The following is a 142,453-nucleotide window of genomic DNA, read 5'->3' as shown; positions in this document are numbered from 1 at the left end:
CAGTGAGCCCCATCCTATACTACTGTCCCCCATCCCGGGCATCTTCCCAGTTTATATGTTCCAATCCTGGCCCCCTTCCTGGTATTTCCCCAGTTTTGGGCCCCTTTCTGGTATATATGTTCCCAATCCTGATATACAGTATATGTCGCCCATCCTAGCAATTTTCCTGGTATACATGTCCCCTATCCTGGTATATATGTCCCTAATCCAAGGCACATTCCTGGTATGTATATCCCCAATCATTGGCCCCTTCCTGGTATATATGTTCCCAATCCTGCTGTACAGTATATGTTGCCCATACTAGGCATATTCCTGGTATACATGTCCCCTATCCTGGTATGTATGTCCCTAATCATTGTATGTATGTCCCTAATCATTGGCACCTTTCTGGTATATATGTATTCAATCATGGGCCCCTTCCTGGTATATATGTCCCCAATCCTGGGCCCCATCCTGGTATGTATGTCCCCAATCCTGGGCCCCATCCTGTTATATATGTCCCCAATCCTGGGCCCCATCCTGTTATATATGTCCCCAATCCTGGGCCCCATCCTGGTATGTATGTCCCCAATCCTGGGCCCCATCCTGGTATGTATGTCCCCAATCCTGGGCCCCTTCCTGGTATGTATATCCCCAATCATTGGCCCCTTTCTGGTATATATATCCCCAATCCTGGGCCTCTTCCTGGTATATATGTCCCCAATCCTGGGCCCCATCCTGGTATGTATATCCCCAATCATTGGCCCCTTTCTGGTATGTATGTCCCCAATCCTGGGCCCCTTCCTGTTATATATGTCCCCAATCCTGGGCCCCATCCTGGTATGTACAGTTAGGGCCAGAAATATTTGGACAGTGACACAATTTTCGCGATTTGGGCTCTGCATGCCACCACATTGGATTTGAAATGAAACCTCTACAACAGAATTCAAGTGCAGATTGTAACGTTTAATTTGAAGGGTTGAACAAAAATATCTGATAGAAAATGTAGGAATTGTACACATTTCTTTACAAACACTCCACATTTTAGGAGGTCAAAAGTAATTGGACAAATAAACATAACCCAAACAAAATATTTTTATTTTCAATATTTTGTTGCAAATCCTTTGGAGGCAATCACTGCCTTAAGTCTGGAACCCATGGACATCACCAAACGCTGGGTTTCCTCCTTCTTAATGCTTTGCCAGGCCTTTACAGCCGCAGCCTTCAGGTCTTGCTTGTTTGTGGGTCTTTCCGTCTTAAGTCTGGATTTGAGCAAGTGAAATGCATGCTCAATTGGGTTTAGATCTGGAGATTGACTTGGCCATTGCAGAATGTTCCACTTTTTGGCACTCATGAACTCCTGGGTAGCTTTGGCTGTATGCTTGGGGTCATTGTCCATCTGTACTATGAAGCGCCGTCCAATCAACTTTGCAGCATTTGGCTGAATCTGGGCTGAAAGTATATCCCGGTACACTTCAGAATTCATCCGGCTACTCTTGTCTGCTCTTATGTCATCAATAAACACAGGTGACCCAGTGCCATTGAAAGCCATGCATGCCCATGCCATCACGTTGCCTCCACCATGTTTTACAGAGGATGTGGTGTGCCTTGGATCATGTGCCGTTCCCTTTCTTCTCCAAACTTTTTTCTTCCCATCATTCTGGTACAGGTTGGTCTTTGTCTCATCTGTCCATAGAATACTTTTCCAGAACTGAGCTGGCTTCTTGAGGTGTTTTTCTGCAAATTTAACTCTGGCCTGTCTATTTTTGGTATTGATGAATGGTTTGCATCTAGATGTGAACCCTTTGTATTTACTGTCATGGAGTCTTCTCTTTACTGTTGACTTAGAGACAGATACACCTACATCACTGAGAGTGTTCTGGACTTCAGTTGATGTTGTGAACGGGTTCTTCTTCACCAAATTAAGTATGCGGCGATCATCCACCACTGTTGTCATCCGTGGACGCCCAGGCCTTTTTGAGTTCCCAAGCTCACCAGTTAATTCCTTTTTTCTCAGAATGTACCCAACTGTTGATTTTGCTACTCCAAGCATGTCTGCTATCTCTCTGATGGATTTTTTCTTTTTTTTCAGCCTCAGGATGTTCTGCTTCACCTCAATTGAGAGTTCCTTTGACCGCATGTTGTCTGCTCACAGCAACAGCTTCCAAATGCAAAACCACACACCTGGAATCCACCCCTGACCTTTTAACTACTTCATTGATTACAGGTTAACGAGGGAGACGCCTTCAGAGTTAATTGCAGCCCTTAGAGTCCATTGTCCAATTACTTTTGGTCCCTTGAAAAAGAGGACGCTATGCATTACAGAGCTATGATTCCTAAACCCTTTCTCCGATTTGGATGTGGAAACTATCATATTGCAGCTGGGAGTGTGCACTTTCAGCCCATATTATATATATAATTGTATTTCTGAACATGTTTTTGTAAACAGCTAAAATAACAAAACTTGTGTCACTGTCCAAATATTTCTGGCCCTAACTGTATATCCCCAATCATTGGCCCCTTTCTGGTATATATGTCCCCAATCCTGGGTCCCTTCCTGTTATATATGTCTTCAATCATGGACCCCTTCCTGGTATGTACAGTACAGACCAAAAGTTTGGACACACCTTCTCATTTAAAGATTTTTCTGTATTTTCATGACTATGAAAATTGTAAATTCACACTGAAGGCATCAAAACTATGAATTAACACATGTGGAATTATATACTTAACAAAAAAGTGTGAAACAACTGAAAATGTGTCTTATATTCTAGGTTCTTCAAAGTAGCACCTTTTGCTTTGATGACTGTTTTGCACACTCTAGGCATTCTCTTGATGAGCTTCAAGAGGTAGTCACTGGAAATGGTCTTCCAACAATCTTGAAGGAGTTCCCAGAGATGCTTAGCACTTGTTGGCCCTTTTGCCTTCACTCTGCGGTCCAGCTCACCCCAAACCATCTCGATTGGGTTCAGGTCTGGTGACTGTGGAGGCCAGGTCATCTGGCGTAGCACCCATCACTCTCCTTGGTCAAATAGATAGCCCTTACACAGCCTGGAGGTGTGTTTGGGGTCATTCTCCTGTTGAAAAAGAAATGATGGTCCAACTAAACCCATCCTGGTATGTATGTCCCCAATCCTGGGCCCCTTCCTGGTATATATGTCCCCAATCATTGGCCCCTTTCTGGTATATATATGTCCCCAGTCCTGGGCCCCTTCCTGGTATATATGTCTTCAGTTCTGGGCCTCATCCTGGTATGTATGTCCCCAATCCTGGGCCCCTTCCTGGTATATATGTCTTCAATTCTGGGCCCCTTCCTGGTATATATGTCTTCAATTCTGGGCCCCATCCTGGTATGTATGTCCCCAATCCTGAGCCCCTTCCTGGTATGTATGTCTCCAATCCTGGGCCCCTTCCTGGTATATATGTCTTCAATTCTGGGCCCCATCCTGGTATGTATGTCCCCAATCCTGGGCCCCATCCTGGTATGTATGTCTCCAAACCTGGGCCCCATTCTGTTATATATGTTCCCCTTTCTGCATAAAAAACCAACGTTCTTCTCACCTTCCTCCCTCCCTTGACATGCAGCGTTCTCTTGTTTCCCTCTTCCACGCCCGTGCAGGAGGGGGACAGTACCTCGAGCTGCATGTGTGTCCTCGGATATGATAGGCTGGGGATATGCTATTTAATTTTTTACCATACTGTGCCTGATGTAAAGGACTGACAACACCTATAAAGTGCACTTCACTGGAGTACGTCGGATCTGTGTGGGATTTAAAAATAAAATAAATTGGTGAACCAGGGAAAGAGTGGGGGAGTGTTCATTTAAATATTGTTTTGCGTGTTATTCTTTTTTTTTTTTAGTGGGTTAGTAATGGGGGTGTCTGATACATGCCTCTCCATTATTAACCCAGTAATGTGTAGTGTGTTCAGACACTACACAGGTGACATCAACTCCAAGCCCCATTACCCCGATTGTCACCGCACCAGGACATCGGAAATAGCGAAGGCGACACGCCAGAATTGGAGCCTGTAATGTGATACCTCAGGGGCGGCTGAGGGCTGGGAAAGGCCCAATAATCAGGGACGTTATAATATCAGCTCCCAGCTGTCTGTTTTACCTCTGCTGGTTACTACAAATGAGGGGGACCCCATGTTATTATTAGGTCAATAGATGTACACACGCAAGGCACTAATTCTATATCTAACAGATCTCTGGCTTTGCACGTCTTTAAAGGGAACCTGTCACCCCGTTTTTTGAGATTGAGATATAAATACTGTTAAATAGGGCCTGCGCTGTGTGTTACTATAGTGTATGTAGTGTACCCCGATTCCCCACCTATGCTGAGAAATAACTTACCAAAGTCGCCGTTTTCGCCTGTCAATCAGGCTGGTCAGGTCGGGAGGGCGTGTTCACAGCGCTGGTTCTTCCTCAGCTTTACGTTGGTGGCGTAGTGGTGAACAAGCAGCGCGCGATCTGCGCTGTCATCCCTTTCGTCGGTGGGGGCGGCCATCTTCCTGGGGCTGCACGTGCGCAGATCGAGTGCTCTGCTGCACGGGGCTTCAGGAAAATGGCCGCGGGATGCCGCGCGTGCGCATTAGAGATCGCGGCGGCCATTTTCCCAAAGCCGAGTTTGCATCTCGGCTTTGGGAAAATGGCCGCCGCGATCTCTAATGCGCACGCGCGGCATCCCGCGGCCATTTTCCTGAAGCCCCGTGCAGCAGAGCACTCGATCTGCGCACGTGCAGCCCCAAACTCGGCTTTGGGAAAATGGCCGCCGCGATCTCTAATGCGCACGCGCGGCATCCCGCGGCCATTTTCCTGAAGCCCCGTGCAGCAGAGCACTCGATCTGCGCACGTGCAGCCCCAGGAAGATGGCCGCCCCCACCGACGAAAGGGATGACAGCGCAGATCGCGCGCTGCTTGTTCACGTGCCCACAGTGGATTAGTCACTTCAACGTGCGGACACCAACATAAAGCTGAGGAAGAACCAGCGATGTCACCACGCCCTCCCGACCTGACTAGCCTGATTGACAGGCGAAAACGGCGACTTTGGTAAGTTATTTCTCAGCATAGGTGGGGAATCGGGGTACACTACATACACTATAGTAACACACAGCGCAGGCCCTATTTAACAGTATTTATATCTCAATCTCAAAAAACGGGGTGACAGGTTCCCTTTAACACATAAAAATCTGTCATTTCTATTGTTCCTTCTATTCTGGTTCGTGGCACACGGACAGCCAACAGAAAACCACACGGAAAGTAAAAACGGACAGACTCATGCATTTGGTTTTTTTCAAGCTGCATTGTGAAGGTGGCCTTACACAATGCTTTACTATGCTATTTCTTTTTTAACAACCTTCAAGTAGTGCCATGAAAATGTATATATAAACGTACAGTAAAATATGCCCTCACTGCTACTGGACAAAAAAATAAAAGCAAGTACGTGCGCAGTGCCCACACTAGCTGCGGTTTATGTGCGTATTTACAGCAGGGAGGTCACTCCTGGTTATGCAAACATAGAGATTGCCATGGTAACGGGCTAGGTCACAAACTACAGAGCGGGAGGAGGCGCAGCCGCAGGGAGAGCGCCCGGCGCGGTGACGTCAGACATCTGGCAAGGCCTGTTCCTTCTGCCATTGAAATGGCGACCCCAGCTGATGACGTAGGCACATCGCAGGGAGGATCCTCCTGCTGATTGGCTGGAGCTCACATACGTGGCTGCTGGTTCACAACGTCTCCTACACTATCGTCACTCCGTGTAACCGGCCTATTGCTGAGCTGTACCTCTCTGGCCGGAACCGTCCCCCGGATACCGAAACCGGCCCAGGAACCGACACCGACCGCGCTGTGGATGAGATAGAGGTGAGGAGATTACAGAGAAAGCGTCTTCCTGGAAGCGACTCTATCCTGCCGGCATAGTGAGGTGAATGTGTGACGGGGGGAGGTCCCGATCATGGTGTGTGTGTGTGTATATATATATCTGCATCTGCTCCCGTGTGTATAGTGTGTGCGGATCTGCTCCTGTGTATATATAGTGTGTGTGCGGATCTGCTCCTGTGTATATAGTGTGTGCGGATCTGCTCCTGTGTATATATAGTGTGTGTGCGGATCTGCTCCTGTGTATATAGTGTGTGTGCGGATCTGGTCCCCTGTGTATAGTGTGTGCGGATCTGCTCCTGTGTATATAGTGTGTGTGCGGATCTGCTCCCGTGTGTATAGTGTGTGCGGATCTGCTCCTGTGTATATATAGTGTGTGTGCGGATCTGCTCCTGTGTATATAGTGTGTGTGCGGATCTGGTCCCCTGTGTATAGTGTGTGCGGATCTGCTCCTGTGTATATAGTGTGTGTGCGGATCTGGTCCCCTGTGTATAGTGTGTGCGGATCTGCTCCTGTGTGTATAGTGTATGTATATCTGCTCCCGTGTATATAGTGTGTGCGGATCTGCTCCTGTGTGTATAGTGTGTGCGGATCTGCTCCCGTGTATATAGTGTGTGTGCGGATCTGCTCCCGTGTATATAGTGTGTGTGCGGATCTGCTCCTGTGTGTATAGTGTGTGCGGATCTGCTCCTGTGTGTATAGTGTGTGCGGATCTGCTCCCGTGTATATAGTGTGTGTGCGGATCTGCTCCCGTGTATATAGTGTGTGTGCGGATCTGCTCCTGTGTGTATAGTGTGTGCGGATCTGCTCCTGTGTGTATAGTGTGTGCGGATCTGCTCCCGTGTATATAGTGTGTGTGCGGATCTGCTCCCGTGTATATAGTGTATGTATATCTGCTCCCGTGTATATAGTGTGTGTGCGGATCTGCTCCTGTGTATATAGTGTATGTATATCTGCTCCCGTGTATATAGTGTGTGCGGATCTGCTCCTGTGTGTATAGTGTGTGCGGATCTGCTCCCGTGTATATAGTGTGTGTGCGGATCTGCTCCTGTGTGTATAGTGTGTGCGGATCTGCTCCCGTGTATATAGTGTGTGTGCGGATCTGCTCCCGTGTATATAGTGTATGTATATCTGCTCCCGTGTATATAGTGTGTGTGCGGATCTGCTCCCGTGTATACAGTGTGTGCGGATCTGCTCCCGTGTATACAGTGTGTGCGGATCTGCTCCTGTGTATATAGTGTGTGTGCGGATCTGCTCCTGTGTGTATAGTGTGTGCGGATCTGCTCCTGTGTGTATAGTGTGTGCGGATCTGCTCCCGTGTATATAGTGTGTGTGCGGATCTGGTCCCCTGTGTATAGTGTGTGCGGATCTGCTCCCGTGTATATAGTGTGTGTGCGGATCTGCTCCCGTGTATATAGTGTGTGTGCGGATCTGCTCCCGTGTATATAGTGTATGTATATCTGCTCCCGTGTATATAGTGTGTGTGCGGATCTGCTCCCGTGTATACAGTGTGTGCGGATCTGCTCCCGTGTATACAGTGTGTGCGGATCTGCTCCTGTGTATATAGTGTGTGTGCGGATCTGCTCCTGTGTGTATAGTGTGTGCGGATCTGCTCCTGTGTGTATAGTGTGTGCGGATCTGCTCCCGTGTATATAGTGTGTGTGCGGATCTGGTCCCCTGTGTATAGTGTGTGCGGATCTGCTCCCGTGTATATAGTGTGTGTGCGGATCTGCTCCCGTGTATATAGTGTATGTATATCTGCTCCCGTGTATATAGTGTGTGTGCGGATCTGCTCCTGTGTATATAGTGTATGTATATCTGCTCCTGTGTATATAGTGTGTGTGCGGATCTGCTCCCGTGTATATAGTGTGTGTGCGGATCTGCTCCCGTGTGTATAGTGTGTGTGCGGATCTGCTCCCGTGTATATAGTGTATGTATATCTGCTCCCGTGTATATAGTGTGTGTGCGGATCTGCTCCTGTGTATATAGTGTATGTATATCTGCTCCCGTGTATATAGTGTGTGCGGATCTGCTCCCGTGTATATAGTGTGTGTGCGGATCTGGTCCCCTGTGTATAGTGTGTGCGGATCTGCTCCCGTGTATATAGTGTGTGTGCGGATCTGCTCCCGTGTGTATAGTGTGTGTGCGGATCTGCTCCCGTGTATATAGTGTATGTATATCTGCTCCCGTGTATATAGTGTGTGTGCGGATCTGCTCCTGTGTATGTATATCTGCTCCTGTGTATATAGTGTGTGTGCGGATCTGCTCCTGTGTATATAGTGTGTGTGCGGATCTGCTCCCGTGTATACAGTGTGTGCGGATCTGCTCCTGTGTATATAGTGTGTGTGTGGATCTGCTCCCGTGTATATAGTGTATGTATATCTGCTCCCGTGTATATAGTGTGTGCGGATCTGCTCCTGTGTGTATAGTGTGTGCGGATCTGCTCCTGTGTATATAGTGTGTGTGCGGATCTGCTCCCGTGTATATAGTGTGTGTGCGGATCTGCTCCCGTGTATATAGTGTGTGTGCGGATCTGCTCCTGTGTATATAGTGTGTGTGTGGATCTGCTCCCGTGTATATAGTGTATGTATATCTGCTCCCGTGTATATAGTGTGTGCGGATCTGCTCCTGTGTGTATAGTGTGTGCGGATCTGCTCCTGTGTATAGTGTGTGCGGATCTGGTCCCGTCTTATGTATATACTGTACATTATGTAGGGCTCTTGTCTTGCGTATAAACTGTTTGGATTTCTTTTTCGGGGTTTATGTGGTCAGTTCCAGTTCTGTTCACCAGTGAAGTCTGTTTTAGAAATACGATCATTACAGATCTATTCTGCTCCCATCAAGGCCCCTATTGCCCAGTATGATTGGCTCCTTGGAGATCAGATTTTGTGTGTAACATGTTAGCGTGAATGAATAAAGCTGTGAAGTTGTGTGATTCCTCGTCAGACTGATGTATAGAGGCCGTGATGGTAGGATGTGATGTGTGGACGCCGTGGATTGGTATCGGCCTGTGTCTACTGTCTGTAGAGTGACGGTCCGACCAGTGACGGGTTACTGCGAGCCAATATTACCCATTGATGGACTATACCGGACCGGGATAAGCAGTTACGACTCAGTGTCTCAGATGTCGGCGTTACTTTACAGCAGTGTGAACGGCGTCATAATTCTCGTCTCTGGTAACATCCCGCATGTGTTGTGACTGTCCACCAGCCAGGAGACCTGCAGCCGCGGGGACTGGAGCATATTATTGGAGCACAGTCAGTCAGCACCTGAGCATACTGGGGTAACACCTTATCCGAGCAAGTTCGCTCATCACTAGCGATAATTAAAGGGGCTTTCCTCTAATGGCCAACCCCATCTTATCACTTCAGGGCCCAATGTATTCTCAGTACAAGCACACACTCCACAGCGGCGTCGTTCTGCCAGTGCTGTCGCTGCTTGTCCTGTCATATGTTGTCACATGACCGCTGCAGCCTTTACTGTTTAGTCAGAGCGGATGTCCACTGTACATAATAGTGATGAGCTGCAGCCATTTATCAGCTGCTGATTGGCTGCAGCGGTTCCGTGACACAGCAATGTCGCATGAACCGCCAGGAATATCAGCCCGGACATCTGTGAAATGCTCTTGCAGGGCGGAAACGCTGCAGATTGCAGATTTTAGCAGGAGAGGGGCCGAGATCTCATCCACACATTGCAGTCAGGTATATATAAGGCAGCAGGTGTGTACAGGGCTCATGACAAGGACAAAATGAAGTGATTGTGTCACACAAAGGCAGCAAGAAGATAAAATGAGGAGAATGTTCCAGTATCGGATGCTCCTGGACCCTAATCCTTCACATCAGATGGCTCATTGGGGTCTTGTCTGACCAGTTGTGTGTAGGTTGCTTAGCCCCTCAGTCAGTGGCCGTCCTCCCCCAGTGCTCCACGCTTGTTTGGCCTTTGGTACTTGGCCCTACACGTGGCATGGAGACTGCTGACATTCAGGAACTTCATTATCAGACCTGTGAGAGAGATGTGAGTGCTGCAAAGTGCAGGCGCCTGCGTCCGTCTGTCCCTGGCACCGCTCCTGCACAGGTGTGATACATGTCACACTTACGTGGGGCATATGGTATTATCCTTCCGTTATATCACTTAAAGGGGTTTTCAGTAGATTATTGTTCAGTTTAAAAATCCCTCTCCGGCGCTGCTCCCATCTCTGTTATTTGTTTCCCGCCCTGACGTCGTGTCCGACAGCACTGCAGCCAATCCATTGAGCTCCGCAAACAATGGTAATCCGAAATCCATTTCTGGCCGCTGTAGTTGTCTTCACTGAGACGCCATCTGAGGTATCTACACCTCTGCCGCCACTTTGCTGTACTTTTCCGGTACAATTATAGTGTGGGCTCCGATATGTCTGCCATCTTTGGCTATGTTCACATGTCCAGTAGTGATCAGTTGGAGCGGATCCAGCAGCAGACAAGTTGTGTAGACACAGCTTTTTAGTCCTGTTTTAATCTGTTCTGTTGCTTATTGGGTCCAGCTGAGATCAACAGACTAAAAAGTTCTCTGCACAACTTTTTGGCCAACGGATTGTTGCTGGACCCCTTCTAACTGGACATGTGAACACAACCTAAGTAATTCACAGAGGAAGGGGAGAGTTTCCTCCTAATTGCTTTATGTTTATGAGGAGAGAGAGAGGGAGTTCCATTTTCTTCAATGAAGAGGTGATAAATATATACAGTATGTGTCCAAGCGCTTAAAAGTTGAGGATGAACAAAAGCAGACTGCCACCCGCCAAAGCATCTGTGGCCAGGAGGTTTATTTATTGGTTTGTAGATGAAGCTGCTAGCACTCCATATTGTAGGCCTGTAATTTGCATGTATTGTTGTGCTGATCACACCTTACAGAGGAGATTAGATTTCAAGGATGCCTATCTGGATAGTGATTAGATTATCACTCTCCTATTATGAGGTAGAATGGGGGAGAGCCCCTTGTATATAGATATGGTAATACAATGTTTAGTCTGTCTGAACCTATTGTTTTTGGCTTGGCCAAACTGGTCTCTGTTGGTTTGACCGGCTGACTGAAGGTCAGGAGAAATGTCAATCGCGTATGTCCTAGTTTGGATTGCTGATTGCATTGTTCACCCTGGTATAAAAGCCACTGACCGCTGTGGAAATCTGGAGTCTTTCTCCTAGAGAACACGGGAGCGATTGGCCAATACGTGCTCCTGTGTATGGGAGAGATGACTTTCGGCCGAACGATCAGCCAAATCATCGTTCGACCAACAGCTATCTAAAGCTTTAGTCACACTAAACGACTTACCAACGATCACGATCAGTGATACGACCTGGCCGTGATCGTTGGTAAGTCGTTGTGTGGTTGCTGGGGAGCTGTCACACAGACGGCTCTCTCCAGCGACCAACGATCCGGGGAATGACTTCGGCATCGTTGAAACTGTCTTCAATGATGCCGAAGTCCCCGGGTAACCAGGGTAAACATCGGGTTACTAAGTGTCCGCGCTTAGTAACCCGATATTAACCCTGGTTACCATTGTAAAAGTAAAAAAAAAAAACACTACATACTCACATTCTGATGTCTGTCACGTCCCCCGCCGGCGTCCACAGGGTTAAAACTGCTTTCGGCAGGAGCGCTGCTAATGCACGTGCTGCTGCCGAGAGCTTCCCTGCACTGTGTCAGCGCCGGCAGTGACAGCGTGTGCTCTGCTTTACGGCCGGCGCTGACAGTCAGTGCAGGGAAGCTCTCGGCCAGAGCGCGTGCATTAGCAGCGCTCCTGCCGAAAGCAGTTTTAACCCTGTGGACGCCGGGGGACGGGACAGACATCAGAATGTGAGTATGTAGTGTTTTTTTTTTTTTTTACTTTTACAATGGTAACCAGGGTAAATATCGGGTTACTAAGCGTGGCTTTGCGCTTAGTAACCCGATATTTACCCTGGTTACAAGTGAACACATCGCTGGATCGGCGTCACACACGACACGTCACATGACAGCGGGTGATCGGCGACCAAAAAAACGGTCCTGATCATTCCCCAACGACCAACGATCTTCCAGCAGGGGCCTGATCGTTGGTCGCTGTCACACATAACGAGATCGTTAGCGGGATCGTTGCTACGTCACCAAAAGCGTGACGTTGCAACGATATCGTTACCGATATCGTTATGTGTGACGGTACCTTAATGTGTATGGCCAATCAGAGCCCCCTATCTTTATTTCGTAACCACCATAAAGGTCCCTATACAAATGAGATAAGACTCTACTTTCCCTGTATACTCTGTGAGAGCCTCTGACAGATTCATCTGGCGGCAGATTATTTAAAGAGTTAAAAAAGGAATAATCCAGCAGGTTGGACCCTTCTCTCACCCAGCGTCATCTGTCGGAGGGAGAGTCCACAGGCCCGCATACACGTAGACTGTCGGCGATAATCACGGGTTTGGCCGACTTTAGCCTAATGTCTTTGGGGACATTTTACATCAGTGCAGATCCCACAGTTGTTTGTTTTTTTTATGCCACTGATCATTAATTGTACCTTTTCTTCTTATTTTTATAGCACTGTTATTCCTATGGCAACCTACCTGGAATTTATTCAGCAGAACGAAGAGCGAGATGGGGTGCGTTTCAGCTGGAACGTTTGGCCGTCCAGTCGGCTGGAAGCTACGCGGATGGTTGTGCCCCTAGGCTGCCTTTTCACCCCAATTAAAGAGCGGCCGGACTTGCCTCCAGTACAGTATGAACCAGTCCTTTGTACAAGACCAACATGCAAAGCAGTCCTTAATCCTCTCTGGTAAGGAATGCCTGATAACCTACTGTATATGATATTTATTTATTTAATTGGAGCTGATTTTCTCCATTCGTTACATTTTGTCAACATAGCTGGATGTTTTATTAATTGCGACTTTTCTGGAAATGACTTGTTGAAGTTTGTGTAGAAATGTGGGAAATATTACAGTGTGGTAATATTTATGGGTACAGATCATTTTTATCATATATTTAATAAAATGATTAATTACATTTTTTTCCCCTTTCCACAGTCAAGTTGACTACAGGGCCAAGTTGTGGGCTTGTAACTTTTGTTTCCAGCGAAACCAGGTGGGTGCACGTATATATTCCATTTATTTGTTTGTGCTGTTTATCTCCGTTCCCTGTTTGTTTGCATCCTAAACAGCTGATGGGTTGGGGTGCTAAGTGTCGGACCCCCACTGATCTGATATTGATGACCAGTACGATGGATAGATATCAATATCATAAGTCTGGGCTACTATTTAACTTACCATTTTGAAAGATGGTGCATATTTCTCGCTAGGAGTAAAGATCCCAAATCTTGTACTGGGAGACAGAGCATGGTTCTGATCATTTTATTCTTCATCTTTCCAGAAGAAAGCTAGAATGTAACTTTCTTACTATATTACTTCACATTTAAAACTAGAATAGAACCTACATGTTTTGCCTTATACCATGAATAATACTACACGCCTAAACATGTAGGTTATGCAGATAATTACTGGATGGATTCTTAATTGTATCTAGTAAATGTGAAGTTTTATTTCCTGCGGAGCGCCTCTCGCTGGACATTGCACTCATGTATCCATGTTCATTGATGCTACACTGGCTGGTCTGTACGTAGCCTCCTGCTCCAGCTGAGCGCACATGCCGAGCTTTATAAGCTGAGACTTTCCTTTTCTATCTTTTCTTACTATGTTTTAACCTATTTTTTTTTATTACTACTTCTATTTTCAGTTCCCTCCCACATATGCTGGAATATCAGAAATGAATCAGCCGGCGGAGCTGATGCCACAGTTCTCCACCATAGAATATATTGTCCAGGTACAGACCTTGAGTGCTAATTTTATTCTATGTATTTCCATAATGTAAAATACTCCACTTTTTACTTGTTTAAAAAGACTTCTCAATGGTGACTATAAGATGTTACAAAGAGCTGATCGTGGAGACCTCACATTTCAGAATACTAAGTGTGAATTGCAAATATAGCTCCATTATGGAGTTATTGCTATCTTCTAAAGAGATGACATATGACTCGGATGGTGGGTGTTTGAGGTCTGAGACCCTATTGTAGCGCTGCCTCCCCTTCGCTGTTTTTTTTTCTGCATAGCGGCTCTTTGTGCAAGGAACCTGTTTGTTAGCCCCGTTAAGGTTACAAATTGATGACTGCAGTTCCCGGAACAGATGGGAGGCCAGTAGCGCTAATCTGAAGGCAAAAAGCATGGAGTGGGTGCATCCCAAGCCAGATCTGTGACCTCTTAATTATTCAGATTGTGTAGGTCAATGAAAAGCAAAACTCCAGAATCAGATGTAGTGCATGAGGTTCTGTATCAATGTGAACAATGCTCTAACATGTGCCAAAACATCCAACAAAAATAAAAAATGCATGTTGCATTAGTTTTTGTTGGAGGTCTTTAAGGTCAGACACCCACTAATCATACATGGATGACATACCCTATGACTACACCGTTCATTTATAAGAAGGAAACACCCCATTAGTGGGCAGTAATTTTACATCGATAAGACATTTGTTAAAATGCCCAGACACATTAAAAAAAACTGTGTGCTAACTTGCTGGTTTTAATCAACTGATTCTCTGCTAATGATAGATGTTGGTGGAAAAGAAAGATGGTTCATTGTTGGTCTTCAACATGTGCAATCCTTTTATATCAAGGGAAATATGTTACCCCCAGAGAGGTGGCTTGCAGCTCTTTAATCATGTAAAGAACAAAAGTAATGCCTGTCGGCCCAACAGCTGTCTTATGGTCCCCATACACATTAGACTGACGTTGTCCAACACAGCTGATATCGACAGGGTTGGTCTGACACCATTTGTCCTACTTCGAATGTTGATGTGGAGATAAGCTGCTTCTAGTGATGTATGGTAGCAGCTCTCATGGAGAACACAGGATACATCATACTGGGATAGGCGACTGTAGTGTAATACTTCAGACTGGGATCGGTGACTGTAGTGTGATACGTCGGACGGGGATCAGCGACTGCAGTGTGATACATCGGACGGGGAGCGGTGACTGTAGTGTGATACATCGGACGGGGAGCGGTGACTGGAGTGTGATACATCGGACGGGGATCGGTGACTAGTGTGATACATCGGACGGGGAGCGGTGACTGTAGTGTGATACATCGGACGGGGAGCGGTGACTGGAGTGTGATACATCGGACGGGGATCGGTGACTGCAGTGTGATACATCGGACGGGGATCGGTGACTGTAGTGTGATACATCGGACGGGGATTGGTGACTAGTGGATACCTCGGACTAGGATTGGTGACTGTAGTGTGATACATCGGACTAGGATTGGTGACTGTAGTGTGATACATCGGACTGGGATCGGTGACTGTAGTCTGATACATTGGACGGGGATCGGTGACTGTAGTGTGATACATTGGACGGGGATAGGCGACTGTAGTGTAATACTTTGGACTGGGATCGGTGCCTGTAGTGATACGTCGGACGGGGATCAGTGACTGCAGTGTGATACATCGGACGGGGATCGGTGACTAGTGTGATACATCGGACTGGGATTGGTGACTGTAGTGTGATACATCGGACTGGGATTGGTGACTGTAGTGTGATACATCGGACGGGGATCGGTGACTGTAGTGTGATACATCGGACGGGGATCGGTGACTGGAGTGTGATACATCGGACGGGGATCGGTGACTGGAGTGTGATACATCGGACGGGGATCGGTGACTGGAGTGTGATACATCGGACGGGGATCGGTGACTGGAGTGTGATACATCGGACGGGGAGCGGCGACTGTAGTGTGATACATCGGACGGGGATCGGTGACTGTAGTGTGATACATTGGATGGGGAGCGGTGACTGTAATACATCAGACGATGATTGATTTTGTGTTCTTTGTTATTGTAGTAAAGGTCTTTTGTATGTTTTATGATTGCAGCGCGGCCCGCAGACTCCCCTGATTTTCTTATATGTGGTTGATACCTGTCTGGAGGAAGAAGACTTGCAGGCTCTCAAGGAATCACTGCAGATGTCTCTCAGTCTGTTACCCCCGGATGCCTTAGTGGGACTGATCACATTTGGGAGAATGGTTCAAGTGCATGAACTCAACTGTGATGGGATCTCCAAAAGCTACGTCTTCCGAGGAACCAAGGATCTTACAGCGAAGCAGATCCAGGTAGGGGCTGTTATTGTTGTGGAGTTGCTAAATATAAAGTCGTTGCTGACTCTTATGGGCATTAGAGTGAAATGACTTCTCCTCTGGGGCCGATGTCTCTAGTGAAGCAGGTCGCTGTCTTCACTGCTTGTCGGGACATTACCATTCAGTATGGATTTCTAGAGTCTTATCTTGCGTCTGGCCTGTCATATATGAAATGGCCATCATTTTGCCAACACTGCACTCATGTTTCTGCTTTCAAAAAGTGCTGATGTCAAAAGTATGTTTTTTGTTTTTTTTGTCGGTGTTAATGATACGGTGTCCCTCTCCTCGGAATTTTTAACACTATGCTATTATGTGTGCTTCCTCCAACATCAGGCAGAAGCTGGGAGGCAACAGATCGGTGAACAAAGAATACGAGAACAGCCCTTTATGTTCCTGCAGATATGGGGTTAATCTGCAGGTTAATAGGGTTACTAACCTGCTGAACATTGCTTAATTCCCTCCACAACGTCCCGGTTTCAGTCACCGCTCTGAGTATAGAGAGCGACCGCTGTAACCGCGCACCCGACACGGACTGACAGCCGGTTCCAATGCAGGGCGAGGGTCAGTCGGGGGTGGAGGGGTGTTTACAGTCACCACTCTATATTTGGAGCGATGACTGGACCGGTGCCGGCACTGCCCCCGTGACTGAAACCGGAACCCTGCAGGGTAAATGAAGTTCATATTCTCCCCGCAGCGTTCAGCTAAATGTGGGCACCGGGCTGGTTAGTAACACTATTAACCTGCTGAATTAACCACTAATCTGCAGGCTAACAGTGCTTTTCTGGTGCCAGGTTGCCTTTAACTCTTGCCTCCTATTTAGATTTGCATGGTAAAAATGGCCGCCTCTGACCATCCTATCAGTGCATATTGAATCCTAGTACCAGTGTTTGTTTGACACATGGCTGGATGTTCTTTATAGGAGTTGTGAGGAGACCCCTTGTCCACTTGCTTATTTAGGGCATATGGATGTCGAAAGGGGGTCCTTATTTGGGGGAATGAATGAGGTAGCTAGTTTGATTCTGCCAACCCTGCAGAAGAAATATTTGGCTGACCATAGATTATTTCAGGGGCATTGGGAGATCTTTGACAGCATTATTTCCAGATTATTACTTTGTTGATTTTTTTTTTTTTTTTAATTTCTTCATTTAGGATATGTTGGGTCTTGTAAAACCTTCAGCCGCAGCACAACAGGGAAGACCCCAGCAGCCTCCGGAGCAGCCGTTCTTGTCCAGCAGGTGACCACTTTTGGAAATTTCAGCATTGTTTTCAATGTTTTTTTCTTTCAGTTCTCCCATTGTGGAAGTTTTAGTGGTTTTTGTAACAATGACTTTTTTTTTTTTTTTCATCCTCGTTTTAGGTTTTTGCAGCCAGTTCACAAGATTGACATGAATTTAACAGATCTGCTTGGGGAATTACAACGTGACCCGTGGCCTGTAACTCAGGGGAAAAGGCCACTCCGATCCACTGGGGTGGCCCTGTCTATTGCTGTTGGTTTATTAGAGGTAATTGTTGGCTTGCTCTATATTAACGCTGTCAATGTTGGCTGAACAATCAATGCGTGTGACCTACCGCCTTCTCTAGAAGAATTAGATGGCGGATAGCACCCAGTACTCCATTCCAGATTTTTCAATAAGTTTATATTTCTGCTGACTAGTGTAGATGCAGAACCTCCGAGGGCTTGCATGTTATGGAATTACTAAATATGTCAGAATCTGCTTTGCCTTATAATAGGTTTATGTTTGCATGAGCTAATATTATTATATACCATCTCTATAGGGGACGCTTCCAAATACTGGCGCCAGAATCATGTTATTTACAGGAGGGCCACCAACGCAAGGACCAGGGATGGTGGTCGGGGATGAGCTGAAAACGCCAATTCGTTCCTGGCACGACATTGAGAAGGATAATGCTCGTCTTATGAAGAAAGCTACTAAGGCATGGCCCATTGCATTTCTTGTGTATAAGACAAATGTGTTCATTGTGTCAGACAATAGTGTTTTCTTTCACCCCCTGAGGACTGCACAATGTGGGGCTTTGTGCTGGAAGGAATCTCATATTCATGTGGAGGAACGATATTCTCAATCTCTTACTTGTTTGGAAAGGACAGCTGAAACCTAGCTGATAATCTGCAGACCTAGCATTGTGCACATGTATCCACTGATATAAGAAAGACAGTGTATTAGATGGTGAAGGTATAACCCGATATTCTCTGTACGCAGCATTATGAAGGCCTGGCAAACCGCACTGCAGCGAACGGCCATTGCATTGACATTTACGCCTGTGCCTTGGACCAGACGGGTCTCTTGGAGATGAAGTGCTGCTCCAACCTCACCGGGTAGGGCGCAGAATCCTACAATAAAGTGACATTTATGTGCTTCTGGTCTGCACAATAGTAACTTTTTTTTTTTCTTTTACTTTAGGGGTCAAATTGTGATTGGAGATTCTTTCAACACATCTCTGTTTAAGCAAACCTTCCAGCGAGTCTTCAGTAAGGATTTAAATGGAGCTTTCAAAATGGCCTTTGGTGCGAACCTTGAAGTTAAGGTGAGTCTGCTATGTTTCACTCACTTTAATTTCTTACCCTTAAACCTCCATGTATGTGTCTTCTTGAATCTTCAATACACACATCTACTATATAATTGTGTAAGGGTCACTTCTGTCTGTCTGTCTGTCACAGATATTCATTGGTCGCCGCCTCTGTCTGTCATGGAAATCCAAGTCGCTGATTGGTCGTGGCTGTTTTGCCACAACCAATCAGCGACGGGCACAGTCTGGAAGAAAATGGCCGCTCCTTCCTCCCCGCAGTCAGCACCCGGCGCCCTCATACTCCCCTCCGGTCAGCGCTCACACAGGGTTAATGGCAGCGTTGACCGCGGTGTAACGCACTTGGATAACGCTGCTATTAACCCTGTGTGACCAACTTTTTAAGATTCATGCTGCCTATGCAGCATGAATAGTAAAAAGATCTAATGTTTAAAAATAATTAAAAAAAAAAAAAATATCGTTATATACTCACTGTTTGTCGGCCCCTCGGATCCACAACAGGCCTTTCCCGCTCGCGGCGCTCCGGTAACCGGTCCATGCTGCGATCTCGCGAGATGATGACGTAGAGGTCTCGCGAGACCGCTACGTCATCATCTCGCGAGACCACAATGCACTTTTCAGACCGGAGCGCGCGACGAGCGTCGGTATTCGCTTCGATCCGGGGGCCGACGGAGGGTGAATATATAACTTTTTTTTTTTTTTTTTTTTTTAGCAGGGATATGGTGCCCACATTGCTATAGACTGCGTGGGCTGGGCAATATACAACGTGGGCTGCGCAATATACAACGTGGGCTGCGCAATATACAACGTGGGCTGCGCAATATACAACGTGGGCTGCGCAATGTACTACGCGGGCTGGGCAATATAGTACGCGGGCTGGGCAATATAGTACGCGGGCTGGGCAATATAGTACGCGGGCTGGGCAATATAGTACGCGGGCTGGGCAATATAGTACGCGGGCTGGGCAATATTGTACGCGGGCTGGGCAATATAGTACGCGGGCTGGGCAATGTACAACGCGGGCTGGGCAATGTACAGCGCGGGCTGGGCAGTGTACAGCGCGGGCTGGGCAGTGTACAGCGCGGGCTGCGCAGTGTACAGCGCGGGCTGCGCAGTGTACAGCGCGGGCTGCGCAGTGTACAGCGCGGGCTGCGCAGTGTACAGCGCGGGCTGCGCAGTGTACAGCGCGGGCTGCGCAGTGTACAGCGCGGGCTGCGCAGTGTACAGCGCGGGCTGCGCAGTGTACAGCGCGGGCTGCGCAGTGTACAGCGCGGGCTGCGCAGTGTACAGCGCGGGCTGCGCAGTGTACAGCGCGGGCTGCGCAGTGTACAGCGCGGGCTGCGCAGTGTACAGCGCGGGCTGCGCAGTGTACAGCGCGGGCTGCGTAATACACTACGCATACATATTCTAGACTACCCGATGCGTTAGAATCGGGCAACCATCTAGTTCAATATAATGGTGCTTGATGACGTTAATAAGATTAATTTAGAAGCTATTCGAATAAAGACGGTATGTAATTTGGAGTCTTAGTCCACAGAAATTTGGTAGTGTATACTTTTTGCAATCTACCATAGCAGAGGAGCAGTCCTCCAATCACTTTAGTTGTTAATTTTTATTAATATCAGCTTGGTGGCTCAGTGGTTAGCACTACAGCCTTGCAGCGCTGAAGTCCTGGGTTCAGACCCCACCAAGGACAAAATCTTAAAGGAGTTCTCCCCGTGTTTGCGTGGGTTTCCTCCGGGTACTCCGGTTTCCTCCCACAATCCAAAGACCTACTGATAGGGGATCTGGATTGTGAGCCCCAATGGGGACAGCGATGATAATGTTGATGGATTGTTATGGTGCTACATAGTTTGTCATATTTTAGATGGGGAGAACACACATTTTAAAGCAATCTTATTTATTAGTAGCCAACAATGTTGTTGAAGTTTTTTTAATAAATCTACTGTCTCCAATAGACGTCAAGAGAGCTGAAAATATCCGGTGCGATTGGGCCCTGCGTTTCCTTAAATGTGAAAAGTCCATGCATTTCAGAAAATGTAAGTTGAAATAAATCTATGTGCTTCTTCTGCACCAAACTCTCCATCTCCAGCCTACCGACCCTCGCGGCAGATCATTACAGCAATTTTATGTCTTTCTTAGGAACTTGGAGTTGGTGGGACATGTCAGTGGAAAATATGCAGTGTGGATCCGTCAACAACTCTCGCCTTGTACTTTGAGGTGGTGAACCAGGTAAGTTTACTTCTCTGTGGTCTACAGTCAAATGTTTCTGTGTAGAAAAAGAAAAAAAACAAACAAACTAATTTTTCTCTTCTATTTACTGCCCTTAAAGTGGTTGTCCGACTTGGGGGTACAAGTATGAAGTCACTCTATGTGACTGCAGACTTGCAAATCCTTGCAGGACGTGCACTGTGTGCTGTGAGGCTTCTAGAGCACTGAGAGTGGGCAGTCATGTGACCGCGAGTATGTGATTTGCATACTTCTGGCCACATTCCAACTAGACATGTCCGGCCTCTCTCAGTACACTTGCATTGAGTGAGGCCACACACATCTAGTCGGCATGTGACCACATTTTAAGTTTGGATTATAAACGTCGGTGTTCTTTTGAATACACAAATAGCAAATACTTGCATTTCTTTTTTTCAAAGAACTATGACAAAAAATGTATTCCATAAGCAATATGTATGTAGTGTAAAGTGCATGTGTAGTATATTTGGTGATTGCCTCTTTCCTGCTCCCCAGTGGCATCGTATCCTCTAAGTGACTCGTTCAGACTAGTCGGATCACACAGGGTCTCATGTTTTTTTTTGCCAGAAGTCTCTTTCTCATTGCAAGTTATAGGAGCCTAGATGTGAGCCTCATAGGCTTAGATTGGGAAAGCGGGCGCCGGCTCCATACAGAAGACGCTGTATGAGATTTCTAGGCTGAATTGCGGTCACATGGTATAAAATAGGATCAGAATGCTGGGATTGGGAGAAACCTGGGATTTGGTATTTAAAACACCTGCCCTAATAAAAATATGAATCTTCATACAATAGTATATAGGCCACAACTATAAAATCGCATCCTAGAAACGCTTCTAAAATTATTCCGTGAAGTATTTGCAGGTAAATCTATATAGACCCAAATATCCATTTATGAAATCCTTGTTCTGTTTTCAGCATAATGCCCCCATTCCTCAAGGCGGTCGGGGGGCTATTCAGTTTGTCACGCAATACCAGCATTCCAGCACACAGAAACGTATCCGAGTCACCACCATTGCCCGGAAGTAAGTGTTTGCTGTCCAGTATTTGTAGCACCCGATGGCGCTCATGACACACCGCTGATATCCTCTGCCTCTTACCCCCTATAGCTGGGCCGACGCTCAGACACAGCTGCAGCACATTGAGGCGGCCTTTGATCAGGAGGCGGCAGCGGTGCTGATGGCGCGTCTAGGGGTCTATCGGGCCGAGACCGAAGAGGGACCTGATGTTCTCCGATGGCTGGACCGCCAGCTGATCAGGCTTGTAAGTGTCACCAGTTACTTCCATCATAAGATAGGCGTCCTCGTAACGTCACCATCCAGGGATATTTTGCAACAGAATTTTAATGCACGTGTATAGGTTTAGGTCCATAACCAAACCAAAAAAAGTCTACTTCTAGCATCAATAAGGCCGTGCAATAGTTTGTCCAAGGCAATCTTGATCTGATTAACCACAAATCACAGAATGCATGTGCCCTCGTTCAGTGCCAGCCAGTCCTGTACCGTGAGTAGACTGATGATACAGTCACTAATCAGGTCCGTAGACACAAGCCCAAAACTGTGTTCTTGTGATTTGGTTTCTCGTTTTTATGGATGTAATGAAGTAAATTACGTATTTCAGTGCCAGAAGTTCGGACAGTACAACAAGGATGATCCCACCTCCTTCAGACTTTCAGACACGTTCTCTCTTTACCCCCAGGTATTTGCCAAATATATCTATCTATGTCGTTGTAAAAGAAAAAATGTCAAGAATTCTTAAGTCACACCTGAAGTTTCCTTGCCCCTAGGCTGACCCTGTATGGAAATGCTGAACTGTTATTATCTATTGATTGCAGACATGTTCTTCTCTAAAGTATTTTTTTTTTTTTGTGTGTGTGCTCTATGTAACCTTCCCGCACTTTATTACAGTTCATGTTCCACTTGAGACGATCTCCGTTCCTGCAAGTGTTTAATAACAGTCCGGATGAGTCGTCCTACTATCGGCATCACTTCGCCAGACAAGACCTGACCCAATCTCTGATCATGATCCAGCCCATCCTGTACTCGTACTCCTTCTATGGTCCTCCAGAGGTGAGAGACGGTGGTCAGCACTGGATACATAGACTTGTCTAGGCAGAAATCCTCTCCTTTATTGATCCTTCTCCTTCTTTTTCTATTACCAGCCTGTGTTATTGGACAGCAGTAGCATTCTAGCCGACAGAATTCTGCTCATGGACACGTTCTTCCAGATTGTCATCTACCTTGGAGAGGTACGCTTGATGTTCACAATGGTGGCTCTGAGCTATTCCTCCATATATCTCAATGCACTGAAATATCTACAACACATCCAACTAAAAGCAATATGGAATTTGCCTTGGTTTGCTGTATTATGGGCACAATTATACACTTGTACTACAATTGTGCCCGTATTCCAGCTACGAACCATGAAGTTGACCTTAGGAGACCAGTTGTAAAGGTCATGTCTGGGTAGGGACCCTCCTTGTTTTACAGGGTTGGTGCGAGGAAAAACAGCTACTTTTATTCGGACTCCCATGACAGCACTACGAGAGAGGGGATCCGCCCTTCAGGAACAGGAAACCTACAGATACAAAAGGGCGGTACCTCTCCCCCTGCATCAGTTGGTTTCCTGTTCCTGGAGGGACAGGATCCTACAGATTTCATCTCGTAAGGAGCCCAGGCCGGCCGGTCGAATCTGGTAGCGGGGGGGTCTCCTACCTCGACCGGTGCGGAAAGTCCTGGAGACGCCACGGTGGTCCAGGCTGGACTGCACGTCAGTGGCGTTGGCAGCAGGGAGCAGGGTCCGGAGGATTCCTTGTCTCCGGAAGCCGGCGTTGGTAAGTTTCATTTCCCCCCCCTGAGCAGACGGCGGCAGTGAGGTGCGGTGGTGTGGTTGCGGCGTCGGAAGTGGGCGCCGTCCGGAGCACTGCTGGGCATTCCCGGCGTCCTGCATCGCTCACTGAGCGTTTCCGGAACGCTGGGGCGCCGGGGGTGGAGCCGGCAGGCGCTTCCGGTTTGCGGGTTGACTGCGCATGCGCGGTCTTTCCAAGATGGCGGCGCCCATGGTCCGGTCGCCGGTTCTTCTGTACTACCACCGCTAACCTCCCAGCTGCAGCCTGATCATCAGGAACCAATGGGGACACGCCAGATGGCCTGCTGACCGGAATACAGGGGGATATAAGCAGGTGTTGGCGATAGAACCCTGCTTTTGGCCACAGCTTCATCATGGCAGATGATGGTGAGCAGCAGCCTCAACTTCTGGATAAAGTACGGCAGGAAGCCGTGGGAAAGGATATCAGAAGTGACCAGTCCAGCCGTAAAAGCTCGTCCAGGCAAGGATCTAGAGCTTCGACTGGCAAGGAGCCCCCTCGTGTTCCGGTACCTTTCTCTTTCACGTACACTGGTAAGTGATCTACGTGAATGTTCACTCAGTGACGCGGGCCCCTTATACTTTGTCATTCTAGGGGAAGAGAAGTGCAAAGTCGAAACATAAGGAGTGTGCCCTATGTGAAGTTCCCTTACCAGATTCCTACCCTAAAAAATTGTGTGCCTCCTGTATACAACAGACGGTGAGGTTTACAGGAGTGGAAGGGTTGAGTGACATCAGGCTAGATAGATGGTATCTCCCTTATTGTCCTCCCCTAGGTAGCGGAAGAATCTGCTTCTACGGCTAATCTGCGTGAGATGATCCGTACAGAAGTAAGGGAATCCCTGCGGTCTATGTCCCAGGCGGGAAGTTCAAAACAGAGAGCCTCGGTGATCTCTGATTCGTCAGAGGAAGATAAAGAGGAAGGTTCTTATCGCTCAAATCTCTCTTCCTCGTCATCAGAAGAGGAATCTGGCCGATTCTGTCTGCCTCTGGACCGGGTGGATAAGTTAGTCAAGTCGGTCAGAGGTACGATGGGCCTAGAAGAGCCTAAGACTCAGCTTTCCCGTCAGGAGCTAATGTTCAGCGGCTTGGAACACAAGAAACGCAGATCCTTCCCGGTGATTGATAAGATTCAAGACCTGATTCTCCGGGAATGGAAAAAACCGGAGAAGAAAGGTTCTTTGCCACCGGCTTTAAAGCGCAGGTATCCCTTTGAAGATACGGATGTGGATACCTGGGACAAGGCCCCTAAATTAGATGCGGCGGTGGCGAAGGCATCTAAGAAAGCAGCTTTACCTTTCGAGGACATGGGGTCCCTTAAAGACCCTCTTGACAGGAAGGCGGAGATCTTCCTTAAGGGTACGTGGGAGATGGCAGCCGGATCCTTGAGGCCAGCAGTGGCTGCGACTTGTACAGCCAGATCCCTAATGGTCTGGTTGGAACAGTTGGAATCCCAGCTTAAAGAAGGCGCCTCCAGGAATTCTATTCTAGGTGCGCTTCCAGTGATTCAGGATGCTGCGGCTTTCTTGTCGGACGCGTCTGTGGACTCGGTCAGAATGGCGGCCAGAGCAGCAGGACTCTCCAACGCGGCTCGTAGAGCCTTATGGTTGAAGTGTTGGTCGGGGGATATCCAGTCAAGATCCAAATTATGCGCTATCCCATGTAAAGGGGAATATCTCTTTGGGCCAACCTTGGATGAGCTGCTCGAAAAGGCTGGAGATGATAAGAAGAAATTTCCTAATTTGTCATCAGCTTCTTACCGGCGTCCATTTAACAGAAGGAGATTTGGTCGTGGAAGGAAGCGCGCATCCTCACCCTCTAGAGAAAATTTTAGATGGGAGGATAGACGCAGGAGAGGTACGGGTTACATGTTTCGCCGTTCCTCAAAAGAACGTAAGAAACCAGACCAATGACTAGCAATCCCTGTGGGAGGGAGATTGTCAACCTTCTCTTCCGCTTGGACTAACATCACGAATAGTGTCTGGGTCCGAGGTATTGTATCGGAAGGCCTAAAATTGGAATTTGTTCATTGGCCTCGTGATAAGTTTATGTTAACCCCCTTGCGTTCCTCCACTATTGAGCAGACGGCCTTAGAGTCAGAGGTCATGACTTTATGCCGTAAAAATGTACTGATTGAGGTTCCGGAGTCAGAGAGAGGAAGAGGATTCTACTCTCCTCTTTTTTTGATTCAAAAACCAGACAAGTCGTTCAGGACTATTATCAATCTTAAATCCCTTAATGAATACCTGGTTAATAACACGTTTAAAATGGAGTCAATCAGTTCTGCAATAAAGATGTTGTTTAAACACTGCTTCATGGTAGTTGTGGACTTAAAGGATGCATACTATCATGTTCCTATCCACGAAAACTTCCAGAAGTTTCTACGTGTGGCGGTGTCTATGGGAGGTATTGTTCGCCATTTTCAATTTAGAGCCCTTCCCTTCGGCCTCTCAACGTCTCCCCGGGTATTTACTAAAGTAGTTGCGGAGGTTATGGCGCACTTACGTGAATCCGATATTCTCATTGTTCCTTATCTGGATGATTTCCTAATAGTGGGGAACTCAGTAGACCATTGCCTGGCTCAGGTTAAAACAGCTATATTTAAACTGGAAAATCTGGGCTGGATCATAAATTATGATAAATCCCGATTGCAACCCCTAAAGACCCAGAGGTTCCTAGGGCTGCTGTTAAATTCCGAGTCCCAACAATGCTGTCTTCCGCCTGATAAATTGCTTCATATCCAACAACAGGTGTTAAAAGCAATTAATAAACCATCCATGACCCTTAGACAGGCTATGTCTTTGTTAGGTTCCCTAACTTCCTGTATCCCCGCCGTCCGTTGGGCCCAGTTCCACTCCAGGCCTTTACAGTTTGACGTACTACATTATGATAGGGTCTTACAGGGTTCCTTGCAGGGTCAGATGACATTGAGTCCAGGGGTTCTTACATCTCTTAGATGGTGGCTAGAGGAAGACAATCTGTCAGCAGGAGTTCCCTGGGTGACTCAGGTGACTCGGGTAATCACAACAGACGCCAGCCCCACGGGGTGGGGGGCACACATGGGTGACGTGGTAGTCCAGGGTCTATGGGACCCCCAAATGTCAGCCTCTTCCAATCAGAAGGAGTTGATGGCAATTGAATTCTCAATTAAGGAACTCCTCGTGTATCTACAGGGTCACCATGTCAAAATCCTCTCCGACAACCAGGTGGCAGTGGCCTACGTGAATCACCAAGGTGGAACACGCTCCGAGTTCCTGATGGAAATAGCGGACCGCCTGCTCCGGATAGCGGAAGACCATTTTCTATCTTTAACAGCAGTGCATATAAAAGGGAAGGAAAATATAAGGGCGGACTTTCTAAGTCGAAACACCTTAAGACAAGGAGAATGGTCTCTGAACTCAAAAATCTTCAACCAAATTGTCCGCAGGTGGGGTCATCCAGAGGTGGACTTATTTGCCAGCAAGGACAACAGAAAAACGAAAATATTCTGTTCCTTGAATCCCAGGGAATATCCGCTGGCAGTGGATGCCTTCCTGATCAGATGGGATTTCCGATTGGCATATGCGTTCCCCCCGCTAAACCTGTTGCCTCTGGTGGTCAGAAAGATAAGGGAGGATCAAGCGAGAATCATACTGATCGCTCCGTTCTGGCCCCGAAGAGCTTGGTTCTCCTGGCTCAGGACCATGTCGGTGGAAGACCCCTGGGTACTGCCGGACATCCCGGACCTACTTCATCAAGGTCCGATCAACCATCCACAAGTGAAGGGTCTCCATTTGACGGCATGGTCTTTGAGAGGTCACTGTTAAAAAACAGAGGATTTTCTCCAAATCTCATTGATACCCTTATGAAGAGTAGAAAACTCATAACAACTAAGATCTACTCTAGAACTTGGAGGAAGTTTCTGGCCTCTTCAAATTTTAATATCGAAGAGGGTTTACCAATTAACCAGATTCTAGAATTCCTGCAGAGAGGGCTAGAGCTAAATCTATCCACGAGTACGCTAAAAGTACAAGTCTCAGCCCTAGGGGCCCTATTTTCTTGTAACATTGCTGGTAATTATTGGGTATCAAGGTTCATCAAAGCAGCTAGTAGGTCCAGACCTATACACAGGAATAGGTCAATGCCTTGGGATCTCAATCTAGTCCTCTCTTCTTTGACTAAAGAACCGTTTGAGCCTTTACATTCAGCCTCACTTAAATTACTATCCCTCAAAACAGCATTTTTGGTGGCAATTACATCTGCTCGTAGGGTAGGAGACATACAGGCTCTTTCTAGGCTGTCCCCCCTATACAGAGTTTCTACAGGACAGAGTAGTCCTCAGACCAGATCCAGCTTATTTACCTAAAGTGGTCTCAGATTTTCATAGATCTCAGGAGATAGTTCTACCATCATTTCTCCCTAATCCTTCTAATTCCAAAGAACAGTTACTCCATACGTTAGATGTTAGGAGATGTCTCTTAGAATATATTTCAGTCACTGATGCTTGGAGGAGAGAGGAGGCTTTGTTTCTATCCTTCCAAGGTCCCAGGAAAGGTCTTAGAGTGTCAAAGTGCACGTTAGCGAAGTGGATTAGGGAGGCTATCTCTCTGGCTTATACTGCAGGTGGAGGTCCTGTTCCGCAGAATCTGAGGGCACATTCCACCCGGGCCATGGCTACATCCTGGGCTGAAAGATCTGGAGTTTCCATCGACCAGATATGTAAGGCGGCTACGTGGTCATCCCCTTCCACCTTTTTCAAGCACTATAGGTTGGACTTGGGGTTCTCTTCTGATCTCACCTTCGGGTTAAGGGTGCTACAGGCTATAGTCCCTCCCTAAGGTAGTTTACATCTCTGTAATTCTCTCGTAGTGCTGTCATGGGAGTCCGAATAAAGCATTAAGCTACTTACTGGTAGCAGCATTTTTCGGAGGCCCATGACAGCACCCTTAGTTCCCTCCCTATTCACGTGGGGGTTGCACTTCCTATAATGTATATAATGAGATAGATAGATCTCACGTGTGGTATATAGTTCAATATGATGGATTATTTTTGTACATAAACTGTATATAATGTATGTTTGTGTGCTACTAACCGCGGTAGTCCTCTCAGGCTCTAATATACAACTGATGCAGGGGGAGAGGTACCGCCCTTTTGTATCTGTAGGTTTCCTGTTCCTGAAGGGCGGATCCCCTCTCTCGTAGTGCTGTCATGGGCCTCCGAAAAATGCTGCTACCAGTAAGTAGCTTAATGCTTTCTCCCTAAACCAGTCAGTACCAGACCTGTGCCGAGTATTGCAGCTTAGACATATGTACTTGAATGAAGCTGAGATTAGATTGTGTAGCCATATATATATATTTTTCAATCTTGTGTAACGTCTTTAACCATCAATTACAGTTTAAACTAAGTGCTACAAATGACAAAAACAAGAGGGTAGTAATTGCCCATTATCAAAAATAGACTTTTTTTCAAATACAACCATAATGTGTATATTTAAAGTTTTGTATTCTATTATTCTGTTATTATATACACACGCACATACATATAATATGTATTACATTATATTTAATTATATTTTTATTCTTATTCCTGCAGACTATTGCACAGTGGAGAAAAGCCGGTTACCAAGACATGCCAGAGTATGAGAACTTTAAGCATCTTCTTCAAGCACCACTAGATGATGCCCAGGAGATCTTACAGAGCAGATTCCCAATGCCCCGCTACATCAATACAGAACATGGAGGCAGCCAAGTAAGTAATTTTATTGTTGAGGAGCATGGGCCCCGATTCATCAAAACCGGAGATTTTCTAACCAGTATTGATGAAGGGGCATGGTGGAGTCAGACGCTCCTGATTCACAAAGTCGCACACCTCTGGAGCATGCGAGAAGTGACGCACGAGTTGTCGGGGTCTTGGAACTGTCCCCTGGAGTAAGATTTCTGACGTAGGGAACGGCATAGCTGGTCATGATTTGGACAAGCTGTGGGGTCACAACACTGCCCTAGCTCCGTCCATTTTGACTGAGCTGGGAGAAGCACGTGAGCATAACAAAAGTCGCCACATTTTTGTGCAGCTCTGAGTTACCCAAAATTTGTGTAACATTTCCAACCAATTTATGTCAGAATTCTGGCAAAATTGCTTTGATGAAGTGGGGCCATAGATTTCGGCAGAGCAGCGAGAGATCTTTTTTTTGTTTTTTTTGCATGCATCTACTGAATGAAATCCTAAGAATATAGATGTGTTTCAATCAATGTCTTTCCTCTACAATTTTAGGCCAGATTCCTGCTCTCCAAAGTCAATCCCTCCCAGACGCACAACAATATCTACAGCTATGGACAGGTAAGCACAAGAGTGGACTGATGACCAATACGGACCATAAGATGTGTCGGAGGGGTAGAACCCAGTCTTAAAGTGAATGTCCGTCCAAATTCTGTATCTATACTGTCTGATCTGTGTATGTTCAGTTACTGTTATTGCCTGTGGAGTTGATGGGTAATGGTTAATGTTGAGCGAACGTGCTCGGATAAGGTGTTATCTGAGTATGCTCATGTGCTAACCGAGTGACTTGGGCATGCTCAAATAATATGTTCGAGTCCCCGGATGGCATGTCTCTTGACTGTTCAACAGCCGCAACACGTGCAGTAATTGCTTGTTTGCATTGCGGTTGTTGAACAGTCGCGAGATATGAAGCTGCGGGGACTCGAACATATTATTCGAGCACACCGAAGACTCATATAGCGCCCAAGCATGCTCAGATAACACTTAAATCACATCCTCTGATCCTTCAGTTACCGCTGGACCAGAGTCTGGCGAATCCTTTTGCTCAACTCTAAACTATAGCCATTGTGATTGTAATTCTGCACTCACCCGATTTACCCGTAATAAATGTAGCCCTTTTATTCTATCATCCCCCACAGGACGGTGGAGCCCCAATTTTGACGGATGATGTCAGTCTACAAGTTTTTATGGATCACCTGAAGAAGCTGGCTGTATCTACTGCATCGTAATGCAAAAAAGAAAATAAAAAAACTGTGGACAGAAAAATGTCAAATATGTGAAATGGAAGAGAACGCCATTTTTAGACGATTACACATTCCCACATGTAGTCCAAGGAACTAATCGAGTTTTACCAGAAGCTGAATAAGATGTGACATTTTTGAATGTAGTCCGATCTTAGGTTTAATTTATTGTCTTTATTTTTACAAATCGAACGACCGCTCCGTATGTTCCCAGCGATGCCTTGTTCATGCCCCTTCCACCGTCACCTTTTGTTTATTCAGTACCTACAGATCCATAGTAAATTTTTCAGCCAAAACGAGTGTTTCTCCTAATATTTGGGACATTTTTAGATTGATGAGCAGAATAGCACATGGCAGAATGACAGATATATAGAGTTTAGTTTTACTTATCAGCGGATTCATAGTGATAACTAGATTACAGTGTATCATATACATATATCTACTAAAGGCGCACTAAAACGTGTAGATTCGAAAATCTCAGCATTTCCGTCTTTAATTATATTTTTCTTACAATGAAATTGAGAAATAAATATACAGAAATCTTTGTCCGTAGAGATCGGCCATTTCCCCCCTGGCTGTAAGGTAGCGTCTCCGCCACGTGTCTGATTCCTTAAAGGAAGCCAGGCACAATAAGTAGCAGTCCGCTGGGTGCGACCATGGACGATATCAGAAGAATGAACACTTGTTTTCTCTGCAGGAAAACGCTAAAAAATGTGTATTGTGTAAATTTGTATCATTCATCTTCAGGTTTAGTGTCTTTCAAAGGGGTTGGCAGCTTATTAATCATATCTGGCACATGCCTTAAAATAAAAAATGATGAGTCTTATTTCTAAGTTTTTGTTTTTACCCCACCTAATCCGTTGTGATGTCCTAGGTCTGTACATGCAAACACTTCCACAAGAGGTTACTTATCTGGCATTGTGTAACATCCTCCTCCATCACTCTCGCCTAAACATGGGGGCGACCGTTGCCTTTGGCTCACACCTCCCTCCCCCCACATATATCGGCAATCACTGGGGAGGGTGCTCCTATCAGAAATGCAGCACACTCACAATGATGAGTTCTTTGTATTTTTTATTAAGCTTTATGATACAAACGGATTTTGGGCAGCTGATTGGACTAATAGAAAGAAAAGCAGAGATGGGTTTACGTTAAATGAACAGACAGGCGGCAATTCGTTTTTACCGATCACTGGTCTTCTAATAAATAATAATAATGGAATGAATCGTTCATTGCGCATAGGCTGCCATTGATCTCCGCAGCGCAGATTCTGATTTACAGCACGGTACACTGGACCGAGATCAGGACGCAGTGATCGGACTGTCCGGCAGCTTTCCCCACCCAAGTGTGACCACTTCATAGATTTGTATGCAGCTGCCATGCTCAGGTCAGGAGCGCCGAGGCCAGTCTGAGCATTGGGGTCAGATTTATACGGCCGTCTGGCTGCGCCCTTACACAAAGGACAATTGTTTCCTAAATCTGTCTCCTGTGTACTCCAACATCTCGCAAAATCTCCAAGCTAGTGATGAGAAAACGTGCTGGTATAAGGTGTTATCTGAGCATGCTCGGGTGCTGACCGAGTGACATCAGCGTGCTTGAGTCATATGTTCGAGTCCCTTCGGCTGCATGTCTCGCAGCTGTTTGACAGAGGCAACACTACAACACAGCCTTGTAAGTGACACATCCCAGGAATCAGGCTCTCTGCCCCTATATCATGCTGCTCTCGGATAAAATAGAAAAAAAAACTGCTGACAGATTCCCTTTATGGAGATTTTTGCAAAAGAAAAATTGCCATTCATACATCTGCAGCAGTTTGCAGGCAGGATCCCCATAAAAGCTGCAGTGGTTAGCGGCATGTGGATAAAAAACGTGAGACCCGAGACAGCGGAAGCTGCAAACCTGAGGTAGAAAACTTCTGCTTTCTTAAGGATTGTGGGGCAAATAAACATTGGATTTTTCCATCGTGTATTTTTTCTATGGTGATTTCATCCTAATGACCTTCAAGTCCGGCAGGTAAAAATCCCTTTATATTTACAAAAGGAATCTGCAATGAATGCTGAACTGCCTTTATATAATGAAGGGGCTAGACTAAAGGCCCCGTCACACATAGCGAGATCGCTGCTGAGTCACAAGTTTTGTGACGCAACAGCGACCTCAGTAGCGATCTCGCTATGTGTGACACGTACCAGCGATCAGGCCCCTGCTGTGAGATCGCTGGTCGTGTCGGAATGGCCTGGGCCATTTTTTGATCGTTGAGGTCCCGCTGACATCGCTGAATCGGCGTGTGTGACGCCGATTCAGCGATGTCTTCGCTGGTAACCAGGGTAAACATCGGGTAACTAAGCGCAGGGCCGCGCTTAGTAACTCGATGTTTACCCTGGTTACCATCCTAAAAGTAAAAAAACAAACGCTACATACTTACCTATCGCTGTCTGTCCTCGGCGCTCTGCTTCTCTGGTCTGGCTGTGAGCGCCGGTCAGCCGGAAAGCAGAGCGGTGACGTCACCGCTCTGCTTTCCGGCCGCTGTGCTCACAGCCAGACCAGAGAAGCAGAGCGCCGAGGACAGACAGCGGTAGGTAAGTATGTAGCGTTTGTTTTTTTTTACTTTAACGCTGGTAACCAGGGTAAACATCGGGTTACTAAGCGCGGCCCTGCGCTTAGTTACCCGATGTTTACCCTGGTTACCGGGGACCTCGGGATCGTTGGTCGCTGGAGAGCTGTCTGTGTGACAGCTCTCCAGCGATCAAACAGCGACGCTGCAGCGATCCGGATCGTTTTCGGTATCGCTGCAGCGTCGCTTAGTGTGACAGGGCCTTAAGGCTCCGCTGCCCCCTCGGGAGGTCGGAATAATGGTATATGGGCCAGAAAGGGAGCAGATCCACTCACAAATCCTCCAAAAAAAGCTTGTAAAACCTAATCATTTCTATGGGAACCTACTTTGCCAGTAATAGTTTTTTTTTAAAAAATTTTATTATTGTAAAATAGGCTTTCAAAAACGACGGTTGGGGAATAAAGTGCCCGTCCCTTCTAAGAGCAGGTCCTGATGGCGTCTGCTATAACCTAGGTGGATTCTGTCAGGATCAGACGGACCCCGCTGGGGCCACAGACTGCGATCACACCAGCGGAGTAAGGCCGGGGCCACACTTGCGTGGGCATCAATACCCGACACTAGATGTACATGCAGCCGCACGCTCCGCTCCCGAGTGCTGGCGGCAGTGCCGGGCATTGATGCGCCAGTTTCTCGCATTGCGCACGCAGGTGTGACCCCGGCCTTACCAAGGAGTTTGCGTGCAAACTTGACACTCTCAAAAGAATAAGGTACTTCATTAGAACTCCATCATTGCAGTAGGTGGTCCCCCTGGGGGTCTGTAAGAATCATCGTTATCAGGGGGATTTAGGTGGAACGGCTGAAACACTGTGTGAATAATGGTTAAAGGGATTGGTAAAAATAAGATAACTCGCTGATTGGTAGGGTCGGACTGCTTGGGTCTGCTCCCATTAGGGCACTTTTATGCTTGTTATGGTGTTTAAAGGCATTTTAATGGACAACCCCTTTAAGCAGGATACACCGCAGGAGAAACAGTCCGCCGCAGAAAAGACTACTTTCACACTAGCGTCGGAATCTCCCTGTCGCAGTGCGTCGGGCCGAGATTCCGATGCTAGCGTTTAATGCGCTGCACAAAGGAGGCAGCGGATGCATTTCTCCGGCGCTTCCGCTGCCCCATTGTGAGGTGCGGGGAGGTGGGGGCGGAGTTCCGGCCGCGCATGCACGGTCGGAAAAAGCGGTCCATCGGCAGCAAAAAACATTACATTTAACGTTTTTTGCTCCCGGCAGTCCGCCACAACACGGCGCAACCGTCGTACGGCGGTTGCGACGTGTGTCAATACGTCGCAATGCGTCGGTAATGTAACTCTATGGGGCATAAACGCATCCTGCAAACAACTTTGCAGGATGCGTTTTTTCTCCTAAACGATGCATTGAAAACAACGCCAGTGTGAAAGTAGCCAAAGTTCACTATGACCAGCAGGTGTCCTGAGGCTTTGCTGGCATAGTCGTTAGTTTTCCACCAGGGGGCGCTAGGAGCTTACATTTGTATAATTGCGGATATCCGTTTCTCAGGGAGCTGCACAAATATGTGAGCAGAGCGCTGCCCCGTGTGGTGGCATTAGGTAACAATGTATTGATAGGAGAGACTCCATGGAAGCGGTTTAGGGGTGGGCACTGACAGCGTGCGATCCATGACGGAAGGTGGCTGACATTATATAGCCGGCGCAGACAAACAATCCCACAACCAAGATGGCGGCGGGAGCGGGATGACGTCATTATCACGTTGTCTGTGGCAGCGTCCTGATTGGAGGAGCAGTAGCGCCGATGATCTACATGCATGTCCACTCTCGGCTTCCTCAGGTGCCGCAGTCATGGTGAGGGTGACCGACGTGTGGAGGTTTTACAGGACTGAGACCAGACGCCTCGCCTTTAGGTTTCCTGATCGTGGCACGAACTGGCGGCGCAACATGGCGATAACGTACGCCGTGAGCGTGTGGAGCATGATCGGCTTCGTGGCTTACATGCAGTGGCAGAAGAAGGACACCGTGCTGGAAAAACCCAAGACAGGTGACCTTAGCATTGCTTGCAGCACGTAGCGACCCCTAGCGTGCGGAGGCGTTAGTGCAGCCCATAGAGCGGCAGGAGGGGCCTGGTGCTGCCCGCAGCCTCCACAGTAGGGTCAGGGATGAGGAGCAGGAGAATGCGCCAAAAAGGTGCACAACAATGTGTAGATATACATAGATATTATGGTGCACTTCTTGGCCGGGAGGTGGGTTGTTACTAATAACATAAAATGTAATCGCCCTCTAAAATGTGACATTATTGTGTCAAACTTTTCTTTAATTCCATATTCATCACAAATAAATATACACCGTCACAGCCTACGCACCCCCATAGCCGTAATGACCTGAAGAATTAATCGGCTTATTCGTTATGAACACATACACGCTTTCTCCTCGTTCTTTTATCGATCACCCAATGAATAATCAAAACGTTCTTTTTTTTTTTTTTTTTTTTTTCATTCCCAGAAATTTCTGCAATGAAATCTGCACTGTGTGCGTGGAATGAATCTTTAGTTTGATTTCTGTTTCAGAAGTTCATTTTTAATTTTTCTTTTTCAGCTAACGAGGCTTTCCCAGACCTAGAGGAGGATCCAACGCAGAAAAGGAAACAGAAATTCGAGTTTTCAGCCGTAGTTGAATATAAGGAAAACCATGTACCGTATACCACAAGAATATATCAGTATTTTACATCGAATGAGAAGAAGTCTGGCAGTGACGCTACGGAAAATTAATGGACAATCGTGTTAAATACATTTATTTAATATAGCTGTCAGCGTTTCTGAGAGATTTTATTTTTGTGGTCGGCTTATTATTTTAATCGTCCAGATGTTGGATGTCGCGGTCCGAACCCCGCGGCCGCCGTGTGCAGCCATTCTTGAGATCTTCAGTAGTGCTGAGCGAATATACTCATTACTCGAGATTTCCTGAGCATGCTCGGGGGTCCTCTGAGTATTTTTTTTAGTGCGCAGAGATTTAGTTTTCATTGCCGCAGCTGAATGATTTACATCTGTTAGCCAGTTTGATTACATGTGGGGATTCCCTAGCAACCAGGCAACCCCCACATCTACTTATGCTGGCTATCAGATGTAAATCATTCAGCTGCAGCAATGAAAACTAAATCTCATCAGTTTGACCAAATTAATCACTGCGCCCTGTTAAAGATCTTTGGCTTCTACTTTGACATGAAAACGTGATGTCATAACAAGATTGCAATTTATAGTCCCAGCTTTCTACATTCTCAGGTTGGTCAACAGCCAACGATTAAAGAGGTAGTCCACTACTTTACCATTGATGAACTCTCCTTAGGATAGGTCATCAATGTCTGATCAGTCGAGGTCCGGCACCCCCACCAATCAGCTCTTATTGGTGCTGGCAGCGCTGGCCGTCTTCTGATAATGGCCACCGCAGAGAATTACACAGCCGACTCATATTGATTTGAATAGGAGGCGGATGATGATTTACCAATGTGAAAGGATCAGTTAAGTGCGGCAGTTTTTCATCCGTTTGAAAGTGATCCAGTTTTTTTTTTGTTTTTTTTATTTCCTGGATTTCTTTCAAAAGGATGATAACTGGCTTTGTGAATTCAGCCTTAGGGCTTGTTTCCATTTGCGAGAAACACGTCCGTGTCTCGCGTGTGGAAACGAAGCTCTGGTGTCAGCACTCCAGAGCGGAGCGTGCAGCCGCATAGCAACACATGCAGCCGCATGCTCCGCTCCACAGTGCCGGCACCAGAGCTTCGTTTCCACATGCGAGACATGGACGTGTTTCTCGCCAATGGAAACAAGCCCTTAGGCTAAGTTCATATGTCAAGTAATCATCTGTTAGAACTGATCCCCTAGCAATCCGTTGACAAAAAAGTTGTGCAGATAAAAAAAAGTGTTATATCAGTCTGAAAAATCTGATTTCAACTGGATCTGGTTTTTTTTAACATTGAAGTCTATGGAAAATGGATCCGTTAACTAGCCATCTGTTTATCTCAAATTTAAAAATGCTCCGTTATTACTGAGCTGGCTATTTAACCCCTTTCTGCCATCGGACGGAATAGTAATCCGATGGCAGTATCCCTGCTTCGATGTGGGCTCTGGCAGTGAGCCCGCATCAAAGCCGGGACATGTCCGCTGCTTTGAACAGCTAACGTCCCGGCAATAGGTGCGGGCGGAATCACAATCCACCCACGCCTATTAACTAGTTAAATGCCGCTGTCAAACTGACAGGCATTTAACAAGTGCTTCCGGATGGAAATGCGTGCACTGGTGACCCCCTTCACATGATCGAGGGTCATCACTGCGTCGCCATGACAACCAGAGTTCTTGAGACCTCTATGGTTGTTGATGCCGGATTGCTATGAGCGCCACCCTGTGGTCTGCACTCAAAGCAAGGCTGTAACTCGGCTACATAGAAGCGATCAAGTTGTGGCAGCTTCTAGCCTCCCATGGAGGCTATTGAAGCATGCCAAAAGTAAAAAAAAAAAAATTAAATATGAAAAAATATAGAAGTTTAAATCACCCCCCTTTCGCCCTATTCAAAATAAAAAAAAAAAACCTTGCATTTGGTATCGCTGCGTTCAGAGTCGCCCGATCTAAAAATAAAAAAAGGATTAACCTGATCATTAAACGGCGTAGCGATTTAAAAAAAAAAAAAAAAAAAAAGTCAAAACGCCAGAATTAGGTTTTCTTGATCACCGCGACATTGCATTAAAATGTTATCATTAAAAACATCAGCTCGGCATGCAAAAAATTAGCCCTCACCTGACCTAAGATCTTGAAAAATGGAGACACTACGGGTATCGAAATATTACGCAATTTAGTTTATTTATTTTTTTTTAGCAAACTTTGGATTTTTTTTCACCACTTAGATAAAAAAGAACCTAGACATGTTTGGTGTCTATGAACTCATAATGACCTGGAGAATCATAATGTTGGGTCAGTTTTAGCATTTAGCGAACCGAGCCAAAATGCCAAACAAAAAAACAAGTGTGGGATTGTACTTTTTTTCAATTTGACCACACTTGGAATTTTTTTCCTGTTTTCTAGTACACAACATGGTAAAACCAATGGTGTCGTTCAAAAGTACAACTCGTCCCACAAAAAATAAGCTCTCACATGGCCGTATTTACGGAATAATAAAAAAGTTATGGCTCTGGGAAGAAGTGGAGCGAAAAACGCAAAACTGAAAAAAGCTCTGGGGGTTAAGTGATCTGTTTGCCATAGACTTCAATGTTTAAAAAAAAAATGGATCCAGCTGAAATTTTTTTTTTTGTTTGCCTGCACAACTATTTTGTCTATGGATTGCTCCTGGATCTGTTCTAATGGATGATTACTGGGCAAGTGAACGTAGCCTTCCTCATCTGCATAGAATTATGACATTTTGCATATTCTCTCCCAGTAGTTACAACAAAGGGATGACGGCAGAGCAGTCACAGCACGACGCCATCTTTACATGCATGCCTCCTGCTCTTCTAGTAATTCAGCATCTGGACCAAATTCATCGTGTCCCCCCCCACACCCCACATGTCTGTCTGCTGCTTATGGAAGTCGTGGTAGAGTGTGGTCAATGGCACGGCCCCTTTAACAAGAAAATTGGTTAAAGCACGCTGCCACCTAATCATTTAATTCATAAATACTTTGTGCGTTGTACAATGATTACAGGTACGGCCACTTACAATCAGCTGCAATGATGTTATTTAAATCTAGCCAAGCATGCACGTTATAATGGACTAAGGAGTAATATTGCTGACAGTTATTTCATATGTATAGTCAGCTTTGCACTATTAGGCCGGAGTCACACTACAGCGAGATATGGCCGAGTCTCGCTGGTTAAAACCAAGCTCTGGCGCCGGCACTCCGGAGCGCAGCGTGCAGCTCCATGTATTGCTATGCGGCCGCCCGCTCCGCTCTGGAGTGCCGGCACCAAAGCTTGGGGTTAACCAGCGAGACTCGGCCATATCTCGCTGTGTGTGATCCCCGGCCTCAAAGGGGTAGGCCCAATTTATCCAATTGTTATCACCCATCTACACATGCTTGTTCAGTAAGTAAGCCAATTGCTTTAAAAAGAAATTTACAAAATCCCATATACTTTGGCTGCAGTCCTACATTATGGCTGTGGCGTGTTTTTGACTGCAGTTTTCCAAAGTTGCAGAAAATTTGCTGTAAAAATACACAACTATTTATTTTTCATTCTTTTTGAGAGCTATTGTTCTCAGAATATGGTTTGCCAGGATGAAGCTGGGCCCTCGCTCTGCTATTTCGGGCATTGCATTAAAGAATTAAGTTTAAGTTGAGATAGAGCATGAAACCCCCTTCCCTGGTGTATTAAAGATGAGTTCTGCAGAGCCTCGCTCTCTGAATCGCTGAGGAGGTCCCAACTAACGAATCCCCAGTCATCAGATGTTATTCCCTATGACAGAACTCCCAGGTCAAGGAGAACAAGCTACCAACTTTGGCATTACCCTCTAATGGAAGAAGGGTCCATGAAGACTGGGCTCCAGCACTAATGGGAAATATGCGTTTAGGGATAGCAACCCTTATTCATAACTATAGAGGTTAGATACGCGGCATTGTGTGCTGTATCACACACAATGGGATTAGATACGCGGCTCTGCGAACTCACACATGAGGATTAGATACGTGGCTCTACGGCTTGCATCACATGGGAATTAAGTATGTGGCTCTGCGGACTGTATAACATAGGATTAGATACGTGGCCCTATGGCTTGCATCACGTATGATGGGGATTAGTTATGCGGCTCTGCGGACTGTATAACAGGATTAGATACGTGGAGCTATGGCTTGCATCACGTATGATGGGGATTAGGTATGTAGCTCTGCGGTCTCTATAACACAGGATTAGATACGTGGCTCTTTGGCTTGCATCACGTATGATGGGATTAGTTATGTGGCTCTGCGGGCTGTATAACACAGGATTAGATACGTGGCTCTATGGCTTGCATCACGTATGATGGGGATTAGGTATGCGGCTCTGTGGGCTGTATAACACAGGATTAGATACATGGCTCTATGGCTTGCATCACATATCATGGGGATTAGATATGTGGCTCTGCGGTCTGTATAACAGGATTAGATACATGGCTCTGTGGGTTGCATCATGTATGATGGGGATTAGGTATGTGGCTCTGCGGTCTGTATAACAGGATTAGATACGTGGCTCTATGGCTTGCATTTTGTACGATGGGGATTAGGTACATGGCTCTGCGGACTGTATAACAGGATTAGATACGTGGCACTATGGCTTGCATCACGTATGATGGGGATTAGGTATGTGGCTCTGCGAACTGTATAACACAGGATTAGATACGTGGCTCTAGCTTGCATCACGTATGATGGGGATTAGGTATGTGGCTCTGCGGACTGTATAACACAGGATTAGATACCTGGCTCTGGCTTGCATCACATATGATGGGGATTAGGCAGGGCCAGCTCCAAGTTTATGAGGGCCCCGGGCGTAAAAGTCTCAGTGGGCCCCCCTTTTAACACATACCACGATTCATGATCACATATAACAGCCCACGTAGTATATAACACAGCCACGTAGCATATAACAGAGCCATGTACATAACAGCCCATGTAGCATATATCAGCCACGTAGTATATAGCACAGCCCACGTAACATATAATAGCCCATATAGTATATAGCACAGCCACATATTATATAACAGCCCACGTAGTATATAACACGGCCCACGTAGTATATAGAACAGCCATGTAGTATATAGCACAGCCCACGTAGTATATAGCACAGCCCACGTAGCATATAACAGCCCATATAGTATATAGCACAGCCCACGTAGTATATAACACAGCCATGTAGTATACAGCATCGCCCCCCTCCCCCCAAGAATTGCCCCATAGTCCAGTACTCACTGTTAGGCTGCCGTCACACTAGCAGTATTTGGTCAGTATTTTACATCAGTATTTGTAAGCCAAAACCAGGAGTGGAACAATTAGAGGAAAAGTATAATAGAAACATAAGCACCACTTCTGCATTTATCACCCACTCCAGGTTTTGGCTTACAAATACTGATGTAAAATACTGACCAAATACTGCTAGTGTGACGGCAGCCTTATAGTTCCAACAAAAAAACACACACTCCTCACCTCTCAACGTGCCCGCACTGCTCCCTGCTCCGGTCTCGGCGGCTGCACTGCCTGACATACAGCGAGTGCGCGATGACGTCATCGCGCACCCACAGCGGCAGTGTCAGAGGCAGAGTGGAGAATGATGGGAGAGAGCGTCAGGTGACGCTCTCTCCTCCATCATTTGCTTTGAACTTTACCGGCAACGCCGGTATAGTTCAATGCAGCGGCAGGGGAGTTGGCGCTGGCGACAGGAGGGCCCCCCTGCCTCACAGAGGCCCCATAGCGGCTGCGTGATGTGCCGCTTGCTGAGGGCCCCTGGGGGAGCGGGGGCCCTAGGCAGCTGCTTGCCCCTAACGCTGACCCTGAATGGGCCCCCCTGTCTCGCCAGGGCCCCGGCACTTGCCCGGGTACGCCGGGTGGTGACGCCGGCCCTGGGATTAGGTATGTGGCTCTGCGGGCTGTATCACACAGTAGTGTAATGGCAGACTGCAGATCAACATCCTGATACTCACTGTTGGCCGCATTCCTGTCACTGCTCACGCTGACCACTGTGAGTGGTGACAGGGAGAAATTGTAGCTCTCAAATGTAGCTGTGAGTTACAAAAAAATGGCGCCTGTCTCCCCCTGCCTTTTATCAATACAAAAATAATAATCACGTCACGTTCCCTTTAAGTTGCAGTAACGATAAGGTTCAGGTGTCAGTGTTACATTTACATTTTCTTTATTTTGGATGTTTAATGGGGTATTTAAAATCATAAAGCTTTACGCATTACCAAAAGGATATGCCGTAAATGTACAGCACCATGGAATCAATGGTGCTATATAAATAAATAAATAAATAATAATAGTAATAAATGTCTGATACCTGTGGGTCCTAATTTTGTCTACTGTCTCTAGAGTACCCCTATTCTAACAGCGATTAATGGAACTCACCTCTCAATTCACATAATATTTAGCTTCGGTGGAGAGGGTTTAGGAATAATGTCTGGGATGTGAATACCACTTTAGCTGTGCAAAGCTCCTTTTACGAATAATCTACGAATAATCAGATGGTTTCTTTGTACCAAGGCGATATCTCCTTGTTGTCACATTGCTTTATCAGCAGCAGATTGCCTGTCACAAGCAGTCTGTCTATAAACTTCACACTATGACCTTTTGGCAGATTGGGCTGCAAGGAATCCAAAAAGAATTTCTGTTCTTTTCAATTTACCTGCTTTAACTCCTCAAGCAGTTTTTCAGTTTCCCCTTTTTCCAGTGGTGTACCTTGAGTCTAATGGGCCCCGCTGCAAAATTTGCAACTGGCACACCCCCACACGTTGGTCACTAGTATGTGCCCTTGTAACGTTCTAAATCATATAAAGATATACATGTTTGCCCCCCTTTCATTATGTACTAATGTCCCCCATCCTGGGTCCCTTCCTGGTGTATATGTCCCCAATCCTGGGCCCCTTTTGGTATATGTCTCCCATCCTGGTATTTATTTCCCCCATCCTTTGCCCATTTCTGGTATATGCAGGTGCATCTCACAAAATTAGAATATCATCAAAAAGTTAATTTATTTCAGTTCTTCAATACAAAAAGTGAAACTCCTATATTATATAGTCATTACAAACGGAGTAATCTATTTCAAGCGTTTATTTCTGTTAATGTTGATGATTATGGCTTACAGCCAATGAATACCCAAAAGTCATTATTGGTCAGGGCACCTTTGGCATTACTGCATCAATGTGGCGTGGCATGGAGGCGATCAGCCTGTGGCACTGCTGGGGTGTTATGGAAGCCCAGGTTGCTTTGATAGCAGCCTTCAGCTTGTCTGCATTGTTGGGTCTGGTGTCTCATCTTCTTGACGATACACCATAGATACCCTATGGGGTTATGGTCAGGCGAGTTTGCTGGCCAACCAAGCACGGTGATACTGTTGTTTTTAAATCAGGTATTGGTACTTTTGGCAGTGTGGACAGGTGCCAAGTCCTGCTGGAGAATGACATTTCCATCTCCAAAAAGCTTGTCGGCAGAGGGAAGCATGAAGTGCTCTAAAATTTCCTGGTAGACGGCTGTGCTGACTTAGGTCTTAATTAAACACAGTAGACCTACATGGCTCCCGAAACCATCATTGATTTTGGATACTTCACACAAAACCCCCAAAATGGACCAAACAAAAGTGTTGGCATCTTTCCAAAATTGTGGGTAAACATCTTTGTTTCAAGCACCTGATGCTTGTTCAAACTCTCCTGTGGCAAGTACCGTAACAGGTGTAGGCAATATGAAAATCATACCTTAAACCATAAAAGAGGAAAAGTTGACTCAATCTTTGCATTGTGTGCCACACTAAGTATGGAGAACAGAAAGAGGAGAAGAGAATGGTCTGAGTACTTGAGAACCAAAATTGATGAACATTATTAACGATCTCAAGGTAACAACTTCATCTTCAGAGATCTTGATGTTCCTTTGTCCACAGTGCACAACATAATAAAGGAGTTTACTTGTCATGGCACAGTTGCTAATCTCCCTGGACATGGACGGTAGAGAAAAATTTATGAAAGGTTGCAAAGCAGGATAGTTCGCATGGTGATTATGCAGTTCCAAATACATTTTTGCTGTCCTGCAGGCTCAGAGTGCAAAACTATTCGTCAACATTTGAATGAAATTAAATATTACGGCAAGAGTCTCAGGAAGATGTATGTGAGTAAGTCAAAATCCTTCTGGGAAAGTGCCTTGTGGACAGATGAGACCAGGATAGAGCTGTTTGGTAAAGCCCATCATTGTACTGTTTACAGAAAAGGGAATGGGGCCTAAAACAAAAGAAAAACTACCTACAGTCAAATATGATGGAGGATTAAATGTGTTTTTGGGGTTGGTTTCCTATCTCTGGCACTGGGTGCCTTCACTGTGTGCAAGACATCATGAAATATGAAGATTAACAAAGTATTTCAGGTTGCCATGTAGTGCCAAGTGCTCATAGGTCTTCCAGCAGGACAACGACCCCAAACATACTTCAAGAAGCCCCCAGACATGTATGGAAACTAAGCCCTTGAGAGTTCTGAATTGGTCAGTAATGAGTCCGGACCTAAATCACATTGAACACGTAGAGATATCTTAAAATTGCTGTTGAGAGAAGGCATCCTTCACATATGAGAGGCCTAGAGCAGTTTGCAAATGAAGAGTGCTCCAAAATTCCAGTTAAGAGGTGTAAGAAGAACCTTGTTGGTGATTATAGGAAGCAACTCATTGCAGTTATTTATTCCAAAAGGTGTGCAACCCAATATTAAGTTGAGGGTGCCAGCAATTTTGTCCAGCCCATTTTTGGAGTTTTGTGTGAAATTATCTTCAATTTGTCTTTTTTCTTTCTTTTTTTTTTGTGTTATTCCAATACACACAAAGGAAGTAATCGTGTACAAGAAAACATGTAATTGCAATAATTTTCTGGGAGAAATACCTAATTTTCTGGAATAATTTCAAGGGTGCCAACACTTTCAGCCATGACTGTATGTCTCCAATCCTTGCCCCTTCCTGATATATATGTCCCCCATTCTGAGCCCCTTCCTGGTGTATATGTCTCCAATCATCGGCCCCTTCTTGGTATATATGTCCCCCTTATAAAAATTACTGTTACTGTGAACAGTTTAACAAGCTGAAGATTAAATGATCTCTAAAAGGCCTAAAGTTAACCCCTTTACGACCTTTGACTGATTCTGATAACATACACCCGTTGTAACAGGCCAGATTAGCCCCCCGCCCACAATATATCCGGGGTTTAAGTGGCCTAGGCCAGATTATACCCCGGGTATATTCTGGCCTAGGCCAAACTATACCCCGAGGTATAAATTGGACTAGGCCAGTTTATACCCCTCTGGGCCAGAATATACCCCAGCTGCTGTAGATCAGATTTTCAGGCTTTTGAGAACCGGGGCCCAAGGCAGCACACAGGGTCCCAGGCAGAACACGGGGCCCTGGGTAGCACATGCGGGGCAGAGACAGCGAATGGGGTCCCAAGCAGCACACGGGGCCCCAGGCAGCATACGGGGGTTCCAGGCAGCACACAGGGGCCCCAGGCAGCACACAGAGCCCCATGCAGCACACAGTGGCCTCAGGCAGTACATGGGGGCAGATCCAGGGAATATAATGGGCACACTGTATAGTTCAATGAGAGAGGTGCTGGCTGGACATCCGACGTCAAATATGCAAAAAAACAGCTGCACTCAAGTCTTGGTTTCAACGTAGAAAGTTTTTTTGTTTTTATTCAAGTGCACAGGCACCACCAAATAATTTTTAAAGAGAAAAAAAACAAGTGATTGCGGACAACACGGTAACGTTTTGACCTGGCACGGTCTTTTTCAAAACCTCACTTAAGTGGGAGAAGTAGTAAGGAAGAGAAGGTATGAGCAGAGAGTCCCCAAGGACAGTTCCAAGTAGAATTCAGGAGTACGATGTCCATATCATTGGTGGTGCAGTACCCCAGGCAGTGCACAGGGTGCCAGGCATCGCACAGTGGCCCCAGGCAGTGCACGGGGCGCCAGGCAACGCACAGGACCCCAGGCAGCACACAGTGGCCCCAGGCAGCACATGGAGGGCAGAGACAGCGTACAGGGTCCCCGGCAGCACACGGGGGCTGCAGGCAGCACACAGGGGCCCTAGGCAGCACACAGTGGCCCCAGGCAGCACATGGGGGGTAGAGACCACAAGGGGGGTACCAGGCTGCACACGGGACCCAAGGCAGTGCACAGGGCCCCAGGAAGCACACAGGGGCACCAGGAAGCACACAGGGGCCCCAGGAAGCACACGGGGAAGCACACGGGGGCCCCAGGCAGTGCACAGGGCCCCAGGAAGCACACAGAGGCCCAAGCAGTGCTCGGGGCCACAGGCAGCACACAGGTCCTCAGCCAGCACATGGGAGCTCCAGGCAGTGCATGGGGGGCAGAGACAGCGAACGGGGTCCCAGGCAGCATACGGGGGCCCAGTCAGTACACAGGGGCCCCAGGCAGCGCACAGGGGCCTCAGGCAGTGCACTTGGGACCCAGGCAGCACTTGGGGGCCCCAGACAGTGCACAAGGCCCCAGGGAGCACACGGGAGCCCCAGGCAGTGCACAGGGCACCAGAAATCACACAGGGCCCCAGGCAGCACACAGGGGCCCCAGGCAGGGCATAGAGGGGCAGAGACAGCACATGGGACCCCAGACAGCGCACGGGGGGCAGAGACAGCGCGCAATGGGGAGACAGCACTCAAGGGGGGAAGAGACAGTGCACAGCGCCCCTGTGCGCTATCTGGGATAACCCGTGTGCTGTCTAGGACCCCCTGTGTGCTGTGTGGGACCCCCTGTGTGATGTCTGGGGCCCCGTTCTTGAAAATATCACTCAATTTTGTGCGATGTCTGGGGCCCCTGTGCGCTGCTTGGGGCCCCCGTGCATGGCCTGGGGTCCCATGTGCTGTCTGGGACCCCGTTCGCTGTCTCTGTCCCCCGTGTATTGTCTGGGGCCCCTGTGTGCTGCCTGGGACCTCTGTATTCTGCCTGGGGCTCTGTGTTGTGTGTTGGCAGCGCACGGGGCCCCAGGCAGCGCACAGAGCCCCATGCAGCACACAGTGGCCTCAGGCAGCAGATGGGGGCAGAGACAGGGAACGGGATCTAAGGCAGCACACGGTGCCCCAGGCAGCGCACAGGGCCCCAGGCAGCACACAGGGGCCCCAGGCAGTGCACGGGGCCCCAGGCAACGCACAGGACCCCAGGCAGCACATGGAGGGCAGAGACAGCGAACGGGGTCCCCGGTAGCACACGGGGGCTCCAGGCAGCACTCAGGGCTCCAGGCAGCACTCAGGGCCCCAGGCAGCACATGGGCCCTAGGCAGCGCACAGGGCACCAGGCAGCGCACAGTGGCACCAGGAAACATACGGTGCCCCAGGCAGCGCACAGGGCCCCAAGCAGCAGATGGGGGGCAGAGACAGCGAATGGGGTCCCAGGCAGCATATGGGGCTCCCAGGCAGCGCACAGGGCCCCAGGCAGCACACGGGGGCCCCAGGCAGCATATGGGGGCCCCAGGCAGCACACGGTGGCCCCAGGCAGTGCACAGGGCCCCAGGAAGCATACAGGGGCAAAATGCAGTACACAGGGGCCCAGGCAGCACACGAGGCCAAAGGCAGCAGACAGGGGCCCCAGGCAGTGCACAGGGCCCCAGGAAGCATACAGGGGCACCAGGCGGCACACAGGGGCCCAGGCAGCACACACAGGCCCCAGGCAGTGCACAAGGCCCCAGGAAGTGCACAGGGTCCTCAGGCAGCACACGGGAGCTCCAGGCAGTGCATGGGGGGGGCAGAGACAGCGAACGGGGTCCCAAGCAGCTTACGGGGCCCCAGGCAGCAGACAGGGGCTTCAGGCAGCACACAGGGCCCCAGTCGGTACACAAGGCCTCAAGCAGCGTACTTGGGACCCAGGCAGCATACAGGGGCCCCTGGCAGCACATGGGGCCCAGGCAGCACACGAAGCCCCAGACAGTGCACAGGGAGCACACGGGGGCCTCAGGCAGTGCACAGTGCACCAGGAAGCACACAGGGGCCCCAGGCAGCATATAGGGGCCCCAGGCAGTGCACAGAGGGGCAGAGACAGCGCATGGGACCCCCGACAGCGCACAGGGGGAAGAGATAGTGCGCAAGGGGGAGACAGCACGCAAGGGGGGAAGAGACAGTGCGAAGGGCCCCTGTGCGCTGTGTGGGATAACCCATGCACTGTCTAGGACCCCTGTGCGCTGTGTGGGACCCCCTATGTGATGTCTGGGGCCCCGTTCTTGAGTATATCACTCAATCCTGTCCAATGTCTGGCGCCCCTGTGCACTACCTGGGGCCTCGTGTATGACCTGGGGCCCCATGTGCTGCCTGGGACCCTGCTCGCTGTCTCTGTCCCCTGTGTGTTGCCTGGGACCACCTGTGTGCTGCCTGGGGCCCCGTGCACTGCCTGGGGCCTCTGTATTCTACCTGGGGCCCCGGGCCCGGCCTGCGGCCCTGTGTTGTGCCTGGGACCCTGTTTGCTGTCTCTGACCCCCTGTGTGCTGCCTGGGGCCCCGTGCACTGCATGGGGCCTCTGTATTCTACCTGGGGCCCCGTGCCCGGCCTGCGGCCCTGTGTTGTGCCTCGGGCCCCTGTGTGCTGTATGGGGCCCCCGTGTGCTGCCTGGATCCCCGTGCGCTGCCAGGGGCCCTGTGTGCTGTCTGGGGCCCTCGTGTGCTGCTTGGGGCCCTGCGTGCTGCTTGGGGCCCATGTGCTGCCTGGGGCACTGTGCACTGCTTGGGGCCCCGTGTGCTGCTTGGGACACCATTCGCTGTCTCTGTTCCCCGTGTGCTGCCTGGGGCCCCTGTGTACTGGCTGGGGCCCTGTGCACTGCCTGGGACCCCTGTGTGCTACCTGGGGCCCTGTGTGCTACCTGGGGCCCTGTGTGCTGCCTGGGGCCCTGGTGTACTGCCTGGGGCCCTGGTGTACTGCCTGGGACCCAGTTCGCTGTCTCTGCCCCCGTGTGCTGCCTTGGGCCCCGTTCGGTGTCTCTGCCTCCCCGTGTGCTGTCTGGGGCCCCGTTTGATCGCTGTCTCTGCCCCCCGTACGCTGCTTAGGGCCCCCTTCTTGAGTATATCAATCCTGTGTGATGTCTGGAGCCCATGTGCGATGTCTGGTGGAGTAGTGTGTTACTGATGGTAGCCTTTGTTACTGTGGTCCCAGCTTTTTGCAGGTCATTCACTAGGTCCCCCCGTGTAGTTCTGGGGTTTTTGCTCACCGTTCTTGTGATCACTTTGACCCCACGGAGTGAGATCTTGGTGGAGCCCCAGATCGAGGGAGATTATCAATTGTCTTGTATATCTTCCATTTTCTTATTATTGCTCCCACAGTTGATTTCATCACACCAAGCTGCTTGCCTATTGCAGATTCAGACTTCCCAGCCTGGTGCAGGGCTACAATTTTGTTTCTGGTGTCATTCGACAGCTCTTTGGTCTTCACCATAGTGAAGTTTGGAGTGTGACTGAGGTTGTGGACAGGTGTCTTTTATACTGATAACAAGTTCAAACAGGTGCCATTACTACAGGTAATGAGTGGAGGACAGAGGAGCCTCTTAAAGAAGAAGTTACAGGTCTGTGCATGTTTTTATGTGACCAAATACTTATTTTCCACCATAATTTGAAAGATAAATCTTGCCAAATCAGACAAGGTGATTTTCTGGATTTGTTTTGTCATTTTGACTCTCATAGTTGTGGTCTACCTATCATGTCAATTACAGGCCTCTCGCATGTTTTTAAGTGGGAGAACTTGCACAATTGGTAGCTGACTAAATACTTTTTTTCCCCACTATATGTTGGCGCTATAAAAATAAATTATAATAAATGTAGTAAAAATAAATTACCATAAGAGAACTTTCCACTACAATCTAGAGAGAATATGTAGATTACATGGACCTTCCACATGGAGCTTTGTATTCTAATTCAATTAAGAAGTTAAGATGTATAAGAGTATGAGTACTCATTATCTTATATTTCTTCATGTCTTATGATATTTTTATGGCAAGTTATATAGGTTCTCAAGTTGTCAGACAGTTCTCTTTTCTTCTTTCTGTTCTTCATGCTTAGTGTGGCACACACAGACACATAATGCAAAGATGGGGTCAACCTCTACCCTTTTTATCTGGTTTCAGGTGTGATTTTCATATTGCTCACACCTGTTACTTGCCACAGGTGAGTTTGAATGAGCATCACGTGATTGGAGCAAATGTGTTAACCCACATTTTTTTGAAATGTGCCAATAATTTTGTTCCTCCCACTTGGGGGGTTTTGTGTGAAATTATGTCCAATTTGCCTATTTTTCTTAGTTTTTTTTATGTTGTTCCAAAACACACAGAGGAAATAAACATGTGCATAACAAAACATGTGTAATTGCAATCATTTTCTTGGAGAAATGCTTCATTGGAATAATTTCAAGGGTGCCAACACTTTCAGCCATGACTGTAAATGCCATTCCTAGTCCCAATATTCTCGTTCAGAGCCATATGTCTATTCTGATCTAGCAGGAAAAATCACTTTAGGCATAGGAGATGCTGTATGAAGGGCTAGAGTCGCCCAACATGATGATGAAGTAGCCAGCACCATTTTAGTTTCTAAATATGTAGAGTGTGTATTCGACAAAAAAACTTGCGTATGTTGCCAGGATTGGTCTGAGTATTCCTAATTTTTTTTGCTTGACAGAGCTGGTCCAGATGAGTATTTATGGTAAACCTTGTGGTTTTTTTACATAATGATTTAATTGTAAAGTGGTACAAAATATGTTGGCACTATTTAAATAAAATGCTTATTACTATTATCCCCTTCACGACATATCACATATATTTATGTCATATGTCATGTCCCTGACTTTGATGTGGGCTCCGACACTGAGTCTTCTGCATCGTTCTCCACACATAATAGCTGATTTAATTGAATTACCAGAATTACATTTTTTTTGGGTGCCACAACATTGCTATAAGAGGCGATCAAAAATGTTGTATTTAACCCAAAATAGTATCAATAAAAATGTAAAAAAAAAAAATAAGCCATCACCCAGAACCAGATCCTCAAATAATGGTGGCAAACGCAAAAACTTTTTTTGAGACAAATTTCTAAATTTTTATTCACCACTAAAATGAAAAATATACTTCTTAGGTATTTTCATACTCGTACTGGCCTGGGGAATGATATTGCCCGGTCAGTTTTACCATATGGTGAATATGGTAAATAAAAGAAACTCCCCCCCCCCTTTTTTTTTTTTTTGCAATTTCACCGCACTTGGAATTTTTCCCTGTTTTCCAGTACACTATATGGTACAATCAATAGTGTCATTCAAAAGTATAAGCTCTCATATCGCTATATTGATGCAAAAATAAAAAGGTTACGAACGGGAGGAAAAAAGGAAATTGAAAAAACGGATAATGGCCATGACGTGAAGGCGTTATTAGCAAGTGGGAGCTCAAGACTTGTGCTATCACTCCACCAATGGCAATTCTTCGCAACCGAGCTCTTGTTATTTTGTGAGATAAGTAGTTTTGAAGGACACCATTAATTTTTCCATAAATTGTACTGCACCATTCTTCATGTGCTGCTCTAGCCAATAATATGCGCAATATTTCAGGATGGGGCAGAGGTGACGTCACCAGAGCCTGTCTTTGCCAATGTATAGAATTCATCATTATTTTGTGTAGAGGCTGCATATTGGGTCCTGGAATGACGCCCTAATTTTCACAATTCCATTGTACTTTATTCTAAGCTTAGAAGGATAGATTAGAATTGTTCTTAGAGTATTTGCCCTCATATCAAGAGTTTGGTTTTCTTCCTCAGCAGAGTACAACTTCCAACATTAACTAAGTCAAAGTCCACCAGACATAATCGTTATAAAAGCAAACGTAGCTTATTTGTTTTAACACGAGGTAAGTTATGAATTTTTAACTTCTGAATTGCAGAATTACATGTTGACTCATATCAGATAATGATGAATCATAACTTCTCATAAGTACATTAACCCTTAATTCAGGAGTTCTAGTAGAAATGATTGTTTTCTTAAATAATAAAGGATAAGACAACCTGAATGGAGGGTAAGTAGTCCCTTACACAATAGATAGCCAACCGGCAAACTGCCAAAATTGGACATTCCTCATCACTCCATACATCATCCATCGGGGAGAGTCAGGTGGACACCATAAATATTAGACTGTTGTCCAATATCAGTAATATTGGTGGCCATCAAGGCCAGACTGGACATCTGGCAATTCTAGCAAATGTCAGAAGGGCCTGTCTGGTTGTGGGCTGCCTTGTCTGTGTAACAACCCTGCAGGCATCACTGCATGGCCTTCCATTCCCCACCTGCCTGATATATCAACTCACTCACCCTGTGCCATGCTGTGAGATCTGTCTGCTGCTGGCTCAATGCTGTGTGCTTCATGGCCGCTTACTCTGTGTACAGTACACTTCCTGGCTGTGTGCATAGGGGGGCGGTGCTGGCAAATCCGGATTCTTATTGAGACTGTGTGCACCTTCCTATGGTGTCCCCGGCCAATTGCCTAGAGCCCTCTAATACTTAAACCATCCTCACCCATTGGAGGATGCCTGAGCAAGCTATTTCCCTCAGTTAGTATTTGCTACTGAGCTGCCAGGTCGTGTTCTGTCTCTGTCTCCTGCAATATGCAGGCCTTTATCCGTGTTCTGTTTGTGTATCCGTGTCTGTTCTCTGGTCTATGTCCGTTCCTGTTCCTTCTTTGTTTGTTTGCCAATACTTCTCTGCTGTGTTAACCTCTGCCTTATCTCTCTGCTTTGTTTGCCACTACCAGTGGCTCTGCACCTCTCTGCTCTGCTTGCCACTACCAGTGGTTCTGCCCCTCTCTGCTTTACTTGCCACAATTTGTTGCTCTTCACTTTGCCTCCTCCCATTCTGGCTCTTGGCATTGCCTCCTGCGGTTCTGCTCTTGGCTCTGCCCCCAGGGTCTTCGCTTTTGCCTCGGCCCCCAGCGTCTCCACTCTTGGCTCCACCCCCAGCGTCTCTGCTCTTTGCTCCACCTCCAGCATCTCTGCTCTTGGCTCCGCCTCCAGCGGCTCTGTCCTTAGCTCCGCCTTCTTCTCTGCCTTCTTCTCTGCTCTCAGCTCCGCCTTCTCTGTGCTTAGCTCTGCCTTCCTCTTCTCTGCTTTTAGCTCTGTCTTCTTCTCTGCTCTCAGCTGCGTTTCTGTTCTTGGCTCTGCCTCCTGCTCTTAACTCTGCCTCCTGTGGTTCTGCTTTGCATCCACTCTTGCGGTCTCGTTCTATCTCCGTTCTGCATCTTGCCGCACATGTCTCTACCTGGTTCTTTATATTCACCAGTCCAAACAGGTCCCTACCTGTTCCCATATAACCTCCAGTCTGAACAGCTTCTTACCTGTTTACATACACCCGCCTGTATACCAGTTCCTTCCAGAGTATCAGCCCTGTCCGTCTGACCTGCCAGGGTGCCAGCCGCGCCCGCCTGCCTGTGTCTCCGTCAAGCCCGTCAGGGCCTCTGTCATACCCGTCTGCCAGTTAGTGTCAGCTGTGCCTGCCTGCCTGTGACCTGTCCCCCGGTGGGATCAGCATCCACAGCCAGACACCACCCTGGAGCGGTACCTGGTAGCTTCCTGTCGCACAAGTCTGACCTCACCATCAGAGGCTCCAGCGAACACCTAGGAAGCTACTTAGTTATGCCCCTTCCAGGGTAGTCTGATCAGTGGTCCAGTGGGGCCACACCCCCAGATGCCCACGCCAACCAGTCTGGGCGGGAGCATTAGTCTGCTACGTTGTTAACAGAATTGATGTTCTCAAGAGGCCCATACTGTTAAGAGTTGTGATGGAGCACAAAGTCGCTGACTCCGTCACCCCAGCAGGCCACGGGTAACATTAGACATATTGGTCTTGTAGAAAATCTTCCTTTCCTCCATCCAGGGTAATATTAGTAATATATCCCATCTGGTTCATGGGGACGGGGGCAACATGGGCCTGTGTGATTTCAAAGGCCAGGGCTGAATTTCACCCCAGTCTGTACCTGGTGGCCATTATGAATTTGCAACCAGAAGACTACTGAAATTGGCAATGACGGAATCAGCACAGGTCCATGAGATAAGACGACCACCAACAATTAATAAGCGGTGGAGTAATTTGTGACAAGTGCAAACAATTCAAAGTAGGAGGCTGATGTAGCTGGAAATTCTTATATAAAAAAATATTCATATTTGAATGTCCGAGCCATCAAAATGTACAATTATTTAAATTGTAAATTAAAATAGTGAAAAACAAAGAAATAAAAAATTGAACGGTCAGAATTGCCATTTCTCTTACAGTACTTTTATCCAAAAATGCTATGAAAAGCAATGAAAATATCATAACTACTCCAAAGTGGTGTATATAAAAATGTCAAGTCTGCAGGCATAAAAACAAGCACACTTACACGGCTCTATTGATGGAGCAAAAATGTATTATAGATCTCAGCTAAAACAAATACAAATCAATTTTTTTTTTACCAAGTTCTAATTTTTTTAACCACTAAGATATGAAAAAGGGTATACGTTTGGTGTTGCCGTAATTGTACTGACCTGAAAAATCATGTTCCCAGGTCCTTTTTACTGCACATTTAACCTCATAAAACACAAAGACAATGGGGTAATTTCCTTTTTTCACTATTTCAGCCATTCTTTCCCATTAATTAGTACATTATACGATAATATGAATAGTGTCATTCAAAACTTCAACTCTACTCACAAAATTCAAACCCTCACATGGCTATGTTGAAGAAAGAAAGAGAAGAGGAAACTAAAATAGAAAAGGACATTCTGACATGGATTTTCACAGTTAATACAGCAGCCTCATCAGGTCTATGATAGCTATGTAATAATGCATGCAGTTTGTGTTGTGAATTCTGATGACAAATCCTCCTTACAACTTCTTTACTCATTTATCTAAAATGTTGCAATATGTGATCTTCAACACATGACAATGTTTTATAAAGATATTTCGCATAGTGAGAGTTTTTTAATTCTGCAAGTATGTGAAATTGATTCACATGGTATTCAGCCTGAGTCAGCAAAACTATTTTCAATAGACTATCTGCGCATTTTCTCTAAACAGCAGTGAAGTGGTTAACCTTTGGCCCCCCCTCCCCCTCTGTGCTGTATATAATTGGGAAGCCAGAAGCCTTCTGTCTCAGTAATCTCTGAACACACTGAATGGCTATGGCGGCTGTGTCTCTGCTGCTCTTGTGCTTGGTGTATGGGACTGCGACACTGGCTGGAGAAAACGGTGTTGAAGGCTTCCCTCCTTTTTGTGGAAACTACGAGTGCCCCAAATACCAGGTGTTGAAAAAATACAATGTAAGTTATATGGGTATTACCATGTGTGACTGTGAGAGAGGAGTGCTGGATGTATTGCTCTATGACCAATGCCTCATGTGTTAAAGGGCACTGGGACACAGATGGTATGAGGCCAGCATACTGGGTCAATCCCTCAAGAAATTTGGAAAGTACTTTGACTACCGGAAGCGCTCGCAGAAAGATTTCTAAATGCTTATAAAGACTGCTTAATGTTTAGAAAGCTAGAATATCCCTACTCATGCATTGCCTGAGAAGTCTGATAATAGGGCCTCACTAACTGGTGTCTGGAGATATCTCCCATCTATAGACTATAGCCACCATTAATTATCATATCAAAGCTTCCGCCACAGATTTACTTACTTTTCTTGTTACTTGTTTATTAGCTTATGACTATCTACACCTTTTATGGCTAGAAGCCAAGACAATAGGTTTGCCTTATAGTTTTCATAGTTTAACCCCTTAGTGACCGAGCCAAATTTTTGAAATCTGACCAGTGTCACTTTATGTGGTAATAACTCTGCAACGCTTCAACAAATCCCAGTGATTTTGAGATTGTTTTTTCGTGACACATTATACTTTATGATAATGGTAAATTTTGTTCAACATTTTTTGTGTTTATTTATAAAAAATATCAAAAATTTGAGAAAAATGTTAAAAAATTAGCAATTTTCTAAATTTGAATGATTATCCCTTTAATCCAGATAGTCATACAAAAGCAAACCATTAATAAATAACATTTCCCACATGTCTGCTTTACATCAGCACCATTTGTAAAATGTTATTTTATTTTGTTAGCATTTTAGGAGGTTTAAAAATGTAGCAGCAATTTTTCATTTTTTCACAGAAATTTACAAAATTTATTTTTTTAGGGACGTATCCATGTTTGAAGTGATTTTAGGGGTCCCATATATTGGGAAACCCACACACATGATACCATTTTAAAAACAGCACCCCTAAACATATTGAAAACTGCTGTCAGGTAGTTTATTAACCATTCAGGTGCTTTACAGGAATTAATGCAAAGTGGTATGACAGAAATGAAAATGTGTATTTTTACCACCTAAATGTTGCTAACTTCTAAACAGATTACAACAGCCATCAGACTCTTAGGCCGCTATTTGGTCATGAATTGCCATGGCAAACATCAGGACAACAAAATCATGATCTGAGGGCACCAATTGTGACAAAGAAGAAGCCCCCACACTCTGTTAACCTTTTATAATGATGTAGTCACTATTGACAGCAGCATCTAAGGGGTTAAACAGATTTAGATGGTGCAAATACTGATCGTGGCTGATGCAGCAAGTTGTCAGCTATAGTGTACAACCAACAGATGCTGGATTGTCATCTGTATGGGGAGGCTATTCTCTTATATCTCAGGTCAGTTAAAAGACGTATTGGCGGTCATTAAGGGGTTAATGTTGAAAGAAGGCTCAAGCCGTTTGAACTCGACCTACAACCTAAAATGTTGATCCAAAGAAAGGCAAAACACTACAAGAAAGATGCTAATTGCAGGAGCGTTGGGGGAAAATTCCTCACCAACTCCAGATCTGGAATCTGCCTAGCTGCATTGTTAAGCCCCCGTCACACATAGCGAGATCGCTAGCGAGATCGCTGCTGAGTCACAAGTTTTGTGACGCAACAGCGACCTCAGTAGCGATATCGCTATGTGTGACACGTAGCAGCGATCAGGCCCCTGCTGTGAGATCGCTGGTCGTGTCGGAATGGCCTGGACCGTTTTTTGATCGTTGAGGTCCCGCTGGGTAGCACACATCGCTGTGTTTGACACCTTACCAACGACCTCGTTGACAGGACGTCCCATTGAATCGTCATGAAATAGCATCGTTCTACAGGTCGCTACAGTTCGCCGCATCGCTGCTGCGTCATTGGGGAGATCTCACTGTTTGACATCTCACCAGCGACCACATAGCGATGCAGCAACGATCCCTGACAGGTCGTATCGTTGTCAGGATCGCTTAAGCGTCGCTGTGTGACGGGGCCTTTAGTCTCTAGGGTACATGACTACTGTTGTGTCAATTTCTACCTCAATGTAGCTGTACGGCTTGAGTAGGACCACTAATCTAAGCTCCCTGCCCTTAGGGTACCGTCACACAGTGCCATTTTGATCGCTACGACGGTACAATTCGTGACGTTCCAGCGATATCCATATGATATCGCTGTGTCTGACACGCAGCAGCGATCAGGGACCCTGCTAAGAATCGTACGTTGTAGCAGATCGTTTGGAACTTTCTTTTGTCGCTGGATCTCCCGCTGTCATCGCTGGATCGGTGTGTGTGTGACACCGATCCAGCGATGCGTTCGCTTGTAACCAGGGTAAACATCGGGTTACTAAGCACAGGGCCGCGCTTAGTAACCCGATGTTTACCCTGGTTACCAGCGTAAATGTAAAAAAAAAAAAACAGTACATACTTACATTCCGGTGACGTCACCGCTGTACTGTGCTTTCACTTTACGGCCGGCAGTCAGTGAGTGCGGGAAGCAGACGGCAAGGGACAGACACCGGAATGTAAGTATGTACTGTTTGTTTGGTTTTTTTTACGCTGGTAAACATCGGGTTACTAAGCGCGGTCCTGCGCTTAGTAACCCGATGTTTACCCTGGTTACCCGGGGACCTCGGCATCATTGGTCGCTGGAGAGCTGTCTGTGTGACAGCTCTCCAGCGACCACACAACGACTTGCCTACGATCACAGCCAGGTCGTATCGCTGGTCGTGATCGTTGGTAAATCGTATAGTGTAACGGTACCCTTAGTATTAGGCTGCCGTCACACTATCAGTATTTGGTCAGTATTTTACATCAGTATTTATAAGCCAAAACCAGGAGTGGAACAAACAGAGGAAAAGTATAATAGAAACAATGTGCACCACTTCCGCATTTATCACCCACTCCTGGCTTTGGCTTACAAATACTGATGTAAAATACTGACCAAATACTGCTAGTGTGACGGCAGCCTTGGGGTATGTGCACACGATGCGGATTTTGCTGCGGATCCGCAGTGTTTCCGCAGTTGCGGATTCGCAGCAGTTTCCCTTGAGTTTACAGTACGATGTAAACCTATGGGAAACAAAACGCTGTGCACATGCTTTGGAAAAAACTGCGTGGAAACGCAGCAGTTTACATTCCGCAGATGGAGTCAATTTGGAGTCTCCACATTTCAAAAAATTGCTTGTAACATCAGCATCAGTAGCAACAGCAGGCATAGAAGCCACGACAAAGGTGTCACAGACTGCAATAACGCAAGATCAATGAATGACACTAAAAACTACACCATTGCCTAGTCTGCCCAGGCTGGGGTGCAAATTTAATTGGAAATCCATGACTTGTTCATTTTGATGAAAGGCGGTCTACTCTTTCAGGGGACAGCCCAATGCACTTATCCGTGAGGACACCACCAGCAGCGCTGAACACACGTTCTAAGAGAACGCTGGCTGTCGGGCATGACAAAACCTTCAAAGCGTGACAGGCCACTCTTCCATTTTTGAAGACCAAAATGCAATAGGATATAAGCCCCCCTGATGGCATCATTTGTTATTGTTCCCCAAGACTTGGACTCTGTTCTGCTGGTGCACAGGCTGGTCTTTCTGACCCTCATATACAAGGCGTACCGCTGTGCGTTTGCCAAGGAAAGAGAGTGGAGTAGCCTGTCCAGTAACAGATGTTGTCAGTGGTCTTTGGATGGGATGAGACGATGTTTGTTCATTTAAGCTTTCATTAATACCTGACCCACGTACATGTCAAACACCACGCCTATTCCCCCTTCCACCACTCTATTTCCCACTCATGTTGTATGAACTCTTCCCCTTTTGTAACCTGCTGTTACACAACCTTAGGCCCAGGCCCACACCTGTCAGTCAACTATCACTAAATAAACAATCACTATTTATTTTTGAAACATCCCTGCTGACATCACTGCATGGCTTCCCATCTCCCATCAGGCTGATACACCGACTTACTCACCACTCCGGGCCATGCTCTGAATTCTGCCCTCTGCCTGCTACATGCTGTAAACCACACATCCTCTGCTTGCCGTGTGTATACTTCCTGGCTTTATGCTTAGGGCAGCAGTGCCTGCACTTACTGATTCTTAAAGGGACAGCGGGCGCGTTCCTAATGTTTCCCCAGTCTATTGCCAAGAGGCACCAGGTACTTAAGGCATCTCCACCAATGGGAAAATGCCTGAGCAATACTCTCACTCAGTCTGTGTTCAACTGCTTGCCAGGTCCTGTCCCGGCTTTCATCTCTGCCACCCTGGGTGCTGTATACCCAGGCCTGAATCCTGTATCTTGATATATTACCTGTGTTTCACCTGTTTGCATCTTAGTCTGGAATCTTCCCTACCCTGCTGTGTCTATCCATGTTCCTACTCCTTGCCTTTTTGGCACCTGCACCTGTCTCTATCTGGTTGTCGCTGCGCAACGTTAGTGCCCTTGGTGTACACTTGTTACTTCACTTTAAGTGCTTGTGTGCATCTGGTCCTGTCGGCTCCCTTTCCACATCTACAGCTCTGCTCTGTTCCCTCTCCGCCTCTGTGGCTCTGCTCCCTCAGTGGCTTTGCTCTGCTCCCTCTCTGCCTCTGTGGCTTTGCTCTGCTCCCTCTCTGCCTCTGTGGCTCTGCTCTGCTCCCTCTCCGTGGCTCAGCACTGCTCCCTCTCCGCCTCTGCGGCTCGGGTCCCTCTCCGCATCAGCGGCTCTTTGTTTGTCCAGTCTGAACTGGGTCCTACCCGTCCACACATCCCATTCGTACCTGCCTGTGTCCCAGTCCTTCCAGAAACTGTCCCCAGTCTGTACGAGTTCGCAGAAGTTTTCCATGACTTTACAGTACCATGTAAACCTATGTAAAACAAAATCCACAGTACACATGCTGCAGAAAAAATGTGCGAAACACAGTGTTTATTCTGCAGCATGTCAATTCTTTGTGCGGATTCCACAACGTGTGCACATACCCTTACGATTTTGATGAGCAAATGTGGCCTCCAGCTTCCTCACTGCAATAGTTTTATCCCAAGCTATTTGGATTAGCAAAGAGGGCCTCCTGGCTAAACCTCTAACATTTTTTAAGAACAAATGGGGCCTTGTAGTGCAGTAGTGTTGGTGCAGTATGACAGGCAGTGACCATAGGAAAGTTCAAAACAAAGTTTCTTTCAATGTTCAGCATACTCGCAAATGGTATGCTCCGGATCGCAGCTGGGAACAAGACAGTCCGTGTCTGAGATCGGTTGCTGTGGACGACTGTATTGCAGTGTACGCTGAGGGGTGCCAGGCCTTTTGGCTCTGCTTGACTCTGTGTTACTCACTTAGGCTGAAGCTTTGCAGAGCCTCCTGCTCTGCAGTTTGCAAACCAAGATTGACCTACCCAACCCTTTGCTGCAGGGTTTTTACAAGGAATCTGTGGCCATAGGCCACTTGTTAGACCTGGCCGGGATGATGCAGACTGCCCCACTACTGTCCTGTAGTCTGCTCCAAAAATAAAAGCCCATGGTGGGTTCTCTTAAATCTGCCTTGGACAAATAGCTTGCCCAAGACCAAAACTTTCTTTTATTTTGCCCTGCAATCACAGCTATGCCTGTGACTGCAATGCACTCCCGCTGCCTCAATACGTTTCTATGTGCATCCTGAGGGACACATAGCAACCTTCACATATAACACCTGTCACTGTCTCACATATTCCTCCCTCTATTCAAACTTGTGGGGTTGAACACTTGTTACCATACAGGAGGCCCGTGACAGGGCATCTGCATTTCAATGCGACTTCCCCCGATGTCCCGCTGAAAAACTGAAGTTATGTAGGGAAAGGGACCATCTGGTGACCTGAGCATTCCTTTCCTTTGTTTCTCATCCAGACAAGGGGTGAATGGTCAGTTACTAAACGAAACTGACGCCCAAGCAAATAGTAGCGTAGGGACTTCAAAGCCCACTTAATCGCCAAGCACTCCTCCAGTACGCTATAATTTATATCTGCCGGGATCAGTTTCCTGCTCAAGTAGGTGACTGGATGTTCATCCCCGTTCACCTCTTGAGACAGCACCGCTCCTAGGCCTACCTCTGAGGCATCCGTTTGTACGATGAAGGTTTTCTTGAAGTTGGGGCTGATGAGGACCGGATGTCAACACAATGCCAATTTCAGTGACTGGACTCTGGGACTCCTTGATTACTCCCAACTGAAACATTTGCTTCACTTAGGCTGCGATGGCTTGCCTCCGGGCTTCTGGCACCCGATACAGTACCCTTACCCGGGGCTCGGTGACCATGTCATGCTGAATCACGGAGGTCTGCCCTGGCGGCTCTGAGAATACATCCGTATTGTGTTTCACCAGAACCCAAGCCTCCTGTCAATGCTGTTTGGTGAGGGCATCATTTATTTTAACCTGTCCCTCAGCCGCATCCTTGGTCGGTGCCAGAGGGTTCCCTGCTGGTACGACCGGAGTCCTCTCTGTGACCAAACATTCCCAGTGCTTCCAGGCTTTTAGCAAGTTTACAGTTGTTCGGGATTCCTTTTTCTGGGCTGGTACACTCTATAATTTACTTTTCCCACCTTCCCTGTACCTCATAAGGTCCTTGCCACTTGGCCATGAGTTTACTCTCCGAGGTGGGCACTAGTACCAACAAATACCCAGTCCCTTTCTTTAAAGGACCTATCCATGGATCTTTTATTATATGTGCGGCTCTGCGTGGCCTGGGTATCCATCAGATGCTCCTTTACTATGGGCCTGACTGGCGCAATCTGGTCCTGCATGCTTGCCACGTGCTCGTTCACACTACAGTGCGGAGTTGGCGCCTGTTCCCACGTCTCCTTAGCTACATCGAGCAGTGCCCTTGGTTGTCTGCCATACAATAGCTCAAACGGTGAGAAACCTGTGGACACCTGTGGTACCTCGCAGATAGTGACCATCAAATAGGGCAATAACATGTCCCAATCCCTCTCGTCATTGGACACCACCTTTTTAAGCATGGATTTAAGGGTCTTATTAAATCTATCTACTAAGCTGTCGGTTTGTGGGTGGTACACTGACGTGCGTAGCTGTTTGATCCGGAGCAGCTTAGATAGCTCCTTGGTCACCTTGGACATAAAAGGAGTCCTCTGATCCATGAGGATCTCCTTTGGCAGCCCAAGGTGACAAAACATGGCAAACAGCTTGCGGGCTATTAGTTTTGCCGAGGTGTGGCGAAGAGGTGTTTCTTCTGGGTACCGCGTGGCATAGTCCACTATGATCAAAATGTTGATGGCCATGGGTGGATTTCACTATAGCCCCTACCAGATCCATTGCTATCTGCCCAAATGGTACCTCTATGATGGGCAGTGTTACCAATGGACTTCGGTAGTGAGGTTAGTTGGCACTCTGGACACATGTCACAGTACCTCTGGACCTCCGCTTAGGTCCCATGCCAAAAGAAAAGCTGCAGTATGCGCTCATCCATCTTTTTGGCCGACCCCAAGTACCCTCTCAGCATGTGGGTGTGAGCCATTTTGATCACCGCCCGATGGTAGGATGGGGGCACTACCAGTTGTTCCACCACCTCATCACGGATTTTATCCACCCTTTTGGTTAGCCATGCTGGAAAAAAGTGCCTCGGCACCAGGTTGCTGAGCCACTCAATTTATCTCTATCACCTTTTCTCGTGCCGGGGCCAGAGTAGGATTCTGGAATTGAGCTGTCCTGTACTTACCAGGGAACAGTTTCAGCTCAGGGATCGGTAGGGTCACCTCGATCTCTCCTGAAAATACCTCAAGGGGAAACCTATCAGGGTTACACTCTGTCAGTAGGTTGGTGACCCCTATGGTAGGTATCCCTGACTCAGGATCTTTGGTTTCCTCACCTGGAATAACTATTACCTTGGGAGGGTGTTGTGAATTCTGCTCTTGGGTTCCCTCCAGTGGTTGTAGGTGGGAATGCAGTTGTCGCAGTCCTGGCCAGGTGTATCTGATGATTACAATTCTGACTTGGATATTTAGGTGTGCAGGATCCTTTAGCCCTTGCCAGTTGTCAATGTTCCTTGTGAAGTGTTGGATCACTTTCTGGCTTCTCCTGCTTGCTGCCAAATTCAGCAAAGATAAGTGTTTGGTTTTTGTATCTGTGGCACACTGCTGTGTGCTTGTTTCAGTTTTATTCCTGCTGACTGTAGGATTCACTGGAGTTGCAGATTTACGCTCCTACATCTTTAGTTAGATGTAGGAAGTTTTTGTATATTCTGCTGTGGATGTTTTTGAAGGGTTTTAATACTGACCGCACAGAACTCTGTCCTATCTAGCTAGAGTGGCCTCCTGTGCTAAATCTTGTTTTTCTGCCTGTGTATGTTTTTTCCTCTCTGACTCACCGCCAATATTTGTGGGGGCTGTCTATCCATTGGGGATTTTCTCTGAGGCAAGATAGTATTCCTATTTCCATCTTTAGGGGTATTTAGTCCTCCGGCTGTGACGAGGTGTCTAGGTGTATTAGGTACACTCCATGGCTACTTCTAGTTGCGGTGTTAAGTTCAGGATTGCGGTCAATATAGTGCCCACCTTCTCCAGTGAAAGTTCTCATGCAGCTCCAAGGTCACCGGATTATAACAGGAGGGCTAACCCTGGTCTCGCACAGGGACCAGAATAGGGGCAAGTCTCATCCGAACACAGTCCCATATGGAAGGGTCTTCATTTCCACCACATGTTTCATTTCTCCACACTCTGTGGAAAAAGTAACCTACATGGTTGGGTACTCCTTGGAGTTTCCCATGTATACACACCACCCCAACTTTCCATTCATTTGGGTTGTCCCTGGCAACAAGGGACCTATGGACCAGAGTCACTAAGCTCCCCGAGTCCAAGAGCTTCTGTGTGGTACCAGTTGACAAGTACCTGGCACAGTTGGGGTTTGCTGCCTGTAGTGGCGGTACAGACTGGTTGGGTATACACACACATGGCGAGTATACCCACAGTCGATGGGCTCAGCTGTCAGGGGGCAGTTTGCGGCCACATGTCCGGGCATTTGGCACCGCCAACACTTAATAGCTGTGGCACAACTAGACCTTGGGGCCATTTTAGGGGTAGCAGGTCTCTTATCACACACACTCGGGTTACATCCTCATTACAGGCTTGGTCCTGGTTAGCCCCTGGTTCTGGATAGTACAAATGCTCTCTAACTTCAGATGGGCCGGGGATTTTGGGGTTTTTGATTCACCCTTTCCTTACCCGCTGGCTGCATGCTGGCTGCAATCTTGGATTGAAGTTCATTCTCTGTCCTCCATAGTACACGCCTGCGCAAGGCAAGATTACCTTGTGCAGGCATGTACTACGGAGGACAGAGAATGAACTTCAATCCAATATTGTAGCCAGCGGGTAAGGAAAGGGTGAATCCAAAAACCCCGCCTCCATGGCTGAAGATTGTTCCCTCCAAATTCAGGTGACAGTGTCCCTTTTAAGCAGGGGAACATGTCTGGCACTGCAGGATCTTTGTCCTTGGCAACGTAGTGTGTTACTGATGGTAGCCTTTGTTAGGGTGGTCCCAGGTCTATGCAGGTCATTCACTAGGTCCTCCCTTGTGGTTCTGGGAATTTTGCTCACCGTTCTTGTGATCATTTTGACCCCATGGGGTGAGATCTTGCATGGAGCCACAGATCGAGGGAGATTATCAGTGGTCTTGTATGCCTTCCATTTTCTTATTGATTTCAGCACAAGCTGCTTGCCTTTTGTAGATTGTCTTCCCAGCCTGGTGCAGGGGTACAATTTTGTTTCTGGTGTCCTTCGACAGCTCTTTGGTCTTCACTATAGTGAAGTCTGTAGTGTGATTGAGGTTGTGGACAGGTGTCTTTTATACTGATAACAAGCTCAAGCATGTGCTATTGCTACAGGTAATGAGTGGAGGACAGAGGAGCCTCTTAAAGAAGTTACAGGTCTGTGAGAGCCAGAAATCTTACATGGTTTTTAGGTGACCAAATACTTATTTTCCACCATAGTTTGCAAAATAAATATTGCTAAATCAGACAAGGTGATTGTCTGGATTTGTTTTCTGATTTTGACTCTCATAGTTGTAGTCTATCTACAGTTTCAATTACAACCCTCTCTGATCATTTTAAGAAGGAGAACTTGCACAATTGGTGGCTGACTAAATACTTTTTCGCCCACTGTATCTAATGGATGTAACTGTAGAAAGATCTTTTTCAAGTCACAAAATGTTGCTGGGTGTATTTTATAGGGATAAATCTTGCTTACACCCCCTTTAATTGAGACTAAATCTTCATTTGCTTAATTAAATGACTGGAATTTTAATCTTGTTCGTTAATTTTTTTTGCTTGTATGTGTGGATTAGAAAATGTATTCATTTTCAATTTTATATATTTTTTTAACTTGATGAAAATTAATGAAAGGGATTCATTGTTTAACCCTTTTGTGATTATGATACACTGCATCCCAAACAACATTCATATTTAGAAATTATAATTTTTTTTCCTGCTATTCAAAATTTTTTTTTTTTTTTTTTAATTTTTCCATAGTAGAACCAATGTTCTTTTTGTACGCTTCAGGGTAACGAGCGAGTCAAATGCACAGGGAATCTGCTGTGTATAAGGGTATGTGTCCACGGTCTGGAATCCCTGTGCTTTGGGCGCCCAATTAAAGGGGAAAGGTCTTTAAAGGGAATATGGTAGAAAGTCTATTGTTCGTGATGCGACCTGTGGCTCTCGGTCAGTAGGGACAGACGCTGCTTAAAGGGGTCCACTGGGGTGATGGTATGGCGGCTGGATGGTGACGCTTCCCACAGGTGAAGCGGGGTCCCCAGGGCTCCCAAGGTGTGTCGCAAGGATGTTGTATGCCGATGAATAAGTGGAGGACGCAAGTTGTAAAGTCTTTACCTGGTTTACTGGTGGTAGTAGTCCACAGTCCAGGGTACCAGGTACAGGTGTCCTGAGGTCTGGCCGGCTCAGAGGCAATGGGAGAATCTCCTTCCCAGTTGAGGTCCATGAGCCTTTCCTCCTTGTGCTGTTGTATGAGGTCCCTGCTGTCTGAAGCTTACTGGTAAAGTCCTCTTTTCCCCTGTCCTGGAACAGGTACCTGCATGAGGGGCAGCTTGAGCTGTTTTACAGGGACTATCATGCCCCAGGCTCCTCAGGTGTGGTGCAGGCTGATCACTTAAAGTTCTTAGCCCTCCAGTTCTGCTAAGTGTCCTAGAGTCCCACTAAAGCCTCGGGCTCCAGGTGCCCGATTGCCGCGCTCTGGTTCTAAGGGTGCCCAGTCGCGCAGCTCCCCTCAGAGCCCTTTATCTCTCCTCTGCTCCTTTCCTCTGTAGCTCCACCACATTCAAACCCTCGGGGTCTCTGTCCTTCCTGGAGCTGCAGCTCAATCCTGGCTCCCAGCTCTGCTGTCTGCTCTGTGTCTCTCCTAGACGTTTGCTCTCCTTGGCCTCCCTGGACCAACTGTCTCACTCCTCCTCCAGAGGAGGCAAGATTGCCTTGCGCAGGCGTGTACTACGGAGGACATAGAATGAACTTCAATCCAATATTGCGGCCAGCATGCAGCCAACGGGTAAGGAAAGGGTGAATCAAAAACCCGAAAACTCCGCCCATATGACCGAAAACCGGTCACGCCAAATTCAGGTGACAGGTTCCCTTTAATTAGCCTTTTTATGGTTATGGCTTGTTCACTATCACCATTTGGAAAAGCCAAGTGATGCACATTTAATAGCCTCTTCTAACAAGATTGTGCCAAAAAAACCAAAAAGCCATGGGTTCTTTTAAGCAGCTGCCTGGAGATCTGAAAACGAAAATGATGGAGGCCCACAAAGCAGAAGACTATAAGAAAACAGCAAAGAGTTTTCAAGTTGCCTTTTCCTCAGTTTAAAATGTAATTAAGAAATGGTGGTAACAAGAACAATGGAGGTCAAGATAAGATCTGGAAGACCAAACTAATTTTCAGTAAAGGTACCGTCACACTTAACGATATCGTTAACGATATTGTTGCTTTTTGTGACATAGCAACAATATCGTTAACAAAATCGTTATGCATGACAGCGACCAACGATCAGGCCCCTGCTGGGAGATCGTTGGTCGCTGGGGAATGATCAGAACTTTATTTCGTCGCTGGATCACCCACTGACATCGCTGAATCGGCATGTGTGACGCCGATTCAGCGATGTCTTCACTGGTAACCAGGGTAAACATCGGGTTACGAAGCGCAGGGCCGTGCTTAGTAACCCGATGTTTACCCTGGTTACCATTGTAAAAGTTAAAAAAAAAACACTACATACTTGCATTCCTGTCACGTCCCTCAGCTTCCCTGCGTCCCCCAGTGTCAGCGCCGGCCGGCCGTAAAGCAGAGCACAGCGGTGACGTCACCGCTCTGCTTTCCGGCCAGCGCTTACACAGTGCAGGAAAGCTGACGCTGGGGGACGCGACAGGAATGTAAGTATGTAGTGTTTTTTTTTTTTTTTAACTTTTACAATGGTAATTAGGGTAAACATTGGGTTACTAAGTGCGGCCCTGCGCTTAGTAACCCGATGGTTACCCGGGGACTTCGGCATCGTTTGTCGCTGGAGAGCTGTCTGTGTGACAGCTTTCCAGCGACCACACAACGACTTACCAACGATCACGGCCAGGTCGCATCGCTGGTCGTGATCATTGGTAAATCGTTAAGTGTAACGGTACCTTAAGATCTGCTTGCAGGATGGCTAGAGATGCAAATCAGAACCACCTCTTGACTAAAAAAGATCTTCAGAAAGATTTAGCAAACACTGCAGTTGTGGTACATTGTTCTACTATTCAGAGTCACCTGCACAAATATGGCTTTCATGGAAGAATCATCAGAAGAAAACCTCTCCTACGTCCTCACCATAAAATTCAGCATCAGAAGTATCTATTGATTATTTAACTCTAAAATAAAATGGGAGAAAAATAATCCTTATATTAATATAAAATGTTTATTCTTTTTCAGACTTTCGAGCTCAGAAGCTATGAATCCACTCACTGGGTAACAACACAGCTAAAAACAGATATGTTTGGTCTTGGAATAATGAAAAGCTTCAAACGCCTCTTGAATTATATTAACGGACAGAATATGGAAGGTAGTGTGTGTGTATATATAGTGTATTGATGGAAAACGATGGGGTTTTTGTGGCAGTGTTTAACTCCGTTTGTGTGCCAAAACCATAAGTGTATTCACTATGGATGGGGAATATATAAAAGAGATGAGAAATATAGAATTATAAAGGAGTTATACTTCTTGCTGATTCCATCCCTGGCTTTAGTTAAACTGGATACAAAATTGCAGTGGTGTTTTGTTTAAAAACACCCTGAAGAGGAAGCCTATGCACTTGCATTTACTTGTGCAGCTTATACATGCAACTTATACATGGTTGGGAAGTACTTCCCAATTGATGCAGTGTGTGTGTGTATATGTATATGTGTGTGTGTGTATATATATATATATATATATTATGCTGATTCTGATACATGACACTTTATCCCACTAAATGCTGCAATCTATATTATTTAGCAGACATGCAGAGGGCAGGAACTCCCTCTGCTCTTCAATTTGAGCCACCACGACGTAATTGTAAAGGGTTGATTGTTGCCATGGTGACCCATGACGACATTTGGGTCACTAGAGCTAGCAAACTGGCTAAATCACTAGCAAGGCAGATGGAGGCATTGTGGACGCAGTTTGGCTGCCTGTGATCCGGCAGTGTCTGTCTTTTTAGGTGTGCATAAGAGTGCGCCACCACAGTTTTCTTTTCTGCACTGCTTAAAAAACAAAAAACAAAAAAAAAACGCTGAACAGAGGCCAGACAGAGTCCAGAGTAACTCTGCTGCCTCATAGTGAATGTATCCCTCGGGAGTTTCATCTGAATCACGTCACTCAAGAGATTTAGATGGGAACCTCAAAGTAAGCGGTCAGCGTAGATCTCAAACGTTATATAAAATATTTCCGCCAAAAGCTTCAACTCAATCCACAAAAAAAGCAATTTCCCACTCGGGTCTGTCATCTCTTCCACGTTGCTGGAAGCACAAAGACTCTGTTAAAGCGAAATGGCTCCTCGCACCCAAAAACAAATTCAGCAAATTCTGCGCTCCCAAATCCAAATGCGCCCTCGCTCTTGATCTCCACAGTGTGCCTGAACCGCAGTTGGCATCCATGTTTGGAATTTCTGTAGCGATGAGAGCCCGCCTAATTTATGGGATGCATGAACTGGGCACAATGTACTAGTGACTACAATCTACTATTCACTACGGCAGTTTAAGTTTCACTCAGCAACAACCACTGTTGCTTGTTTCTGGAAAACACCCATGGAGTCAAAATCGTCACTACACCTGTGGACAAATTCCCAAAGGGGTATTATTTCCAAAATGGGGTCACTTGAGGGGGGATTCTGCTCTTCTAGCACTTAGGGGCTCTGTATATGGAATCTGAAAACAATTCTAGGAAAATCTGCCCCTCCTGAGTCTCACCATATGGCTAAGCAGTACTGTTAAGCCATATATAGGGTAATTCTACTTCCATCATAAATTGTGGGACAAATTTTGGTGCAATTTTTACCCATTTCCCTTTGTGAAAATGTAAAATCTGGGGCTAAAACTAAACTTTGGTGGTAAATATGTAATTATTTTCTTCTTCATTGCCCAAAGGTATACAACTCTGTGACTCACCTGTGGTGTCAATATGATTTGTAAAATGGTCTCTTTTATGGCGGATGTTTTGACACCTCAGGGGCTCTGCCAAATTGACATGGCACCCTCAAACCAGTCCAGCAAAATCTGTACTCCAATATGGAGCTTTTTCCTTTGAGATTTGCACTGTGCCTCAAAAGTAGTTTTCGTCCACATATGAGGTATCTGCTTACTAAGGAGATACTGCTTACCATCTTCTCCTGTTACACTTGCGAAAATAAAAAATGTGGGGCTAAAATAACATTTTTGTGGTAAAAATGTTTTTTTTTTTTATAAATTTTCACGGCTCTACGTTATAAACTTCTGTAACGCACCTGAGGGATCAAGGTACTCACCACACATCTTAATACTTTCCTTGAGGGTCTAGTTTCTAAAATGGGATCACATGTGGGGGATTTCCACTGTTTAGGCACATCAGGGGCTCCCCAAATGCGACATGATACCTGCAGACTGTTTCAGCAAAATCCGCATTCCAAAATGTCACTCCTTCCTTTCTGAGACCTTTCTTGCACCCAAACAGTAGTTTTTCACCACATATGGGGTGTCTATGTACTCAGGAAAAATTGCACAACTAAATTTGTGGTCCATTTTCTCTTGTTACCTTGTGAAAATAAAAAAATTGGGACTAAAAAATTTTTTTTGTAGCTAAAATGTTTTTTGTTTTTTTTCTTTTTTTTTGTAATGTAAGGTGACATTAAGCTAGATTAATAATGGAGAGGCGTCAATTATGACACCTATTTATTATTAATCTAATAGTAGTAAAGGGTTAAAAAAAACACAAACACATAATTAAAAAAGTATTTTAATGAAATAAACACAAAGGTTGTTGTAATATTTTATTGTACTCTCAATCCACCTGAAGACCCTCGCTCTGTAACAAAGAAAAAATAATAAACCAACAATATACATACCTTCCAAAGATCTGTAACGTCCCACGATGTAAATCCATCTGAAGGGGTTAAAATATTTTACAGCCAGGAGCTCTGCTAATGCAGCTGTGCTCGTGGCTGTAAAGCCCCGGGAAATGAAGGTAAAGTAGGTCAATGACCTATATTTACCTTCATTCGCGGTGAGGCGCCCTCTGCTGGATGTCCTTCGAGCGTGGGAAAAAATCAGAAAAGTTCCCAGGCTCGAGTTCATATGAGGACATCCAGCAGAGGGCGCATCACCGCGAATAACCATGGACCCTCTCCAGGCTATTAATATCTGCCCTCAGTCACTGGCTTTACTACTCTGGCGGGTGAAAATTGCGCGGGAGCCCACGCCAATTTTTTTCCGCCATTTAACCCTTAAATTTAATAGCTAGAGCGCACAAACTTTGCACATACACACTAACATTAGTAGTGTGGAATATGCAAAAAAATGGGGATATGAGATGGTTTACTGTATGTAAACCATGTCTCATATCATGTCGGGTTTAGGAAGGAGAAAGCAAAAGCCGGTAATTGAATTGCCGGCTTTTGCTATCTCACGCTGTATGAAATATTAATATATATACATGTGTCTCAATGACACATGAATGAAAATATATTCCTATTCTATGTGTACACATTTATTCTACCTATTCTATTGTAAGCTGTCAGTGTGATTTTACTGTACACCGCACTGAATTACCGGCTTTTCTCTCTAACACCGTATTTCTCGCAAGTCACACTGCTGGTCCGTGTGTAATCCGTATTTTTCTCGTCCCCATAGACTTTCATTCATACGTCCGTAAAACTCGCTAGTGTGACGCCGGCCTAAAAGTGTGTACAGTTAGACTATGTGCAAACCATGAATTTCAGATGGAAACTACTGAAGGCTATGTGCATACTGAGTTTTTGGAGTGGAAACTCCCCAAATTCTCCTATAAAATTCAAAAATGGCTATGTGCGAGTCTTTTTGCTGTTTTTTTTTTTTTTTTGTTTTTTTTTTTGTTTTTTTTTTTGTTTTTTTTGTTTCAGGTAGCAAAAGAAAAAAGCAGGATGCACTCGCCAATCTTCAAAGTAGCACATTTTATTGAGTCTTCACAATTAAAAATTCATGCCCGGGGGAGAAGAAAAGGAGCTTGTACGAGCAGGGGAGACTTTTTTTTTTTACGGCCGTTTCGCGTGGTCCTTGCGCTTCAACAGGTCTACATGAGTGAGGGCATAGTGGTGGATGGGATATGGTGGCCAATAAGCCCACCCCCAACATGGACCCACCCACACGCCTACAGCCTCACTCATGTCAAGAAATACAAACTAAAAACATGCACTCGGGTGACATCCGAGTGCAGCCTGAATAAAACCAAGATAAGTTATATACTATTAATCCACATAAATTATGTTTAGGGAAAGAAGTTTTTTACAAAAAACAGCAGCGATATAAACAATTGTGAGAGATCCTGCAGTCGGTATTTTAAGCATTATGCAAAAAAGATTTTCTTATATAAATATATGCAACACAATAACTCACTCTTTAAAATAAAGAGCCTTCACAGAAAAATGGACATCTCTATTCTATCATTAAATCCTAATGATCCCACAGCGTTGGTTCACATAATCCATTTGGCTTCCTGCCTCAGAAGGAGATTGTCCCAATTACCTCCCCTGGCCGGAGCATTCACTCGTTCAATCCCTGCAAATGTAAGTACAGCGGCGTTACCTCCATGTACATCTTTGATATGTGAAATCAGCCTAGTGACACCTTTCCCGGTAATTATCGACCTGCAATGTTCACAAAATCTAATATATGGAACAAATAGTTTTCCCTATATAAAACAACTTGCAGGGACAAAAAATAACATAGATAACGTGATCAGTTTTGCAGGTTATAAAATCTTTTACACAATGATCTATGCCTCCCATATGCAGTAACCGCTCCGTGTTATGCTGACTACAAAATGAACAATGTCCACATTTAAAATTTCCCTTGGATACTGGAATTTAGCCAATTCTTATTATTGTTAGGAACAATTATGTTGCTGACTAATTTATCTCAGACGTATACTGCGTTTATTAGCAATTAAGGGACCTTTTGTGGCGATATCAGCTATGTCTTTATCGCGCTCCAACAAGTGCCAATTTTTCATGATAGAGGAACGAATATGACTGTCCATTGTGCTAAAACGGAAACAAAAAGTGAATTTCTTTTTATTTTTACCAGTATCATTAGCACTATTACTGCATATTAACCCTGTATTTCCACCTTCCATGACTCTAATTTTTTTGTTTGTTTGTATTTTATTTGTTTGTTTTTGTTTTTTTTAAGAGGAAACTAGGATTTGAAGTTTCCTCTCGCTTTCTGCTCAAAACTTCTCAAAACTATTTGTGCACATAGCCACTGAGTGGAAACTAAGAGGTTTTGATGAGTTTTAGAGTATGATTTTGATAGTTTCTTCTACAAAACTTCAAGTAAAACTGTGTGTACATAGCTAATGGCAATGTTCACACAAAGTTTTTTGTTGAGTTGTTGGAGAGGAAACTGAGCAGAAACTCCATGTTTTTATGGAGTTTTGTATTTTTCGGGAGGATTTGGAAAGATTTTACTGTGCCCACTTATTTTAGTTTCCAAAACGCTAAACTAATAGCAAAGCCACAAAAGAGGACTAAAATCCTCCAAAAATAAAAAAAACAGCAGAAAAAATGCAGCACCTCTTACCTGCCCAGGTCTTTGAACAAATACACAACAGGATGCAGCCAACCCATATAGCAAGATGTTTGCAACACAGGTGTAAAATACAAAATAGACAGCCACTCACCACCTACCAGTTCTTGTAGGGGGTGACTGCTTAGTATACATTTGCACTATAAAGGCCTGTATAGGACGCTGTTCAAGTTAGGGCAGTCCCACATGTTCCCCCCCCCCCCATGTGGTGCTGAAGCCGCCATTCATATCTTCTCTGCAGCAGCGTTTGCTGTAGAGAAGATATGAATAATCTTTTTTTTTTTTTTTTTTTTTTTTGTTTCTCGTGTTTAACATAAAGATCCATGTCCCAACCCCTCCTCCCACCCCCTGTGCGCCCGTCCGCTGTTATTAAAATACTCACCCGGCTCCCTCGCTGGCGCTGCTTCCTGTCCTGGCCGTACCTTCTACTGTATGAGCGGTCACGTGGGGCCGCTCATTTAGTCATGAATATGCGGCTCCACCTCCCATAGGGGTGGAGCCGCATATTCATTACTGTAAATGAGCGGCCCCACTCACCGACACCCAGCTCCAGCGATGTCTCCTCTCAGCGGCTGCAGCAGGCCCTGTGTGAGCGGTCACGTGGTCACGCTCAATACAGTGAGGAATATGCGCCTATTCCTCACTGTAATGAGCGTGACCACGTGACCGCTCACACAGCACAGGCTGCAGCCGCTGAGAGGAGACATCGCTGGAGCCGGGTGTCGGTGAGTATTTCCTGGCAAGCGGGGGGGGGGGGGGGGGGCGTACAGGGGATTGGAAGCGGGAGGGGACGCACAAACCTTTCTTTTTAACCCCTTTACCCCCAAGGGTGGTTTGCACGTTAATGACCGAGCCAATTTTTACAATTCTGACCACTGTCCCTTTATGAGGTTATAACTCTGGAACGCTTCAACGGATCCCGGTGATTCTGACAATGTTTTCTCGTGACATATTGTACTTCATGATAGTGGTAAAATTTTCTTTGATAGTACCTGCGTTTATTTGTAAAAAAACAGAAATTTGGCAAAATTATGAAAATTTCGCAATTTTCCAACTTTGAATTTTTATGCAATTAAATCACAGAGATATGTCACACAAAATACTTAATAAGTAACATATCCCACATGTCTACTTTACATCAGCACAATTTTGGAACCAAAATTTTTTTTTGTTAGGGAGTTATAAGGGTTAAAAGTTGACCAGCAATTTCTCATTTTTACAACACCTTTTTTTTTTTTTTTTTTAGGGACCACATCTCATTTGAAGTCATTTTGAGGGGTCTATATGATAGAAAATACCCAAGTGTGACACCATTCTAAAAACTGCACCCCTCATGGTGCTCAAAACCATATTCAAGAAGTTTATTAACCCTTCTGGTGCTTCACAGGAATTTTTGGAATGTTTAAATAAAAATGAACATTTAACTTTTTTTCACATAAAATTTACTTCAGCTCCAATTTGTTTTATTTTACCAAGGGTAACAGGAGAAAATGGACCCCAAAAGTTGTTGTACAATTTGTCCTGAGTACACCGATACCCCATATGTGGGGGTAAACCACTGTTTGGGCGCATGACAGAGCTCGGAAGCGAAGGAGCGCCATTTGACTTTTCAATGCAAAATTGACTGGAATCGAGATGGGACACCATGTTGCGTTTGGAGAGCCCCTGATGTGCCTAAACATTGAAACCCCCCACAAGTGACACCATTTTGGAAAGTAGACCCCCTAAGGAACTTATCTAGATGTATTTTGAGAGCTTTGACCCACCAAGGGCTTCACAGAAGTTTATAATGCAGAGCCGTAAAAATAAAACAAATTTTTTCCCACAAATTATTTTTTAGCCCCCAGTTTTGTATTTTCCCGAGGGTAACAGGAGAAATTGGACCCCAAAATTTGTTGTCCAATTTGTCCTGAGTACGCTGATACCCCATATGTTGGCGTAAACCCCTGTTTGGGCACACGGGAGAGCTCGGAATGGAAGAAGCACTGTTTTACTTTTTCAACGCAGAATTGGCTGGAATTGAGATCGGACGCCATGTCGTGTTTGGAGAGCCCCTGATGTGCCTAAACAGTGGAAACCTCCCAATTATAACTGAAACCCTAATCCAAACAGACCCCTAACCCTAATTCCAACGGTAACCCTAACCACACCACACCTCTAACCCTGACACACCCCTAACCCTAATCCCAACCCTATTCCCAACTGTAAATGTAATTTAAACCCTAGCCCTAGCCCTAACCCTAGCCCTAACTCTAGCCCTAATGGGAAAATGGAAATAATACATTTTTTAATTTTTCCCTAACTAAGGGGGTGATGAAGGGGGGTTTGATTTACTTTTATAGCGAGTTTTTTAGCGGATATTTATGATTGGCAGCCGTCACACACTGAGACACTTTTTATTGCAATAAATATTTTTTTTTTGCATTACCACATTTTGAGAGCTATAATTTTTCCATATTTTGGTCCACAGTCATGTGAGGTCTTGTTTTTTGCGGGACGAGTTGACGTTTTTATTGGTAACATTTTCGGGCATGTGACATTTTTTGATCGCTTTTTATTCCGATTTTTGTGAGGAAGAATGACCAAAAACCAGCTATTCATGAATTTCTTTTGGGGGAGGCGTTTATACCGTTCCGCGTTTGGTAAAATTGATAAAGCAGTTTTATTCTTCGGGTCAGTACGATTACAGCGACACCTCATTTATATCACTTTATGTTTTGGCGCTTTTATACGATAAAAACTATTTTACAGAAAAAATAATTATTTTTGCATCACTTTATTCTCAGGACTATAACTTTTTTGTCCATTTGCTTGGACTCTATTGCTTTGCGTTTTGTCTCTTTTTGTCCAGCTTGTCACTATGTCTTATTCAGGCTAGCTGGAAGCTCTGGGAAAGCAGATTTGCCCCTCCACACCGTGAGTCGGTGTGGAGTTCATTTTTGTAAACTCTGCGTGGATTTTGTAGTTTTTAATACTGACCGCACATTATCCTTTGCTCTGTCTATCTAGTTTAGTTTTGGCCTCCCTTTGCTGAAATCTAATTTCATTTCTGTGTTCGTTATTTCCCTCTCCTTTCACAGTCAATATTTGTGGGGGGCTGTTTTTCCTTTTGGGGGTTTCTCTGAGGCAAGATAGCTTTCTATTTCCTTCTTTAGGGGTAGTTATATCTGAGGCTGTGACGAGGTGTCTAGGGAGTGTCAGGAACATCCCACGGCTATTTCTAGTTGTGTTGTTAGGATTAGGGACTGCAGTCAGTAGAGACACCACCTTCTCAGAGCTCGTTCCATGTTGCGTTTTAGCCACCAGGTCATTTCAGTGTGGCCTCTTAACCACCAGGTCATAACAGGGGACATCACAGATCGATGATCTGACAGTTTGCACAGCACTCTGTCAGATCACCGATCTGCCTTAGAGCACTGCAGGCTTCACAGTGCCTGCTCTGAGCAGGCTCTGTGAAGCCACCTCCCTCCCTGCAGGACCCGGATCCGCGGCCATCTTGGATCCAGGCCTGGAGCAGGGAGGGAGGTAAGACCCTCGCAGCAACGCGATCACTTCGCGTTGCTGCGGGGGGCTCAGGGAAGCCCACAGGGAGCCCCCTCCCTGCGCGATGCTTCCCTGTACTGCCGGCACATCGCGATCATCTTTGATCGCGGTGTGCCGGGGGCGGTCCGTGACCGCTCCTGGCACATAGTGCCGGATGTCAGCTGCGATAGGCAGCTGACACCCGGCCGCGATCAGCGGCGCTCCCCCCGCGAGCGCTGCCGATCGCATATGACGTACTATCCCGTCAGTGGTCATAGGGGCCCACCCCACCTCGACGGGATAGTACGTCTAATGTCAGAAAGGGGTTAAGGGGAAAGAAAAAAAAAAAGATTATTCATTCCTTCTTTCCAGCTGCTGGGAAGAAGGGATGAATTCCGGCTTTAGCACCGCACGCAGGGGACAGCGCTTAACTGTAGCGCTGTCTCCTGCACGGTCCGTGTGGTCCTCAGTCGGCACACTGCTGCCGCACGTGTGCCACACTGATGTGCTACGTAAGCACACGGACACGGATAATTCCGGTACCGATTTTTCCGGTACCGGAATTATTTGGACGTGTGGGACAGGCCTAAGGTTGGGTGGTATGGCAATTTCACAATCGGACTCCTCCAGCTGTGAAAACCCTTTCCTATTTCTTCTTCAGAAGAAATAATGTGACAGTTACTTGTATTGACCACATACAGTATATATGTATTCATGTAAATGAGATCACCTCTGAGATGCTTTTTTTCCTATTTGAACTTTCCTAATCTTTATAATCTGATTATATTATGAAATGTATTTGAAAAAATTTGTTTTCTATAATCAATGGCTGCAAAGTATTTCTTATTGAAGACTTATTTTACCTCTGTTTTTCTTAGGTGTAACTATTAAAATGACTGTCCCTGTTCGTGCTACTGTGCCATTAGATGACGCATCCATTAATGCCACAATGTCTTTCTTTGTGCCGTCGGCCATTGTGAATCCCCCTGCACCCAATGACCCTTCTTTGTATCTGGAAAGCTATTCTCCAACATCTTACTATGTCAGGTAATGACAACCCACAAAACTTGTCTGATGTCTAGTTCACTTCTGAAATGATGAAATGTGGACTACGAGTATTAAACCAGAAGCCATTTTTCTAGCGATAACCTAGAAACCTTTTACAGTTTTTAGTTTTGATAATTTTACCTTTTAGAGAAGAAGTCTTCTAAATGTGTTTTTTTTTTTTTTTTTTCCATTGATTCTACAAAATAAGCTCGCATCCAGTAAAAAATTATATCCAAGAATTTTGCATTTGATTAGCCTTTTCCTGTGAGGGAACCTCTCAAGTGCCTGTGAATGGCTGTAGCTCCATAATATAGGAATCAGTAGAAGTCTGAACGCATGGACTCAATCATTGTAGTCTCCCAAAATCTCATTTTTTATTTTTTTTTGAGAAATTTTTCCTTTATATTGAACTGCAGTACCAGTAATAGCCCATAGCTGAGCGTGGAGCTGTGTTTGTTAAAACTACAAGGGGACATCAGCACTTCACCAAATGCATCAATCTATTCTTTTTTGCAATTGGTAGGGATCCCAGTAATGTTGAAACCCCACATTTTTTTTATGACAAATTTCCTTATTTCAACAGTAAGATATCCACCTCTCCCTTACTGCTTCAACACTGTTGATTTGCCACTAGGCTTGGACTGGCCCACAAGAGAACAGGAAAATTCTCTGGTGGGCCCCTGAGTAAGGATGGGCCACCACACTCTTATGTGAGCAGTACTTGGCACAATATACTTGAATCACTATGTAAAGACAAAGGCAGCATCTCGTTTATTTACCCGGTTCATTTTTAGATAAATAAGTAGCTGAAAAGTGGCCTTTTGGAAACCCAGTCTGAGACTGTTTGCCACATAGGAAAGTTACATGACAGACCCTTTAATGAACTGTCGCATGAAAACCCTTGTATTTTTGTGTTATCTAGAATAGTTTTAGCATCTGTGTTTGTTTGTTTTTTGTTCATCATGTCTTTGCTCTTTGCAGGTCATTTGGAGGCTACGCACTGAATTCCGACTATGAAAAGCATTCGAAAGCCCTCTCGGAGGAACTTCTTGCCCTGGGTCTAGCTTTTGATGGGACTTTTGGGACAGCAGCGGGCTATAATGACCCTTTGACATTTTTTAAGCGTCACAATGAAGTGTGGTTCAGGGCAACCAACACTGAATGAAGTACCTTTACATAATACAACTAGAATTAAAATTCCTAAACTTTTTCCAATACCTATGACATTAAATACAACATGCTTTTAATATACTAATTTTGCAATAATAAAATTATAGAACATTTATTTTTGCTTTGAGCATAGCACTACATTTTTTTAACAACTCCAAACTCACCCCAACTCTGACTTTTTGTTTTCTAACTCTACTTTTTATTTCTTCAACATGCTGAGCACTTTTTTGTTAAATTGCTATATAACCCTTTAAAGCCAGTAATGGCCCATACCAATCAACTGGGTCATCCGGGGAGTCATTTGCTAAAAATGGCTAATCGATCAGTATTTTTAATGAGTAATGGTGAGAGTTTCATTATGTTTTTAAATCTGGAGAGATAGAAAGTGCAAAAAGGGTCATATCTGATTAACAAATGAAATAAAATATTGTAGGGACGCTCTTCTGATAGGGTTGTGACAGTCACAATTCCTATAAAAGCATGTAAAGCTGCTGCCGAGCCACCAATAATATGCCATGCAGAAAAAGAGGATTATGGTGGTTGAGTCTGTGCTGCCCAAGGCTCAAAGGTGTAGTCACACACAAGGTTAAAGCATGAATGTGGTTTATTGTGTCAACGTGTTTCAAGGTTTCCAAACCTCATCAGGACCAAACCACATTGATTATTGTGGTTTGGTCCTGATGAAGAGGTTTGGAAACCTTGAAACGCGTTGACACAAACCGCATTCATGCTTTAACCTTGTGTGTGACTAAACCTTTGAACCTTGGGAAGTGCAGACTGAGCCACCATATTCCTCTTTTTCTGCATGCATTATGTTTTTAGGCAAAGATAGTGTTTTTTTTTTTTTTTTATCATGATGCAGGTTATGAAGAGTTTACGTGGAAGCTATAGTGAAGCAATAAAGATTTACTGTATTCAAGAAAATGTTTATTTGCTGTCTGTATTTCTATATTTTCAATAATTTTTTATGTAATGAAATTTAAACGAATTGTATAGGCTCTTCTATTAAAAAAAAAAAAAAAAGCGCAGTGACAGCGATCACTAAGCGGGTAGGGGTACACTCACTTGACAGCGATATTTAAATGAAGAAACTGTTACTGTATGTTCAAATAAGTACATTTCTGGTTTATTACACAACCATGCACCACGGTAAGCCATGTAAACTTCACATAACCGACATACAGTCCATTCTCTTTAGTAGATACATCTGCTCACTTTGTAGGAATATATCTTAACTGACACCCATCAGTGCACACCATTCCCCATGCTCTGGGTTACCTGCCTCACAGGTTTTCAGGCTTCACAGACTGGCTTTATATTGGTCCTGTCACTAATCCAGACCCTCAGTAGCTTCCTGGACTTTCAGGAAGCTCCAGCCTCACACATGGCCTTTTCTTTTCCCTTTTTCCCCATGTGGTCTAACGAGGAAGCATATAGGACCTTTCTGACACCACAGGAACACACCCCCTGGGAGGTATATGGTTAACCAGACCCACCAATCACTTTTTGGTTAACCCTTAAATCCAGCCCTTTTCAACTATACAGGTTTGTGGGACAACAAGACCCAGCAACCAGTCCTGGATTCAGATCGCAGCAGACCTCTGTCTGTGCGATACATACCTGTCTCTCACGATACAACTAGTTGGTACATCATATACCTTCCCCCTCTGTTCAAACCAGTGGGGATGAATACATGACTGCAATCCAGGGCCCCGAGAAAAAACTTCCCTGTTGTCTCCTGGAACATGATCCCTCATCGTCACCTGCTTCCATAGAGAGCTACAGTCCGTCACTGTCACCAACTTCCTTTTTGTGACAAATGCGGCATCAGACTTTGTCATCTCACAATCCTGAGTTGCAACTTGGTTAGCGCTCCCCTGCCCCGGCGATTAATACAGCAGTGTGATTCACTTCCCTCTGTATCTCTCTCTTGGTATCATCACATACACTATTAGGTCTCTTGTCTAGGACCCTCAGCATTGGTTTAACAGGGGATTCACTACCCCTCAACCTAGTATGCTCAGGACGTTTTCAGAAAGTTCTCAGGTGGCATCTTTCTGAAATCGCCAAGAGACCCGTTGCACCACTTGTCTCTAGCTTCTGCTGTGGCCTGTCTATTACTGGGTGGACCCCAACTTCATTGGGTACCAAGATTTAAAGATGACTTCCATCTTTGGCAGCGATGCTGTCTCTCAATTCTGGCTATTTCCGGGCTTAGCTGTTGTACTTCTTTGAGGTAAGACACCCTGTATGTGAGAAGAATCTGCATATTGTCAAGACTCTCCCCTGTCCCCACCACGAGGAACGGAACCATACCCACTTCCCTGGGTATCTTGGCTTTGCTATTATTAGGAGTTCTTATTCTTGTCACTCCAGACATAGGCTACTTTCACACTTCCATCTTTTGTCCTCCGTCGCAATCCATCATTATGGGTAAAAAACGGATCCTGCAAATGTGCTTGTAGGATGCGTTTTTCCAGTCCACCACCTGACAGCACCATTGGAGGACGTCCTTCTTACCCTCAGTGGAACAGGAACAACAAGCGGTTAAAAGGACCCTCCCCACTCCACCCACCAGTGTTTTTCCTGTCCCACTGCAGATAGGAACGGCAAGCGTGTCCTCCGACGGTGCTGGCAGATGGTGGGGATCGGGGGGCCCAGCCTTTCCCTTCCCCGCCGCAAGATATCTGCGGCTGATACCTGCGATGGGGGGTCCCTCAGCCTCCCCAGTGTAGCGCTGCTCCTGGGTCCAAGGTCCGTTCCTCCATGCTGGGGGCTCTTGGTCCGGGCGCTGTCTGCCGGGAGGTGTGGGCGACGGCCACTTCCAGCAGGAGGTCGGCTCCAGCGTGCGGCCGCAGCTTCTCCGGTGACCGCTTCCGGGTTCAGCGGCCGCGTCACTTCCGGTCGCGGCCAGCATGGATGATGGCGCCGGCAGCAGCGCCGGCCTGGGTGAGAGGCACAGCGCGGTCACCGCAACGGCGGTAAGGAGGGTAGGATCAACCAGGTAAAACCTATATAAATTCACTAAGGGGGTCTGTATACCGCCGGCCATCCTGATAAAGGAGCACTCGGCTATACGCTTCAGGTTGCTATCTTTACTATGGAGGAGACTACCAGACCTGAGGGGACTGACCAGCTTCAGGGGCACGTGAGTGGGCTATATACAGTGGGGCAAAAAAGTATTTAGTCAGTCAGCAATAGTGCAAGTTCTACCACTTAAAAAGATGAGGCGTCTGTAATTTACATCATAGGTAGACCTCAACTATGGGAGACAAACTGAGAAAAAAAAATCCAGAAAATCACATTGTCTGTTTTTTTAATATTTTATTTGCATATTATGGTGGAAAATAAGTATTTGGTCAGAAACAAACAATCAAGGTTTCTGGCTCTCATAGACCTGTAACTTCTTCTTTAAGAGTCTCCTCTTTCCTCCACTCATTACCTGTAGTAATGGCACCTGTTTAAACTTGATATCAGTATAAAAAGACACCTGTGCACACCCTCAAACAGTCTGACTCCAAACTCCACTATGGTGAAGACCAAAGAGCTGTCAAAGGACACCAGAAACAAAATTGTAGCCCTGCACCAGGCTGGGAAGACTGAATCTGCAATAGCCAACCAGCTTGGAGTGAAGAAATCAACAGTGGGAGCAATAATTAGAAAATGGAAACATACAAGACCACTGATAATCTCCCTCGATCTGGGGCTCCACGCAAAATCCCACCCCGTGGGGTCAGAATGATCACAAGAACGGTGAGCAAAAATCCCAGAACCACGCGGGGGGACCTAGTGAATGAACTGCAGAGAGCTGGGACCAATGTAACAAGGCCTACCATAAGTAACACACTACGCCACCATGGACTCAGATCCTGCAGTGCCAGACGTGTCCCACTGCTTAAGCCAGTACATGTCCGGGCCCGTCTGAAGTTTGCTAGAGAGCATTTGGATGATCCAGAGGAGTTTTGAGAGAATGTCCTATGGTCTGATGAAACCAAACTGGAACTGTTTGGTAGAAACACAACTTGTCGTGTTTGGAGGAAAAAGAATACTGAGTTGCATCCATCAAACACCATACCTACTGTAAAGCATGGTGGTGGAAACATCATGCTTTGGGGCTGTTTCTCTGCAAAGGGGCCAGGACGACTGATCCGGGTACATGAAAGAATGAATGGGGCCATGTATCGTGAGATTTTGAGTGCAAACCTCCTTCCATCAGCAAGGGCATTGAAGATGAAACGTGGCTGGGTCTTTCAACATGACAATGATCCAAAGCATACCGCCAGGGCAACGAAGGAGTGGCTTCGTAAGAAGCACTTCAAGGTCCTGGAGTGGCCTAGCCAGTCTCCAGATCTCAACCCTATAGAAAACCTTTGGAGGGAGTTGAAAGTCCGTGTTGCCAAGCAAAAAGCCAAAAACATCACTGCTCTAGAGGAGATCTGCATGGAGGAATGGGCCAACATACCAACAACAGTGTGTGGCAACCTTGTGAAGACTTACAGAAAACGTTTGACCTCTGTCATTGCCAACAAAGGATATATTACAAAGTATTGAGATGAAATTTTGTTTCTGACCAAATACTTATTTTCCACCATAATATGCAAATAAATTGTTAAAAAAACAGACAATGTGATTTTCTGGATTTTTTTTTCTCAGTTTGTCTCCCATAGTTGAGGTCTACCTATGATGTAAATTACAGACGCCTCTCATCTTTTTAAGTGGTGGAACTTGCACTATTGCTGACTGACTAAATACTTTTTTGCCCCACTGTAAAAGCCATACCACAAAGCTCACCCCTCCCCCTGCTTCCCTACTTACGTACCCCACACATATCTCTATTTATCCTAGGCTGAGCCTCCCATCCCCACAGCCTAGAGGAAAAAATCTGGGAAAAATAAATGCCCGATATGTGCTACTAAGTTTCCGGAAAATTGGCGGAAACCATTGTGCAAATCGTGCACATCCAAAATTGTGGGTGATGAGCAGACGGCGCTACTATCCAGTATGAGGACCATGATTCGACAGGAGGTTCAGGCTTCTATCTCAAGCTTGAATCTTCCCCAGGCAACTCAGTCAGAACCGCAGACTTCACGGAAGAGGCCAAGGGAGTCTAGCCCCTCTTCCGAGGGAGAGGTCTCAGAAGATTCTGACCAGGAAGAAATAGATGGATCTGTGAGCAGAGGGAAGAGATATTTCTTCTCTGCAGCAGACACAGATGAGCTTCTTTATGCTGTACGTAACACCATGCAGCTACAGGACACACCAGAGGAGACCTCGATCCAGGACGAGATGTTTGGCGGATTACATGCCCAAGTGACAAAAGTTTTTCCCGTCAACAACCACATCCGTTCCATGATCCTGGAAGAGTGGCAGGAAGCGGAGAAGAAACTGGTGGTACCCAGGGATTTTAGACTTCGTTTGCCCTACAGTCCAGAGGACATTAAGGTGTAGGATGAAGTCCCCAAGATTGATGTTCCACTTGCAAAGGTGGCGAAGAAGACCTCAATCCCTTTTGAGGACTCCTCCGCATTAAAAGATCCTATGGATCGTAAAGCGGACGGTTTGCTAAGGAGAACTTTGGAGTCATCCGCAGCAATAATACGGGCCAATATAGCGGCAACATCCGTAGCCCGTTCGATGCATTTATGGATTGACGATTTGGAGGATCATCTTAAAGCCAAGACTTCTAGAGATGTTATCCTTAAATCCCTGCCGTTGCTCAAACTCGCAACAGGCTTTATGGCGGACGCTTCTGCCGAATCTGTACGTTTCGCGGCCAGAAGCGAATCTTTGTCTAACGCGGCCAGAAGAGCCATATGGCTTAAAACCTGGTCAGGGGATCTCCAGTCAAAAAATAAGTTGTGTGGAATCCCATTCTCAGGGAATAAAGTATGTTGGGCCTATTCTAGATGACATTTTAGAAAAAGCCTCAGATAAAAGGAAGGGATTCCCTGAGGAAAATACAAAGAAGTACCAGCCCTTTCGTAGGTCCCGACCTAGTCAGAGGACAGACTACAGGGGGAAAGGGAAGTCTGGGAGGTGGTCTTATCCCAAAGGTGGAAAGGGTAGAGACTCCATCTTCCCATCTGCAGGTACACCAAAGCCTAACAAATGACATCAAGGTGGGAGGTCGGTTGCAGAAATTTCTAGGGGGTTGGCAGAAGGTATCCCAGAATCCTTGGATTCTACAAGTGATTGCGCAGGGATACAAATTAGAGTTCTCCAGCAGTCCCCCAGAAAGATTTGTAATAACCCGACCCTGCCCGCTCTCGGACTCCTCCATGTGGACAAACATCCAGGAGTTGTTAAAATTAGAGGCGATAGTTCCAGTTCCCATCTTAGAAAGAGGCAAGGGCCATTATTCCCATTTGTTTTCAATAAAGAAACCATCCGGTGACTCTCGGACGATCATAAATTTAAAACCACTAAACAAATGGGTCCGGTACAAAAGATTCAGGATGGAATCTATAAGATCCACGATGCCTCTTATAGACAAGGACATGGTGATGTGCATCCTAGACCTAAGCAATGCATACTATCATGTCCCGATTCACATCTCCTACCAGAAATTCCTGAGATTCGCCATAATAAACAGGGGGATAGTACATCACTTCCAGTTCATATGTCTCCCCTTCAGGCTTGCTTTGGCGCCCAGGATTTTTACCAAACTGATGTCGGAAGTTGTGGCTTATCTAAGAAACCAGAATGTGACCATAGTACCATATCTGAACGACTTCCTGATAATGGCGAAATCGGAAAAACTCCTCAAAATAGACTGCAACTTCACTTTGTCCATTCTACAGGAGCTGGGGTATATTGTGAACTGGGAAAAGTCCTGCCTGGTCCCAAATTCCAGAATAAAATTTTTGGGAGTGATGTTAGATTCCAATCTAAGAACATCTTTTTTACCAGAAGACAGACAAGAGGCCTTGATCAGGCACATTCATCAGTTCAGAAGAAGTACCCCCTCCATAAGAGAGGCAATGAGGATACTCGGCTTCATGATAGCATGCATACCCTGTGTGAAATGGAGCCAATTCCACTCGCGGGAGTAACAAAGAGAAGTCCTAGGATCCTGGAACAGGAGACAGAGCTCCCTAGACAGGAAGATGGTTGTGTCTCCGTCTGTAAAGAGATCCCTAACCTGGTGGACCACACTGGGAAACCTGAGAGAGGGAGTTCCATGGATACTCGATCCCTGTGTTACGGTTACCACAGACGCCAGTCAATACGGATGGGGCGGTCATATAGGAAGAACATACTACCAGGGAGAATGGACTCCTCAGATTGCCGCAAGATCGTCCAATTTCAGGGAACTGTATGCGATCTGGAAGGTGTTGTACCAGGCCCAGCCACTGGTCCGGGACAGACACATGAGAATATTGTCCGACAATGTCACAGCAGTGGCATTTCTGAGACATCAAGGAGGTCCGAGGCATCCACCACTGCAACACTTAGCAGACCAAATTTTCAGGTGGGCAGAAAGATCTGTCAAATCCATCTCGGCAGTTCACCTGGAGGGCGCCAAGAATCAGGTAGCAGATTTCTTGAGCCGAAAGTCCGTACATCCCGGAGAATGGGAACTGAACCCGGAAGTATTCAGCAGTCTGTGCCAGAAGTGGGGAACACCTCAGGTTGACCTCTTTGCCACCAGGTCAAACTCAAAAACCAGAGCATTTTTTTCACTCAATCCTTTAGACGGAGCCACGGCAGTACACGCCTTGTCTCAGTATTGGGGAGAAGGTCTCCTGTACGCATTTCCTCCTCTTCCTCTGATACCGAAGACCCTCAGGAAGATACGAGACGAAGGAGCAACCGTAATCCTGGTGATTCCCTTTTGGCCAAAAAGAAGCTAGTTTTCTCTGCTATCCAAGATGTCAAGAGAGAGACCAGTCTTACTACCGAACAGGCAGGACCTTCTTCTACAAGGGCCGGTGTTCCACACAAGAATCCAGACTCTCTTCACCTATCTGCTTGGATCCTGAATGGCAAACCTTAAGATCCAGAGGCCTGTCAGAAGATGTCATTACCACACTCCAGGTGAGCAGAAAGCCGGTGACTTCAGCGATTTACAACAAAATCTGGAAACGGTATTATTCCTTTTTGGGAAGGGGTCCTGTGGATGTTTCGAAACCAGATATTCCCAGAATCCTCGATTTCTTGCAACTCGGATTTGACAAGGGCCTTCGGCCTAGTACTCTAAAAGTACAGATTGCAGCATTTAGTGTTTTCTTTGATACATCACTAGCCTCCCATCCCTGGATGGCAAGATTTTCCAGGGCCACGCAGAGAATGAGGCCACTTGTGAGATCAACTCCTCCTTCGGACCTAAACCTGGTCCTTAACACTTTGTGTAAAACCCCGTACTTACTGTCAGAAGATATGGACATAGCCAATCTCTCCTTTAAGACTGCCTTCCTGATTGCCATCACGTCAGCTAAAAGGCTGGGGGAGATGCAGGCTCTTTCTATCCAGAACCCATATCTTCAAATCTTTGATGACAGAATAGTCTTTAAACTTAACCCAGCTTTCCTCCCCAAAGTAGTATCTTCTACCAATATAAATCAGGAGATAATCCTTCCTTCTTTCTGCCAACACCCTAGGAACGCAAAAGAGGGGGTCTACCATAACCTTGACGGGGGGCGACAGAAAGCTGGAGACGGGACACTAACTTATTTGTACAATACGGTGGTCCAAGTAGGGGTTGTAAAGCAGCAAAATCAACCATTGCTAGGTGGATTAAAAACATGATTAGCCTAGCATATACAGACCAAGGGAAAGATCCCCCGGATACTCTTAGAGCCCACTCAACACGAGCTATTTCTACATCATGGGCAGAGAAGGGGGGTGCCTCAGTTGAGCAAATCTGTAGGGCGGCGACTTGGACTAGTCTTTCTACCTTTACTAGACACTATAAATTAGATGTCGTATCAGACCAATTAGCTTTTGGTAGAAAAGTGTTACATGCAGTAGTCCCACCCTAGTTAAAAATCCTTTGGTATTCCTCCAATGGTGCTGTCAGGTGGTGGACTGGAAAATGGTAATTAGTTCTTACCGGTAATTTTATTTCCAGGAATCCAACTGACAGCACTACTAGTTCCCTCCCACTGCAAGTTTATACTGTTGACTAATGTGATGTAACATTGGTGTGTAATTGTAAATAAACTCTCTTTTGCATCCATCCAGATGTGGTACTTGGAAAATCACTGGTGGGTGGAGTGGGGAGGGTCCTCTTAACCGCTTGTTGTTCCTGTCCCACTGAGGGTAAGAAGGACGTCCTCCAATGGTGCTGTCAGGTGGATTCCTGGAAATAAAATTACCGGTAAGAACTAATTACCGTTTTTTGCCCATAGACTTGTATTAGTGACGGATTGCGATGGATGGGCACACGTCGCATCCGTCGTGCGACGGATCCATCGTGTTTTGGCAGACGCGACGCACAAAAAAAGTTCAATGTAACTCTTTTTTGTGCGACATGTCTGCTATTTTTGACCGTGCATGTGCGGCCAAAACTCCGCCCCCTCCTCCCCGGACTGCAGAATGGTCAGCGGATGCATTGAAAAACTGCATATGCTGCCCACATCTTGCAGTTATTTCACAACGTCTGTCGGCCCGACGCATTGCGATGGACCACTACAAATGGAAGTGTGAAAGTAGCCTAATCGACCGTTTCTTGCATGAGTCGTCCATTTGTCCCGATGACTTCTCTCAGCAGAACACTAGGCACCTGGATATCTTCCAGTAGACTTCAAGCTTTCCTCATAAGCCCCAGCCGCCTAGCAGCTTCTTTGTCCTTCAACCGGATCAACCGCTTCATGCGAATACACCTCAAGTGCATGTCCCTCAGGATAGCCACCCGACCCACAGTGACTTCAGATGTGGAAAAAACCACCAGCTGTTTAGCTTCTGGGGACCAGTACACCTTATAGGCTTTCACGGCATTCTTAAAGTCGTCATGCACAGACTCTCTGGCACACTCTTCTTTCATGTCTGCAGGAACCTCGACAAGGCACTTAAACAAGGGAGTTTCACCCTTCTCTATGGCAAAGAGATGATTGCCTTGCTCAGTTTCCGGCATTGGCTCTCTCTGGACTTAAACCGTCTCGAAGAGGTGGATCAGAACGGACACCTGCGCGCTCAATCTTCTCCAAGACTGCCTTATTCATTGACTGACTTTCTGCAGGCGACCTCTGAGCTCGGACATCTCTCTCCAACAAACCCACTCGGCTCTCAACAGCCTGTCTCCGAAGCTTCTCTTGCTTCAAATGGGCTTGTACTGTCTCCTTGAGCCTCCTTAGCTCGCTTCTTCCATCTCCTGGATTGGGTGAGCTTCCATCACTCGAGGAAGTATCTGTTTCCAGCCTCATTGTTCAGTGGCTTCTTCCACTTCTGCACCCTCGGTCTTCACCTGAGTTTCAGCAATGGCAGCTTCAGCATTCTCATGGGTCTCCACTGTGTCACCTTCAAAGGTTTTTGCTCTCTCCAACTCTTCACCCATGGCGCTGTTTTTGTTTCCAGCCTCCCTAGAGGTGGATCTATTATTGGCCTGCTCTCCCTGAGCATTATGGACTCCTGCTCCACCAGCACTTTCCAGAATTTCTTCTCCTATAGCGCCATCAACTGACCGACCATCAGCTGCTTGCGCAGAAAATGGAGAGGACACCCACACCATCTCCTTGGCTGGCTTAGTCTCCCTGACTTCATCTTGTGGAGCATTGTTGTTACACTGTGTTAGAATCTATGGGGTATTGTTAAGAGGAAGATGAGAGACACTAGACTCTAGGCTGCTATCAAAGCAACTTGGGCTTCCATAACACCTCAGCAGTGGCACATGCTGATCGCCTCCATGCCACGCCGCATTTATGCAGTAATTGATGCAAAAGGAGCCCCGACCAAGTTAAGGTCTGGTGAGTTTGCTGTCCAATCAAGCACAGTGATACTGTTTGTTTTTTAAACCAGGTATTTGTGCTTTTGGCAGTGTGAACAGGTGCCACGTCCTGCTGGAGAATTACATTTCCATCTCCAAAAAGCTTGTTGGCAGAGGAAAGTATGAATTGCTCTAAAATTTCCTGGTAGATAGCTGCGCTGACTTTGGTCTTGATAAAATACAGCAGATGACACGGCTCCCCAAATGATCACTGATTGTGGAAACTTCACACTAGACCTCAATCAGCTTGGATTATGTGTCTCTCCACTCTTCCTCCAGACTCTGGGACCTTGATTTCCAAATAAATGCAAAATTTACTTTCATCTGAAATCAACACCTTGGACCACTGAGCAACAGTCCAGTTTTTTCTCCTTGGCCCAGGTAAGATGTTTCTGGTGTTGTCTATTGGTCATGAGTGGCCTGACACAAGGAATTCGACACTTGTAGCCCATGTCCTGGATATGTCTGTGTGTGGTGGCTCTTGAAGCAATGACTCCAGCAGCAGTCCACTCCCTGGGAATCTCCCCCAAATTTTTGAATGGCCTTTTCTTATCAATCCTTTCAAGGCTGCGGTTTCCTGGTTGGTTGTGCACCTTTTTCTACCACACATTTTCCTTCCACTCAACTTTCCATTATTATGCTTGGATACAGCACTCTGTGAACAGCCAGCTTCTTTAGCAATGACCTTTTGTGGCTTACCCTCCTTGTGGAGTGTGTCAATGACTGCCTTCTGGACAGCTGTCAAGTCAGCAGTCTTCCCCATGATTGTGGAGCCTACTGAAACAGACTAAGGGACCTTTTTAAATGCATAGGAAGCCTTTGCAGGTGTTTTTGTTAATTATTCTAATTTACTGAGCTAATGACATTTGGGTTTTCATTGGCTGTAAGCCATAATCCTCAACATTACCAGAAATAAACACTTGAAATAGATCACTCTGTTTGTAATGACTCTATTTAATATGAGTTTCACTTTTTGTGTTCAAGAACTGAAATAAACTTTTTGATGATATTCTAATTTAGTGAGAAGTGCTTGTATGTCAGAAACTGTCAGCAGTATAACAATATGGATTAATAATAATTTTATTGATTGCGAAGGTTAACACTATTATTTGACTCTTTCTTTTATTATCCCCCAATGTTAAGTAATATTGGCTGGAGAATGTAAAGTAAGAAGTTAGGTAACAGATCAGCCCCAGTAAATACAAGCAGCGAGTTACAAAACCCCGCACACATCCTCAGTGTTGCCTCCACTTGAGGGCGGTGAGCGATGACTCCATGTCTTACTTAACTCTTTGTTTGGGATGGTTATACAAGTTCTCTGCTCCCCCCCACCCATATCCACAGCTTATAGCAACAGCTGGGCTGCTCCGGGCAGCCATACACAGACATGGAGGCGAGGAGTGCACTGCTGCTGGGGCTGATCTCCCTTTTTGGGATTGCAGTGGCTGAAGAACAAGCTTTCAGTGTGTCCAGTGAGAAGCAGCTGCCTTCGTTTTGTCGCACCAGTGACTGTCCAAAGTACCAGCTGGTGAAGAAATATGATGTAAGTATGGGGAAGGCGATGTGGATGAAGTGATGCAGAATGCTGAGTATACTCCGTGCTGGAATTAATCGAGGGTTTTGCACCATGAAGAAAATACATTTTGCTGTGGGCCATACGTGAATTTTTACTATTTATACACCACTTTGGGTGTGTTTAGTTATGCAAAAATGCCTGATTTAAAAAATGGCAACTCACTCCAGTATGGGCATAGTGTAAAAAGGCCACATTTGTGCAGTATTTTCATAAATGAAGTGCAAATAACAATAACATAGTCCCAAGCAAAACTAGTTTCTAAATTCCTCTCAAGATGTATTCTTCTCTCAGCGCCTACCATTACATTACGTCTAATATTTTAGGCTATATTCAAACCTCCCTTTTTCTCATTCTCCTCGTGTCCATTTTTAAAAGCAAATAACACACTGACCCAAACAGTTTAACAGAACTATTTACACATCTGGCTTGTATAACTGATCTGTATATCTGTTCTGTGAAACTTAAGAATATGTGTTATTCTCAGCATTTTTTGAGGATCAGATGTTGCCATGCAATTCTCTGGGGATCTATTAAAAACAGATGAAAAATGGTAGACATCCGTTTTCCATCATTTTATTTTTTTTTTTACCGTTCTACTGCTAAGGGAATTTGTGCAAATAGAGCCTGATTCTTCAGAGTGTTTACGCTAGTATTCTGGTGTAAAAAGTCTAGAAAAGTCACATAATTTTGGTGCAACTGATGGCTCTTCTAAAATTATACGACTTGGTGTTCTCACGCTAGTTTCACCCAGCTCCAATCAAGTGGGCAGAGCTAAGACTGGAGGAAGCATAGCAACTGCCACTTCAAATTCCTTCTTTATGCCACAAATCGTACTCCATCGTCCTTGATGGAGTAGGACTTGTGGCAAGGCGCCCACAGAGACACACACCATTCGGCCACCGCTCCCAATTCATGAATGGAAACAGGAACACATGGGCTACTTGCACAGTGAACAAGTCTGTATGATCATGTTCACACACCACCAAGAAACCTGAAGACACAAAAGAGAATAGTAAAACCAAAAACACTCAGTTTGAAAAAATGTTGCAGTAATCCGCAAGTGCTAGTAAAAGATGTAAAAAACAGGGTATTTGGTTGATACGTTTTTTGCAAAAAATGTATACTAAGCTGCTCTACCAATCTTCACGGTATACCCTTATCAGAGCAGTCCTAACTAATGTATGCAATCCCTATCTGATGTATTTAAAAACCTGATCATCTGTATATAACCTGTGTGAACAGGGTTCAGAGAGGAAAAATCCATGTGTGCATACAGGGTAGAACAGCTTTTGTGCAGATAGCCCAGGAGGAGTGGTGGAACTCCCCAGTCTTGTAGACACAAGAGAACAATTATGGAAACAGGAACACATGGGCTACTTGCACAGTGAACACATATTGTTCTCTTGTGTCTACAAGACTGGGGAGTTCCACCACTCCTCCTGGGCTATCTGCACAAAAGCTGTTCTACCCTGTATGCACACATGGATTTTTCCTCTCTGAACCCTGTTCACACAGGTTATATACAGATGATCAGGTTTTTAAATACATCAGATAGGGATTGCATACATTAGTTAGGACTGCTCTGATAAGGGTATACCGTGAAGATTGGTAGAGCAGCTTAGTATACATTTTTTGCAAAAAACGTATCAACCAAATACCCTGTTTTTTACATCTTTTACTAGCACTTGCGGATTACTGCAACATTTTTTCAAACTGAGTGTTTTTGGTTTTACTATTCTCTTTTGTGTCTTCAGGTTTCTTGGTGGTGTGTGAACATGATCATACAGACTTGTTCACTGTGCAAGTAGCCCATGTGTTCCTGTTTCCATAATTGTTCTCTTGTGTCTACAAGACTGGGGAGTTCCACCACTCCTCCTGGGCTATCTGCACAAAAGCTGTTCTACCCTGTATGCACACATGGATTTTTCCTCTCTGAACCCTGTTCACACAGGTTATATACAGATGATCAGGTTTTTAAATACATCAGATAGGGATTGCATACATTAGTTAGGACTGCTCTGATAAGGGTATACCGTGAAGATTGGTAGAGCAGCTTAGTATACATTTTTTGCAAAAAACGTATCAACCAAATACCCTGTTTTTTACATCTTTTACTAGCACTTGCGGATTACTGCAACATTTTTTCAAACTGAGTGTTTTTGGTTTTACTATTCTCTTTTGTGTCTTCAGGTTTCTTGGTGGTGTGTGAACATGATCATACAGACTTGTTCACTGTGCAAGTAGCCCATGTGTTCCTGTTTCCATAATTGTTCTCTTGTGTCTACAAGACTGGGGAGTTCCACCACTCCTCCTGGGCTATCTGCACAAAAGCTGTTCTACCCTGTATGCACACATGGATTTTTCCTCTCTGAACCCTGTTCACACAGGTTATATACAGATGATCAGGTTTTTAAATACTACAGATAGGGATTGCATACATTAGTTAGGACTGCTCTGATAAGGGTATACCGTGAAGATTGGTAGAGCAGCTTAGTATACATTTTTTGCAAAAAACGTATCAACCAAATACCCTGTTTTTTACATCTTTTACTAGCACTTGCGGATTACTGCAACATTTTTTCAAACTGAGTGTTTTTGGTTTTACTATTCTCTTTTGTGTCTTCAGGTTTCTTGGTGGTGTGTGAACATGATCATACAGACTTGTTCACTGTGCAAGTAGCCCATGTGTTCCTGTTTCCATAATTGTTCTCTTGTGTCTACAAGACTGGGGAGTTCCACCACTCCTCCTGGGCTATCTGCACAAAAGCTGTTCTACCCTGTATGCACACATGGATTTTTCCTCTCTGAACCCTGTTCACACAGGTTATATACAGATGATCAGGTTTTTAAATACATCAGATAGGGATTGCATACATTAGTTAGGACTGCTCTGATAAGGGTATACCGTGAAGATTGGTAGAGCAGCTTAGTATACATTTTTTGCAAAAAACGTATCAACCAAATACCCTGTTTTTTACATCTTTTACTAGCACTTGCGGATTACTGCAACATTTTTTCAAACTGAGTGTTTTTGGTTTTACTATTCTCTTTTGTGTCTTCAGATCCCAATTCATGAAGTCCGCCGATCTTGATGTATCTGGGCGAAAGTGTTTTTCAGGTGGTTTCCGCCTGGAATCTGCCTCTTAAAGTTCCAAAAATGTGCCCTCAAAAATGAACTTAACGCACAGCAATATCAACATGTTCCATCATACTTTTTTAACCGCCTTAGGGTTCAGAAACCCTTAAAAGTTTAAAAGACGTGACATGCTCCTTCTTCTGAGAGTATTAAATGAAAGCCACCACAAGAAAGATGGCTTTCTATACTTCACAGGATAGAGTTAAAAACACTGAAGCTTTCACAAAAGTGATGGCAAACCTGCCAGCAAAACTGTTTCAGGCGGTTACCTGCCAAAATTGGGGGAGGAGCTGGGATGGGATGTGGCTACACCTGCCCATCAAATTCAGCAGAATTTATGGTGTTCTGTTACACCAGAAATGTTTCCTGCCCCTAGCTGGCAGAGGCGTAGCTAGGGGTTCAGCTCAGGGGGCGAGACATCTGAGTGGGCCCCTAACTGGTAACCCTGATTACAACTATGGTGTCGCACCTTATTTTGAATGTAGGAGAACTTTAGCAGATGACCGTGCTGTTACTGAAAATAATCTCTATATAAAGACCAGCACTGATATTACCACCATATAATTACATATACTGGTAGATACCAGTCCTACAGAACATATAAGAAATTACAGCACAGTTATAGATGATAACTTACAGCTGACGTTCTTTCTGATGGAATCGTTCACTTTTCCCATCTTTTCCGTCTGGTCCAGACCAACATGACAACTTCTCCAGGAAGGACTCGTCTGCAGAAATTACAAGAAGGACACATCTGACTCTCACATTTCCAGCATCGTCCTCATTTATTCCAAACTTGCACAAACCCCTCATCCTGATGATATCCCAATACTGAGTCGCTGCTGCCGAATGTGTCCCTATTACTGCTCCTGCTGTGTGGTACAAAAGCAACGCTCCTCATACTGCTTCACATAGTAATGCCACCACTGTGCCCTTAAATAGTAAAATGTCTCCGTTGTGCCCTCACAGTAGCTCCAAACTCTTTACAAGCCCCCACAGTAGTTCCCACGCTGCATAATGGCCCCACAGTAGCTCCCACACTGTATATAGGCCCATACACTGTAGGATGGCCCCACAGCAGCCTTCAAACTGTATAACGGACATTACATTATCTCCCATATTGTATAATGACCCCCGCAGTAGCTCCCATGCTGTATAATGACCCCTGCATTAGCTCCCACATTGTATAATGACCCCAGCATTAGCTCCCACACTGTATAATGACCCATGCAGTAGCTCCCATGCTGTATAATGACCCCCACATTACATCCCACACTGTATAATGGACCCCACAATAGCTCCCATGTTGTATAATGGACCCCGCAATGGCTCCCACATTGTATAATGGACCCTGCAATAGCTCCCACACCTTAAATTCTGGTCTGTCTGTCTGTCCCTTTCTATGGGCTGTAACTTGCTCAGCCCTAATATATATGACAAAGAGCTAAATAGAAGAAAATAGAAACAGCAATTGGGTGCATATAGAGGCAGCATATGGGTACAGCTCCCTGAATGTAACTCTAAAGGAATATTCTTGTGTGGACAAGAACCCAAAGAGGGAAACGAGGGAACCAGAAGAAAGAAAGGGAGGCAGAATATTACCAGTCTAAAGAAAAAAATGTGACTGCAGGCTCATCTGGTCCTCTCTTTTTCCCCTTCTCCCCCTTTGGGGGTCTTGTTGTCTAGTCTCAGTATATGTTCAGGGGCCCTCACCCATATGTGATTTTCTATATGCACCTACTAGCTGTTTGTATTTTCTTCTGTCTTGCTATTTATCTAATATATAATTGCCTAGAATACTACTTCCTGCAATTTGTGCCAACTTCCGTGGCTTTGTCCGGAGCTAATGTCCGGAGCTAATGTCCGGAGATTAATTGCCTAGAATACTACTTCCTGCAATTTCTGCCAACTTCCGTGGCTTTGTCCGGAGCTAATGTCCGGAGCTAATGTCCGGAGCTAATGTCCGGATCTAATGTGCGGAGCTAATGTGCGGAGATAATGTCCGGAGCTAATGTCCGGAGCTAATGTCCGGAGCTAATGTCCGGAGCTAATGTCCGGATCTAATGTGCGGAGCTAATGTGCGGAGATAATGTCCGGAGCTAATGTCCGGAGCTAATGTCCGGAGCTAATGTCCGGAGATAAGTGACGTCAACAGTGTCCAGTGTCTGATTGGTTGCCGCCTGCTGCGAGCGACCAATCAGAAACGTGCCGTACTGTGACACACTCCGCCCGCCATTTTGGTGTGATTTTTGAATTTTTACCTCACAGCAAATTTCTACTGCGTGGAGGCGGGCCCAGTGACGTTGCTCTTCAAGCTCCTGCCGAATTTCGTCAAAAAAATGATAATACCATTTACCAAAACTATATATATTTAGTTGTGAAGTGGTTCAGTGACATTTTCACACCAATTTTGAACTTTTGTTTGGTGTTTTCTCCATATACTGCCTATTATTTTTGTTCTTTCTTACTATTATTTATTAATTGTATTATTCTTACATTTGAATAAATAAAGTATATATGGATTCTAGACTCCCGATTCTTTAGAATCGGGCTGCCATCTAGTCATATATATTCAGCCTCAACTTTTTAATAAAAGGTTTTATAATGGGGTTTTCTTGTTTATCTACTTGGATTTACTGATATGAGATCACACAAACACTGGAGTGATAGGAACCTGACCCCAGCTACAGGATAGAAATCTACTATATAAAGCTGAATGTGTGTGTGTGTGTGTGTGTGTGTGTGTGTATGTCCGGGATTGGCATCTGCACCGTCACAGCTACAGCCACAAAATTTTGCACAGTCACACGTCTGGACCCCGAGAGCGTCATAGGCTATGTTGTGAGGCAAAATTTTAACCCCGCGCGTTCCAATTCACCAAACAATTTTGCCCCTATCTACATAATGGGGAAAAAAGTGAAAGGAAAAGTGTTGGAGGCGTCGCAGCTACAGCAACAAAATTTTGCACAGTCACACGTCTGGACCCTGAGAGCGTAATAGGCTACGTTGTGAGGTGAAATTTTAACCCCGCGCTTTCCAATTCACCAAACAATTTTGCCCCTATCTACATAATGGGGAAAAAAGTGAAAGGAAAAGTGTTGGAGGCGTTGCAGCTACAGAAACAAAATTTTGCACAGTCACACGTCTGGACCCTGAGAGCGTCATAGGCTACGTTGTGAGGTGAAATTTTAACCCCGTGCTTTCCAATTCACCAAACAATTTTGCCCCTATCTACATAATGGGGAAAAAGTGAAATGAAAAGTGTTGGAGGCGTTGCAGCTACAGCCACAAAATTTTGCACAGTCACACGTCTGGACCCTGAGAGCGTCATAGGCTATGTTGTGAGGTGAAATTTTAACCCCGCGCTTTCCAATTCACCAAACTATTTTTCCCCTATCTACATAATGGGGAAAAGTGAAAGGAAAAGTGTTGGATGCAAATTGACAGCTGTCAGATGTGAACAAGGGGGACTTAAAGAGTGAGAGCGATGGCGCCAAAGAGTATATACCGATCAGTTGCTAAGGTGGGGCCCTGACATGAGATACTCACCACACATGGGGATATGAACACACACACAAAATGCGCCACACACTACCACGTGCTTGAACACATATACCACCCTCAGCACACATTTCACCACACATACACCAACTTCGCCACATAAAAGTTGAAACACAAAAGTCGCCGCTCAAAACTCACCACGCGCAAAACTCGCCACATGCAAAAACTAGGCTCACGCAAAACTCACCACAAGTGCAAACCTCACCTCATGGAAAACTCGCCACACGCAAAACTTGCACACGCGGAAAAATTGCCACATGCACAAAATTTGCAACACATGCAAAAGTTGCCTCACACAAAACTTGCACATACTCAAAAGGCACCACACATAAAACTCGCCACGCGCAAAACTCGCAATGCGCAAAACTTGCTGCACACAACTTGCTACACTAACCTGTCACATGCAACTCGACACACAAAAAGTTGCTACACGCATGTCGCCACACAAAACTCATCTCACAAAAGTCGCTACATGCATGTCGCCACATACACAACTTGACAGACGAAACTAGCCCCAAAACACACACAAGTCTGGTATTAGCCTTCAAAAATAAAAATCTGATTAATAAGCAGACAAACTACAAGAGCAACAAATGTACCATATAGGAAATACGGCAGTTGTCAGTCACATGACCTGTCTATTATGTGTATGTCTGAGCTAATATATACTGCCAGGGGGAGGGCTTCCTGTTGGCTGGGGATTTATCAGGCTGCCAATTTATCTTACAAATACTGAGGTAAAAATACTGAGGAAATAACGTGTTAACGAGGTCTAATACAGGAGATCACACAGGTATATACTATATACAGGGGAGATGACACACAGATATATACTATATACAGGAGAGATGACACACAGGTATATACTATATAGAGGAGGAGATGACATACAGGTACATACTATATACAGGAGGAGATGACATACAGGTATATACTATATACAGGAGGAGATGACACACAGGTTTATACTATATACAGGAGCAGATTACCTACAGGTATATACTATATACAGGATGAGATGACATACAGGTATATGCTATATATAAAAGATGACATACAGGTATATACTATATACAGGAGGAGATGACACACAGATATATACTATATACAGGGGAGATGACACACAGGTATATACTATATACAGGAGGAGATGACATACAGGTATATACTATATATAGAAGGAGATGACATACAGGCATATACTATATATAGGAGGAGATGACATACAGGTATATACTATATATAGGAGGAGATGACATACAGGTATATACTATATACAGGGGAGATGACACACAGCAGGTATATACTATATACAGGGGAGATGACATACAGGTATATACTATATACAGGAGATCACATACAGGTGTATACTATATATAAGGGAGATGACAAACATGTATATACTGAGGTGAAAATGAGAGGTGTGAGGTGAAAATGAAAAGGGGAGGGCTTCCTGTTGGCTGGGGATTTATCAGGCTGCCAATTTATCTTTCAAATACTGAGGTAAAAATACTGAGGAAATAACGTGTTAACGAGGTCTAATACAGGAGATCACACAGGTATATACTATATACAGGGGAGATGACACACAGATATATACTATATACAGGAGAGATGACACACAGGTATATACTATATAGAGGAGGAGATGACATACAGGTACATACTATATACAGGAGGAGATGACATACAGGTATATACTATATACAGGAGGAGATGACACACAGGTTTATACTATATACAGGAGCAGATGACCTACAGGTATATACTATATACAGGAGGAGATGACATACAGGTATATGCTACTGTATACAGTGGGGCAAAAAAGTATTTAGTTAGTCAGCAATAGTGCAAGTTCCACCACTTAAAAAGATGAGAGGCGTCTGTAATTTACATCATAGGTAGACCTCAACTATGGGAGACAAACTGAGAAAAAAAAATCCAGAAAATCACATTGTCTGTTTTTTTAACATTTTTTTTGCATATTATGGTGGAAAATAAGTATTTGGTCAGAAACAAACAATCAAGATTTCTGGCTCTCACAGACCTGTAACTTCTTCTTTAAGAGTCTCCTCTTTCCTCCACTCATTACCTGTAGTAATGGCACCTGTTTAAACTTGTTATCAGTATAAAAAGACACCTGTGCACACCCTCAAACAGTCTGACTCCAAACTCCACTATGGTGAAGACCAAAGAGCTGTCAAAGGACACCAGAAACAAAATTGTAGCCCTGCACCAGGCTGGGAAGACTGAATCTGCAATAGCCAACCAGCTTGGAGTGAAGAAATCAACAGTGGGAGCAATAATTAGAAAATGGAAGACATACAAGACCACTGATAATCTCCCTCGATCTGGGGCTCCACGCAAAATCCCACCCCGTGGGGTCAGAATGATCACAAGAACGGTGAGCAAAAATCCCAGAACCACGCGGGGGGACCTAGTGAATGAACTGCAGAGAGCTGGGACCAATGTAACAAGGCCTACCATAAGTAACACACTACGCCACCATGGACTCAGATCCTGCAGTGCCAGACGTGTCCCACTGCTTAAGCCAGTACATGTCCGGGCCCGTCTGAAGTTTGCTAGAGAGCATTTGGATGATCCAGAGGAGTTTTGGGAGAATGTCCTATGGTCTGATGAAACCAAACTGGAACTGTTTGGTAGAAACACAACTTGTCGTGTTTGGAGGAAAAAGAATACTGAGCTGCATCCATCAAACACCATACCTATTGTAAAGCATGGTGGTGGAAACATCATGCTTTGGGGCTGTTTCTCTGCAAAGGGGCCAGGACGACTAATCCGGGTACATGAAAGAATGAATGGGGCCATGTATCGTGAGATTTTGAGTGCAAACCTCCTTCCATCAGCAAGGGCATTGAAGATGAAACGTGGCTGGGTCTTTCAACATGACAATGATCCAAAGCACACCGCCAGGGCAACGAAGGAGTGGCTTCGTAAGAAGCATTTCAAGGTCCTGGAGTGGCCTAGCCAGTCTCCAGATCTCAACCCTATAGAAAACCTTTGGAGGGAGTTGAAAGTCCGTGTTGCCAAGCGAAAAGCCAAAAACATCACTGCTCTAGAGGAGATCTGCATGGAGGAATGGGCCAACATACCAACAACAGTGTGTGGCAACCTTGTGAAGACTTACAGAAAACGTTTGACCTCTGACATTGCCAACAAAGGATATATTACAAAGTATTGAGATGAAATTTTGTTTCTGACCAAATACTTATTTTCCACCATAATATGCAAAAAAAATGTTAAAAAAACAGACAATGTGATTTTCTGGATTTTTTTTTCTCAGTTTGTCTCCCATAGTTGAGGTCTACCTATGATGTAAATTACAGACGCCTCTCATCTATTTAAGTGGTGGAACTTGCACTATTGCTGACTGACTAAATACTTTTTTGCCCCACTGTATATATATATATATATATAAAATCTATCCAATATCCGGGGACGGGGTCCTATCCTGTGTCGGATATATATATGCAATGAACCCTTTCTGAGGAGATTCTCGAAATGCACGTCAAGGGGTTCATTGCAACAGTTTGGACTCTGGGTAACTATGCACACCTATATCTAGAATACATACTTTTTACTTATTTGATTTACAATGTGTTTAACTATCGTGTGCAAAGAAATTTTCTTTTAATGAGCCCAGTTCTGTCCTCCTGGATGTTTTCTTCAATTATTTGTTTACTTGCACCTTGCACTTTTCCCTGGTTTATTTAAAAATACTTATTTTCATCTATTTATTCAGTGGCCATAATGCAAGCAACCATATGTTTGCTGTATTAATATGATTCATCCTCCTTTTCATTGTTAGCCTTTTCTTTCTTGTTGTTTGTGATGTCCTCTGTCCTCTCCCTTTTTAATTCTTTTTTAGATATTGTTCAATAAAATTTACATTTTTTTTTAAATTTATTGGAGAATCTTTTTTCTTTGACTTTTACTGCTGGATCATAGGCCAGACAGTGTCTCCATCTGCCTCATTATTGGGAATTTTCCACTGGGTGTTCTGTCCAAATCACGTATTTTAGAGATTTACTCTCAAACCCCAGTGTAAGTGCTCAGTGTAAAGCGCAGGATAAACGTGAGCCCAGCCTTACTGCGATCTGTGAGAGGTAGAATGAACAAATAAACAGCAGGTGAAGAATTGGTTTTGTTTATTTTTTATGCTGTTCCTCATGTGGTATAAGCAATTACTAAGCGACAACTTTATTCTTTGTGTGTGGGTACAGGGTGTCAGCTATGTTATATAGCTGATGCCCACTGATGATGATGGTGGTTCTGCAAGTGAGACAATGCTATTGTCCCAACATACATGTACAGTGGTTTTCGGGAACTCAGCTCCAGCAGCGCCATACATGTATGACAGATGTCGTTAAGGGATTAATGCATAGGGCCTTTGTTTTAAGAAATGTTTTACCTTTATTTGGCCAACCCATTTATTAACCTAATTTTTGACAAATTATTTTTCTCTAATTGAGCTTTTCCATTTTCAGAACTTTGAACTTCGTCAGTATGAGGAAACTCGATGGGTGACAACCTCACTAAAACATGATTTGTTTGGTTTAGAGATGGTGAAGAGCTTTAGACGTCTGTTTAAATATATCAGTGGGAATAATTCTGAAGGTATGTTGCTGTCTTATATAAGACTCTGGTCATATCCCGGTCTTGAGGTTCTGTCTCGGAGTAGTGTTATTTTTGCCATCTTAATGATGTAAACCCTGATGGACCACATCAAGAATGTGTAGTTGGTGGAGAGGTTGAACTTGATGGACCTGAATTTTTTTTCCAACCTATTTAACTATGTAATAAGTAAATGGAGATTCATCGGGAATGTACGTTCACAACTCAACACTGTAAAAATAATGATAACATTGTTAGGGAAGTCCTAACTCCAACTTAAAAGTTTCTGCAATTGAGTTTACGGCTGCTGAGAATAAAAAAAAGCATAGCTTGTGATTTCCAAAAATCTCAAAAAAGTTCTGCAATGTCCATGTATTTATAGGTTTCATGATTATCATCATTCTGTACATAAATGTAGGTACGTCTTACATGATAGAAAATAGAATATATAGCTGCACAATAAGTAAAAATATTACCTTATCCACCATGCTCAGTCACACCCCTTAACTGGTCTTTCTTTCAGTGTGTTCTCATGCAAATGACCACATGGCGTGAGATTCGACTGGCCTGAAAACATTAATAACATAGCCTAAAAAACTTAAGAATGGCACCATGTGTTTTAGGCCATAATGGTGCATCTGAGTCTTTAGTTTTTAAAAGTATAGTAAAGTAAGTAGAAATGAAGTATTTTTGTGATGAAATGTTGCTGAAATGATCTGCCCACACAGACATAGAAAAATATTTAGACGTGAGAGTGCTCAGTGGTTGATACCTTTTGTGCTTACAGCCGAACACTGTGCAGGGCGACTGGCATTTGCCAGAGAATACCAAGATTGGCAGATTCAACATTGGTTCTCTGTGCTCTTCACGGATGAGAGCAGGTTCACACTGAGCACATGTGACAGATGTAACAGAGTCTGGAGACACCATGGATAACGTACTGCTGCCTGCCACATCCTCCAGCATGACCGGTTTGGCAATGGGTCAGTAATAGTGTAGGGAGGCGCTGCTTTGGAGGGCCGCATAGCTCTCCATATGCTAACCAGAGGTAACCTGACTGCCATTAGTTACTAGGATGAGATCCTCAGATCCATTGTGAAACCATATGTAGGTGCTGTGGCCCTGGGTTCCTTCTGATTCCTGACAATGCCGACCTCATGTGGCTGAAGTGTGTCAGCAATTCCTGTATGATGAAAGCATTGATGCTATGGCCCGCCCATTCCCCAGACCTGAATCCAATCGAGCACATCATGTCTCGTTCCATCCACCAATGCCACATTGCACCACAGATAGTCTAGGAGTTGACTGATGCTTTAATCCACGTCTGGGAGGAGATCCCTCAGGAGAACATCTGTTGCCTCATCAGGAGCATGCCCAGGCATTGTAGGGAGGTCATACAGTCACACACACTACTGAACATCATGTCCTTGTCTTGAGGCATTTCCACTGAAGTTGGATCAGCCTGTAATTTGATTTTCACTTTGATTTTGAGCATCATTCCAAATCCAGACCTCCGTGTGATATTAATTTTGATTTACATTGATGATTTTTAAGTTTTACTGTTCTCAATACATTCCACTATGTAATGAATCAAGATTTGCAACTGCAATATTTCATTCAGTGTAATTTAGGATGTGGGATTTTACTGTTCTCTTTATTTTTTTGAGCAGTGTATATTCAGTTATTAAGTGAAATTTCTCCTTTTCCTGTCTGTGTTTCACCACTAGAACTGAAGATCAATATGACGGTACCTGTGGTGATATACATGCCATTAAAACAACCACCGGCTGGTGATTCCACAATGTCCTTTTTTGTGCCACATGAAGTGGAGAATCCTCCAGAACCTACAAACCCTGAGGTTTACCTTGACAAGATTCCTACAGCTTCTATTTATGTCAAGTAAGTTGTTACACATTCAGATGAGTGCACAGTTCTTCCTTGGTAGATGACAATATGTCTAAACACTTTACAAGAATGCTAGCATGAACAAAACCCCTAGCCACTGGGATAAAATGTAACTGTTATTAAATACTTTAAAAACGGGACAAACAACAATTCCAAATACAACACCACACATAAAGTGCACCCTACAAATACCCTATACATATAGATATATCCTGGTCTGTGTGCCTGCCTGCTTGCGGAGGTTGGCACCCTATACAACTACCCACACAAGACTGGCACCCCCGCTCCACGGTGGCTCTCCCTGTTCTCCTGTTGTGCCCTAACAGTAAGTGCCAGCCATTATCCTTTCACGACCAGGAAAAATAGTACCCAATAGTGTAGATCAGAAAAGACACACACAATGTACATGTATCTCTCTCTTTGTTTGTATCACAGACCAGGACTAGGGAATAAAGTGCTTAGTTTGATGAAAATAAATTTAAATTCAAAGTACCCGTCACACTAGTACTGCACCTCCACTGCTCCCTACCTACCACTGGAGGTTGGCACCCTACTTGTCAGCGGATATGGAGCCCCCGCTCCACGATGGCTAGCCCTAGAGAGCCCTGCTAATCTCCTGGCCTGTAAGATTTTTTCCACACTTGGAGCAGTATATTTGCTCTATTTGTAAGACATATATGTAAGTCATAACTCAAAATGATATTAGGGATAGATAAGAGAGGGGTACTTATCCAAACATAGATATATAGGAACCTCAACATAGATGTATAGAAACCTCTAAGGTTCCTATACATAAAATAGAGCAAATGCATACTGCTCCAAGTGTTGAAAAAATCTTATAGGCCTGGAGATTAGCAGGGCTCTCTAGGGCTAGCCATCGTGGAGCGGGGGCTCCATATCTGCTGACAAGTAGGGTGCCAACCTCCGCTGGTAGGTAGGAGCAGTGGAGGTGCAGTATTAGTGTGAGGGGTACTTTGAATTTAAATTTATTTTCATCAAACTAAGCACTGTTTTCCCTAGTCCTGGTCTGTGGTACAGACAAAGAGAGAGATACATGTACATTGTGTGTGTCTTTTCTGATCTACACTATTGGGTACTATTTTTCCTGGTTGTGAAAGTATAATGGCTGGCACTTACTGTTAGGGCACAACAGGAGAACAGGGAGAGCCTCCGGGGGCGCCAGTCTCATGTGGGTATTTGTATAGAGTGCCAACCTCCGCAAGCAGGCAGGTACACAGACCAGTATGTATCTATATGTATAGGGTATTTGTAGGGTGCACTTTATGTGTGGTGTTGTATTTGGAATTATTGTTTGTCCCGTTTTTAAAGTATTTAATAAAAGTTAAATTTTATCCCAGTGGTTAGGGGTTTTGTTCATGCTAGCATTCTAATAAGAAACCCCCTTTTTTGCATACTTTATGATTTGGAGTTTTTAAAGGAAAGGTACCGCGTTTGTAGGTCATTAATAAATCACTGTAATGTAGCATAACATGCTGCTATAAGCAAGTTTGAAATGCATGTGAAACAGATTTCATGTGTTGTATGAGTTTAAAGAATGCACTGGGAGCTGACATCTTGGTTTTGCAGCAGTAGCAGGGCACTATCAGTGTCAGATTACGGCACCCCATGGACATAGGAGATAATAGACCAGCGCTGACCCTATCTGTAACATTGCAGCAGCATTAGCAGTGAGCTGGGCACGCCTCTGTGGGCTGCACAACTCACTGCTGTAGGTGTGACTAGCTGCCATTTTATTATAGTCCTGTGCTCTCTATCGCAGGACAGAAGAAGCCCTCACTGCTCCTCTGTACTCCAGGCAGGCACACATCCTCTGCTCCTCACACACTGCCCTGTGTGCTTCTCCTGCTGTGTCTCCCCCTCACACACAGTCCCTGTGATCTCCAGTAAGCTGCACTCACAGCCTGCAGAGAGGGAGGTGACACCTGGAGAGAGAGAGAGCAGGGCAGCTGACAGGACAGGGATTAAGGTGGGGGATGGCAAGAATGTTATTCACAAAAAATGCTGCCCACTGTGTTCTGCTCCTCTGTAAACAAGCTGTGCCTCTGATGCAGTAACTGCTGGTGATAGCAGATCACAGGGCAGTCACACACAAAATGGCTCTGCCCTGTGATGCTGCTCTTCATTCTTACTGTTGGAGCAGTAACTGCTGACATCACCATTTCCCTCCCCTTTTGGGTGGTCTAATATCCCTGGGGCAGAGCTGCTAAAGCTCACTATAGCTGCTTGAGGTCTAAAACGGAAAATGCTCCCCCTAGTGGTAAATATGTATATTTGTAGAAAAATATATAATATTTTTCATATAGAAATGTTTGCAAACAGTGCAAACATTGCATTAATACATTTTAATTACTATTTTAAGCTTAATTTCACAAAAAAACAAAATACAAGAAAACTGGTGGCACCTTCCCTTTAAACACTTTACAAGCTTTCACAATTGGTGAAGTATAGTATTATGTGCAGCTATTTGAATGACTGACCAACCATATAATATAGAAAGAGTGTGTTCTCCAGAGCCATTATTTGTTAGCAGCCCTCCAAGGCTTTATAGAAGGACAGGGAGAAAAATAATTTATTCTTATGTCTGTTTGTTGGTTATGTAAAATTTCCATTCATTTTAGGACTTTCGGAGGATATGCCTTACAATTTACATATAATAAGCAAGCTAAAGCTCTAGCAGAAGAATTGAGGACCCTCGGTTTGCAGTTTGATGATTCATACTTCGTTCGTGTTGGCTACAATGCTCCTTTTGAATTTGTCGACCGACACAATGAAGTGTGGTACATGGCAAAGTAAACTCAACTCATGTTAACAGTGGAGATTTATTTATTCCTCTACTGATATTTTTGTTTTCTTGGCCCTAAAGGAATTACGGTAATTTCTCACACCTTGCGTTGTAATATTTGCTAACAATAGCATGCCATTAAATGGTGGTCTGCATTGTCTCTGCTCAGATTCTAACTTGCAAAATGAAAATACCTCTAATAATATCTTGTATATGTTAGATGTTCTCATATATGCACTTTTTTTGTAACTGATTTTGTAACATTAAATATTGTTTGTAGAGTGTGTTCTTCATTTTGTTTTATATACATGACTGGACTAAACATTCTTTGTTCACCAATAACCCATAAAACTAAAACTACTGACTGATAAAGTGAATCACATTGATAATTCTGTGACAATAGCATCTGTTTGGCTTCGTTCACACTTTGCACCCATGCAGCGCTGGCAATAGTGAGGGATCGAAGAGGCAACTGCACAGGACCTCCAGTCTCCTGGGGGCTACGAGCGTTTCAAGCAGAAATTGCAGTGATAATGCAAGTATCAAAATACTTACTTAAATTGTTAAATATCTATAAATCATACAATGTGATTTTCTGGGGTTTTTTTTAGATTCTGTCTCTCACAGTTGAAGTGGTACCTAGGATAAAAAAATTACAGAACTCACCGTTCTTTGTAGATAGGAAAACTTGCAAAATCGGCAGTGTATCAAATACTTATTTCCCCCACTGTATGTACATTTCTGCAAGAGGCGCATGACACTTGTAAAATTCCTAATTTATTAAGTGATGTGTGCCTTTTAATGAATAAGGTGCATATTACTTCAATTCACTAAAGGGGTTGTCAGCTCATCAAGCTCCGGATGACTTTAATATAGTTGATCATGCTTGTTAAAGGTCTGAAACCAGCTTAAAATATTTCTGTGTGATGGTGCAATATAGTAGCAGTTGGGGCCCCAGTTTTAACTTTTGCCCAAGGACCACCTTTGTCTAAAACCGGCTCTCCTCCCATGGTACCTTTATTCCCTCAGTGCTTTTGCCACTATTCCACTGTTTTTGGAAATAGAGGCAAAACTGTGCATCTTTCTGCAATGTTTTAACTTTAAGGTGTGAGATTTTTTAGGCAGCAAGTTAAACATTCGTTCTTAAAATTTAGGTGCTGGTAGCAGGAAAAACATAAAGATTTAATTGACCTTAAAGGGAATCTGTCAGTAAGATTAATCCTGCTAATCCATCTACATCGGCATGCAGGTAAAAAAAAAAGTTGTATAAAATGATACTTTAATATCTGCAACCCGATGTCTCATTCCACAAAACTCTGTTTTCTTAATATGTAAATGAACTGTTAAGATCTATGAGTCTGATATAGATCTGCATGAGAATTTGCCTCCAGGGCTTACTTTAAATGAAAGGTGGTGTCACCAGTATGAGACCTGTAATGACTGACAATCTGCTCAACTGGTGTCACTGCAAAGTTGTGTGTGGTTACAGCTAACACAGTTTAGCAGGGCTGAGCTTTGTCTAATTACAAACACATTTGCTGCAGCAGTTGTCATCTCAATACTTTCAAGTCTTCTGCAGAGCTGTGCTTGATTATTACTAACACAGTACAACAGAGTTGAGCCTTGTCTCATTACAAACATATTTGCAGTTGTCATCTCGCAGTGCTGTTGGCTCTGATGTTCTGCTCCTCTCCACACTGACTGTGTGAGATGGATGCTAAAGCACTATGAGAGGACAACTGCAGCTGCAATTGTGTTTGTAATGATATGAAGTTCAGTTCGGGTGTACTGCATTAGTCATAGTCACACACAGCTCTGCAATGAGATCAGGAAAGCAAAGTGTCATTCTTCTTCTTATTATACATTTTTATAGCGCCATTTATTCCATGACGCCTTACACATGAAAGGGGCAAATATAGACAAGTACAATAAGCAATGATCAAAACAAGGCACACACAAATACAGAAGGAGAGAGGACCCTGCCGACAAGGGCTCACAGTCTACAGGGGATGAGTGATGACACACTACGAGAGGGTAGAGCTGGTTGTGCTGCGGTTCAGCAGGCTAAGGATCAATGCAGGTTGTAGGCTTGTCGGAAGAGGTGAGTCTTCATGTTCTTTTTGAAGGTTTCCGTGGTAGGCGAGAGTCTGATGTGTTGGAGTAGAGAGTTCCAGAGTATGGGGGAAGCACGGGAGAAGTCTTGTATGCAGTTGTGGGAAGAAGAGATAAGGGGGGAGTAGAGAAGGAGATATTGAGAGGATCGAAGGTTGTATGTGGGTAAGTACCGGGAGACCATATCACAGATGTTTGGAGGAGACAGGTTGTCGATGGCTTGTATGTCATAGTTAGGGTTTTGAACTGGAGCCTCTGGACAATAGGAAGCCAGTGAAGGGCTCGGCAGAGAGGGGAGGCAGGGGAATAATGGGGAAACAGGTGGATAAGTCAGGCAACAGAGTGTAGGATGGATTGGAGAGGTGCCAAAGTGCTAGAGGGGAGGCAAGAGAGTAGGAGGTTGCAGTAGCTGAGGAGGGAGATAATAAGGGCGTGCACTAGCGTTTTTCTGGTTTCATGGTCAAGGAATGTACGGATCTGGGAAATATTTTTTTTTTGAGTCGGCAGGAGTAGGCAAGGGGAGTAGGCAAGGGCTTGCATATGTGGCTTGAAAGAGAAGGCAGAGTTGAGTTTTACCCGAGGCACCGAGCGTATGGGACTGGGGAAATTGAGCAGCCATTGACATTGATGGATAGGTCTCATGGAGGGATAGAGTGAGATGGGGGAAAGATGATGAATTCTGTTTTGTCCATGTTCAGTTTTAAAAAGCAAGCAGAAAAGTAAGCTGAAATAGCAGACAGACATTGTGGGATTTTGGTCAGTAAGGAAGTGAGGTCAGGTCCAGAGAGGTAGCATAGAGATGATACTGTAAACTGTGGGATTCTATGAGCTATCCCAGGACAAAGGTGTAGATGGAGAAGAGCAGGGGCCCTAGGACTGAGCCTTGGGGAACACCGATAAACAGGGGGTGAGGTAAGGAGGTGGTGTGGGAGAGGGAGACACTGAATGTTCGGTCTGTTAGATATCACGAGATCCAGGATAGGGCCAAGTCTGTGATGCCAAGAGATGAGAGAATCTGTTGCAGGAGGGAATGGTCGACAGTAGAAGACAGGTCTAGGAGAAGGAGGACAGAGTAGTATCGCTTGCTCTTGGTGGCTAGTGGGTCATTGGTGACTTTAGTTAGGGCAGTTTCAAAAATCATTAAACCCCATAAAAACACATTTTATTAATTAATATTAAAATACCACCAAACTGTGGCCATACCACACAGACTCACAAACACCATGAACAAAAACTGATATAGGGGATAAATTAGGATATTAATCCCTAATATGGTACATACACTGATGCCTTCCTAACTGCAGGGGTTGGCGTCCTAGGGGGGAGCGTTGTGGTGCCCCTTCTCAATTGTGGCTAGCCCTAGAGTCCCTAGATACACCCCAAAATTTCTACTGTGCGTGAATTGATCTGTCAAATGCCTATGTTACTATCCCTAAATTTTTCTAACATTAGTTGCCTATCAAGTTGATATTTGTGCCACCTGAGTGTGGCTGAGCAAAAAACAGTTTTAGCTGTTGCATGAGGTATCAGGGTTTCATCACAGCAGGCTTACATCGGTCCATCGCCCACCTAGTCTATATTTAAACTTAAATTCAAATTTGGAAGCGCTGGTCCAGATGTAAGGAGGTGGCGGAGAACCTTGTTTGCCCCTCCCTTATGTGGAGGCCATGCGTCCCTGTTTGCACATTGTATATGTTATACTATTGTGTTCTGTATCTTTATTGCACTGAATGTGTCATGTGGTCCTATTGTGTTAATTTCCTATTGTAATATGCTGTGCTGTGTTTACCCTGTGATGTTGTGCTGTGTCAGTAATGCCCGTATATGTACTTGTTGTGCACTGTGTTATAGATACTGTTGTAGAGTTAGGGACAGTCAATAGTTAAATAGATGGGATAGGTCAGCAGCAGAAAAGGCGTCAGGAAGCTGCTGCTCCTGGTCAGAAGCTTGCCCTGAGCAGATGTGTGGCTGCAGCCGGGGCATTGCCAGACTCCCAGTGGGGAGAGGATCTGCTGACCTAGGCTAAAGGACACAATGGGGCATTGCCAGACTCCCAGGAGGGAGGGAATCTGCTGCCCTGGACAAAGGACCACAACATGGACCCCAGGAATTTGAATGGGCCCCACCTGAAGGGACTATAAGTGTCCAGATTCCAGTGAGTGGACTGATTGCCTTATCTCGGCTACCGTGACTGTTGTGGGAACAGCTGTGGATAGTGTCAGGGAAAGAGCAGGAAGCCAGTGTTGTATCTTCTTTTCTACTACTTGCTTTACTTCTTTATTAGTGCAAAGCATAAAATAAAGTGATCCCTGTTGGATCACAGTGGTGACCCTGAATTTTGATTGCCGGAATACAGTGGCTGGAAAGAAAAGGTAACCCATGGGAAGGAGCTGTGCTCGTCCTGTCTATGTTATGTTCAAGGGGCCTGGGGGTGCTCACTGACCATCTGTTCAGTGGACTCTGTCTGTGGACTGTGTCTTTAAGTGACTAGGCCATAACTACCCCCCTGTGCCACCTTGTTACACAGACCCTGATACCTCATGCATGGCCCATGTCTACAGTGCCATTATCAAATTTCTCCTGTGGGTCAATTGATGCCCCTTTCCTAGTGTCTGCCCCTAATGTTTGAAATGTTTAGACTTGAAGTCGGGCGTCCTTCATAAGTGTAGCCTAAAATTGGCAAGACTCTCAGAGCACCAGGCCTACACTTGTCACTACTCCACCTGTTACTGATGAATGTTTAAGCTAAAAATGCTGGTCCAAGCCCTGTCACATGCACTCATGCTGTAAAATAATACCATTTGTACTCATGTTCAATTGATCCCACATTTCCTGGTGTCTGCCCCTAACTTAAGCTGTTTTGGCAGCTTTTTGGTTTTGTCTCCCATTGAATTCAATTTGGGTTTGGATATGTTCATTGAACTGTTCGACAAAAGTGTTTGCTGAACATTGGGTACATTCGCCAATAATAATAATCTTTATTTTTATATAGCACTAACATATTCCGCAGCGCTTTACAGTTTGCACACATTATCGTTGCTGTCCCCGTTGGGGCTCACAATCTAAATTCCCTATCAGTATGTCTTTGGAATGTGGGAGGAAACCGGAGAACCTGGAGGAAACCCACGCAAACACGGAGAGGACATAACAAACTCTTTGCAGATGTTGTCCTTAGTGTGGCTTGAACCCAGGACTCCAGCGCTGCAAGGCTGCTGTGCTAACCACTGAGCCACCGTGCCGCCAATCTGAACTGAACACCGGTGCGTTTGCCTATCCCAACTGAACTGAACATTGAAAGGTTCTCTCATCTTTACCCTGAAGGCACAACCTCTTGAAGATGCTGTCTAGATGTATTCACAAGGAAGCCAGGAAGGACTTCACTGGCTGTTCATCATGCAACCACAGTCGATCACCCCACCGTCAGACAGTCAACATTCTGGGCTTGTTTGCAGGTAAAGGCAGATATCCAGTGGGAAATAGAGGAAATATTGGAGCTGGGTATAATACGAAAGTCCAAAAGTGTGTGGGCCTCCATAATTGTTCGAAAACAGGACCAGGCCACCATATTTTGTGTGTACTACCAAACTTGCAATCATCTGATCACTTGTGCTATGCACAGCAAAGCCACAGGATTCTATATATAGCAAAAATTATGGTCTCCTATGGACGCCAGCCACGGACTGGTTTTCACAGTAGTACCATCATGACAGGCACCGGAGTCATCAGACTCCCGGCCATATTGGTAATCAATTCCTTGGGGCGCCAATGGACGTATAGAATGGTGAGCCCCCTGTCGGTGCACACTAAATGCTGACAGTGGCATTTAATAGTCTAACAGCCACGGACAGAGGTCCGCTCCTCTTGGCTGTTCGAGGCAGAAGATGACTGAATAACACAAGTAGATAACATTGATTGTAAAATCTCCAAAACTAAGGAGAATTAATTTATTTATTTTTAATCATATTGATATCTAACTCAGAAAAATTTGAATAACAAGTTTTGACTATTAATGTTCAAATGTCCAACGCCATATCCATTGCTGGTCAACTCTGAAAAAAACACATGTAGTGATTCTCCAGGTCTTGGAAACTGCATCTTGTCGTGTTCTCAGCGCAGGTCAGTGCAGGTATTCACCTTTTTCTTCCAAGATGTGTCATGCCTGTATAGAAGCGATAAGTCGCCTTTCTCATTAACCTGAAAATAATTAAAATACCGTATTTTCCGCTTTGTAAGACGCACTTTATTTCCCCCAAATTTGGGGGGGAAATGTGGGTGCGTCTAACAAAGCGGATATACCGCTTACCATTACAGGCTGGGAGGAGGGGGTGTCCGCCGCCGCTACAGCCTGCCGCCGCTGTCGTCCGCCGCCACTGCCGGGGTTGTCCGCTGCTGCCCCGGGTGATGCTGAAGGCTCCGGTGCTGCGGGGGGCTCTGGCGACATATTGTGAAAGACCAGAGCCCCCCGGCAGTTCTTCCATGCGTTCCAGTATGACTAATTCCGGGAAAATGGCCGCCGGAATCTCGGGAGATGAGATTTCAGCGCTGAGATCTCATCTCTCGAGATTCCGGCGGCCATTTTCCCGGAGTTAGTTCCAGTATGACTGACTCCGGGAAAATGGCCGCCGGAATCTCGGGAGATGAGATTTCAGCGCTGAGATCTCATCTCTCGAGATTCCGGCGGCCATTTTCCCGGAATTAGTCATACTGGAACGCATGGAAGAACTGCCGGGGGGCTCTGGTCTTTCACAAAATGTCGCCAGAGCCCCCCGCAGCACCGGAGACAGCCCTACAGCACAGGAGCCCCCTGCAGACCCCTCATCCCAGCCTGCAGCAAAGGAGCCCCCTGCAGACCCCTCATCCCAGCCTGCAGCAAAGGAGCCCCCTGCAGACCCCTCATCCCAGCCTGCAGCACAGGAGCCCCCCTGCAGCACAGGAGCCCCCTGCAGACCCCCTCATCCCAGCCTGCAGCAATGCTCCACTCCTGCCTCCGGCAACGAGCCTGGGACCCTGATCCACCACAACCACAACCCCTGGTAAGTAATAAGACGCATGGATTATAAGACGCCCCACCAATTTATTAAAAAATAGTTTTTTCCTATTTTTCTCCTCAAAATTTGGGGTGCGTCTTATAATCCGGAGCGTCTTACAAAGCGAAAAATACGGTACATGTTTTTAAAAAACATGACAATATGTACTGGTTATCAAATGAAACAAACTAAGCAAAGACAACTTCAACATTATATTTTTGGTCATCAGCTGAAGTTGAAATAGACATGTAATATTGCATTATATATTGTCTACAAAAAAGGCCAATTTGGAAATTGAAAATAGGAAGTGGCCAATATTAGTGTACTGTTAGACAAATGCAATATGAGCCATATGACTATGGTGAGTGTACTCATAATAGATCTATACGGCATGTAATGTTTGAGGGACTTATCTTGCCCGTCAGATTGTGTGTTGGCGATTCTTCCGCAGCAGTAGGCTGATAACTTTCAACGATTACTTCCTTTCTGAACCAGATTTAAATAATTGTACAGCAAGAAAAAATAATAATTGTCGAAAATAAATCCAATAATAAAAACTATATTGCATTTCTTCTCTTATTACACCTTGCTTACATTATCATATTCTCGCTGTTTCACTTCTTGAAAGCAAGAATGATTGTTACTTACAATGATTTAGTATTGACATGAAGAACATACAGTACAGACCAAAAGTTTGGACACACCTTCTCATTTAAAGATTTTTCTGTATTTTCATGACTATGAAAATTGTGCATTCACACTGAAGGCATCAAAACTATAAATTAACACATGTGGAATTATATACTTAATTTCAGTTGTTTCACACTTTTTTGTTATGTCTTATATTCTAGGTTCTTCAAAGTAGCCACATTTTGCTTTGATGACTTTTGCACACTCTTGGCATTCTCTTGATGAGCTTCAAGAGGTAGTCACCGGAAATGGTTTTCACTTCACAGGTGTGCCCTGTCAGGTTTAATAAGTGGGATTTCTTGCCTTATAAATGGGGTTAGGACCATCAGTTGTGTTGTGCAGAAGTCTGGTGGATACACAGCTGATAGCCCTATTGAATAGACTCCTAGAATTTGTACTATGGCAGGAAAAAAGCAGCTAAGTAAAGAAAAACAAGTGGCCATCATTAATTTAAGAAATGAAGGTCAGTCAGTCCAAAAAATTGGGAAAACTTTGAAAGTGTCCCCAAGTGCAGTTGCAAAAACCATCAAGCACTACAAAGAAACTGGCTCACATGAGGACTGCCCCAGGAAAGGAAGACTAATAGTCACCTCTGCTTCTGGGGATAAGTTTATCTGAGTCACCAGCCTCAGAAATCGCAGGTTAACAGCAGTTCAGATTAGAGGCCAGGTCAATGCCACACAGAGTTCTAGCAGCAGACACATCTCTACAACAACTGTAACAAGGAGACTGTGCAGCAGGCCTTCATGGTAAAATAGCTGCTAGGAAACCACTGCTAAGGACAGGCAACAAGCAGAAGAGACTTGTTTGGGCTAAAGAACACAAGGAATGGACATTAGACCAGTGGAAATCTGTGCTTTGGTCTGATGAGTCCAAATTTGAGATCTTTGGTTCCAACCACCGTGTATTTGTGAGACGCAGAAAAGGTGGACGGATGGACTCTACATGCCTGGTTCCCACCGTGAAGCATGGAGGAGGAGGTGTGATGGTGTGGGGGTGCTTTGCTGGTGACACCAGCAAAATAGAAGGCAAAATTGAAGGCATACTGAACCAGCATGGCTACCACAGCATCTTGCAGCGGCATCCGGTTTGTGTTTAGTTGGACCATCATTTGTTTTTCAACAGGACAATGACCCTAAACACACCTCCAGGCTGTGTAAGGGCTATTTGACCAAGAAAGAGAGTGATGGGGGGCTACGCCAGATGACCTGGCCTCCAGAGTCAGCAGACCTGAACCCAATCGCGATATTTTGGGATGAGCTTGACCGCAGAGTGAAGGCAAAAGGGCCAACAAGTGCTAAGCACTTCCAAGATTGTTAGAAGACCATTCCCGGTGACTACCTCTTAAAGCTCATCAAGACAATGCCAAGAGTGTGCAAAGCAGTCATCAAAGCAAAAGGTGGCTACTTTCAAGAACCTAGAATATAAGACATAATTTCAGTTGTTTCACACTTTTTTGGTAAGTATATAATTCCACATGTGTTAATTCATAGTTTTGATGCCTTCAGTGTGAATTTACAATTTTCATAGTCATGAAAATATAGAAAAATCTTTAAATGAGAAGGTGTGTCCAAACTTTTGGTATACTGTATATAAATAGAGGAAAAACACAGAAATATTTACCTGGAAAATACATGTTGGAAGCTTTGTGTCAATCAGAATACGTGGATTCTAAACATTTGCTGTTAGCTGCTTGTGATGAAGACGTAAACTGATTGTCTCCTTACATGGTGAAAAAAATGCAAAATATATAAAAACATTTAAGGTTTAAATGATAAAATTCAATAAGAGACTAAATTAGAGACTCAAGATTCTCAATATTTAAAAAACACTTACTATAGATTGCTGACAATAGTGGAGGATTTGTTCTTACCTCCATCACAGGTAGATGAGATGACGATATTTAGATAAATCTCAAATCAAATCAAATAATGAACCTGGGAATATAAAGAAAAATAATTACATCCAACAAAGCTTAAAATCAAAGAAGGTTTTCCAAAGCATTGTAGATAATTGCTGGGAATTGTCAATCATTCCATATCCAGCGAGTTATGGGAAATGTAACCAGTGTTTATCTGGTAACCTATGAGGACGGATTCTCAATCTTTGCTGCTAATTACTTGTGCTGGTTATGAGCACAGATATTGTTTCGCTACTCAGGAGAAAATATACAAAAGTGTCTGAACTTTAAATTATAAAGAAACAAAATTAGAGCCTAAATATTCTGAAGAATAGTTACATGTTTAGCTGACGGACAGTTGATGTAATCGGCCTCCGCACCGGTGGCAGTAACATTTATTGTCAGCTATTTTTTGAAAACGCCCAATTCTGCAAAGATAAGAGAAACATTGGTTACCGGACTTGAATGAACATTTATTAATACCAAGGATTATATTACAAAGTCAAAATTGAACACAATATATTTAGAACTGGCCTCAGCACAGAAAATATAACATGTAGCATCCTAAACCCTACAGCCCCCGACGTCAGTCCGCTCTGATGGTAAAGTATAAAAGCACTAGATGGTGGCCCGATTCTAACGCATCGGGCATTCTAGAATATGCATGTCCACGTAGTATATTGCCCAGCCATGTAGTATATTGCCCAGCGACGTAGTATATTGCCCAGCGACGTAGTATATAGCACAGAGCCACGTAATATATTGCCCAGTCACATACTGTATTGCCCAGTCACATAGTATATTGCCCAGCCACGTAATATATTGCACATCCAACGCAGTATATTGCCCAGTCACGAAGTATATTGCACAGCCCACGTAGTATATTGCCCAGTCACGTAGTATATTGCACAGCCCACATAGTATCTTGCACAGTCACGTAGTATATTGCCCAGCCACATAGTATATTGCCCAGCGATGTAGTATACAGCACAGAGCATATTGCCCAGCCACGTAGTATATTGCCCAGTTACGTAGTATATTGCCCAGTGACGTACAGCACAGAGCCACGTAGTATACAGCACAGAGCCATGTAGTATATTGCCCAGCCATGTAGTATATTGCCCAGCGACGTAGTATACAGCACAGAGCGTATTGACCAGTCACGTAGTATATTGCCCAGTTACGTAGTATATTGCCCAGCCACCTAGTATATTGGCCAGTGACGTAGTATATTGCCCAGCCACCTAGTATATTGCCCAGTGACGTAGTATATTGCCCAGCCACCTAGTATATTGCCCAGTGACGTAGTATATTGCCCAGCCACCTAGTATATTGCCCAGTGACGTAGTATACAGCACAGAGCCACGTAGTATATTGCCCATCTATGTAGTATACAGCACAGAGCCACGTAGTATATTGCCCATCTATGTAGTATATTGCCCAGACACGTATGTCATAGGTTAAAAAATAAACATACTCACCTTCCGATCCGAGGGCCCCTTGTAGTTCTGTCGCCTGTTCGCCAGCTTCCGATCCCAGGGTATGATGACATCGCGGTCACATGACCGTGACGTCATGGAAAGTCCTTGTCGCATACCATCTTTAGGAGCGGAGGAGTGAGGAGCGGGAAAGGCGCCGGAGGGTGAGAATATGATGATTTTTTATTTTTTTAAATTATTTTTAACATTAGATCTTTTTACTATTGACGCTGCATAGGCAGCATCAATAGTAAAAACTTGGTCACACAGGGTTAATAGCGACGGTAACGGAGTGAGTTACCCGCGGCATAACGCGGTCAATAACCGCTGGCATTAACCCTGTGTGAGCGGTGACTGCGAAGAGTATGGAGCGGGCGCTCAGTGCAGGGGAGTAGGGAGGGACTAATCGGACTGTGGCTGTTGCTGATTGGTCGCGGCAGCCATGACAGGCAGCTGGCGAAACCAATCAGCGACTTGGATGCCATGACAGACTGAGGCCGCGACCAATGAATATCCGTGACAGACAGAAGGACAGACAGACAGAAAGACAGAAGTGACCCTCAGACAATTATATAGTAGATTATACCAACAGAACCGCACTGACGTCTCTCCGCAGTGATTTTGTTTCATAAGGAGATGAATAATAAAATCCACTTACTCTTTATCACACAGGGAGGATTTGTAGTTGTACTTATAGTGGATGGTATAGCTGTGATGTTCTGTCACTTTTGGCAGCTCGGGATGGATACGATTTACCCTTCTTGTGACTGCCCGCCATAACGGGCCATGGTTGTCTCTGCCTTCACTGAAGATTATCCAACAGGCGGCATGGCACAACTCGTGCGCAAGCGTGGATCGTACTCGCACTAAAACAAGAGTTTATACAGTTATGAGAAAATCTGAGTACACCCTGATTGAACTGCTTGATTTTACATATCAGGACAAAATACAAAATACATCCTGCGATGAACAACACATGACAAGTCAACCGTGCCATTATTTATTCACCGAAAACTGCTTCAAAATGCAGAAGCAGAGATTGAAAAATAAGTACACCCCATGAATCAATAGCTTTTAGAATAATCTTTAGCAGCAATAACTTGAAGTTGCATCAATGGTGTCCTTAATTTATCACACATTGCTCTTGCATTTTGGCTTATTTTTTTTTAAATAAATAATCATGTAGTATTTTGTATTTTTTATCATGTTGTTTTCTGAGATTCTGTTTCCCTGCTTTTAGGACTTTCTAAGGACCTGATGTTTTTTTTCTTCTGATATGTAAAATATTAGAATTCAAACAGGGTGCACTTTTTCTTATGGTAGTATGTACAATGAGTTTATAAGATGTGCTACATCACAAGTAGCAGTTTTTTGCCCTGTATACAGGTTGTCTTATGAAGCTGGAGGATGGATGTGATGTGAAACCTACCGGCAGAATCACAGACTTTTTCAGAAAGCTCAATCACTGAGTAGCGGCGGTTGTTACCAGCTTTTGCCATCATTGGCCGGATGCTGATGTCAGCCTCTTCCTCCACAAAATCTCCATTTTCACAGGGAGCTGAAATAGAGGAAACAATTTCCATTGCATCTGTAAACTCTTTCACCCCAATCTTACAAAGTACCCAACTCTGATTTGTGATTTACAGCATCGGTCTATTGTATGGGGCATGGGGTCTGCCCAGAAGTCCAAGATGTGAGAACAAAAATAAAAATAAATTTATTCTAAAATGACCAGATATCAACTAAATGATTTAAAAATATAAATGTAAAAATCATGTGAACTTCAAGCCAAAAGTTGCTAATCTTTTTGTCTCTGCATGGTGGATCATCTAAGGTTTCCACACATCCCACAGATAAGAAGACGGAGATGACATTTACCAAACTAAAGGTACCTTCACACATAACGATATTGTTAACGATATCGTTGCTATTTGTGACGTAGCAACGATATCGTTAATGAAATCGTTATGTGTGACAGCGACCAACGATCAGGCCCCTGCTGGGAGATCGTTGGTCGCTGAATAAAGTCCAGAACTTTATTTCGTCGCTGGACTCCTGCTGACATCGCTGGATCGGCGTGTGTGACACCAATCCAGCGATGTCTTCACTGGTAACCAGGGTAAACATCGGGTAACTAAGCGCATGGCCGCGCTTAGTAACCCGATGTTTACCCTGGTTACCATGCTAAAAGTAAAAAAAAACAAACACTACATACTTACCTACCGCTGTCTGTCCTCCAGCGCTGTGCTCTGCTCTCCTCCTGTACTGGCTGTGAGCCGGAAAGCAGAGCGGTGACGTCACCGCTCTGCTTTCCGGCTCACAGCCAGTACAGGAGGAGAGCAGAGAAGCAGAGCGCAGCGCTGGAGGACAGACAGCGGTAGGTAAGTATGTAGTGTTTGTTTTTTTTTACTTTTAGCATGGTAACCAGGGTAAACATCGGGTTACTAAGCGCGGCCCTGCGCTTAGTTACCCGATGTTTACCCTGGTTACCGGCATCGTTGGTCGCTGGAGAGCGGTCTGTGTGACAGCTCTCCAGCGACCAAACAGCGACGCTGCAGCGATCCGGATCGTTGTCGGTATCGCTGCAGCGTCGCTTAATGTGAAGGGGCCTTAAGTGAGATTTACCTGATATATTCAATAACTATATTATGGAAACATAACAAAGGGGTTAGGATGCCTTTCACAAAGTTAGAACCATTTTTCTTGGAATTTATTGTTTAAAGAGGGATATAATAGAGAAGTCATGTATCACCCAGAAACCGCTGATAAGATGTGAGACCTTATTATTGAAGACTGTCGTGTTGTATAGATTGTACAGTCGCTCCACCAGCTCTTCCTTTGTTTCCTGGAAGTGGGTAACATAGATGGAAGTTGGAGAAATAATGTCTTCCAGGAAACAGACGGGGATGTTACATAGTGGTGTCCTAGGAAAGATAAGGAATCATATATAAATCCACCTGGAAACATCTTACCTAGTTCATGGCTTTATATAGCGGTAGATGCATCTGGCATAACTTACCTCTCCTCTGTAGCGGAGCTCTCCTCGTTATCAGATGGTATATTATCTATACAGAAATATGGAAGAGTGAAAATAAGTTTTATAAGACTCAAATCAGACATTAGTTAGTATACAGGTCCGTAATAGAGAGGGGTCTATAAATATAGAGTGTAGAAGATCAGAAGTGAACATGTCCTCAATGGTTGGTGGGTGGACCCTCAAATGGTAGGCGTCCGTTCTCTGGGGCCTTCATGTAAAATAAGACTAGAGGTCCTATCACCTCATTTGCTGATTCATGGTAGCCTCCACCAGGTACGGGCTGGGGCTGAAATTCAGTCCTGGCATTTGAAATCACACAGGCCCATGTTGTCCTCGTCCCCATGAACCAGATGGGACATATTACTAATATTACCCTGGATGGAGGAAAGGAAGATTTTCTACAAGACCAATATTTCTAATGATACCTGTGGCCTGCTGGGGTAAGTGACGGAGTCAGCGACTTTGTGCTCCATCACAACTCTTAACGGTATGGGCATCTTGAGAACACCGATTCTGTTAACGTAACAGACAAGGCGGCCCATGACCAGACAGGCCCTTCTGGCATTTGTCAGAATTGCCAGATGGCCAGTCCGGCCCTGGTGTAAGTTCTTATGGTCAGCAGGATTCTCTCTCTCTCTTGTATATATATTTTTTCTATGCAATTGCAAGATTTCCAGCATTGAGAGTAATTTGGTGAAGTCAGCAAATTCAAAAGATCCACTCATTTCTAATAACAGCCTATTCTCAATAGTTACCTGAGAAATAAGAAAATAGCATTTCTATCCAACCCGCAGAATAAAAAAAAACATGGAAAAAATGTTTGCCATGTAAAATGCAACTTTTATGTAAAAACAGACAAAAAATAGACTATCTCTAAGTCTGGATCCTCCTGAGCTATAAAACATAACAAAAATTATATTAAATAAATCCTCTAGAAATGCTATTTTCTCATCATCTTGCCACACAAGAAAATAAAAAAAAGCAATTTAAAAAGTTGTATATAGAGAAAAATGGTATAAATGAAAATGTAATCGCTTACCACAAAAATCATGGCAGAAAAAAAAGTTATCAAAAAGTTATAGTTCTCATGATCCAAACCAAATTATTATTTGGAAAAACAGTGTTATTAAACTGCAAAAGTAGCAAATCATAAAAAATCTAAATCTAGAATCACTGTAAGGGTACTGACCTGAAGAATAGAGCTATTCTTATTCTTTTTATCGCAAAGAGACAGCGTTTAAAAAAAATTAATAACAATTCTTGTATTGCTGTTTTTGTTTCAATCTGTCTCCCCCCCCCAAAATGGAAATAAAAAGCAATAAAAAAATGTTATGAACTCAAACTTGGTTTTAATAAAAAGAGTATGTCAAAAAACAAGCACCCATACAACTTTTGAAATTTTTTTTTGAGAATAATTGATTTCAATATGCTAAACTAACAAAACGTAAAACAATATATAAATCTGGCTTTGCAGTAATCATACTGACCCAATCAATAGAGCTGTGTTATTACAAATATTGCATGGTGAACAGTGAGTGTTAAAATAAAAATACTGAACTGCTGTTTATTTGTTTATTCTGCCTCCCAAAAAACTTCATTAATAAAATTAAGGTGATTTTTTTCTCACTTGCAATCGGTATGGATTTCCGTCTTATACAACAGCAGCTATAAATCAATCACAGGACCATTTACAGTTTCCTGTATTACAATTTTGCAAAGTATCTGTAAAAATGGATGCTATACTGTGGCTTTGTACAGGATATAATTTTTTTTTGCCCATAAACTTGAATGGGCAAGTCTCATCTGATTGATAGAAGAAAATAGTGAATGCTGCAATTGTTTTCCCACATAGATTCGGTCAGTGAAAAAAATCGCTTGTCTGCACTGCCCATTGAATATCATTGTTCCTAGTGTTTTCCGTGTACAGTCCTATTTTTACAGACAGCACTCAGACTGAAAAGATGGTCCTGTGAATAAGCCCTAAGGCTAGGTTCAAATTTAACTTGTGCTCTACTCTGATCACATACATTGGGGGATTTCATTCTAAAGCTATGAACAATGTAATTTAGATGTAACCCTTGTGGGGGGCGACCGGCAGGGCCGGCGTCAGCACCCGGCGCACCCGGGCAAATGCCGGGGCCCTGGCAAGACGGGGGGGCCCACACGTCAGCCGCCAGCGCGCGTCACTCGCTACATCCATCCACTGTCCACACGTCGCCTGGCGGCGCCTTGGCTGCAGGGGGCACAGTCAGCTGTGTCTGAGGCCATTTCGCTGGCGCCTGGCGCTGCGCAGCTGCAATAGCAGCAATACTCACCTCTGCCGGCCGTCACCATGGATACAGAAGACACTTCCGGGTCGCGATGCTGGGTCATCTCTTCTCCTGTCAGTACATCCGGTCGGCGGGCAAGGAGAGGACAGAGACAGAGAGAGCCGTTCGGAGTTGGACCGCGCCGCTGAAGCCTTCCCTCTTCCCATTCCAGGCAGTCAGAATCTATGCGTCCACCATCCAGATAATCCAGGCCAGCACAGGAGAGGACAGATCCGGACCGGCAGGACTCAGGAGCAGCAGCTGCAGCCTGCAGTGAGGTGAGGACAGTGCACCCTCTCCTCTCCTGCTGTGTCCACAACGAGGGGGCCGGCGAAGCAGTGAGTCAGCACTGATGACTACTATAGCACTGATTATTACCCTGCACTGATTGTTACCCTGCACTGATTGTTACTAGACATAAGACATGGCACTAATTATTACCCTGCACTGATTATTACCCTGCACTGATTATTACCCTGCACTGATTATTACCCTGCACTGATTATTACCCTGCACTGATTGTTACCCTGCACTGATTGTTACTAGACATAAGACATGGCACTAATTATTACCCTGCACTGATTATTACCCTGCACTGATTATTACCCTGCACTGATTATTACCCTGCACTGATTATTACCCTGCACTGATTGTTACCCTGCACTGATTGTTACCCTGCACTGATTGTTACTAGACATAAGACATGGCACTAATTATTACCCTGCACTGATTATTACCCTGCACTGATTGTTACCCTGCACTGATTATGAGTGTGTCGTCGTGACTGTCAGTGAATCGTCTTCGGTGAGGTTAAAAGATGAGGAAAAATAAGGAATTGCGATATAGATGAGCAGAAGTCACTGGCCACCCAAATGTGTGAGACGGAAAAGCTCCTCAGGCAGTTCAGTATTGACCGTGTAACTAAGTACAGGCAGGGGCTGTAGTAATGAATAACTGTGGGGGAACTTGAAGACTATGCATATCTGCTCCAGCTCTCCCAACCACTGCATACACATGCACACTCAGGATAAAGGAGTATGCTCCTGCTGCTAGACACTTCTGCCAACTGCGTATCTTCTAGGAGAACAAAAGGATCACACATTAAAATTCAACATGTCCGATTCTTCTCTTCCCCAACATCATAAGTTGGGAGCAAATGGAAAGGCATCCATACATATTACATGGTCAGCCTGATTTGACCTATTATGACTAAGTAAATGTGAATCTAATGTATTCAGCCACCTGTGATACTCGTACAGTCTGCAGCTTTCATTTTTTGTTTTTTTTTGTAACAGATTTAAATCGTGAACTGAAAGTCACATCTGTGCACATATATATACTAGTGGGCTGTGTGTTATATACTGTGTGGGCTCGCGGCTGTGTGTTATATACTGCGTCACAGACTCACCGGCTGTGCGTTATATCTTATCTGTGCATCATGAATCGTGGTATAAATGTGTTAAAGGGGGGGTTGGGGGGCCCACTGAGACTCGTTCGCCCGGGGCCCTCAAAAACCTGGAGCCGGCCCTGGCGACCGGTGTTCATAAACTGAGTCTGATAGAAGCAGATAGTGCTTCTTAGTAAGATCCATTAATCACTGCTTAGCTGTATTGCCTTGGCAACCTGGAAGAAGAGGAGCAGGAGCAGAGGTCAGGACTGATTGGCTGAGTAGCTGGAGAAGAAGGGAGACAATAGTGGGTGACATGACGTTAGTCAGCCATTACTGAGGAGAGACAATAGTGAACCGGAAGGAGAGCAGACTGATAGGTCTGCAGCTCCATGTGAGGGGACAGTGAGCTTCGGAGGTGCACTACAACTACAGAACAGCCTGGTTGCCCAGGGTTACCCAACTCCTCCTGGCTTTCAATAACTTGAAGTTGCATCCTTAAACCACTGAATCCTGATGCTCCAGGCTGGAAACCTGTGTGACTGCAAAACTGCCACATCGAAGAGTGAGTAGCTTGCTGGGACTTATGCCTCCAATGGGGTCAAGTATATAAGAGCTATCTATAAGGGAGTATTTCTGGGACTTGTGGTTCAACACACTTAGAGTTTGATAGCACCCGCTGTAGAGAGAATCTTGTTCCTATGGCATTACGTGCGCCAACAGATTCTGCATGTGCACCATCACCAGTGGCAACCAGGCCCCAACATTGAGCTTTTTTGTTTCCATTGCTGCAGCCATTTATAGTTTAAGAAGTATTCACTATGAATGTGCTTGTTGCAATTTAAAGGGGAAGCGTCATCCCTAACATTCAGGTTAAGTGCAAAGCCCTATATTGTATTTGTACTTATAGATTAAGTAATACTGCTATTCCCCTTACCATATACACCATTTATCCACTTTACAAATAAACCTGATAATTGTTCCAACTTCATCTATTGTGAATGTATACGGAGTGTGAACAGGGGTTTCCCGAGTTGACCCCTGGCAGAAAAGGAAGACCCTCCGGCATCCCTCTACAGCTCCCAGCAAAATTCCGGTGGAGGGGCTGCACCATATTGAGGTGAGAACAACCAGACACCCTGGCCACGGAGGCGGCTTAAAGGGGTGTTACGTAGATGAAACCTTTGATTGAAACATTCACTATAATCAGATGTACACGTGCACACATGCTGGCATCATTTAGATAGTGCTCGCTCTGGTAAGCAAGCACCGTCAATCAGAAGCAAGCAGTGGGAAGACGCCCAATATGAGGAGACATTCCAGTGCACCAAACTGTTGGTGATGCCAAGGGTGCATCGTAGCCCCGCATTTGCATAACAATGAAAAGTTATTTTCTCAGACATTGTACCAGTGAAAGGTACAGTGCTACTATGGTTTTTATAGGTACTAAGTCCCCTACAACACTGTATAACCCCATTAAAATATATTTTAGTCATTACAGAAATTCCAAATATGTGGATGCTAAATGTGGTTTAGGCACACTGGGGCTCATCAGAAGTTCACTGTGTGCTGTCATGACTACTCTGACTAATGGAGGTACAGAGCCTGCAAAACCTCTGAAGGTGTCCTGTGGTACTTGGAATAACATTGTTAGCAGCAGATCTATTAAAGTGAAGCTGCACTTGGAGAACTTGTAGCATTTCAGAAATTTTGATGATTGGAGTTCAGGTACTCAGGCACCCCTGATTACTAAAACAGAGGAGCATAATCCATAATGCCCTAATTAAGGTCTGAAAATGGTCTTAAAGGGAATCTGTCAGAAGGTTTTTATTATGTAATGAGTGCATCATGATGTAAGGGCAGAGACCCTGATTCCAGCGAGTTATCACTTACTAGTCTGCATGTTGTCTTTTTGATATAATCACCGTTTTCTTCGCCGCAGATATACCAGTTATCTGAATGCATATATAACTCCGCCCACACCACTGATTGACAACTATCTGTGTACACTGGGCATTATCACAAACATGCTAGTCAGTGATGGAGTGGGGATACAAAAAGCAGGACGACTACATGGCAGGTATCACGATTAGTGATAATCTGCGGCTCTTAAAAAACTGATTTTATTGAAACTACAGCAAGCAGCCCAGTAAGCGACACATCTCTGGAATCAGGGTCTCTGCACCTACATCCTGCCGCTATCACATTAAGTAACAAAAATCTGCTGACAGGTTCCCTTTAGTAGATATCTATCCAACTGTATCTCAGAGGAGATCAGTGTTTGGTTGAGTGGTGCTTCTACCCAATCATTTATCAATCTATAGGGCTCTCAGCACAAAGACCCCCACTAATAAAAAAAAATTCTATTGTGTGAAAAGGTTAGTGAAAATGTAGTTACATTTTTTTCAGTCCTTGGGAGGTCATACATGAGGGGGTTCTTATTCATATAAAGGACTATTTTTTACCACGTCCACCATAAGTTTGATTTGATTGAGATCTGGGGAATTTGGAGGCCAAGAAAACACACTGAACGCTTCGTAATGATCCTTAAAGGGAACCTGTCACCAGAAATAACGCTGCAGATTAACCACATATCTGAAGGTTAGCAATGTTATGATGCTGTCCGGCGCCTGCATGTAGCTGAATGCAGCGGGGAGAAAATGATCTTTACTCTACCCGCCAGCATTCGGTTTCGGTCATAGGGGCGGGGCAGCTCTAGTTTGCGCCCCGAAGCACGTGCATATCATTAACAGAAAACCGAAAATAAAGATTATACAACATCCACAAGACGGATTTCATCAACCAAGGTATAATATTAATCAGTATAACGGCGCCGACCTGACACTGTGTGTAGGTTACTGAGCACAATCCTGCTGACAGGTTCCCTTTAAAGTAAAAACATTGCATAAAAATGAACAGTTTTGCCTCGATTTCCACAAATAGTGGAATAGGGGCAAAAACACTGAGGGAAAAAAAACAAACCATGGGTGCAAAGTGTGAACGAAACCTAACAGGTGCTATTGTCAATGAGTGATCAATGTGATTCACTTCACCAGTCAGTGGTTTTAATGTTAAGGGTGACTGGTGCAGAAAGAATATATAGTCCATTCATATACATAAAGCAAAGTGAGGAACACACTCTACAAATAATATTTTAATGTTACGAAATCAGTTACAAAAAAAGTGCATATATGAGAACATGTTACATATACAGGGTAATATTGTAGGAATTTTTGTTTTGCAAATGAGCATGTGAGCAGAGACAATGAAGACCACCATTTACTGTCATGTTCTTGTTAGCAATATTACAACACACGGTATGAAAATTCCTTTAATGCCAAGGAAAAAAAAAAAATCAGCAGAGGAATAAATAAATCTCCACTGTTAACATGAGTTGAGTTTACTTTGCCATGTACCACACTTCATTGTGCCGGTTGACAAAGTGATACGGAGGATTGTAGCCAACACGAACGAAGTATGAATCATCAAACTGCAAACCGAGGGTCCTCAACTCTTCCGCTAGAGCTTTAGCTTGCTTGTTATATGTATATTGTAAGGCATATCCTCCGAAAGTCCTAAAATGAATGGAAATTTTACATAACCAACAGGCATAAGAGGAAATCTCCCTTCTCAATTCCCTACCTCCTTCTATTGGAGGGCTACTAACAAATAATGGCTCTGGAGTACACATGCTTTCTATATCATTTGGATGGCCAGTCAAGCAATTTGTGGCATATAGTACTACATTTCCCCAATTAACATTTGTCATATAAAGAGCTTGGTATCAGTTTAGAATTACTTTTTACTCACATATTGCCTTCTAGAAAGGAAGAACTGTGCAATCATCTAAACTGGTAGCAACTTACTTGACATACATAGAAGCTGGAGGAACCGTGTCAAGGTAAACTTCAGTGTTTGTAGGTTCTGGAGCATTCTCCACTTCATGTGGCACAAATAAGGACATTGTCGAATTACCAGCCGGCGGTTGCTGTAAAGGTATGTATATGACCACAGGCAGAGTCATATTGATTTTCCGCTCTAGCAAGGAAACAAAGACAGGTAAGTGAGAAAATTTCACTTGATAATAGATTCACTTGATTTTGGGCTAATTCATCAAAGCTTGCAAGCATGTGGAAGAAGGTGCTTTGGTCAGATGATACCAAATTAGAACTTTTGAGACAGAAAGCAAATTGATTGTTGTAGAAAACTAACACTGCGCATCACCCTGAAAACACCATCCACACCATCAGACATGGTGGTGGCAACATCATGCTTTGGGCATGCTTTTCTTCAGCAGGGTCAGGGAGCTGGTCAGAATTGATGGGAAGTTGGATGGCAATAAATAAAGGGTAACCCCGGAGGAAAACTTGTTAGAGACTGCAAAAGACTTGAGACTGGGGCGTAGGTTCACCTTCCAGCAGGACAACAACCCTAACTACAGAACTACAGTGGAATGGTTTAGATGATAGCTTATTCATGAGTTTGAATCGCCAAGTCAAAGTCTAGACCTAAATCTCATAGAGAATCTCTGGCAAGATATGAAAATTGCTATTCACAGATGATCACTGTCCAATGTCACTAAGCTAGAGCTAGTTTGCAAAGAAGAATGGGCAAACATTTCATCATCAAGATGAGCAAAGCTGGTAGAGACAAACCCCAAAAGTCTTGCAACAGTAATTGCAGCCAAAGGTGGTCCTGCAAATTATTGACTTAGGGGAGAAGAATACAAATGCAGATGCCAATTTTAGAATAATTAGAATAATTTTTTAAAAATATTTAGAAAAACATGAATCATTTTCTTTATACTTCACGAATACTTGCTACTTTGTGTTGGTATATTACAAAAAATCAAGTTTGTGGGCGTAACGTGAAAAAATGTGGAAAAGATCACAGGATTTACATACTTTTTCAAGACACTGTAAAACAATAGACATTCCAGAACTTTTTGGAGATTTTTGGAAATCACAAGCTGTGCATTTATAATTTTCATTAGCTGTAAAGTGAATCCCAAAAACTTTTAAGTTGGAATTAGGAAGGACTGCTTTAACAATTTTATTTCTATTTTTCAATGTGAAGGTGTCAAGGCACCATCACCGATGAGCTCCATTTACTTATGGTGTGATCAATCAGGGTTTACATAATTTTGTTGGCGAGAATAACACTACATCGAGACAGAACCCTATGACGTGAGTGTGACCAGAGACTTATATAAGACAGCAACATACCTTCAGCATTATTCCCCCTGGTATATTTATACAAGCGTTGAAAGCTTGCCACCATCTCGAAGCCAAACAAATCCTGTTTTAATGAGGTTCTCACCCATCGAGTTTCTTCATACTGGCGAAGTTCAAAGTTCTGAAAATGTAGAAGCTCAATTAGAGTAGAATATTTGCCAAAAATTCAAAGCTTTTAAAAAAAGGTTGACCAAACGAGGTTAAAGTATTTCTTAAAACAGTGGTCCCAGTCTTAATCATGTGAGTTAAGAAATAAGACTTTCCGAATTCTTTAAAATCCAAGACGTATCGTTTTTCCTTGTGGAGAGTGACATGATAAGCATGTCGATGTGATGAGACTTAAAGCCGCAATGCTCCTCTGGGAAATATGCAAATTGTCTCTTCAGAGAGGAAGAGGACTAGAACTCTAGTGCCACCTATTGGAAGTAGCAATCCTAACTAGAGTTCTAGTCCTCTTCCTCTCTGAAGAGACAATTTGCATATTTCCCAGAGGAGCATTGCGGCTTTAAGTCTCCTCACCTCGACATGCTTATCATGTCACTCTCCACAAGGAGAAACGATACTTCTTGGATCCCGGTCAGATGTCTCTCAATCAGCCAAACCAGATCTCCACTTTGCACTGACAAGGGGCAGTACCCCGAAACACAGTGTCTGCAAACTGAGATTCTGGTTTGGCTTTTATCCTAAGTCATGTGACAAGGCTCGTTAAAGGTTCGACAATGACTGTTAGGATTGCTACTTCCAATAGGTGGCACTAGAGTTCTAGTCTTCTTCCTTTCTGAAGAGACAATTTGCATATTTCCCAGAAGAGCATTGTGGCTTTAAGTCTCCTCACCTCGATATGCTTATCATGTCAGTCTCCACAAGGAGAAACGATACTTCTTGGCTATATCACATAAAATCCCAATAAAGTTCACAGGGTATGTGTCACGGACATGGTTTATGGAATCACTATGCTTAGGACCGCAGAGAGCCTGGAGGGACGTGACTAAGCAAGCACCGGACTGTTCCCTAGAACCTCTGATGGTGAGGTTAGACCTGGCTGCCAATGAACGCCAGGTGCCACTCCAGGACAGAACAAAGGACGCTCAGCAGCTGGACCCAGAAGGACAGACTGGATGGTGCAGCAAGTAGAGTTTGAATCAGAGTGCAGCAGGCAGAGTTCGTATCAGAGTGCAGCAGGCAGAGTTCGCATCAGAGTGCAGCAGGCAGAGTTTGTATCAGAGTGCAGCAGGCAGGATCTGTACCAGAGTGCAGCAGGCAGACAGGCTCTACACCAGATTGCAGCAGGCAGGACCTGCACCAGAGTGCAGCAGGCAGGCAGGCTCTGCACCAGAGTGCGGCAAGGACTGGTACGCAACCTTACACAACTTAGATGGCAGAACAGGAAGGTTGCTCAGGCACCTCCCCAGTGAGGAGGAAGCAATATATACATAATGCCCCACAGCCATTGGCTGGGAAGGAAATAGCAAGTGCACTCACTGGCCCTTTAAGAGAGTGGGAGCGCACGCATGCCCTAAGGACATGGCTGTAGGCCCGGCTGGAAGCTCTGCTGGAAGCATGCAGAGCATAGGGAAGGGAAGAACCGATTGCAGCACGGGTGAGTGAAGTGACACACTGGAGACCCTACCTGTCAGAGCAGGGATCCAGCATGGTACTAACAGTACCCCTCTTTATGCCCCCTCCTCTTCAGGCCATCGAGGAAGTTCCTGAGGAGAATCTGTGCGTGAATGTTTTCCTTAGATTCCCAGGATCTCTATTCGTGACCAAATCCCTTCCAATCGACAAGGAAGAAGGGCTTGCCTGTCACCATATTCATGGCCAAGTTGTTCTCAACCTCAAAAACATCATCCGAGGCAGTTGGCACGGGCGTCGTACTGGGATCTTGGAAGAAGGGGCTCAGGATGACCAGCTTCAGCAGAAATACATGTTAACAATTCGCAATCCGTAATGAAGGAGGCAACTTCAGTTTATAAGATACCTCATTGATCTGCTTCAGCACCCCAAAAGGACTGATAAAATGAGGACAACTTGCAAGAGGGAATCTTCAGTTGGACGTACCTGGATAAGAGCCATACCTTGTCGCTGGGGCGAAAGCACGGAAGGTCCAGGCGCCTTTTGTCTGCATGTCTCTTCATACGGGTGGAGGATGCTTCTAAAGTGGCTTTGGTGTCCTCCCACAACTTTACAAAATCTTTGGAGGAACATCAGAAGGAACCATCACCGGGAGGGGAACATCGGGTTGCCGACCAAACACAATGAAGAAAGGAGACTCTCCAGAGGCTTCACCAACGTGATAGTTTTACGAGAACTCAGCCCAGGGAAGTAATTTCACCCTATCATTGTGGTGGGCATTGATGAAATGTTGCAGGTAGTTGCCCAGGACCTGGTTGACACACTCCACTTGCCCATTGGACTGAGGGTGATAGGATGAGGAGAAGTCCAAGACGATATCCAGATGTTTACAGAGAGCTCGCCAGAATTTGGAAGTGAATTGCGAACCTTGATCGGACCCAATGTGATGAGGAAATCTGTGCACGCGGAAAATATGTTTGATGAAGCTGTCAGCCAGTTCAGGAGCTGACGGAAGAGCAGACAATGGGGCAAAATGTGCCATTTTTGAAAAGCCATCCACGACTACCCAGATGATGGTGCAACCCTCGGATACTGGCAAATCTGTAATGAAGTCCATTGCTATGTGCTGCCATGGACCAGATGGCACGGGAAATGGCAGGACAGAACTGGTAGGAAGTCATCTGGCAACCTCATCAAGGTATTGCGGACGCACAGGACAGAACAAGGTACAGAGGAACCTGGGTCAAATGAGGACAAATGTTAATCAGGCATGGAGCAGAGGAAGGAGTTACCCTAAATAGACTGAGTGCTGCAGAACTTCCGGGTCAAGGTCCTCCAGAATCATAGAGTGGAGGAACGGAGCGTCTGCAGACCAGAGAGAGGAAGTGCGCGTGCGCAGTGAGAGGCGAGCATGCGCACCCGATGAGAGCCAGGGACCGGCGGCGAGTCAGGAGAAGAGACCGAAAGGTGCGCGCACACCGCTGGAGCGCGCCGGGACAGGTAAGTATGTCAGCGTGCAGATAGAGCGCCAGGCGCAGCGGCAGGAGCGGAGGCAGGTGGCGCCATGACACTCGTTTCTCCTAGGTTTCCTGGGGGAATTTGCCACAGGCTGACTGGAGCGAAAGTAACCTTCTTGGACGGTTCGATGATAAATTGAGGATCCTCCTCTTGGTCCCCGGACAGAAATGAGCGAGAGAGGGCATCAGCTCTGACCTGGAATGTAATAAAAATTTAAAGCAGGCAAAAAACAAAGACCACCTGGCTTGGCGTGGATAAAGTCTCTGGGCAAACTTGAGGTACGCCAGGTTCTTATGGTCCGTGTAGATGACCACTGGATAGACTGAACCCTCCAGCAGGTATTGCCACTCCTCCAAAGCCGTCTTAATGGTGAGTAACTCCCGGTCACCAATGGAATAGTTACGCTCTGGAGCGGAGAAGGCCTTAGAGAAGAAACTGCAGGACACGCGGCGACCCAGGGAAGATTTCAGAGTGAGCACAGCTCCAGCCCATAACGAGGATGCTTCCACCTTTAAGAAAAACTGTTAGTTCAAATCTGGACGATGCAGAACGGGAGTGTAGGAGAAGGACCGTTTAAGAGAGCAGAGGAGGACCAGTTCTTTGGATCGGCTCCTTTTCGGGTCATAGCAGAGATGGGAGCCGTCAGAGTGGAGAAGTGAGGAATAAATTGTCGATAATAGTTAGTAAAGCCAAGGAATCTCTGTATTGCTTTGACTCCAACGGGTAGCGGCCATTTAAGGATGGAAGAGACTTTCTCAGGATCCATCCTGAGTCAGGTACAGTATCTGAGAAAATGTAACCCAAGAAGGGAAGAGTGGACTGTTCAAAATCGTATTTCTCATACTTGGAGTTGATTCTCCCTAAGACGCTGAAGAACTTGCTGAACTGCTCGTCTGTGGGAGGCCAGATCCAGGGAAAATACCAAAATATCATCCAGATACATAACAATGCAGGAATAAAGCAGTTCCCAGAATATATAATTGACGTACTCTTGAAAAACTGCCGGTGCATTACTGAGACCGAAGGGCATCCATCGGTATTCATAATGTTCATCCTTGGTGTTGAAAGCCATCTTCCATTCCATATCAGGAGTTCTGGAGCAGTTATTTGTAACTGTTGTGTGGTTTGTAAGCGTGGTAATTTGCTTCCCTCCTCTGCTTTAGTCTATTCCCTTTCCACCACTACCAGGTGCATTCCTCTGTTATATGTGAGTGAATATTTTGTATCCCAAAATGAAGAAAAATAGCAGCAACACTCCAAATGTTGGCGAAAAAAAATCCTTAGTCCTTTATTTTACAAAGAGTTGCATGGACAAGGTTGTGCTGGCAAGGACAAGTGCAGATTATGCAGAAAAGAGAAACATGCAACTTTTTGTAAAATAAAGAACTAAGGATTTTTTTCACCAATATTTGGAGTGTTGATGCTATTTTTCTTCATTTTGGGATTTCTTCATGTGGCTTTCCAGCAAGCACCTTCAACAGCGTGATTCAACCACTGTATTGTGACCGTGATTCCGCGTCTACTCTACGATAATAGTAAGTAAAGTGCGCTACTCAGTGCCATTCGCTTTTTTCTTGCTTTTGGATGAATATTTTGTATGCCTGGTGTTTTCTGTTAACCCTCGTTTGTGTTGCTTTGTTTGTTGGGATGGTGTACTGCGATGCACAATAGCGCTCCTCTTCCCTGGGTGGGGGAAGAGAACATGTGGCATGTTGCTAATAGTGGCACACCACGCAGCTGCTATAGGGGCCCCCGATGCTAGCGGAGCAGCAGTGGGTGACAGGAGGCAGAAGCCAGTTGCTGCAGCTAAAGCCTGTTCCCGCTGCTAAAGAGAAATGAATATTCACTTCCCCACACCCCATGGGCTTGGAGAGGGGCGAATATTAATTTCACTTTAATAGCGGGCAGTGTTTGCATCATAGATGCTGTAATGCAGTGACCCCTGTTACAGCTACGGAGCTCTGTGTGTGCTCCTCAGGATATGCATGGAGGCGTTTCTCTGGTTATAATGGTGATAATGAGATTGTGACCGGCAGGATTGTAAATGGCCGGAATGTGTCGCAGAGGGAGTCTGCGCTGTAAGCCTGAAGTAAAGTTGTTATTCTGGGACCTATAGTCCCACAAGTGTTTGCATAGTTGTGAAGGGAGGCTTACTGGGCTAGTTTAAGAGCTAGCCATACACACCATCCATCTATGGGAGTGGTTACAACTACATAATGTGACCGGGGTGTGGGTCACATGGTTTCTATGTATGGACCTGCAATGGAGTCTGTAATGGTCTCTGTGCTCTCTGTAATGGAGAGTGTGTAGATCCTGGATGGCTTGTGTGTTCGGAGGTCCTGTATGTGGACCAGATCCCTGAACATCGCACTGAGAGGCCATGGATCTGGAAGACTGGTGTGTTGGGAGATCCTGGGAGTAGGATCGGATCCCTGATAAAGCAGTGAACCCAGTGTCCTGTGTTGGAAGTCCTGGGAGTAGGACTTCCAGAATAGCACAACCAGTGTTGGAAGTCCTGGGAGTAGGACTTCCTGAAGAGCACATGGGAAGGAGTGTATGCAGCGTCTGCAACCACACTGCATTGGGGGAGCTACAGCCCATCTTAGGATCTGGACTAACTGATATGTGCCTGCCAGGCAAGTTGGCGATCCCAATTCGGCAGTTTCCCTGGAGGAGAGAGGACTGACAGGAGTTAGCGTGTGGAGCAGGAGCTCCCAGAAGGTAACCCAGAGTATGGGGAACTGGGAGCACTGATAGGGGGTCAGTAATGAATTGTGTGGTCTCCCACGATAACTGGACGAAGTGAGGTCCAGCGTGTTTAGAGACTGTGAACCAATGTTGTGTGCGCTATATGAGTAGAGACATTGTTACAGCGTACGGACATCCCCATGAACTAGTCAAGGATGGCTGGCGAGTGTAGTGTCTGAACTGTGAGTTAAAGCCGTATAAGAAGTATCTAAATTAAAGCTGCAACTTAATGTCATCTGTTGATGCCTATGTGTTCCATGAAGTGTAATGGACTGTGCATGACCCGATTTATGATGCCATAATAAACCACATGGACTGTTTTTGTGAGAAAAAAGTGCCTGTGTGACTGAATCCCGTAGCTAAGCCAGTGTCCCCCAAACACATGCAGTAAGCGCTATCTCACAATGCCCATACAGTTGAAAGCAATAATGGAGGAGAGAGCGTCACAACGCTCCCTCTCCCATCATTCCCCTCTGCCATTGCGTGATGACATCACTTTATTGCGTACTCGCTGTGTGCCGTGCAGACTGCAGTGCAGCTGCTGACACCAGAGCAGAGCCGGGATCAGCATAGGAACGAGGAGGAGGCGTTAGTATTGTGTCGGTTTATATATATATATATATATATATATATATATATATATACTGCTCAAAAAATTTTAGGGAACACTAAAATCCCACATCCTAGATATCACTGAATGAAATATTCCAGTTGTAAATCTTTATTCATTACATAGTGGAATGTGTTGAGAACAATAAAATTATCAACGTAAATCACAACTAATATCCCACGGAGGTCTGGAGTTGGAATCATGCTCAAAATCAAAGTGGAAAATGAAGTTACAGGCTGATCCAACTTCAGTGGAAATGCCTCAAGTAAATGATGCTCAGTAGTGAGTGAGGCCTCCACGTGCCTGTATGACCTCCCTACAATGCCTAGGCATGCTCCTGATGAGGCGGCGGATAGTCTCCTGAGGGATCTCCTCCCAGACCTGGACTAAAGCATCCGCCAACTCCTGGACAGATCGCTCTCCACGGCGTCATGTGCTCAGTGTGAACCTGCTTTCATCTGTGAAGAGCACAGGGCGCCAGTGGTGAATTTGCCAATCCTGGTATTCTGTGGCAAATGCCAAGCATTATACCCTATGATGGGGGATGCATTATACCCTATGAGGGGCGAGGGGGCTGCACTATACCTTATGAGGGAGCAGCATTATACCCTATGAGGGGGGCTGCATTATACTCTATGAGGGGGATGCATTATATCCAATGAGGGGGGGTGCATTATACCCTATAAGGGTGGCTGTAGTATACCCTATGAGGGGACTGCATTATATTATGTAGGGGGGCTGCATTATACCTTATGAGGCTAGTTTATATTTTATGAGGGGGCTACATTATGTTCTATGAGGGGACTGCATTATATTCTATGAGGGGGCTACCCCACCTCTTGCTACATAATTAAGACATGTACTACCTTATATTATACCCTGATATAAGCGCATTTTACTGCACAATTGGTGGTCTTGTATTTATTTCTATGTAGCTACATAGTGGGCCCCAAAAATCATTTTCTCTGGTGGGCCCAAGGTGCTCCAGTCTGACGCTGAGGCTATGGTTAGATAGAGTCATACAAAGTTCAGTGATTTTACTCAAAGAGTGGCAATAAATGGTTGCACATCCAATTGGAAGAGTGTTTCAAGTGAAGCTCCATGCAAGATTTTACATCTGGGCAAGAAAAACAAAAATTACACTTACAGAATGGCAGGAATAGAACTACAGTGAAGGAAATAATTATTTGTAAGTTTGCCCACTGACAAAGATATGAACAGTCTATAATTTTAAGGGTAGGTTAATTTTAACATTGAGAGATAGAATATCAAAAATAAAATCCCAAAAATCACATTGTATAAATTATATAAATATATTTGCATTTTGCAGTGAGAAATAAGTATTTGATTCCTCTGGCAAGCAAGACTTAGTGCCTGGTGGCAAAACCATTGTTGGCAAGCACAGCAGTCAGACGATTTTTGTAGTTGATGATGACGATGATGATGGGCAGCACGGTGGCTCAGTGGTTAGCACTGCAGCCTTGCAGCACTGGGGTCCTGGGTTCAAATCCCACCAAGGACAGCATCTGCAAAGAGTTTGTATGTTCTCCCAGTGTTTGCCTGTGTCTCCTCTCCTCCGGGTTCTCTGGTTTCCTCCCACATTCCAAAGACATACTGATAGGGAATTTAGATTGTGAACCCCATCGGGAACAGTGGTGATAATGTGTGCAAACTGTAAAGTGCTGCGGAATATGTTAGCACTATATAAAAATAAAGATTATTATTATTATGAGGTTTGCGCACATGTCAGGAGGAATTTTGGTCCACTCTTCTTTGCAGATCGTCTCTAAATCATTAAGATTTTGAGGCTGTCGCTTGGCAACTCGGAGGTTCAACTCCCTCCATAAGTTTTTATTGGATTAAGGTCTGCAAAAATGAAATTGCCAGGGGTCTAAGAAAATGGCAACATAAGAAAATCTTTGTTTCTATCAAATTTCTGAATTTTTTTCGCCACCTAATTAAAAAAAAACAACTATTCACAGTGTACATGTTTGGTATCTGTGTACTTGTACTGACCTGGAGCATCATATTGCCAGGTCAGTTCTACCATATAGTGGAGATATTAAATAAAAAAAAACAATTGCGTATTTGCACTTTTTTTGCACTTTCAACGCACTTGGAATTTTCCCCCCCGCTTTCTAGTGGATCACATGATAAAAATGAATGGTGTCATTCGAAAGCGCAACTTGTCCTGCTAAAAACAAGGTCTGATACGGTTATGTGGATGGAAAAATAAAAAGAAAGTCATGGCTTTTGGAATAAAAGGAGGAAAAAAAATGAAAGTGCAAAAACACAAATGTACAAGGTCATGAAGGGGTTAACGCTATAATATTCAGTATATCAAACCCAAAATAAGGAATCTAAAGCAGTTTAGATGAACGTACGTGAAGAAACCTCAGGAGTATCAGGGGAGGTAAGCGATAACTGTGTATGGGATTTTTTTAAATTATTTTATTATATTTTGCACATGCGTACTGGAATGTTAGTGTTGTGGATCTTTTCTTTTGAATTTTTTTTTTTTTTATCAAGTATTGATCTTTTAGTTTTTCAATAAAATATATTTCATTTTATAAACAGGTTTGCACATCGATATTGTACTGCATTCTTCTCCTCCTTTTGGTTAATACACAGCATGCCATAAAATGGCTTTTATATTGGTGCAAAACCCTCGATTAATTCCAGCATGGAGTATACTCAGCATTCTGCATCACTTCATCCACATCGCCTTCCCCATACTTACATCATATTTCTTCACCAGCTGGTACTTTGGACAGTCACTGGTGCCACAAAATGAAGGCAGCTGGTTCTCACTGGAGACAGCTTGTTCTTCAGCCACAGCAATCCCAAAAAGGGAGATCAGCCCCAGCAGCAGTGCACTCCTCGCCTCCATGTCTGTGTATGGCTGCATGGAGCAGCCCAGCTGTTGTTATAAGCTGTGGATATGGGTGGGGGGGAGCAGAGAACTTGTATAACTGTACCAAATAAAGAGTTATGTAAGACATGGAGTCATCGCTCACCGCCCTCAAGTGGAGACAACACTGAGGGTTTTATAACTCTCTGCTTGTTTTTGCTGGGGCTGATCTGTTACCTAACTTCTTGCTTTACATTCTACAGCCAATATTACTTACCATTGGGGGGTACTAAAAAAAAGTGTAAAATAAGTGTTACTGTTAACCTTCGCAATCAATAAAATTATAATTAATCCATATTGTTACACTGCTGTCGTTGTAAAAAAATAAATACAAAACTATGCTGAGTCAATGTTCCCAGTGTTAGTCTATGTGCACATCTTATTCATTCACATAAATGACCATATATGCTGGGAAAAGCTGCATTCGCATAGGCCCCCATTCACCAGCCAGGGATGATTGTAGCATTTAAATGTAATAACAATCTGCTAATCAAGTTATATATCATTGATCGGATGGGCTGAAATATAATCTAATTTCATTATTTTAAGGGAGATGTAATAGCTTATTACAGAGTCAGGGGCCTAACAAGGTATAAAAGTCACACAATAAAGGCTCGGGCACAATGACACATTTCCAGTTTGAGTGCAATCCAACAAAACATCAGGTCAGTGTCATTCTATGGGGTCATGCACGTCAGATTTTTTCCTCAGTGAACCAGTCTGAGGAAAAGATCGCTGAATGATCAGTTTGATCAGATTGTGATTTTCATAATCTAACCTATTCTCTCAGATCATAAAATACATGGTTGGCTGCATCGAACCTAAGGCTACGTCCCCACGGTCAGTAATCGGCAGCGCTTTTAACATAGCACATGTCTGCACCGTCCAAACCGCTGCTGGCTTTTGAACGCAGGTGATTCTACATGTGTTTGTGGCACCAAAAAAACTAGGCAACATAATAACAGGAATTCAAAGCACTAAATAGCGCTGAAAAAGCCCAAAGCCAAAAAGGCAAACTAACTCCATATAGATCATTGGAAGAAAGGAGTATAAACGGAGCAGAAGAATGATGCAAAAGGTAATTTATTAAACATATAGTGCATAAATATATACAAAAAGTACAAACAGGATGGTTAAAATTAGAGTGAGTCTCCACCAGCAAACACACTGCCAAGAGTCATTATCCCACATATAAGATAGTAATAGGGAAGCAGCCTAATGTGAACACCAGGTTACCGCTGTGGGTAACTAGTATACCCCCACAGTGTACAATACCCGTAACCAGGCAGCGCTTACCACAAGAATATGCTGAGGCAGTGTGTACCGGGCAGGATTCAGTCCAAGGAAACCCCATCTGTTTGTGGCACCCCTGAAGGTGCAGACGCCACAGAGGTACTGCATCTCAGCCAGAGGTGTAGTATCCCAAGTCTCTGGTAAAAAGGGAACATTGTACAGAACTCTAACACTCGCACCCAACAGACACCAGTTTGAACAGGGCATCTGGGTGAACCCTTAGGGAGGATGGCCTCATTCCAGTCTAGATAGGAAAGGGTGTTGGGGAATAGGTGGAGGAGCTTGGAAAAAGGGGAGGAGCTAATCAGGGGGGAAGTAGAGAGAGTAGAGACTATGAAAGGAAGTGGAGCTGAGCAGACATGGGGGTCTGCAGCTCCTGACAGAGAAAGACAAAGAGAATTGAAAGGGAGGAGTAGAAGCTCCCAAAAAGAAGGGGTTCCAGGGACATGGGAAGTGCTGAAGCCACCCGTGGTGCCTGCATCCAGGCTGACTAGCGTCAGTTGGAGGGACCAGGCTGCAGTAGGGGTTCTGGCCCCTGAATCAATGGGAAAACTTCAGGCTCCAGCTAACAATCTGGAGGCTGCTGTAACTGCAGGTGCAACAGCCACATTTGCACCTACTCGCCAAAAAGGTGAACACAGAGAGTCCAGGGGACAGAAAGTATGTCACCCAACAAGACCCACGTTCACTGGCTTAGGACACTGGGTGGCAAGCGGAGGGCAAGAGAGGCGATATTCAGAGTAGAAAGATGGCCAGGAGAGGCACATATATAAGAGGAGTTCTGGACAGGTGCCTGACTTGCCTGAGAGTTT

General features: G+C 44.9%; 6 protein-coding genes across 9 annotated transcripts; 4 read left to right on the top strand and 2 right to left on the bottom strand.

The window, feature by feature from the left end:
- The first annotated feature begins 5,673 nt into the window (after positions 1 to 5,673).
- SEC23B (SEC23 homolog B, COPII coat complex component) lies at positions 5,674 to 31,518 on the top strand. 2 transcript variants are annotated; one of them, XM_069768951.1, is made up of 20 exons: positions 5,674 to 5,906; positions 12,408 to 12,641; positions 12,889 to 12,946; positions 13,595 to 13,681; positions 15,785 to 16,021; positions 17,195 to 17,280; positions 17,403 to 17,547; positions 17,822 to 17,980; positions 18,265 to 18,380; positions 18,466 to 18,589; positions 20,548 to 20,628; positions 20,732 to 20,821; positions 21,751 to 21,857; positions 21,942 to 22,095; positions 22,453 to 22,530; positions 22,740 to 22,901; positions 22,994 to 23,080; positions 29,269 to 29,424; positions 29,947 to 30,012; positions 30,591 to 31,518. In XM_069768951.1, the coding sequence occupies exons 2-20, from the start codon at positions 12,421 to 12,423 to the stop codon at positions 30,678 to 30,680; spliced, it is 2,304 nt and encodes a 767-aa protein (XP_069625052.1). In that variant the 5' UTR covers positions 5,674 to 5,906; positions 12,408 to 12,420; the 3' UTR covers positions 30,681 to 31,518. The 2 variants fall into 2 exon arrangements, with proteins under 2 accessions (XP_069625052.1, XP_069625051.1); XM_069768950.1 differs by having other exon boundaries at positions 5,694 to 5,845.
- Positions 31,519 to 35,030: 3,512 nt separating this feature from the next.
- Positions 35,031 to 36,068, top strand: SMIM26 (small integral membrane protein 26). The gene is made up of 2 exons (XM_069768949.1): positions 35,031 to 35,307; positions 35,862 to 36,068. Exons 1-2 carry the CDS (start codon positions 35,112 to 35,114, stop codon positions 36,032 to 36,034), a joined length of 369 nt encoding a protein of 122 aa, XP_069625050.1. The 5' UTR covers positions 35,031 to 35,111; the 3' UTR covers positions 36,035 to 36,068.
- Positions 36,069 to 55,079: 19,011 nt separating this feature from the next.
- Positions 55,080 to 80,200, top strand: LOC138681441 (heme-binding protein 1-like). The gene is made up of 4 exons (XM_069768948.1): positions 55,080 to 55,255; positions 68,174 to 68,303; positions 77,934 to 78,102; positions 79,084 to 80,200. The coding sequence occupies exons 1-4, from the start codon at positions 55,112 to 55,114 to the stop codon at positions 79,265 to 79,267; spliced, it is 627 nt and encodes a 208-aa protein (XP_069625049.1). The 5' UTR covers positions 55,080 to 55,111; the 3' UTR covers positions 79,268 to 80,200.
- An 11,331-nt stretch (positions 80,201 to 91,531) lies between these two features.
- Positions 91,532 to 108,096, top strand: LOC138681439 (heme-binding protein 2-like). Its single transcript, XM_069768944.1, has 4 exons — positions 91,532 to 91,739; positions 102,978 to 103,107; positions 104,832 to 105,003; positions 107,649 to 108,096. The coding sequence occupies exons 1-4, from the start codon at positions 91,584 to 91,586 to the stop codon at positions 107,821 to 107,823; spliced, it is 633 nt and encodes a 210-aa protein (XP_069625045.1). The 5' UTR covers positions 91,532 to 91,583; the 3' UTR covers positions 107,824 to 108,096.
- A 5,746-nt stretch (positions 108,097 to 113,842) lies between these two features.
- Positions 113,843 to 124,145, bottom strand: LOC138681440 (germ cell nuclear acidic protein-like). Of its 3 annotated transcripts, XM_069768947.1 has the most exons (8): positions 122,039 to 124,145; positions 121,799 to 121,943; positions 120,449 to 120,577; positions 119,678 to 119,885; positions 117,881 to 117,969; positions 117,515 to 117,578; positions 117,265 to 117,363; positions 113,843 to 114,118 (listed from the first exon to the last, which is right to left on the bottom strand). In XM_069768947.1, the coding sequence occupies exons 3-5, from the start codon at positions 120,519 to 120,521 to the stop codon at positions 117,885 to 117,887; spliced, it is 366 nt and encodes a 121-aa protein (XP_069625048.1). In that variant the 5' UTR covers positions 120,522 to 120,577; positions 121,799 to 121,943; positions 122,039 to 124,145; the 3' UTR covers positions 113,843 to 114,118; positions 117,265 to 117,363; positions 117,515 to 117,578; positions 117,881 to 117,884. The 3 variants fall into 3 exon arrangements, with proteins under 3 accessions (XP_069625048.1, XP_069625046.1, XP_069625047.1); XM_069768945.1 differs by lacking the exons at positions 121,799 to 121,943; positions 122,039 to 124,145 and having other exon boundaries at positions 113,991 to 114,118; positions 120,449 to 120,957; XM_069768946.1 differs by lacking the exons at positions 117,265 to 117,363; positions 121,799 to 121,943; positions 122,039 to 124,145 and having other exon boundaries at positions 113,998 to 114,118; positions 120,449 to 120,957.
- A 4,748-nt stretch (positions 124,146 to 128,893) lies between these two features.
- On the bottom strand, positions 128,894 to 140,366 carry LOC138681437 (heme-binding protein 2-like). Its single transcript, XM_069768942.1, has 4 exons — positions 140,178 to 140,366; positions 130,978 to 131,107; positions 129,619 to 129,790; positions 128,894 to 129,327 (listed from the first exon to the last, which is right to left on the bottom strand). Exons 1-4 carry the CDS (start codon positions 140,343 to 140,345, stop codon positions 129,153 to 129,155), a joined length of 645 nt encoding a protein of 214 aa, XP_069625043.1. The 5' UTR covers positions 140,346 to 140,366; the 3' UTR covers positions 128,894 to 129,152.
- Between the last annotated feature and the right edge of the window lie 2,087 nt (positions 140,367 to 142,453).

This window comes from Ranitomeya imitator, chromosome 5, assembly GCF_032444005.1.
Source record: "Ranitomeya imitator isolate aRanImi1 chromosome 5, aRanImi1.pri, whole genome shotgun sequence".
Taxonomy (NCBI): Eukaryota; Metazoa; Chordata; class Amphibia; order Anura; family Dendrobatidae; genus Ranitomeya; species Ranitomeya imitator.
Note: the sequence above shows the minus strand (reverse complement) of the source record. Positions and strands in the feature narration are given on the sequence as shown.

What these genes read in the sequence shown, in the direction of transcription:
- SEC23B (XM_069768951.1), top strand. Translation starts at nt 12,421, where the DNA reads ATGGCAACCTACCTGGAATTTATTCAGCAGAACGAAGAGCGAGATGGG. An exon ending in TTTGTTTCCAGCGAAACCAG is followed by an intron (nt 12,947 to 13,594) that starts GTGGGTGCACGT and finishes TTCTATTTTCAG; the next exon opens with TTCCCTCCCACATATGCTGG. An exon ending in GTCACCACCATTGCCCGGAA is followed by an intron (nt 21,858 to 21,941) that starts GTAAGTGTTTGC and finishes TACCCCCTATAG; the next exon opens with CTGGGCCGACGCTCAGACAC.
- SMIM26 (XM_069768949.1), top strand. Translation starts at nt 35,112, where the DNA reads ATGGTGAGGGTGACCGACGTGTGGAGGTTTTACAGGACTGAGACCAGA. An exon ending in GCTGGAAAAACCCAAGACAG is followed by an intron (nt 35,308 to 35,861) that starts GTGACCTTAGCA and finishes TTTCTTTTTCAG; the next exon opens with CTAACGAGGCTTTCCCAGAC.
- LOC138681441 (XM_069768948.1), top strand. Translation starts at nt 55,112, where the DNA reads ATGGCTATGGCGGCTGTGTCTCTGCTGCTCTTGTGCTTGGTGTATGGG. An exon ending in AGGTGTTGAAAAAATACAAT is followed by an intron (nt 55,256 to 68,173) that starts GTAAGTTATATG and finishes ATTCTTTTTCAG; the next exon opens with ACTTTCGAGCTCAGAAGCTA. An exon ending in TAACGGACAGAATATGGAAG is followed by an intron (nt 68,304 to 77,933) that starts GTAGTGTGTGTG and finishes TGTTTTTCTTAG; the next exon opens with GTGTAACTATTAAAATGACT.
- LOC138681439 (XM_069768944.1), top strand. Translation starts at nt 91,584, where the DNA reads ATGGAGGCGAGGAGTGCACTGCTGCTGGGGCTGATCTCCCTTTTTGGG. An exon ending in AGCTGGTGAAGAAATATGAT is followed by an intron (nt 91,740 to 102,977) that starts GTAAGTATGGGG and finishes TTCCATTTTCAG; the next exon opens with AACTTTGAACTTCGTCAGTA. An exon ending in ACAGCTTCTATTTATGTCAA is followed by an intron (nt 105,004 to 107,648) that starts GTAAGTTGTTAC and finishes CATTCATTTTAG; the next exon opens with GACTTTCGGAGGATATGCCT.
- LOC138681440 (XM_069768945.1), bottom strand. Translation starts at nt 120,602, where the DNA reads ATGGAAATTGTTTCCTCTATTTCAGCTCCCTGTGAAAATGGAGATTTT. An exon ending in AAAAGTCTGTGATTCTGCCG is followed by an intron (nt 119,886 to 120,448) that starts GTAGGTTTCACA and finishes CTCTTGTTTTAG; the next exon opens with TGCGAGTACGATCCACGCTT. An exon ending in TCCTCCCTGTGTGATAAAGA is followed by an intron (nt 117,970 to 119,677) that starts GTAAGTGGATTT and finishes TTATCTTTGCAG; the next exon opens with AATTGGGCGTTTTCAAAAAA.
- LOC138681437 (XM_069768942.1), bottom strand. Translation starts at nt 140,345, where the DNA reads ATGCAGCCATACACAGACATGGAGGCGAGGAGTGCACTGCTGCTGGGG. An exon ending in CAGGGGGAATAATGCTGAAG is followed by an intron (nt 129,791 to 130,977) that starts GTATGTTGCTGT and finishes TTTCCTTGCTAG; the next exon opens with AGCGGAAAATCAATATGACT. An exon ending in CCAGCTTCTATGTATGTCAA is followed by an intron (nt 129,328 to 129,618) that starts GTAAGTTGCTAC and finishes CATTCATTTTAG; the next exon opens with GACTTTCGGAGGATATGCCT.